Raw genomic sequence first — 144,179 nt, 5'->3', positions numbered from 1 at the left:
CCATAACCGTGTCCAGATATTATTATAGCACACTTTTAGTGGCTGATCCCAATCAAAATCATAACTTGCGAGTGAACTGGAAGGACTGACTTTTCTTCCCTGTTGTGAGGTATATCTGAGTGAAGCTGCTTCTCGATTGGTTCGTTTTAATTGTTTGGTTTGCTGTCATTTGTTGGAGTCATAATCTTCAGTAATCAAAAACAATGAAGTGCACAGACACGTCATGTTTAAATACCGCAATATTCCATTCAAAAATAAGTACTGTCCATTTTTATGACATGGTGACTAAGAGTTGCCTGGGAAAGCAAAGATTAACTCCAGATGCATAAAGTCAGCTATATATTTCCTTCAGTTGATGGTAGATGTGTTGTGGAGTATTTTTTATAATTTCTTTTACAGGCATTTTCCTAGCAGTAGCTTGATGTAATGACATTTTACTGTGAGTTTTATTGGTGTTGAGTGTGTGTGTGTGTGTGTGTCTGCTTTGCTACACTGCAAATTCTTCTCATGCATCCTTTGCCGTGAGCAGTGAACTGAGCGATTATTACTGTTGTTCCAAAACCCCAGACAGTCAGTCAGGTGGTGACCATATGGAGATGAAATCAAACAGAGCCTTTCCACTCAGTCCTTCTGGGATTGAGCTATGCACAAGCTGATGGAAGAGCCAGCAGATCTTCCCCTCTGCTCCATAAAAGTATTTGGGCACACTTAAAAATGCCTGACTTAGGGCTGTAACGATTTGACCAAAAATAAAAACCTCGATTAATTGAACATTTGACCTCGATTACATTTAATTTCTTTTTTTCTTTTTTTTTTTGCCCTCATAAAGTTTTTGAGTAAGTTCACTGATAAAGTTTGTACTGTAAATATTTTCTTCTATTAAAGGTTGAATTTTTTTTTCTAATGAAAAAGTGCATTGTGATTTTAAAATACTTGAAGGAAACGCTTCACTTTCAGCAGTTATTGTCTATGGAGAAGATTTCTGTTTGTGATACAGATAAATGAACACTGTAGGCCTACATTACATTTATTTGAATGCATTAATGAGAGCGTGATTGCGTGTGTGAATTACTCTTACTGTCTCTGTTCATTATGAAGCTGTGGTTTGTACTTACTTCAAAGGTATTAAAGTGTATGCCTATAACGGTTGAGTTTCTGAGCTACTTTAGTGACTTTACTTTAGTCACAGCTTCTGTCGGAGTGTTCGTTTGTCAAAATATATCAGGCATTAGTTCAACATAATACACATCTGATGGTCGAAACTCGCTTTAATGTTCAAACTGGCAGGGCTTAAACCACATAAAAATGATAAGCTTTGTGAGGACGGAGGTGATAGAGATCTGCCTTCAGGGCGCGCACTGTCAGAGACGCGACACGGCTCTGTGTCACAGAAAAAAGCTGAGCCCTGAACGGAGAAGTTTTCTGTATTGTTGTTGTTGAATAGTTCACAATCTCTTTAAATGTTGAAACTGGCAAGCCTTTAAACGCATTTACTTGACAAACTTTATGAGCACGAAAGTGAAAGCGGCTTCGGGGCTTGCGCGCGCCGTCTGTGTGTGTGTGTGTATCAGTGCGTAGGTTATAAGAACAGCAATTAACTGACCTGTATAAACTGTGTAAAACATGCAGCTACTATAGTGATTCTGGGCATCTATAAACACAGATAACTGCTCCTGCATCTCTGTGTGCCTGCAAACTGCACTTGATGTGACTGACGGGGCGGAGTCACGTGAAAACCGAAATAACCGGCATGGGAAAAATTCGTCGGTTAGAGGTTCTGAATGTCGGTTTCGGTTATTTTTCGATTAATCGTACAGCCCTAGCCTGACTATAAGTATAGTACTTTTCAAGCAAAACGTTTCACAAAAATATGTTTGTTAGGTTTGAAATAACAAAACAATAGATGGTTAATCAGAGAGTAGTTGTATTATTCACTTAACCAGTTCCTTTAAAAATGCTAATTCATTTCAAACTGTGTGTTCTTCTGAGATGTGGAATGGTTAATTCTGCTGTAGTCTCAGACGGCACACACACACACACACACACACACAGATCGTTGGCTGATGCCTATCGAACACAAAATTGGAAACACTTCAGGAGTTTCAAAGTCATTGTATGATTGGTTGAATTTCTACTTGATTTCCTGAAGACGTGTGTCGCATTCTTTAAAGGTCCACCTGGAAACAAAGCCGTTGTGATGCCAAACCCCCTCATGGAAAAAGAAAGCCGTCGTGTTTACAAATTTGACAATGAGCGCTTATCAGGATCAACTAAACGCTGGATTTTCAAAAGTATGTGAAGTTCACGACGCCACTGTTGCAGTACACTTGCACAACTTTCTTGAATGAACAGTTTATTAGATGCACGCCATGACATGGAAGAAAAACGACCTGTCATTGGTTGCTTTACATGTCAGCCATACGGTCTCTTGCGCGGTCCTTGGCCAATGAAAACTGCCGTCAGTCTGGCAACGCGAGACTCGTTCAGCTGTGACTTTATTTGGAACTATTTTAGACTAAAATAAAGTTACTCAGTATTTAATTTCTTGTTTATTGAACTCTTGTACACTAAAATTCATCTTCCAAAATCTGGCTGATACGTTTTGGGAGTTAATTTTTAAGTCCATCTCTGCAAAACGGACTAGGATGGACTAAAAATGAACTCCCAAAATGTACTGCCAGATTCTGGAAGATGAATTCTTCAAACAGTGGTGCTGGTCCTTCAAGAGTCACTCTCAACCTATCTGTCCATAAAGCCTATAAAAAACAGTCTTCATGTATTTTACAACACTTTAGCTTGTGATTCTTATTTAGTGGGGGTCATTTTTTTGGATTCTTTACCTAATTTAAGTCTCTGAGATCCTGACACCTTGCACTTCTGGAGACTCCAGGTTAAGGTTCCAGCTCTGGGCATTTAAAAAATGTTGACTTTTCAGTCTGAGTTAAATCTCTTTTTTGGCTCAATTTATCTGTAAAAGAAAACATGCCTAATAATTCTGGACACCTGAATATAAGGTGTTTTTCATTTCCAGCCTTCATGAACAATTATATATCACTTATACATTATTAAATACTAAATTAATAGTAGTTATTAGGATTACTGTGGTTTGGAATTGGTCAAATGTGCCTGGAAAAGAAATATGATCAGAAAATCAACGTGCCTAATAATTCTGCACACAATGTATAAACCTGTTTATACCATGGTCATTTGCGAGCATTGACAACTTAAAGGAACACGCCACTATTTTTGAAAAAGGCTCATTTTCCAACTTCCCTAGAGTTAAACAGTTCCCTAGACTAGAGTCAGCTGATCTCCGGGTCTGGCGGTAGCACTTTTATCCTGGCTTAGCATAGATCATTGAATCTGATTAGACCGTTAGCAACAAAAATGACCAAAGCGTTTCAATATTTTTCCTATTTAAAACTCGACTCTTTTGTAGTTACATCGTGTACTAAGACTGACGGAAAATGAAAAGTTGTGATTTTCTAGGCTGATATGGCAAGGAACTGTACTCTCATTCCTGCGTAATAATCAAGGAACTTTGTGATATTATCGCGCCGCTGCACCCAGGGTACATTGCAAAAATGGTTAGTTAGATCTGAGAACAGCTCTAGCATCATTTGTTTGCAGAAGCAAATCTTTACACAGCAAATGCGGCACAGAAACCAAATCTGAAGCGGCATAAAATCACAAAAATGACCATTTAATGCTTCTCTGAAACGGCATAAATGCATTTACACAGGAATTAAAATCACGGGAAACAATGCTTTGAACATTACTATTTTAAAACTACAATTTTAACAAAGTATTATAAATTAATTAAAAAAATAGTGAAATAATAAACAATGAAATAAAATACAAATACGTTATTTATATATATTTATATATAGGCGCTTTGATGTTTGTCATAATTCTGTACTTATAGGCTATTGTAGGCTACGGTATTTATTTTATTTATAAAACTGTGCCCGCTGGAACAAATGCTTTATTATGAATTATTACACCGGGTAGATCACCGCAGGATTAAGAGTGGTCAAAAGTTTTTCACAGAGCCAGAAAGTCACTTTGGAGCAGTCACAACAACTGAACAATAATAGCGTTTCTGGGAGGACAGCAGATATATCAGCCAATATTATTTTTGGAATATAATATAACAATGCACTTAAGTGTTTACCGTATCTGAGGGAAATGTAGCAGTGCGTTGATCTGCCTATCTCTTCAAAGGAAGATTACAAACGGCGAACGCCAATTGATTACAAGTCAAGTCAGCTTTATTTCTCTAGCTCTCTTCACAACACTGATGCTTCAAAGCAGCTTCACACTGATGATAGGAAATACATTTTTTATTGATTCATTTCTGTCGTAAAAACTGATTTCAAAATGTAGAAACGCATGTAAAAAAATATATTGCATAAAATGAAAGCAATAATGTAAATAATATTATAAGTGTGAATCAAAAAACTAAAAGCGCATTTAAAAGAAAAATAACAAGCATGATTTCATCTCTTAAATGTCTTAGTGTGTGTTTTGGTCATAATTTAGACTTTTTAAAATCTAGTTTCAGCTTTTTATCTCATAAGTAGGACTTTTAATCATAATTTAGATTTTTAAGTCATAATTTTGACTTTAAAAATTCTGAGATAAAAATAAAATGTTTTGATTTAAAGTCCCGATTTCAACTGTTCATCTCACAATGACTTAACATGTCATATTGTTGACTTTTTATCTCACTATTTTGACTTTTAAAATCATATTTTTGACTTTTTATCTAATAATGAGGACCTCAGATAGGGGATCCCCGAATTTAGAGAATCAGGCAGTTAGGGATTACATTATATACCGTATATATATTTTTATTTTCTATTTTATTCTCTTATGGATATTTTAATTCCATTTCTCTGTAAAGCACTTTGAATTGCTACTGTGTATGAAATGTGCTATATAAATAAACTTGCCTTGCCATTTAAAATCATATTTTCAACATTTTATCTCTTAATTATGACTTTATGATAATTGAAATGAGCTCATCAGTAATATAGTTGAGTTGCACACAACGACTGTTATTTTGGTGGTTTGTTTGACGATGTGAGTACAGGACTCTTATACTTTAATGATAGACATTTCTTTAATTTGCCTTAAACATATGGAGCTATTCCTATATGTCTCCCGCTTATTGATTTTCACACCGCCTGAGCTGACATTGACAGGCGGTTGTCATGGCAATGACATAGTTTGGGGCGGCACAAGTTCACGTTTATTTACACTGAATCAAAACCGTTTTAGCGTGGCCTTTGGGGCTGAGGTGGGTCAAATATGGCGTATTTTAAGTCTGTTTTTATGTGGCATTGCATCTTTACACAGAATTTTGAGCAGACACAGATCCAGGCTGAAGAACCCAAATACTACTTGAGGGCCACTAAATATGTTATTGTACTATATATTGTATATGTTATGCGGATACCTTTTCTTCCATGGAAGACGTTCAATCAGAAGCCGTTTAATGTATGATCTGTCTGATTTAGTTTTCTCTTTTTTTGTTTGCAGAGTTCTAGCACCTAAATGTGCAGCATGCAATCAGCCGATCCTGCCCTCTGAGGTAAGACACGTAAATCTCATTTTTCTGAAATCACCATTTAGATGAGCCATCAGATATAGAATCATCTTTCCCTGTATTAGAGCCATATGTTAAAGACTTATGATGCATCTTTGCTTGTTATGGGACAATTAACCAAACAGCTCTTTGCAACTACAGTTACTTACACTATCCTGGACATCTAGGTCATTGCAGAACATTTTGGCCTGTTACTGAAGCTAATTCTGCTAGCATTGATGAAGGAGTGATTACTGCTAAGTTAGGGCATGTGTCATTTGTTAAACCCCGCTGTCTATAATTAGAGATGACCCCCGAGGCATGCTGCACTCCAACACCAACAAGAGAGGCTTCACTTCAGAGCAAGAGCTCAGTTTATCTTACACCTGCATGGTCCTTATGAGAAACTCAGGAATTCCTTCTCTCTGATCACAGCCGAGGGTAACATTAACACTTAGCAGCTGCAATGATTGCTTTAACCTCCTTAGCTCTGGACCATTTACGGGGATTTCCAGCTGGATTTGGCCTACCCAAAATGAAAAGCTTCCCATACCCACATACAGTGGTCTCTAAATACACAATGGTGTCATTTTACAGGAAACCCTTTGAAGTAGGGCTGCACGATTAATCGAAATCGAACCGCAATCGCGATTTGGCTTGTGTGCGATTTATGAAAGCGCAAAGGCTGCGATTTTAATTAAATGAATAAATGCCCAGCGAGCGGCTCTGTGATCAGGAGGAAACGCTGCTCCGTCTGAAAGCACTGCGAGTTTGAGTCGCTTATTATAACGTGCGCTTGAAAAAGCAACATGTGTCAAACATCTTCACAAACTAGTAATGAGAAGCGTTCATAAACATGTTGTCCAACGAAATACAACGTTTAATAACATGTTTTAACTCACTTCATATAGTCAGTCGAGCTTCTTATCACAGAATGTCAATTAGCACTGCTTTATTATTATGACCAGTGTTGGGGGTAACACATTACAAGTAACTTGAGTTACGGAATAATATTACTTTTTCCAAGTAACTAGTAAAGTAACGCATTACTTTTCAAATTTACAACAAAATATCTGAGTTACTTTTTCACATTAATTTGACTGACAGCTCTCCTGCCCCCATGTTGAGAAAAATAAGTGCAGAGGCGTGTGTGTGTGAACACGAGGGTTATTGTAGTTCCAGACTAAATGTGAGCATTTATTTATCTCACTTGCACAATAAAGATTCTGTACTCCTCAAAATTAATAAAATCAGTCAAATGCAAAATCAGAGTACTATGCAAACCTCCAATAATTAAATGTTAAATAAAACAACTATTTTTATGCATAATCTACCTTTATATTTAACTTACCAATGTCTTACTGCTGACCTTTGATGATGAAAATTACTAGATTTTTTGTTTTTATTGGTAAAACTTTTCTTCTGCATCCTATTCCTCTATTATCCAGAGCTGCGCCCTCGACTGTTCATGTGTGAATTTACATTTTTACCTCAGCCTGGGACTTATTATTTAAATTTTGGTATGAAGAGGTCTTTACAAAAATATAACTTTTTTGTTATAAAAACAAAACAAAAACAAGCCCAGCCCAGGTGAGAAAACATAACGCAAAAGTAACGTAACACATTACTTTTCTTAAAAAGTAACTAAGTAACTCAATTAGTTACTTTTTAAGGGAGTAACGCAATATTGTAATGCATTACTTTATGAAAATACCTGAGAGGACATGAAGAACTCAAATACAGCATATCTTGCTGCAGTGGTGTTTATTGTCGGCATGTTTAATCAAAGTGTTTCTATCTTCGTTTTATTCAGCTCATAGCGCTAGCTTCGCTTCACATTAGGGATTTCCTGAACACGATTACTTCTCTGGCAAATGTGGAGTTTCTGCCCGAGGGCGCCCTCTGACTTCCAGTATGAATGAAACTTTTGGGTAGAAAATAAGAAAAATAATACTTCTAAATAAATTTATATGACAATCCATATGTTTTTCTTCAATGTACAGGAGTTTTGATCCCCACAGTGGATGCATAAGAGGGCGAGGCTCATATTTTATATTAAAGACATAGACTTTAAGAAATTGATATCACAGATAAAAAGCACAGATTTGTATAATATTTTTTTTTACAATAAATCCTTCAGCCTTTCTAATGATTTTTAGTCATTGGCTGTCTGCATATTAACAGGTAACCCATAATGTTTTAGTTTTCTGTAAAATATAAATATTATTATTATACTGTTATATTTATTATTAAATGCTCTATTTGAATTTTTGAATGTTATTGTAATAGTAATAATAATTATAATCAATAATAATAATCATAATTATTATTAGTAATATTAATATATAAAAACAAAATGTTATATACACACTTTTCATTTGTAAAATAAATAAATAATAATCGCATTTTAAATCGCAATCGCAATTTTAACCAGAATAATCGCGATTAGATATTTCCCCCAAATCGTGCAGCTCTACTTTGAAGTTAAAACACTGGTAAAAGATCTTTTTTTTTTTTTTTTTTTTGTTCGAAAATCATTTTTGAAAGTGTGTAACTCAGGCCCTGTGTGCTCTAGCACCCTGCAGACAGTTTTGGGTGTTTCCACTAGATGGCAGCAAATACTGAAAATGTTGTTTTGTCTGTATCATGTTGTGTGCAAGATTTAATCAAATGGATCTGAAGGGAGGAATATTACCTTTTTAATGTCATTTCTGCCTACCCAAATCTCTCCAATATACAAGTCTCCCCATATACAGTGGTATAAATGCAATATCCCAGTGTCACAAAATATTTTTTTCCAGTGTTTGCTGACATATGCTGACATTATCAGGGTCCTTGGAGTTTAAGAGTGAACATTGAAAATACTTTTTTTTTTTCTCCGTTTATTCATTTTGTTTCAAAACCTTATGTTATCTTTTTCCATGGGACACTAAATAACGACAGGATATTCATTTTTGGAAATCTATTCCTTTAATAGCAACAAGCATTAACCAACCCAGGCTCATTGGAAATACGTGTCTCTGCCTACATCTCTGCATAAACATAGGCCTACCTTATACATGCATTTCACTGTTTCCAGCTGAAATGAACCCTGTTCACATGCATCCGAATACTCAAAAAAAATCAGAGGCTAATCAGCACTAAAAGTGATAGGCATCAAAGCCCTGATGAGCTCAGTTGGCACTGAACTAATTGAGTCCTCATATTAACCAGGCGATTCCATCAGCGTGATTGGCCCAAACAAGCTCATGGAAAAGTGTTTTTCAGATGTGTCATAATCTCACTAGTCGTTTACTCCCATAGGGATCTGATGAAACTATTCGAGTGGTCTCAATGGACAAGGACTATCACGTGGAGTGCTATCACTGTGAGGTGAGTTGAGCTCGTGAGACGACGACGACAATACGGACAGAAACCTACGCAAGTCTCACCTGTGCTCTGATTCAGTGTCATTCTCAATGGTTAAAGAGGTCATATGATGCTATTTTAAAAGTTCATTATTTTGTTTATTGGGTGTAATAGAATAGGTTAACATGCTTTAATGTTCAAAAAACACATTCTTTTTCACATACTGTATATTATTATTGCGCAAGACCCCATTTTGCGTGGCGGTGTGCTGCATTTGTTGTAACTTAAAGCATGGCTCCACTTCTGAAGATTCACAACTTCAAGGCGATTCTGGATTCAAGAAGGTACCATCTTAGTTTGTGCTTGTCCAAATTAATTGCTTACATTTAACAAAATGAGCCTTCAATAGCAGAAATAAGCCTTTTTAATGAAAATAAAGCACCATGTTAAATAAAAATGTTCATGAAATTTAAATAAAAATGTTTAATGAAATTAGAAAATATTTGGTGAAATGTAATAAACAAACATCGTCACCTTACTTCTCATCACTGCTTCCTGGTGGTTCACAGGACAGTTACTCAGAGTCGCCCCCCTATTGTTTCAAAGAATAGTACAAGTATAGAGTCAAGTATAAACGCCTAGTCTGTTTGGGGAGGAGCATTCACGTTGCGGAGCGAGGCAAATGTATAAACAAGGCTTAAAGCCTGACGATTTTTACAAAGCCCCTCCTTCCGAAAAGCCCAGTGTGCTCTGATTGGCCAGCTGACCCTGTGCGTTGTGATTGTCCAACAACCTCAAGCGTGTCTTGGAAATGTAACGTCCCTTACCATAATCAAAAGCTTCAGCTTCTAAATCAACTTTAAACACTCAGTAGGGCCCGATCATACACCCGGCACAATGCGATGCCAGTGTTTTTTTGCTAGTTTCAGCCCAATGGAGTTATCATTTTCAAGTCCATCTCCACGTTGTTTAAATATCAAAGGCATCTGTTGGCCCATGGGCGTCTGGTCTGAACACCAGGTGTGTTCAGGAGCATTGTTGGCGTGTTGTTATTTTGAGGAACTGAAAAAGACTGCGCCATTGACCAACACAAACCTGCTCTAAAGTCAACAGCGCAGTATTATTTGTGTTATTTAAAGGGTGTGTTAGTAATATGAGCCTATAGGCGGTGCACAACACACGTACACACTGATTATTACACACACAGGGACTTTCAGCAGCAGGCATCATTGGTCGAGCAGATTAGTTTCTGAGGAGCGTTCAGTCTTTCCGCTCGCAAGTTCCGCCATGTATGGGAGATGAGACTCTGATTGGATTATTGCACGTACGCCCAAAACACACCCATGACTCATTAAGAGACTAGGCAAAACCCTTTTGGACCATGAGCCTGGCGTGCTGACCGTTTTTCCCGTCATTAAACTAGCAAAAGTGGATTCGGACACGCCCTAAGTGCACTTGCACCATGCCCTTCAGACCATGAGCTCAGATCGTTAAAGGGTTAGTTCACCCAAAAATGAAAATTCTGTCATTAATTCCTCACCCTCATGTCGTTGGACACCCGTCAGACCTCCGTTCATCTTCAGAACACAAATGAAGATATTTTAGTTGAAATCTGATGGCTCTGAAAGGCCTCCATTGGCTCAATGCACTTTACACTCTCAAGACCCTTAAAAGGTACTAAAGACGTCGTTACAAAGTCCATCTCACTACAGTGGTTCTACAATAACTTTATGAATCGGCGAGAATAGTTTTTGTGCGCAAAAAAACCCTAAATAACGACTTATATAGTGATGACGATTTCAAAACACGGCATCATGAAGCTTCGAAGCGTTATGAATCAGTGAGTCGATTCAGCAGTTTGGATCGCCAAATTTCAGCAGTTTGACACGCGATCCGAATCATGATTCAACTCACTGATTCATAACGCTTCGAAGCTTCATGATGCCGTGTTTTGAAATCGTCATCACGAAGTCGTTATTTAGGGGTTTTTTGCGCACAAAAACTATTGTCGTCGCTTCATAAAGTTATTGTAGAACCACTGTAGTGAGATGGACTTTGTAACGACATCTTTAGTGCCTTTTAAGGGTCTTGAGAGTGTAAAGTGCCATTGAGCCAATGGAGGCCTTTCAGAGCCATCAGATTTCAACTAAAATATCTTTATTTGTGTTCTGAAGATGAACGGAGGTCTTACGGGTGTCCAACGACATGAGGGTGAGTAATTAATGACAGAATTTTCATTTTTGGGTGAACTAACCCTTTAATAAAGGGCCTTTAATGTTGTCGGTTTTACCACAAAAAAAAGTAGTCTGAGTAAGATTCTGAAAATGTGGTTGATCAAGTCGATAGAATGAAACCAACTTAGCAAGAAGTTCAGCAGAACGTTTTCACTTTTTTTTTTTTTTACCTCTCTTACCTTTCTTATACAGTGTTATAACTAGGGATGTGCCTGAAGCTTAAATCCAAATTCGGAAAGGCACAGAAAACGAATAACGCGTTCTACGGAGCCTCTAAAGGGACATGGTTAGGCTTGCTGCGGTAGTCGGTTACATTACAGTACATCACTTATCATGTGAAGATAGTAAGAGGATTTTGTGCACAACAGATCCTGAGTGTCACTGACAAATAACTTCTCTTGTAAAATGTGTACAACAGACACACAGAGTAGGCGTGAACCCGAATTGAAAAGCAAAAGTAAAAATCAAGCCTGCATTCAGAAGCGATTTCAATACCCCACATATTGATCGCGGTTCCCTGATGCCCACAAATTATTTACAATATAATTGCGAGAGAACGCAAAAGCATTTAAGTATATCTTTCCCATCACCATGTCTCTTTAGAGGCTCCTCAGAATGCGTCATTTCCTTTCTGAACATAGTATTTGGCTTCAGGCACGTCCCCAGTTATATAAAATATGTCTTCTTCACTGTAATAACTTTATGTATAGCCGGCGTTGTACTCTCCCAGATTCAGGAGGCTGTCCTCTATCAAATGTGCTATACACAAGCTAACCTTTGGGTTGTACTGCTCAGGAATAGCGTTATACATACATCTTAACCACTGATTACTAGTTTCATCCATTTTCTGAAACACACAGCATCTTCACAACATTAAATTTCACTGAAACCTCACCTTCTCTCTTTGCACACGTCTTTGGGCACGCATTATGCTAATATATCACACTGTGACTTCAGTCGAGGCGTTTTAGTCATGTCTGGATCAGTGTTCTCTGTTAGATAATCTATATCTTTGTGTGAGAACTTTGTAGATTGCACAAATAGACACATTACACACTAAAGGAACACATTAGAAAGCATCACATGACCCCTTTAGTAAAGAAGCCTTTATTGTTGGAAATAAATCACCACTTCCTCTAAACTAAAGCCTGCATGTCTTAATATGTGATATTAACAGAGATCTGCTAACATTTGACTGAGACTGTGTACATTTTGAGTATGAGGAACAGGTTCTGAAACTAGAAAAATGGTGTGAAGAAAGTTCATTATTGATAAATGTACGTAAAACAAAAGAGTTGATTTTAAATCATTCAGAGCCTTTAACAGAAATAATGCTATGTGATCAAACTGTTGAAATTGTGAAGACTTTTAAGTATTTAGGAATCATGATTGACTGTAAATTGAACTTCTCTGATAATGTGGCTCTTATTTGTAAGAAAGCAAATCAAAGGCTATTCTTGCTAAGGAAATGAAAATAATTTTGTGTGAGCAAAGCTGTGTTGCAAAGAGTTTATACAGGTCTAATTGAGAGTGCTTTAGGGTATAATATTACAGTGTGGTTCGGACGAGTTACTTCGGCAAATAAAGTTAAATTAGACAGAATTGCAAGTGTAGCAGGAAAAATTACAGGATTAAAGCAAAAATCAGTCGCTCAGTTATACCAAATTTCTGTTCAGAGAAAAGCTTTGATTATAACAAGAGACATAACACACCCCTTGAATCATGTTTTTGAATTATTACCATCACGTCGTCGTTATAGAATGCCAAAAGCAATATACAAGCAAACTTTCGTACCAAATGCAATAATTCTTTTGAATAAGAGGGAGGAAATGTGACTATTTTAATTTTGTCATTGTGGATGTAGTGTACTGTTAGATGTATTTATTGGATGTTGTGTACTGTTAAAGCAGCACTAGGTAACTTTTCAACCTTTATAATATATTTTCAAGACTCTTGTGATGATACATCAACTTACAATAGGTTGAATGACACGTCTGCCATAGCCTGACGGGGTCTGTATCGTTTTTAATCGTACTTTTAAACTTTGGGTTTCGGGTAGTAACCCGAGAAAAAAAAGAACTACAAAATTCGACTGCTTTACGGCATATACGTCACTTCCACCACCACCCCCCCCCCTTCCTTAAATTCGGACGTGCGAGAAAAACTATCATTTGTTTGCCGGATGTTATAGTCATGGCCTAAGCAGCACAGAAAAATAAGAAAGCAAAGGTTTTGTCGGAGGAAAGCAAAAAGAGGAAACGAGAAAGTGAGATTAAAGGCAGGACGAGGATCAACATTGGCCAGCGTTTGCTTGCGGGCGTGAGCTGAAGGAGGAGGGGCTACATTCCTGCAAGTAAATACATAAGACGTACAAAATCATATTTTAAGATACCTAACATGTCTGTGATATTTGTTTATTTGTCTTGCCTCAAGCTATAATGCAAATCGATTTTTCAAATTTGCAGATTCATCTAGGGTAGCTTGATATTATAATATTGATGATATATGGTCATTTCCTACCACTCAAACACTGAACTGAAGTATCATAGATTCTGTAATAGGGAACCAATAGACTAGGCTACTATAATGACGCTGGCTTGTAAACGTGAGCATCGCGATCATTTGGCGTTAGAAAAAAAATAAAACCCATGAAATGATATTCATATGACATGCTGAAATATATGCCACTGTACCTGGGATGAAGACATTTCACACGCGACGCAAGCAGAACTCCTGCATGTGAACTCCTGCAGTGTTCAGGGCTATCATGGTTGTCTTGTCAATAAATGCACGTGCGATGCATCCACTGATGTAGAATTACAGTTTACGAGTAGTAGAGGACAATACTGTTTCCCAACTGTAGGGGGAGCCCGAGAGCAAAACCTACCTAGTGCTGCTTTAACTGTTCTGTGATTGTGTGGCGTGACCAAAGATCAATTTTCAGCTTAGGCTGAACAATAAAGTACCACTAACTAACTAATGCATTGAACGGAGGAGCATGAGTTTGAGCTGTCCAACTCTTTTCCCCAGGACTGTCACATGGAGTTGAATGATGAGGAGGGTCACCGCTGCTATCCTCTGGACGGACGCCTGCTCTGTCACGCATGCCACCTCAAACACATCGACCCCTCCGCCCCTCTGCCTACAGCTAACAACTACCACAGTCAGTTTTAAAGATCTGACACCCCCTTGTGGGCGTTCAGAGACATCACCGTTTGCCAAAGATTACCAAAAATCACAAATCAAAGCCTTGCTTGTATGAGACAAATGCTGTAAACAAAGAGCCATTGGCTTATGCAAAATGCTACAGATTTTTGTAAATAGGGCAACCATTACATATGTTATTACAAAACTTTTTCTGAGTTTCTTGAATGCCACCTAATAGTATATAAACATTTATTTAAGTCTTTTTTATATAGGAGTGCTCAGTTAGTGTGTTTATTCTCTTGTGCTGGTCGATATGGCCGGAGGCTTGACGCTACACCGATACCAAGCAAAGTAGATCATAAAAAAAAGCTTTGCATCAAGCATAAACCAACCAATGCAGCTTATCGGAGCGATCACATCAGTTGAATCTTTATTTATTAAAAAATCACGCTTTCATGTTTCATGAGTACCTCTGAAATTACAGCACAACTATTAAACTTGGCAGGTCAAACCCACATCTTAACTGATCTGAGCACTTGACACCAATCGCTCTCAATTGTTTCTAGAAAACATTGTTTTGATTGTTTGTACATTTTGTTCAATGAAGATTTGACAGAATATAATGTTGGGTCATTGGCCAAGTTTGGTGGATCAGATCACATTCAGATCATTTAAACGGGTTCCCAAACTTGTAGATTAAGATGATCTTAGGCTAAAAGTACCTGCAGCGTGGCTCACCTGCATACGGTTTATAAGTTACCTGGGGAAAGACTTAGTAAATCATTTATATGCCTTCTATCGTTTTCACGAGTTAAGCGGTTGATTGTGTTTCTCCGATCTCTCTCTGTGTTACTTATTTATCCATCTGCTCCTATTCAAAAGTAGGATGTGATGTTATGCTGATGATTTCGAAAAATAAAAGATTTTATGATTTATCAAGATTTATTTTCAGCACTTCTATGCTAAAAGTTTGATGGGACTTGGAATATGGAATAATGTTATTATTTACACACCATGTCATTCCTAAACTGACTGTCTGTCTTCTGTGGAGCATAAAAGAAATGTTTCAGTGTTGGTCCTTAACATTATTCAAAAAATAATCAGGTCACACTTTAGGGTCGAATTCTCACTATTAACTACAACTTTTGCCTCAATAAACTCCTAATGACTGCTTATTAATAGTTAGTACGGTAGTTGTTAAGTTTAGATTAATGGATGAATATTGAATATGATCATGCAGAATAAGGCATTAATATGTGCTTTATAAGTGCTAATAAACAGCCAATATCATAGTAATATACATGATAATAAGCAACTAGTTAATAGTGAGAATTGGACCCTAAAGTGTTACCAGAATTTTGGGGTGAACTATCCGTTTAACAAATTTTCCTAAATAACCATAACACTTTTTTTAGACCAGTATAAACGCAGCACTGCTGTCAGATAAACACCGGGATACCTTAAGGATCAGTGCTTGGCCCAATCTTCTTTTATAAACGTATTTTTAAATAAATGTTGCTTTTTATTGACGTTTTCACTGTCTAGGTTTGTTCTTTCTAAAAACCGACTGCTACTACTAGAACCACAAGTGTTAGTTCTGGCAGTTCTCAACTGATCGAAGTCTTCCTCTAGGAATTCAGTGTCTATCACAGCATCCCTATATAAGGTCCATTCAGTATGATCAGCAGCTTTATCACATTGCTCAGGAGATAATTACCCTCCTCCATCCCCAGCTCCACCTGTCATCCATAGTCAGGACCAGTGTTGGGGGGAACGCATTACAAGTAACTTGAGTTACGTAATAATATTACTTTTTCCAAGTAACTAGTAAAGTAACGCATTACTTTTCAAATTTACAACCAAATATCCTAGTTACTTTTTCAAAAAAGTAACGCAAGTTACTTTTTCACATTAATTTGACTGACAGCTCTCCTGCCCCCATGTTGAGGAAAATAAGTGCAGAGGCGTGTGTGTGTGTGTGTGTGTGTGTGTGTGTGTGTGTGTGTGTGTGTGTGTGTGTGTGTGTGTGTGTGTGTGTGTGTGTGTGTGTGTGTGTGTGTGTGTGTGTGTGTGTGTGTGTGTGTGTGTGTGTGTGTGTGTGTGTGTGTGTGTGTGTGTGTGTGTGTGTGTGTGTGTGTGTGTGTGTGTGTGTGTGTGTGTGTGTGTGTGTGTGTGTGTGTGTGTGTGTGTGTGAACATGAGGGTTATTGTAGTTCCAGACTAAATGTGAGCATTTATTTATCTCACTTGCACAATAAAGATTCTGTACTCCTCAAAATGAATAAAATCAGTCAAATGAAAAATCAGAATACTATGCAAACCTCCAATAATTAAATGTTAAATAAAACAACTATTTTTATGCATAATCTACCTTTATATTTAATATACCAGTGTCTTGCTGCTGACCTTTGATGATGAAAATTACTAGATTTTTTGTTGTTATTGGTAACTTTTTCTCCTGCATCCTATTCTACCATTATCCAGAGCTGCGCCCTCGACTGTTCATGCGGGAATCTGCATTTTAACCTCAGCCTGGGGCTTATTATTTCAATTTTGGTATGAAGAGGTCTTTACCGTTGCAGAAAAATATAACTTTTTTGTTATTAACAAAAACAAGCCCAGCCCAGGTGAGAAAAAGTAACGCAAAAGTAACGTAATGCATTACTTTTCTTAAAAAGTAACTAAGTAACTCAATTAGTTACTTTTTAAGGGAGTAACGCAATATTGTAATGCATTACTTTTCAAAGTAACTTTCCCCAACACTGGTCAGGACTTTGAAATAGTGTTTTATAGTTTCCAAGGTTACATTTTAGGGTTCCTAACAATAGTTATTGATGCATTGCATGGCTGTAACTACACATTTACAATTGGGGGAACACTCACCATTCAACGTTTACAAACTCGCCATTGAAAATAACCTTATGACCACTAATCAGTTGTTCAGTTGTAACCTTTTCAAATTAAAAATAACAAAAATAGTGCAGTTTTTTTAGAAGGATGCACATTTATTCCATGTCTAATCGCCCTCTCGCCACATAAAATATTGCAAATAATGCTAATGTTTACCTTAAGTAGACTAACCAATAGGTCTGCAGTGCCCCATGCAGGTGTTACAAATGAACTGAATTGCTGATTATTTCTAGTAATTTACTACATGCTTAAAAGAATTACAAATGAACACCTGCTTGTCCAAATGATGATGCAGAGACCGAAAACACACACACACACACACACAAACAAACAATGACTGAAGTAAAACCTGCACCAGAAAGAACGCTAATAGTAAGAAGATTTACATACAACCTACTCCTAATATGGGGATTAAGATGAAGTGTTTAACCCTCTGGTGCTCTTCGTTTGGGGGTTCCTTTGGTTGTCTTCCCGGTCACCTAAAAATGTAACTTCCTCCCCCCCAGTAAAACCAATGAAAGTTATTTTTCTTCAATAATATTTTTTCTATTTTCTTTTGTATTTTGAGATGATTTGATGGTACTTATTAATAGTAATGCAATAATTATGGTCTATTTTTGCCATTGAAAATAATACTGTGAAAAAAAGAAAAGAAAAAAAAAGTGTATTTCAGGTTAAAATAGGGTCTATGCCTTCAAAATAATTTTTTTGAAGGCAGATTAGCGCCCTCTGTTGGAATTGTTTATGGTAACATGCAACCATGGGTGTAACCACTAGAGGGGTCTATGGAGAGGCTTGTGAATTCCATATTCTCTTTTGAACACATTTAGTGATTTTTTAAATATATTTAAACAATCTCAAAGACTATTTATTATAAAGTTTTAGATATTTTTTTTTGTTAGAAATAGTGATTTAAAGTGTTAGTTTTTGTCAAACTTAATCATTGTGTTAGGAAGAGAAAGCAAGGAAGCATTTTACTACCCATTTTTTAATTCAGAATTTGTATATATATATTAAAAAAAAACATTCATTCAATTATTACACTTTATGTGAATTATGTATTTTGTTTAAAAAAATAATAATTTAGAGTGTCACCCCTTCACTTTTGTGAGCTTTTTCTGCATTATGACTGAATTACTGAGTGGATTTCACATTCTATAAACTTTGCTCTGTATTACAGACACAGTGGTGTGTGTGTGTGTGTGTGTGTGTGTGTGTGTGTGTGTGTGTGTGTGTGTGTGTGTGTGTGTGTGTGTGTGTGTGTGTGTGTGTGTGTGTGTGTGTGTGTGTGTGTGTGTGTGTGTGTGTGTGTGTGTGTGTGTGTGTGTGTGTGTGTGTGTGTGTGTATGTGTCAATATCACAAACTTTTGATGTTTTCGAGTGTCACCCCTTTACTGCTGTGTACTTTTATTTCAGCATTGTGGCCGATTTGTAGATTGTACACACAAATATTTGGTGAATTTGTGTTTTTGCCGATTTCCCATTCATTTCCTATGGTTGGTCATTTGTGACTGAAGACAATGAAAGGTAAACTTTTTTTTACGACCAATTAGCATGTTCGAATCCTGCCCTCAATTTTTACAAATGAACTGAATTGCTGATTATTTCTAGTAATTTACTACATGTTTAAAAGAATTACAAATGAACACCTGTACGTCCAAATGGTGATGCAGAGACAGAAAACACACACACACATAAAAACAAATAATGACTGAAGTAAAACCTGCACCAGAAAGAACGCTATTAGTAAGAAGATTTACATACAACCTACTCCTAATATGGGGATTAAATTAAAGGGTTAGTTCACCCAAAAATGAAAATTCTGTCATTAATTACTCACCCTCATGTCGTTGGACACCCGTCAGACCTCCGTTCATCTTCAGACACAAATGAAGATATTTTAGTGTAAATCTGATGGCTCTGAAAGTCCTCCATTGGCTCAATGCACTTTTCACTCTCAAGACCCTTAAAAGGCACTAAAGACGTCGTTACAAAGTCCATCTCACTACAGTGGTTCTACAATAACTTTATGAATCGGCGAGAATAGTTTTTGTGCGCAAAAAAAACCTAAATAACGACTTGTATAGTGATGACGATTTCAAAACACGGCATTATGAAGCTTCGAAGCGTTATGAATCAGTGAGTCGATTCAGCAGTTTGACGGTTTGACACGCGATCCGAAGCATGATTCGACTCACTGATTCATAACGCTTCGAAGCTTCATGATGCCGTGTTTTGAAATCGTCATCACTATATAAGTCGTTATTTAGGGTTTTTTTGCCCACAAAAACTATTCTCGCCGATTCATAAAGTTATTGTAGAACCACTGTAGTGAGATGGACTTTGTAACGACGTCTTTAGTGTCTTTTAAGGGTCTTGAGAGTGTAAAGTGCATTGAGCCAATGGAGGCCTTTCAGAGCCATCAGATTTCAACTAAAATATCTTCATTTGTGTTCTGAAGATGGTCTGACGGGTGTCGAACGACATGAGGGTAAGTCATTAATGACAGAATTCTCATTTTTGGGTGAACTAACCCTTTAAGTGATTTACTAAACAGGCCAAATTAGCATGAGAGCAATCCCATAAAAGCGCCAATGAGAGTGGATGCTTCTGCGTGTGATCTACTGATGACACAAATTAAAGAACTCGGACGCAGGGCCAAGGCCAACATAACAAACTAAATAGACTTATAAGTAAAACATGTATAAATTCCCTACTATTGAACAAAAGAAACTTCCCTATCTCCCTCACCCCTACGCTCCTAAAACATAAAAATTAACCCAATTACATCACCATAATCAAACGAACATGGTCAACTGAAGGTTTTGGGATCTGTCGACGGGAAGAGGCATCCAGAGCTCTTCACATCACAAGGCCAACATCTTCGATAGGGCGGCGATTGGCTGTCCTCCAACGACAGCCAATCCCTGCACACATATACAAAGAAAAAACAACCCACACAAAACGGAAACTGAGGATCGTGACACTTCACACTCGGTGGCCCAGCTCTGACTAAACATGGTCTTCCACTTCCTGACAGACTTGCTGCTGTTCCTAAATGCACAATATATCCAAATTATCGAAATATCGCACATGTACATATCGCAAGGGTACGCAATATCTGAATGATTTTAATAAGCTACTTAAACATTGTGAAAAGTCTACGTTTGAGGTTGATGCATATATCAGAGAATAGACTGAGCACACGACTGTTACTTATGTGACTGACTTGAGGATAAAACGAGTTATTAAACACAATAACTTGCGAAAAACAACTCTTTGCAGTCTCGCGCTGTCTGACACACACACACCGAAACGTGCGCACAAGCCGCTCCTTTTTCCGTGTCGTGTTACACACTTGTTAATACTCAAATACACACAGTTATTTCAAAATGGCTGTCTTGATGAGTATTCATGCAAACACAGTCGGTTATGCTTTAAGTGAAAGATATCAGTTGGGGAGAGAAATAGATTTTACACACTTAAAGCAATATCGTATCGCTTATCGAATATCGCATTATTTAACAAGGATATCGCATTTTTCTTCAATATCACACAGCCCTACTAAATGTTTAATCTTTTCATTAAAGAGTTAGTTCACCCAAAAATGAAAATTCTGTCATTAATTCCTCACCCTCATGTCGTTCGACACCCGTAAGACCTCCATTCATCTTCAGACACAAATGAACAGTGTTGGGCACGTTACTTTAAAAAAGTAATTAGTTATAGTTACTAGTTACTTCTTACAAATAGTAACTGAGTTAGTAACTGAGTTACATCATTATAAAAGTAACTAATTACCAGGGAAAGTAACTAATGTGTTACTTTTTTTTTTCTTCAAATGTTCAAATATGTCAAATAACTTGGATGCCCCCAATATTAAATATGTTAAATTAATGAATTGGACACTAAATAGAATAAATTATTATTATAAAACATTGTACATTAATGTACACTATTGTAATGTTGCTGTGTTGCTTTCTTCCTGGGCATAAGATGCACGTTACATAAACATTCTGACCTTTCACCTCAACGAGGGAAAAGTAGCGTTTATACTTTCAGTTTGCGAAAGCCTTTGAAGTCGTTGGACTGCCATCGCTGACTGTGCATATGCGTGTGCGTCATAGGTGTGTGTGTGTGAACTCAACCTATCAACCTCAACCTTGTGTCCCACCCACCAATCATCATCAGTTATGTGTACCACCCCATCCACCCCCAACACGCATGGCTGGCGCGCGCGCGTTGCAAGTCCGATAGAGAGCCTGTTCGGATGAAAACCGCTTCAATGAGCTCAATTATAGTAACGCCGCATTTTTTTTCGGCGTTGTAACGGAAGAAACAGTAATTCGTTTGATTACTCGTTACTGAAAAAAGTAATTCCGTTAGTAACGCCGTTTATCTATAACGCCGTTATTCCCAACACTGCAAATGAAGATATTTTCATTGAAATCTGATGGCTCTGAAAGGCCTCCATTGGCTCAATGCACTTTACACTCTCAAGACCCTTAAAAGGCACTAAAGACGTCGTTACAAAGTCCATCTCACAACAGACCAGCACGTGTTGTTTTCCACCTCCCCGTCCCAGCAGTGCTTTCCAGAGTTAAAGCCCTCAGAGCCCAGCACACACTGATAATAGTCAAATCTCTCTGGATGTCCTGGATACTGTTGACCATCAGCGCTGGGTTTTACACGGGTCAGATCATCAGACAGGAGGATATGCAGTGTTGGGGTCAGTGTGACAGGAGCTGATGAGAGAATACAATAAACACATGATGTTTCTGGTGAGTGTAAATCCATTGTGTAATTATGGCCTGTGACACTCTCATTCAAACCCACTGGTTGTAACTATCTCCTGCATCTTCTCCCAGACTTTGAACCTCAGGTCCCCCAGGTGTTCTGGCACATTCATCAACGCTCCAGTAGGAAACTCTGGATCCTGCAGTGCGATCTGGGCTCTGCAATTACATCCAGGAGTTAAAGGGGTGGTAAAACACATTCTTTTGAAGGCTTGATTGTGTTTGTGGGGTGCACTGTAACATGTGTTCATGCTTCGTTTTTAAAAAAAAAATCCTTATTTTTCATATATTTGACCTTTATTCTACACTGCTCTGTCCCTCCTTGTAAAACGGTCTGATGCTTTCCGGGTTGTATGAAGCCAGTCCCTCAAAAATACGCAATGGGCTCTGATTGGTCAGCTGGCCCAGTGTGTTGTGATTCGCTAACCGCCTAGTGCACGTTTGTCGGAAATGCCACGCCCCTTACCGGAGGCTGTGCTTTGGTCAGTATTAGAAACAACGGCGTCAATAAAACCATATGAGCCCGAATCAGACCCAGAACATTTGAGTGAAGATGATCGAGCAGAACCTGTTCAGTCCTCAAGAGTAAAGACTGCGGATCTATAATGATCGCTACTGAATGGCACTTTTGTATTTTTAGAACGATTATAGCCAAATATCTGTGGCAATAACTATTAACCCAAAACGAACACTAAACACTGGCTTTACCAGTAGCCAAATCACACACAGAACCATGTTTAGCATGCCTGTAGATAAACAATACATAAAAGCTCTAATCAAAGAATCATTTACACTAATGCCAGGTTCGCTGTTGAGATTTTAACGTTAGTGTTTGTAACGTTAGGTGTTCGTCGGATAACGTTAAGTATGAATGAGCATTTAACAGACTGGTTTGCAGAACAGCGCGGTCATCTGTTTACTTCCTTGCTACAACGTACAATTAACCTATTACAGAAAACACATCGATGAAAAATAAATCAGACTTACAGGTTGTGGCCCGTAAACAGTTTCTGTTTGTAAATCCAGCTTTCAGGACAAGCCGAGGCGCAAATCCGGCATTGAACTCGCGAAGATTGTGGAAGTTTTCCTCCGTGAAATGTGCAGCGGGAGGCGCGCCCATCGCGCATGATTCACACTGAACCGCTCATGAATTGCAACGGACGAATATTGTCCATTATGTCACATTTTCCAGTCTTCTCCTCCGACCCTGTCTGTCTCGTGCTTTATGATGGGCAGCATATATCTGAGACCTGTTCCCCTCTGTCTCAAACACATGCATATAACATGCTGTGTGTTAAACGCCCATCCCCAGACCTGCAATCCGGATGAAAATAACAGTGTTTCGTCGGCATTGCAGCAACACCACTCCTGCCTGTAGCCTACCACTATACCACAACAACAGCGATACAAAATGGCCTCAACACCCTATTTACTATTCTCGGAGGAGGGGTTTATGTAAATATTGAGCCTGGTGATGTCACCAACCCTGGAGGAATGTGTGTAGTCCCTACTGGCCGTTTGCTGTAGTTCTTAGAAACTGATTTCTTTAAAAGCAAATATCTCCCTTTGCTTTAAACTTTGAACGTTGTAACTTTGCAGATGTTGTTTATGCTCAAGCAGCAACATTACACGCTAGCTAAAGTTAGAATAGTGAAATCGTGGTTTACCACCCCTTTAAAAAGAAAGAAAGAAGGACTTCACTGCAGAGAAAGGAGTAAGAGAGCGGCTCACTTAGTTCTGCAAAACACAAAAGGGAGAAATAAGTTACATGTGTACATGATCGAATGTCTTATTTAACCCTCAACTAGTGGTCAACCAATATAGATGTTTTTGATGCCAATGCCGATATCTTAGAGCAGGATGGCTGATGGCCAATATAAAGCAGATGGCTGATATATATATATATATATATATCACACTATTTAAAGGGGTGCTTGATAATGATTTGACTTTTTTAACTTTAGTGAGTGTGTAGTGTCGCTGTTTGAGCATAAACAACATCTGCAACGTTACAACGCTCAAAGTTCAAAGCCAAGGGAGATATTTTTGCTTTTTAAGCAATGGCTGGTAGGGACTACAACAGGATTTTTCACGACATCACAAACCCTAAAATGTACATAACCCCAATGCTTCACATTGGACACAACGGCCAAAGAGAAGAACGTACGGCCAAACTTCGGTCAACCCTCATGACAGTCACTTTAGGCTCTGCAGCATATTTTGAGTTTTTTAGAGCAGTGGTTCTCAACCTTTTTTCAGTGATGTACCCCCGTGAAATATTTTTTCAGCCAAGGACCCCTAACCAGCGCAAAGCATTTTTGGTTGAAAAAAAACAACAACTTAAAACAGAGCACTGTGCCATCAGTGTCTGATTTATTAAACTTTGGAACAGATAAACGCTTACAAAATTCAACATTTGAAAAAAAGAAACTATTTCGATAATAATCCATGACTAAATGTATTGCAAATATTTCTCATCACTAAAATGTAGTGATTCAAACTAATGTAGTAAAAACAGTGACCAGATGTCTGAAATGGAAACCGGGGACATTTCCTGTTTGAGTGGTCAAAAATATCACTCAAATCTCATTTGTTATTATATTTTAATTGAAAAACAGGGACAATACATTTTTTTATGTTGTTGTTGTGGAGTCCTTATATTATTATTAACATTAATAATTATTATGATTTACTTTGATTATTAGGATTTTTGGTCTGGATTTAATACAATAAAAAACAAACAAACAATGAAAACAGTTAACCATTGTAAATAAGCTGTTCAAAACAATATTGTAACATGACTTAACAAAAACGCATTACAAAAATAAAACATAAATATGACAAATAAAACTATTCAACAAATATTGTAACATTTAGAGAATAGAGATGTATTTAGGCCCCGCCCACAGTTGGGGGGGGGGGGGGCTTATCCAACGCTCTCCATTGACTTTGCATTGTGTGAAGCGCCTCCTTCTCATCTCGGACTTATAACAAAACACAGAACAATGTCTAAAAGCGGATATGTGACAAAGTGTACAGCAAACAAGCTAAACAAAACACATAAATACGTTTTTTTATAAGCCGTCAACCCTAAAAAACGAGCATTTAAGCAGACAAAAGTGGAGACAGGCAATAAGACGTGGAGCATCAGCAGAAGAATGGGTCAATTTTGGGATCCTGACACTCAGTATGTCTATGTGTGCAGTAAACATTTAGTCACTGTTAAGTCAAATATCCAAATGTCAGTTTTATATATTATATTTCCTGTCTCTGATGACGTTCCTCTCCAGTGGGTGTAGTTGCACTCTGTCTCAATTTCCTGTATCCACTTTTGTGTCCTTAAACGCTGTTTTTTTGGGTCAAAAGCTTATAAAAACTTCTGGGTTTTTGGTTCTGTGTTGCTTAGCTTGTTTGCTGTACACTTTGTCACATATCCGCTTTTAGACATTGTTCTGTTTTTTGTTATAAGTCCGAAATGACCAAGAGGCAGCCTCACACAATGCAAAGTCAATGGAGAGCGTTGGATTGTTTTCCCCCCCGGTGGGCGTGGCCTTCAGATTATGACGCGTGTCGCTCTGTCAGTATTAGGCATATCTGAATTTAAGAGCGCCCTACCCACATGCATTGGAGTAAATTGATAAAAAGTCTAATTTTACAGAAAACACTGTAAATTTGAACACAGTGGTGGAATATTGCATATATTCTATTGTATGTATTCACAACTTTATGATAAACACAAATAAAAAGTCATATTTTTTAATTATTTTTGTTATCATTTCATTTTGAACCTGTTTGGTCTGTGTCCCTTCAGAAAGTTTCTGTTTCAGAAAGATTCCACTAGGTGGCAGTAAACAGGGGAAAACAAAGAATCTTCTTGATATCTCCTTCTAAAAAAATGCGATTGAGATGAATCTGTCTCCTCCTCATTTGCAGTGATTTTCCATAGCCGCTGGGAAATTGAAAAGAAGGCTCCGCCTCCTCAACTTTGTAAAGGGAGATCTCGAGCTCTGGTTGGTCTAGAAACGTGATCGACATGTCTATAGAGAGCTGAGATTAGGCTTGTTTGAGATGAGCAAAATCTGCGCAGAACCGATCACCGCGAGATGCATGCCGGTTAGAAATGTGTCCGAACGTGGTCCGACTTGGTTTAAACAACCGTGATGTATGGTTCTTTTTTAAAATGTTTGATTTTAAAACTCTGATATCATGTTTTTAAGTGTGAATATGCCTCAGACTGAGCTTGACGATGTAGATGTGACGTGAGCAGCCTGTCTGACAGTCGTATGTCTTCTAGTAGTTGTGCAAAGTGAAATCTGTATCACGTTGTTGAAATATTTTGTCCCGTTGCTTTTGGCTCTTGCTTCTGAACTGTTATAGGACAACTTAGTTTGAATAAACTTAGTTTGAATAAACGAGCAGACACTGATTAGCTACTTGCTATAAGTTTATTTATATACACACAGTAAACAAATCCTTAACAAACAAAAAAAACCTTTGCAATGAACATGCTTTTAAATAAATCACACACAGTAAACTAATCCTTTAAAACAAGTAGGCTACTTAAATTCTATAAGAGCTGCATAAAAATGAATGAGTAGCCTAGGTCTAAATTACAAATGATAAAATCTACATACCTTTATCAAAGAAAAGTCGAACAACGACTGTTGTGATAATACCTTAGTTAAACTAACTAAATACAGGAAACAAAAAAAGTGCAATGACATTTTAAATTCCTAATCTTTTTCGACTTCCAAGTTCTGTGACAGGAACACCAACATGTTCACTTTACTCGGTTTTAGTGACGATCTGACAGGGAAAGCTATGTTACCCGCAGTGCTAAAAATTCGGTCTGATGCTGTGCTTGTAGCACAAATACACATGTATTTAACGTGCCAATTTTGCTAAGAGCGGATAGCGTGTTTTTCATGGTCTCTCCACCATGCTAGTGGATTAGCGGTTGTTCTTGGAGACAGCGGGTTAACTCCGTCACGTGTCAGCGCGCGCTCTGATCGGTAAAGGGGCAGAGATTTCAGACCTCCGTTTATTAAAGGGTTAGTTCACCCAAAAATGAAAATTCTGTCATTAATGACTTACCCTCATGTCCTTGGACACCCGTCAGACCTCCGTTCATCTTCAGACACAAATGAAGATATTTTAGTGTAAATCTGATGGTTCTGAAAGGCCTCCATTGGCTCAATGCACTTTACACTCTCAAGACCCTTAAAAGGCACTAAAGACGTCGTTACAAAGTCCATCTCACTACAGTGGCTCTACAATAACTTTATGAATCAGCGACAGTAGTTTTTGTGAGCAAAAAAACCCTAAATGACGACTTATATAGTGATGACGATTTCAAAACAAAGCATCATGAAGCTTTGAAGAGTTATGAATCAGCGGTTTGAATCGCCAAATTTCAGCAGTTTGGCAGTTTGACATACGATCCGAATCATCATTCGACTCACTGATTCATAACGCTTCGAAGCTTCATGATGCTTTGTTTTGAAATCGTCATCACTATATAAGTCATTATTTAGGGTTTTTTTGCGCACAAAAACTACTGTCGCCGATTCATAAAGTTATTGTAGAGCCACTGTAGTGAGATGGACTTTGTAATGACGTCTTTAGTGCCTTTTAAGGGTCTTGAGAGTGTAAAGTGCATTGAGCCAATGGAGGCCTTTCAGAGCCATCAGATTTCAACTAAAATATCTTCATTTGTGTTCTGAAGATGAACGGAGGTCTGACGGGTGTCCAACGACATGAGGGTGAGTCATTAATGACAAAATTGTCATTTTTGGGTGAACTAACCCTTTAAGGAGATCTCCAAGATTTCTCTTCTTGGTAGGGGGTGGTGCACAGACCTCTCCCGAATCATCTCCAGCAGTAGCAGCCTCCGAAGCACCACTAACTCCGCCTCCGTTTCCCTCGCCAGCTGAGGGAACCTATCTAAAAAATTTTTTTTTTTTTTTTTTATGTTTGTAAAAAATATTTTAATAACACTGTTTTGGCGGTTATAGAGTTCTAATGACGGTGTTTAACTATAACCGTCGGTCTCACGGTTATATACTAACGTCACACCCCTACTATTCGTTAGCCTATTCGTTAGCCTATTTTTACAAAAACAGCTTATACGGGGCGATAGTGTAATACAAGGTAATGGAGCCTTTTATACATTGTTGTGTTTGTTTAGAAATAAACAATGGACAAATGGAGTCTTTAAACGCCTCAGATGTAAAGTTATTCGCTGTCAAAGTGACGCCAAAATGAATGAGAGTCAATGGGATGCTAACAGCAGGTGATGGCTTGGTTAGCAATGGCTGCCTCTATGGAAGGTACGCTTTCCGGCTGCTGGATTACCCCCTTGATGTGAACAAGTGTTATAGCAGCCGCTGAGAGAACAGTAACGTCATCACATCATAAACACACTCAGATGTGTCTAATATGATCAACAGAGCTGCGTTACCTCACACTCATGACCGGAAAAGCGGAAATGGAGACCGTGGCATAATAAAGGTCCCGCCGGCGACTATGCCATAATAAAGGTCCCGCCGGCGACTATGCCATAATAAAGGTCCCGCCGGCGACTATGCCATAATAAAGGTCCCGCCGGCGACTATGCCATCCATCCATCCAGATGTTTATCCGTCCATCCATCCATCCATCCATCCATCCATCCAGATGTTTATCCGTCCATCCATCCATCCATCCATCCATCCATCCATCTATCCATCCATCCATCTATCCGTCCGTCCATCCATCCATCTGTCTATCTATCATTTATCCATGTATCCGTCCATCCATCCATATATGGCTTTCTTCCAATGTGTTGAAGAGATATCCAGGCTTTCTCTAAGCAAAACTTAATTGACTGTGAGGCTTCTTCATTGCTCTCTTCTCAATTATTTTCCTCGCATGAAGAATTCACTGAAAGAATTGAGAATTTCATTCTCACACAAGTAAAAATGATTTGATTTAGCAAAGTGAAATGATTTAGCAGCCCAATACAATACAATACAATGTGCAGTATAAAGTCCATGTCTCTTCTGCTCTCCAAGGCTGCATTAAATAAAATACAGTAAAAACAGTAATATTGCATATTATTACAATTTTGTTTTCTATGTGAATGTTAAAATGTAATTTATTCCTGTAATCAAAGCTGATTTTCAGCATCATTACTATTTGTAGAGTAGAAAGTTCAAAAGAACAGCATTATTTTGAAATAGAATCATAACATTATAAAGGTCTTTACTGTCACTTTTGATCAATTTTGTCACATGGTGTTTTGGTGATGGTTCATGTTCATTGTTCCTTGTTCATGTTTTAGTTTATCATGTTCTTGCTTTGTTTTAGTGTCATGCACTTCCTGGTTTTGTCATGTTTCAGTGTCATGTGAATCCCATGCCCTCATGTGATCTTGTGTCTTGTCCTGTCATTGGTTCATTGTCTCATCACTGTTCACAGGTGTCACTTGTCTTGTCATTAGTCTGTGTGTGTATTTAAGCCCTCATGTTTGCCATGTGTCTTTGTCAAGTATTGAATGTTGTAACCCGCTGTCGGTGAGTTTCGTTATTGTCAAGTCAAGTCAAGTCAAGTCAAGTCTTTGTTTTATGTTTGGATCTAGTCAAGTCTTTGTTTTATGTTGAGATTTATGTTTTATTGTAAATAAACTGCACTTGGGTCCTTCAACTTGCCTCCAGTGGATCTTTGTGACAGAATACTTGACCAAAATTATGAACCCAGCAGTTGCCATCCTTCACCTACGCCAAGGCCATCGATCCATTGAGGACTATGTTGAGGAGTTTTGTGGACTCTCCAGCCAGGTGGAATTTAATGATGTTGCCCACGTCCATGCTCCAGTCCACGTCCATGCTCCAGCCCAAGTCCATGCTCCAGCCCAAGTCCAGGCTCCAGCCCAAGTCCATGCTCCGGCCCAAGTCCATGCTCCGGCCCAAGTCCAGGCTCCGGCCCAAGTCCAGGCTCCGGCCCAAGTCCAGGCTCCGGCCCAAGTCCAGGCTCCGGCCCAAGTCCAGGCTCCGGCCCAAGTCCAGGCTCCGGCCCAAGTCCAGGCTCCGGCCCAAGTCCAGGCTCCTGCCCAAGTCCAGGCTCCGGCCCAAGTCCAGGCTCCTGCCCAAGTCCAGGCTCCGGCCCAAGTCCAGGCTCCTGCCCAAGTCCAGGCTCCGGCCCAAGTCCAGGCTCCGGCCCACGGCCCCGTCCAGGCTCCGGCCCACGGCCCCGTCCAGGCTCCGGCCCACGGCCCCGTCCAGGCTCCGGCCCACGGCCCCGTCCAGGCTCCGGCCCACGGCCCCGTCCAGGCTCCGGCCCACGGCCCCGCTGTCCCGCCCAAGAAAATTTTGGGGGGGGGCAAGGGGTACATGGAGGCCATGAAGGCCACGCCTCTGTGGCCCCCTGAACCGCCATTACTGCCATGGCCTGATGAACTGCCATTGCCGCCATGGCCATCCACGCCTGAGGGTCCAGGTCCTCCCACGCCACAGGGTCCAGGTCCGCCCACGCCACAGGGTCCAGGTCCGCCCACGCCACAGGGTCCAGGTCCGCCCACGCCACAGGGTCCAGGTCCGCCCACGCCACAGGGTCCAGGTCCGCCCACGCCACAGGGTCCAGGTCCGCCACAGGGTCCAGGTCCGCCCACGCCACAGGGTCCAGGTCCGCCCACGCCACAGGGTCCAGGTCCGCCCACGCCACAGGGTCCAGGTCCGCCCACGCCTCAGGGTCCAGGTCCGCCCACGCCTCAGGGTCCAGGTCCGCACACGCCTCAGGGTCCAGGTCCGCCCACGCCACAGGGTCCAGGTCCGCCCACGCCTCAGGGTCCAGGTCCGCCCACGCCTCAGGGTCCAGGTCCGCCCACGCCACAGGGTCCAGGTCCGCCCACGCCTCAGGGTCCAGGTCCGCCCACGCCTCAGGGTCCAGGTCCGCCCACGCCTCAGGGTCCAGGTCCGCCCACGCCACAGGGTCCAGGTCCGCCCACGCCTCAGGGTCCAGGTCCGCCCACGCCTCAGGGTCCAGGTCCGCCCACGCCTCAGGGTCCAGGTCCGCCCACGCCACAGGGTCCAGGTCCGCCCACGCCACAGGGTCCAGGTCCGCCCACGCCACAGGGTCCAGGTCCGCCCACGCCTCAGGGTCCAGGTCCGCCCACGCCTCAGGGTCCAGGTCCGCCCACGCCACAGGGTCCAGGTCCGCCCACGCCACAGGGTCCAGGTCCGCCCACGCCTCAGGGTCCAGGTCCGCCCACGCCTCAGGGTCCAGGTCCGCCCACGCCTCAGGGTCCAGGTCCGCCCACGCCTCAGGGTCCAGGTCCGCCCACGCCTCAGGGTCCAGGTCCGCCCACGCCTCAGGGTCCAGGTCCGCCCACGCCTCAGGGTCCAGGTCCGCCCACGCCTCAGGGTCCAGGTCCGCCCACGCCTCAGGGTCCAGGTCCGCCCACGCCTCAGGGTCCAGGTCCGCCCACGCCTCAGGGTCCAGGTCCGCCCACGCCACAGGGTCCAGGTCCGCCCACGCCACAGGGTCCAGGTCCGCCCACGCCACAGGGTCCAGGTCCGCCCACGCCTCAGGGTCCAGGTCCGCCCACGCCACAGGTCCAGGTCCGCCCACGCCACAGGGTCCAGGTCCGCCCACGCCTCAGGGTCCAGGTCCGCCCACGCCTCAGGGTCCAGGTCCGCCCACGCCTCAGGGTCCAGGTCCGCCCACGCCTCAGGGTCCAGGTCCGCCCACGCCTCAGGGTCCAGGTCCGCCCACGCCTCAGGGTCCAGGTCCGCCCACGCCTCAGGGTCCAGGTCCGCCCACGCTCCGGTGTCCCTGCACGGGCCTGGCCCACCATCCCTCCCCCAAGACCGCCCCCCAAGACTTTTTGTTAGGACTCTTTATTATTAGGCCATTGAAGTGTTGGTGTTGTTTGGGCGTCAGGGGCCGCCCATAGAGGGGGGGATCTGTCACATGGTGTTTTGGTGATGGTTCATGTTCATTGTTCCTTGTTCATGTTTTAGTTTATCATGTTCTTGCTTTGTTTTAGTGTCATGCACTTCCTGGTTTTGTCATGTTTCAGTGTCATGTGAATCCCATGCCCTCATGTGATCTTGTGTCTTGTCCTGTCATTGGTTCATTGTCTCATCACTGTTCACAGGTGTCACTTGTCTTGTCATTAGTCTGTGTGTGTGTATTTAAGCCCTCATGTTTGCCATGTGTCTTTGTCAAGTATTGAATGTTGTAACCCGCTGTCGGTGAGTTTCGTTATTCTTTGTTTTATGTTTGGATCTAGTCAAGTCTTTGTTTTATGTTGAGATTTATGTTTTATTGTAAATAAACTGCACTTGGGTCCTTCAACTTGCCTCCAGTGGATCTTTGTGACAAATTTAATGCATCCTTGCTGAATAAAACGACTTTTACATTGTAGTATATGGAGAATGAAAATACCAAATATGAATGTTATACAATCTGTAAAAACTACACAGGGAGTATTTAAGTTGAACTGTACTATTTAGCCAAATCATACTTGAGTGAGCAAAAAAGGTGGCACAAATAATTGTAATTTCTTAGGTTTGTAATGCAAGTTGTAGTTTGCACTTGTAAAAATGCCTTGGAAATCTGAGTACAATACAATTATTCAGTACTAAAATGCAAAGTATGAAAGGTTATCGTTACAAAGAGTGGTTTATAAATCTATTGTTCAGTATGGAAACGTTCATACATGAAGCTACAGATTTCATTTCAATGTTGAGCCACTACTATATGAACAGCGAGGAGTAGCTTCTAGTCAAACCCTCAGAATAGCAGCACTAAAATAGAAAGTTGACTAAACGGCTGGCAAATGTGTCACATTAAATGTTCTCTAACAGCTGGAGGACGCTGAGAAGACCGTCGGTTATCAGCCTTCATGTGTGTGTGTTCCTGCAGCTGACTTATCTTATCTGTCAGTTTATAGACGGCCGTGGACTGACTGTCTCAGGATAGCAGCTGATCAGAGTCCTGGATCTTCGCTCCAGCTCACAATGGCATGTGTTTGGAAAATTATTCTTCTCAACGTTTTTATTGTCTCTGGCAGAAGTAAAACGTTGACAGGTATGTCTTCTAATGCTTTGAGGAGCTTAGATTTAACTTAAAAACAACTGCACATATTAATAGCATGGTGTTTATTGAAGAGCAAGACGGTGTTTTACCATTGTGAGTGTATTCAAGCATGAGAGAGTGTTGTTTTTAACGTGGAAGAAATGTGAAGGCAAAAGTGCAATGAATCGTAAAATTTGTTATGCAAGAACTGCAATACAGTTCAGTGGGAGGAAATTATATTAAAACTGGATTAAAAAATCTATAAAAAACGGCAGACAGAGCATGCTATGTGGACATTAGCCTATATGGTCAGCATTGTTTTAAACTATTTTTTATTAAATAGTTGTATTATTATTATTAAAAATTGTTGCAAAAATATTTATTTATTTATTGTACCTACAGTAGTGGCCAAAAGTGATGTCCAGCCTAGGGACATTAATTGGTTAAAGATTTTGTAATCATATTGTGCATAGTTAATAATGTATAGATGGATGTTTCTGCAACTACGGGCACTTTTGACAATCCCAATTTTTAAAAAAAAAATCAACCTCTATGAATTTAAATTTTAACCATCGCAGTCTGTAATACACATAAAAATGTACACAAAATCGAAGGGTCATCTTCTTAAAAAGTGTCCTTAATATAATTTTTTCTTTATTAATTTCTATAAAAATTTCATATATTTAAATGGCTTTTTCAAATTTGATGCGGTTTTGTAAATACAAAAAAAATATACAAAATAGGGAATTTCATCTTTTTTTCTATGACATGTAAAAATGTTTCAGTAACCTTAGATGCCAATTGTTTCCATATTCACAAAATATAACATATTTAACTTTTTTATGACAGATGTTGCAATTTCAAAGTGTAAATCATCTCATCTTAAGTGTTAAACTATTTTTTTTGCAAATTAAAATGTGAAAAAAAATAGAAATAGAGCAGTGCTGCGGTAATGACATCTTGTGTCGGGAAGGACACAATGTTAAAGCCACAAAATCAAAAACAGGCTACTGTAGAGAACAACAGTAAAAGTAAACAAAAAATACTTCAGTACTAATAATATACTGAATATTTGTCATTTAATATACAGTAAACCTTGAATTTGTCTTTACCGCGACACCTACATTTGTTGCGGTAAAGACATATTCCGGTAATGACATTTTTGCTAATATTTTAGCTAATTGGCAGCTAGCAATGCCTACTATATTAGTTTTGACTCTTAGCATCCTAATATACATTAATTCAACAGTGATAAACATTTATTTTTAAAATGTAGTTCAAAATACACAATTATTAAGCTGAATGGTAAGGACGTACAATAAATACTAGAGCAGAAAAGGTGACGTTTACCTTATTTTTTTGGTATCTTGTTTGTGAGGTATTAGGTCTGTCAGCAATGTGCTCAAGTGATCATTTCTGTTTCCATAGAAACTAGACTTGTTTGTGTTTGATACAATTTCATAAGAAAAGCTTTTTTTCATTGTTGCGGTAAGGACTCAAAAGTCTGGGACTGGCACATTTAGTTTAAAAAAATCATAAAAATTATGAGTAAATAATACAAAGAATTTTAAGATGCTGTAAATGAATCTGTATATTAAACAATTCCATTTGAAATAATGTCAAATTGTAATTAAATTAGCTTATTTTATGTATCTCAACATTGAGACCACAGGTGTGGGACATTAACAAAAATAGTGTTTTGGGCTATAAATGCTTCATAATATTATATGAAATCTAGGGCTGTCAAAAGATTAATCGCGATTAATCGCATCCAAAAAAAAAGTTTGTGTTTACATAATATATGTGTGTGTACTCTGTTAATTATTATTTATATATAAATACACACACAAGCATGTATATATTTAAGAAAAAAATATTATTTTTTATATAAAAAACATTTATATTTATATATATTATAGATTATAAAAATGTATATACAGTATACACATGCAAATATTTCTTAAATATATACATGCTTGTGTGTGTATTTATATATAAATAATAATTAACAGAGTACACACACATATATTATGTAAACACAAACTTTTATTTTGGATGCGATTAATCGCGATTAATCTTTTGACAGCCCTAATTTTTATATATAAAACATTTATATTTATATATATTATAGATTATATAAATGTATATACAGTATATACATGCAAATATTTCTTAAATATATACATGAATGTGTGTGTATTTATATATACATAATAATTAACAGAGTACACACACATATATTATGTTAACACAAACTTTTATTTTGGATGCGATTAATCGCGATTAATCTTTTGACAGCCCTAATTAAATCACATTAATCAGTAATTATATTTTTTGTCAAGGTGTGCAATTGCACTGTGAATATATTTACAACAAATTTTAACATAAATCTAAAATTTCACTGCTGGGACTTAAACGTGCCCTTAGTTGCAGAAACACCCAGATATAGATAATAATGCAAGGAAAATGTGCCGACATAATATTTGGTCCAGCTGTCATACAAAGAAATGATCAACATGCAAAAACGAGAGCGAACCAACCAAATATCAATAACTGATTATGTTTTAGTCATAGTTATGTTTTTTCCAGATCATTAAGTTTTCCCCCACATAGAGACGTAGTCATCCCAACAAACAGACTATATGAGATCTGTAGTAGCTCAGTAGGCTTGAGATGCCCAATATATCACCAGACTGATTATTATATCTATGATAATTAATGCTTGTGTTTGCCACAGGTTATTTCTGGCACATCTCAGACCTCCACTGGGATCCTTCTTATGATGAAGGGAGTAACTCGGCATCGAAATGTGCTTCTAGTGGAGGCCGTCCGACCCCAAATGCAGGCAAATTTGGAGACTATTCTTGTGACTCCCCATTGGCTCTGATCAACTCATCAGTGAACGCCATGAGAGAGATCCTGCCCGACCCGGACTTCATCATTTGGACAGGGTTTGTGCCAAAACCCTCTGAACTCACACAAATGTTAATGTAGAGGGGTTTAAAGTGTTATCAGTGTGTGTTCGCATCACCCTGATTCCCTTGAAAATAAGCCTGTAGCGTTTTTCCATTGGCTTTTGGATTATTGCAGAAACCACCGAAAGTTTATGATTCTTACAGCTTTTGTTCATCATGATAATCACAAATAAACACCACTTTCATGAATTTTGAAGTCTAAATACAATCGGTAGAAGTTGAAAGCTAAACGTAGGCCTTAAGCGAAAGCGTCAACTCTTTCAGTCTTTATTTAAAAAGGTTTTCCCTGAAAGTTTGAGTTGGAATAGTTTGCAAGAGCGCAAGTTTATAAACTGTAAATCTCCAGAGGGTATTACTGATGGATTTGATTTCATAGACAAAAACATGAGAATATCTTGAGCTTGTGTTGACCACAGACCTTATTTCAGGCATTTAACCAAAAAACCCCATTGACTTCAGGACGACGTGCTAAAATTCAACTCATTTCAGGCCTACAAAAACACGGCGGGTCTGGGAAGGCTTTTAAATTCTTGAAAGGAATTTTGTTAGAGCAGTTTTGTGTGATTATATTGAGAAAATCAGCCAACAAGTATCCAGCACACACAAAGTATAGTATAGGATATAATCCCCATTCTTCCATAATATTATTATGGGGGAAATAATAAAGAAGTCGCAAATATTTGACTTGTACTGTCTGACTTAATTGATATATTTGTTCTCTTTTTTCCACAGAGATGATACGCCTCATGTGCCCAATGAGCAGCTGGGAGAAGAACCCGTCCTGAGAATAATCGGCAACCTCACACACATCATAAAAGCTGCCTTTCCTCGTACGTGTTTCGTTAGGCCTGCTAACGGCTTGTTTTTGTTTTCGTTTGTTTGTGAAATTCATTGTACATCTGTATTTCTTCAGACACCAAGGTGTATTCTGCGATGGGAAATCATGACTACCATCCAAAGAGCCAAATGCCTCCAGAAAAGAACAACATTTATGTGCAAACAGCAAACCTGTGGCATGACTGGCTGCACACTGCCTCCAAAGAGACCTTTAAAACAGGTATAAACTACAGCAGCTCGGGATTAACAATACACTGACACTAACAGACTATAGGGACGAGTTTGGTGGAAGAAGGGTGTTTATTATATTTGATGACATGAAATGATTGATTTGATATATGATATGAATTCAATTCCTGATATCAATATAATTTCAGATATCTAAAATGGCTTTCTTACTAGAAATAATCATATTCAAGATATCAGAAATTAACATTGTCACTAGTGGCATTTGAATTGTTGATATCAAGAATTCATATCCTGTGAATTAATAAAAATCAAAACGGCTTGCCTTATGGCATGACATGATTGATATGATGTGATATATGATATGATATGATTGATATGATGTGATATATGATATGATTGATATGATATATGACATGATTGATATGATGATATATCATGTCATGCCATATCAAATCATATCAATCATGTCATATATCACATCATATCAATCATGTCATGTCATATATCATCAATCATGTCATATATCACATCAATCATGTCATATATCATATCAATCATGTCATTTATCATATCAATCATGTCATGTCATATATCATAAATCAAGCATATCATGTCACATATCAAATCAGTCATGTCATATATCATATGTCATATCTGTCATGTCATATATGATATATGACATGCTTGATATTATATATGACATGATTGATATGATATATGACATGACATGATTGATGATATGATATATGACATGATATGATTGATATGATATATGACATGATTGATATGATATATAACATGACATGATTGATGATATGACATATGATATGATATATGACATGATTGATGATATGATATATGATATGATATATGACATGATTGATGATATGATATATGATATGATATATGACATGATTGATGATATGATATATTATATGATATATGACATGATTTATATGATATATGGCATGACATGATTGATGATATTATATATGATATATGACATGATTCATGATATGATATATATGATATATGACATGACTGATATGATATATGACATGACATGATTGATGATATGATATATGACATGATTGATGATATGATATATGACATGATTGATGATATGATATATTATATGATATATGACATATGATATATGACATGATTGATGATATTATATATGACATGATTGATATATGATATGATATATGACATGATTGATATATGATATGATATATGACATGATTGATATGATATGATTTGATATATGACATGACATGCTTGATATGAAATTATATATTATATGACATGTTATATGATATTATTGATATGATATATGTGATATTACACTATAAATGTTAACACTTCACAATAAGGTCACATTAATGCATTAACTAACATTAACATTGAGCAATTAATTTGCATTTATTAATCTTTGTTAACATTATATATAATACAAAAACAACTGTTCATTGATAGTTCATTTTAGCCCAGGTCCATTAAACAATATTATGTATTAGTAAATGCTGAAATTTACATTAACTTTATTAAGAAACTTACAATTAATACACGTATTTGTTCATTATTAATGTAATTAATAAGCTTTAAAGAATGTCATATATCTGTGCTTGTCTTTCACAGGTGGTTATTACACAGAACAGTTGCTGAATCAAACTGGCTTCAGAGTCATCGTGCTCAATACCAACCTCTATTACGACCAGAACAAACTGACAGAAAACATCGCAGACCCCGCAGAGCAGTTCAGCTGGGCTGAGAAAGTGCTGAAGGACGCTGCCAAAAATAACGAGAAGGTCACTTATACTATACATATGCAGCGAGTTTTGCCATTTCTCCATGTATTGTGTCATAAAGTTTCTTTGTTCTGTTTTACCCAGGTTTACATTATCGGCCACGTCCCTCCAGGGGTTTTTGAGAAGAAGCGAGACAAGGGCTGGTTCAGGAAAGAGTTTAATAAGCTCTACATCGATCTCATACAGAAGCACAGCGATGTTATCCTGGGCCAGTTCTTCGGTCATCACCACACCGACAGCTTCCGCATGTTCTACAGTTCAAAGGGTACCGCACATTATGCTACATCTTCTGCATCTCTTTGGACTACCGGCCATGCATTTCTCAAAGCATTTCCCCTCCTTTATTATCCATGCATCATTTTCAACCTTTGCTACAGTTGCCTTTGGCTTGCACACTAGAGACTAAAGTTATTATGTGTTATCGACAATGCCATCAAATAACTATTTTTGGTTCCCCAAAGAATCTTTCCGTCCGATCTCTTCTTAAAACAACATTTATTTTCTTATGCTGCCTTCACACCAAACGTGAATACAGCGTCAAAATCGCGTCTAGTTGGACGCTTGAACATTTTGAATCCATTCGCGCGTCCACAGCGAATTGGACACGCAAATAAATCGAGCGTTTGAAGCGAAATAGACGCGTGTTTAAGACAGTCCAGGAGAAATATGTCATAAAACACCACTCTGCCTCTTTTAATTTTCATTACAAATATATATTAATCATTAACAGCCACACAAATGTGGTCCAGGCAACTCCTACATTATCTTCACTGCATGTATATTTAAATACCCTAATAAAATAAAGTTATGAAACTTCTTTGCCCTCAGTCAAAACGATTTGACAGACGACAAATGATAGATTCATGAGAGCAAAGACGAATTATATCTCATGTTTAACCATTACAGAGACATCAGAGCCAGCGGCAGACGTCAGAAGGACTGGCCGAAGAAAGGCTGCTCTCGCCGGGTTAATGAGCCCCCGGTGATCGACTGGATCTCTTTATAAATAAACCACAGATTTGCGCTTTAAACAACGACATTCTCACCTGAAAAAGTCTTAAAACTACATTTTGTGGCACAATAACAGTATTTTAAAATTATGCAGGATTTCTCATTACGTCACTTTACCATGTGACAGCAGCAAGCAGGCTCCTGATTGGTTGACGCCAAAGTTCAAATTTTCGCGTCATTCGCAATCACGTCCATCGCGCCGCAGGACCTCCAGACGCGCGTCAACGTGCCTTTCCATTGACTTAACATTGAAATCACTCGCTCCAGACGCTCTATTCGCGTTTGGTGTGAACGCAGCATTAGAGTAAATAACCTTTTTCTACTATCAAGAACTTTTGTGGAATGGAAAGTTTCCATGAATGTTCAAGGTTCTTCTTGGCGATGTCGATAATGAACCTTTTTAAGAGTGTATAAAAGTATTATTCCATGGCTACTTTCAATGAGCTCCTGAGATAAACTGCTCATGGGTGGGCGATATGATCAAAATGTTTAACCCTGACATTTATACGCATCACTAACCATCACTAACCATACATATCTCCAAAAAGTAAAGAGATCATTTCACCCAATTTTTCAAAACTGAACAAAACTCTCATAGTTCTCAATAATATCACACAACAATATCACGTTGAATCCACATGAACTGACTGTTTTTGAAAAAAATGCTAGTCAGCAGTAGCATTTTTGATAATTTTCAAAAAAATGTCATGGCCCCTAGCATATTTTGTAGCTGACGGTACTTGCCTGACTGCATTTTGCCAAGTGTACAGTTTGGTGGAGGGGGGATTATGGTGTGGGGTTGTTTTTCAGGGGTTGGGTTTGGCCCCTTAGTTCCAGTGAAAGGAACTCTTTATGCTTCACCAAGACATTTTGGACAATTTCATGCTCCCAACTTTGTGGGAACAGTTTAGGGACGGCCCCTTCCTGTCCCAACATGACTGACCAGTGCACAAAGCACCGGCCCATAAAGACATGGATGAGCGAGTTTGGTGTGGAGGAACTGGACTGGCCTGACCTCAACCCGATTGAACACCTTTGGGATGAATTAGAGCGGAGACTGAGAGCCAGGCCTTCTCGTCCAACATCAGTGCCTGACCTCACAAATGAGCTTCTAGAAGAATCCCCATAAACACACTCCTAAACCTTGAGGAAAGCCTTCCTAGAAGAGTTGAAGCTGTCAGAGTTGCAAAGGGTGGGCCAACTCATATTAAACCCTACGGATTAAGAATGAGATGGCATTAAAGTTGATGTGCATGTAAAGGCAGGCGTCCCAAAACTTTTGGCAATATAGTGTAGATGTGAAACCTCCAACAGTATAATGGCCAGTTTCATTGTTTAATGATGAAGATGTCTAACTTGTTCATATCTCTTTACACAGGATCTCCAATCAGTGCGATGTTCCTGACACCAGGAGTTACGCCCTGGATAACAACATTACCTGGTGTGAAAGATGGCGGAAATAACCCTGGAATCCGCATCTTTGAGTATGACACCAAAACACTTTTGATCAAGGTAAGATTCACAACATAGTATCAGATCTGGTACAAGTGCGTTCAATGCGTACCACATGTGGGCCGGATCTGGATCACCCAACACTATTACCCCTTTTCCACCAAAGCAGAGCTAGAGCTAGAGCTAGATCGGAGCCAGAGCCTAGTTTCAAATCAGTTCTTTGTGTTTCCACACCCAAAGCCCCAGCTCCGAGCCAGGAAAAGTGGTTCTTAAGTAGCACCAAAACATTGCTGGGCTAGAACAGGGCTAGAAGTAAGAACCGATTACGTCAGGCACTGGGGGCGGAGTCAACAAGACAAAGAATACACCGCCATTGTTGAAATAGCAGCTAATGGAGCCAACAGCTAGCCTGACGTCGTCATACTCAATTCTAGTCCGAATATGAGCCTGATCTGCTCCGTTGGGCTGTGATTATGGGGTGTGTTTCAACCCAACCAGGAAAGACCTCAATTGGATAGCCCTACAACCAAACAGAGCAACGGAGCGACGCATAACGCTAGTGTCAAATGTCAACAGAACTCAACTGCACTGTGTTGCCAAGTCCACGGGTTGAAGCGACCCAATTATGTGATATACAGACCCAGGAATGCGAATTTTAGCAGCAGTCCTTCCAAAATAACACATATTTTACCCCCCAAATGCCTTTTTTTCCCGGAGAACTCCCCTGGAAAGCTTTTGGGCTTGTTTTTGGCTAGTTTTGAGGAACGTTAGCAATTGGGCGGGTTTTGTTGTAAAAACTTGGCAACCCTGTCTGCACGCACGCTGGAATAAGTAGCCTAGCGTTAGAAGAAAAAGATGAGTGTAAACGAACTTTGCCGGTGTTGTAAAAAAAGAATTTAAGGAGACATAGAGTACTTACAAACACGATCATCATTTCTGATAGAAATAATAAAGGTGAATGGATATATGAACAAGTTCTCCGTTTAGGATTTGAACAAATTCAACCCAAGCGCTCTTTGATGACGTGGATGATTACGTTACTGTTTATCATCTGTCCATCATCGTCTAAAGCCCACCCTGACAATTTCATTGGTCCGAACAGATTCTGTTCGGCCATAATTACTCCTCTACGGATCAAGTCCAGACCGAACTGCCCGAGTAAAAATGTTATGGGCGGGGCTAAGTTCGGCTGGCATCCAGGCTAGCTAACAGCTGCTGCTCGTTTGTAATCTCCGTCTATACAAATTAAGGCGAACTGCATGAATGCGTTGGATTCGCTGTGTTTTTGTTGTGTTTTGATGCCGATGTAGGATCGTAAAGCCATGTGAATCAATAGTAACGCAACGTTTGCATTGTTGATGGAAGGCTTGTTCGCAGCGGTGCTGTGCAGAGACTGATCGCCGTATGACAACGAGTCCAGCGAGAGCATATGACTCCTTATGCTTTTGATTCACTCATGCGTTTTTATATATATATATATTAGGGATGCCACAATTCTCAATATAATATTGAACCGTTCGGTACGGCCTTCACGGTTCAATACGCGCTTGTGAATTGCGGTTTTTTCGGTTTCGCATTTAATTCATTATTTTTCTACAAATTCTATAATTTGCCTCCATCCCAATACTGAACAACGCGACATACATTCACATCACATGTTAGTGTTAGAGTTATACTCACAGAACACTATAGTTATTCACAATCACCAAAGTTCATTATTTGCATGCATTTTAAAGCCTTGCCGGTTTCATTCGCGGTTATGCGAATCGGTTATGTCTAAAGTGAAAGTAAAATCGCAATCGTGTCTGTATATTAGATGTGTAGAGGTCTTAAACTGACAGCAGCGCAGACAGTGAACACGCGGTCCTTAAAGGGACAGTTCACCTATAAAATGATGTCATTATTTACTCACTCTAATATTGTTTCAAACCTGTATTCATTTCTCGATGACAGAATTTTCAGTTTTGAGTGAACTATCCCTTTAATGTTAATACAACAACAAAAGACAGAGAAAATCACTCACTCTTGACTGAAAAACTAATACAGTAGCTAAGAATCAATGTATATTTTATAGTGAAGTCTATGTAGTGTTTTATTTTTACATTTATTCATTCAATTTCATACTTAAATGCTGCTGTACAGCTCTGAGCTGCCAGTGTAAATCTTTATATATATTTATTTTATATTATACAATACACTAGGAATGTGTACAAGGGTTTTTTTAAGTTTAGTTTTAAGTTTAAGTAAGGTTTTTCAATTCTTTTAAGTAAAATAAAGAAAGAGTATTGCAATAAAAAAATAGTCTTTTTTCTCTTTAACCTCTTGCTGTTCCTGTCGCCTAAGAATAGAATAGCAATAAATGTTCATGACAAGCCATCAGAACCGAACCGAACCGAAAACCGTGGGTAAAAACCGAGGTATGTATTGAACCGTGGACTAACTGTATTGTTGCATCCCTAATATATATATATATATATCATACGTGGATTGGTCTGCGCAGTGCAGATGCATCTCGAACAAGCCTGGTGTGTGTGTGTTTCCCGCTGCCCAGGGTTGCCAGGTTTTCCCAACAAAACCCACCCAATTGCTACTCAAAACAAGCCCAATCGCGTATCAGGGGGGCTTCCCCGGTAAAAATCACATTTTGGGGGTAAAATATGTGTGTTTTGGCATGGTTGCCTACTAAAATTCGCATTCCCGGGGCTAAATATCACATAATTGGGGTCGCTTTATCCCGCGGACATGAAAAAACAGCCCGCGGCAAAACCGTGGACTTGGCAACACTGCCGCTGCCTCGCTAGCGTTGCTGAGAAAAGATGAGACGTAAACAGTGACGTAAGACATGGCTCTGTTGTGGCTCTCAGCCTGTGGAAAAGCAAACGGTTCTTAGAAAGCTCCTCGGTCGAACCAACTATGAACTGGGACTAGCTCTGGCTCTGAATTAGCTCTAGCACTGCCTTGGTGAAAAAGGGGTATATGTTGTCACATATCTGGGATGCACCTTACAAACTTTAAGCATATGTACACTTGTTGGTCCTAAAGGATATAGTGACCTACTATCTGAACCTGACATACGCAAACATGGCCCGGGCGCGCTGGGAGAAGGAGTACCGCCTGACGGAGGCCTTCCATGTGCCGGACGCCTCTCCTGCCTCCATGCACCGCGTGATGGAGCGCATCGCCAGCGACCGGTGTTATCTGCAGAAGTACTTCGAGTTCAACTCGGTGGGTTATGACCTGACGGAGTGCCAGGCCGGCTGCCGCGTGGATCATGTGTGTGCGGTGAGGGAGGTGGACTTCGAGGCCTATGAGCGCTGTGTGCTGAAGGAGGGCGGAGCCTCTGCTGGACCAGCGCTGATTACTCTGCTTCTGTCTCTGACGCTGAGCCTGCTGTGCTTGAACTGACCACAGCATTATTCCTCTAATATTGTCAGCTGACCGGTGTGTGAGTGACATGTTCACACCAGTATTTAAAGTAGCTGAACAACTTTTCTTACTATTTATATAATTGGGGCCAGATTTACTAAACAAGGCAATTTCATAAAAGCGCAAAGTTAAAGGGTTAGTTCACCCAAAAATGAAAATTCTGTCATTAATTCCTCACCCTCATGTCGTTCGACACCCGTAAGACCTCCGTTCATCTTCAGAACACAAATGAAGATATTTTAGTGTAAAGCTGATGCTGAGAAAGGCTTCAGATAGGCCTCCATTGGCATTCAGTACATTCACACTCCCAAGACCCATAAAAGGCACTTAAAACGTCGTTACAAAGTCCATCTCACCACAGTGACTCTACAATAATTTTACGAAGCGACGACAATAGTTTTTGTGCGCAAAAAAAAATCAAAATAACACCTTTATCCAACTTGTTCTTGTCTTCCGTGTGTGCCTCCACGACGCATGCGTGAGAATATGACGTAGCGCCAGCGTTCGGGAATCCATGAAATGCCACTTTAGCCCCATTTGAGAACTACGCCGAGACCTACAGCACGATCAATGTAGAATCCAACAGCTTAGACACGCGCGTCTTCCTCTGCTTGTAAACAAATCGCTTCTGGGTCATGTGTCCGAACGCCGGATCTGCGTCATATTCTCGCGCATGCGTCGTGGAGGCACACACGGAAGTCGAGAACAAGTTGGATAAAGGTGTTATTTTGATTTTTTTTTGCGCACAAAAACTATTGTCGTCGCTGGTTTAAGACGTGCTTCTTTTAGGTGGTAAATAATGGCACAAACACCAGTAAATTGAAGAGCGCAAACCTTAGTAAATCACTTGCTTGATTCATTTAAATACTCTCCTCCTATAAATGTTGCGTCCTAAAGGGAAACTCCTACAAATGCATATTCAATAAGATCAGCCACAAAAATAACCCTGTCCACGCCTTTTCAGCGTTAATTTATCACTGCGCGTCTTTAGTAAATCCTGACAGTAGTTTTTAAAGCCAAAAGAGGGTTTGCGCTGGAGCAAGCTGTTAGTAAATCTGACCCTATATTATGATTTGTTTATATTTATGGATCTGTCTAACCCCAAAAATAAAAAAAGGCTGTCATCAAAGAAGATATTTTTTTGGACCCCAACAGAAATTTGGAGTGACATGATAGTTAATAAAAGACTTTTTATTTTTGGGTGAACTATCCCGTTGAAGTCGCCATGAAACGGAAGGTTTTTCACCATACAGTGCTGCAGGAATGATGTATTTTGTAGGCCAAAACCTAGAAACAAGCTTCCATCGTCCTGAAATCAATGGGTCTTTGGTTAAATGCCTGAAATAGAGTCTGTGGTGAACACAAGCTCAGGATATTTTCACACTTTATTCTGTGACATGAAGTACATCAGGAACACCCTTTTGTGATTCTTTTAAAGCTTTTACTTGTCTTGAAAAAGGCGGTTGCTATCAAGTGTCTATAAAGGCTGAGTTATACTCAGGGTTCCCACTCTTTCATGAACACCAGATTCAAGGACTTTTTAAAGCATCTTTTATTTTAAATCAAGCACAATAAATACAATAAAGGTGGGTGTGTTACTGCCAATCTGGACAGTATATCAAATACCTACTGTATCTGTGTCTATCATTAACGCAGTAACGCTAAGGCATAAACTGACAACTAAAATAAAATTTTAGGGGCATTTGAATTTTTAAAAATCCAATGAATAAAGAGGCTGGTGTACAAGAGCGAGTGAGTTTTAACGAGAGATGCCGTTTGCGTTGCTCTTATTCCTGCTTGTAACATTTATTTCACACTAGTTTTAGTTTACTTTTTTATAAATCATTACTTAATTAAAACATCAAAATATAGAGATAATATTGTATACATGAATTTTCCAATTAAATGAAAAGATAGTTAATTGTGAGGCATTAAAAATATGCAAAATTATTTATTAAATCACCTGTACATGTAACTTTTTAAAAATCAATTTGAAGGCTTTTAAGACCTCCACATATATTATATTTAACAAATATATATTTGCTGCCATAATATCGGCCCATTTCAAATGTTTACGTGCATTTCTTGTTTTTATTTTTTGAGCGTGATGAAATATATTGTAAATACTTGCCGGCATTTAAGCAATAAAAGGCTAGATCTTTAAAATGCATCCAAATGACAGTGAAGCGCAACCGTACGGTGCCCTGCAGGGGTCAGAAAGGATATAAACAGTGAATTCTGAAGTGATATATTCTTGAAAGCTCAGAGTTGTGGATTCGGACGGCAATTAAATGACCACACGTCTTTGGTGTTTGTCTAAAAACAGTAGGTCATTCGGCCGGGGATTTTTACGTGGTGGGAGAAAAACACTTACATTCTGCATTCAGATGAAAATAAAAATCACAGACTAGCCCCTGTCAATGATGAAAATACCAGTTATCACCCCACGAGAAACAATTACCGTCCAAATAGGGCTTTTGACAGTAGATGGCGCTTATGGAACAGCAGAACAGCAGGACCGCTGCACTGATAAACACTACTTTATTAAGCGTTATTCGCTGGAACTTTGATAAATACATTTTTCTTTAGCTTAACACTGAGCCAAGCATCACTGAATTTGCACATCCCTGGCACTAAGCTCATTAAAAAGCTCCACGTTATGTGCTCATTATGCAGAGCTGTCTGCACATGGTCATGATCCATCCACTCACGCAGCTTTTTTTCAGGTTTTCCCCGTTTCCTCCCGTATCGCTCTTTTGTTCTGGCGGCTTTGGCAGCGCATGAAGGCCAATTTTTGTAATAGCACCATGCTACTCCAACAAAATGCAGTTCATACTTAATTCAAGCACTTTCAAGGACCTATGTTTGTTTTTAAGTACTTCCCAGGCCTTGAATCCATGTGTCTGAAATTCAAGTACTTTCAAGAAGCGTGGGAACCCTGTATACTTCTGCGTCAGACCTGCGCTGTAGCCTCTACGCCGTGGGCTACGCGCCGATTTTCATTTATACTTGCAGTTACCATAGACTTTAAAAAAATATGGACGTAGTGTCCATGACGTCACCCATAGGATTCTGAAAAGCAGTTTTCAAGCGCAAAGTAGGGTCGAGCTGGCCGTTGCCATCTTGTCAGCGCGTCAAAAAAAGGGCAAAGAGGCGGGACGTGGGCGGAGCTGAGGTGACGAGACGTCTAACAGACAGCAGACAAACGACAATCCACCTGTCACTCAAAGTGGCCACGCCCTTAATTATGCAGAACTTTAAGGCTTTATATAATGTAAACGAATGAGTTATAAAATAATTCACCCCCCTCACAGTCGTCATGAAGGGCAAAATTAGCCGTATAGACCAAAAGCACAATTTGCCCCAGACTGTAAACATGTGTTCTTCTGCTGTAAAGTTGGGCATTTTAAAGGGTTAGTTTACCCAAAAATGAAAATTCTGTCATTAATTCCTCACCCTCATGTGGTTGGACACCCGTCAGACCTCCGTTCATCTTCAGAACACAAATGAAGATATTTTAGTGTAAATCTGATGGTTCTGAAAGGCCTCCATTGGCTCAATGCACTTTACACTCTCAAGACCCTTAAAAGGCACTAAAGACGTCGTTACAAAGTCCATCTCGCTACAGTGGTTCTACAATAACTTTATGAAGTGACGAGAATAGTTTTTGTGCGCAAAAAACCCCTAAATAACGACTTATATAGTGATGACGATTTCAAAACACAGCCTCATGAAGCTTCGAAGCGTTATGAATCAGTGAGTTGAATCATGATTCGGATTGCGTGTCAAACCGCCAAACTGCTGAAATTTGGCGATTCAAACTGCTGAATCGACTCACTGATTCATAACGCTTCGAAGCTTCATGAGGCTGTGTTTTGAAATCGTCATCACTATATAAGTCGTTATTTAGGGGTTTTTTGCGCACAAAAACTATTCTCGTCACTTCATAAAGTTATTGTAGAACCACTGTAGTGAGATGGACTTTGTAACGACGTCTTTAATGCCTTTTGAGGGTCTTGAGAGTGTAAAGTTCTCTACCCGTTCTCTAACAGGTTAAGTAGAATATTATTAATATAACGGCTAATATAGTCCATATATTTAGTGAAAGAGTTGATTTCTAGTTAATAAAAAGCCCTGTAGGCTACCGAAACGGTTCGGTACGAATACGTGTACCGTTACCAACTAATCCCAGAGGCTGTCTGACATTAAACATCATCAGTAAATCAGGTAAACTCATCTACTCACTCATTTGTTTATAATCATGTTCCCGCAAACTATTCTAACTCACAATTTTAGGGACAAAATCTTTAAATAAACACTGAAAGAGTTGTTGAAGACTTAATGGTGGTGACGTGAAGTCATGGTGTAGTTCGTTTAGGCCAGCTTTTTATTTCTGCCATCTGTATTTAGGCTTCAAAATTCACGAAAGTGCTGTTCAGTTTTGAAAATGATCTTGATGGATAAGACGTGTAAGTATCATTAACTGTTGTTGCTCACAGAGTTTATTTTTTGTGATAGTAGAATATTGGGTTTTTGTAAAGAGAGCCAGTGGGATGCTAACCTTCACAGCGCATATATCAGTGAAACGGCTTCGCAAACAAGAACAAATGTAGGGCGGATGGTGGATCTCATGTGAGTGAGAAAAGTCAAAATAAGAAAAGTCCATTTTGATTGATGATGACTAAGATCAGTAACTTACTGCAACACATTTTCTTTCACTGTTCTGTATGATTTGCCCACATACAAGACTTTTTTTTTTAATTATGCATGGAAGACTGTCAAAAATGTTAAGTGCTTTGATTCATCATCTTCATAAAACAAATGCTTTCCAAAACATAATGTTAACTTATTTGCATAAAAATGCATTCAATGTGAACCGGGCACTGGTGTTAAAAACATAAACTGCTTCTGTTTAATGTCAATAAAAGCCAAAGAGAACCATCAGTTTCAGCAAACACTTTATATTCATTAACAGTCACAATCTGATGAATATTTTACTGTCATGATGTATCATTATTCAGTGGTTTTATTAATGGCATGAGTGTGTGTTTTTAACATACGAGCATTTACACGTTTGAGTCCATGTGTCAAAGCAGCAATAACCTGACAACATGCTCCAGATTAAATAAATGGAAATAAACTACAGTTCATGTCTGGTTATATGTGTGTGTGTGTGTGTGTGTGTGACGTCTGACATGCTGATAACACGCATATGATGCTCATAAATGCCTCTTATTTTCTGGTAAATGTCGATGGCCAAACCTGCTGTGAAGCTGATAACGCTCACTGGACTTTGAAGTGTGTTTGGGGTTGAATGAATGCAATGAATTGTCAAATGGGATCACATGACAAAAACTTGTTTGGTGGACACGTACGGCCTCATGGCATCCTCAAGGGCTTTTCTGAAGTCCTGAAGCCTCACTTCAGCACAGGCCGGAGCGGCCAGCTTCCCCGCGCGGATCAGGATGCAGAGCTCATCCAGCATGTTTCTCAGAGCGTCTTCATCTGTCACAGGACGGTGTGTGTGAGATCAGTGTATGAAACTCTGGAGAAAGACTTCATCTGGGGAAACTTACCGTGTTTGTTGTCTCTCTTCCATTGGGTCACCCAGAAACCTCTTATCTTCACATCTTTAAAGATCAGTGCACTCTAAAGAACCAATAATACTTATATAAGTGCAATGTACACCATAAAGCCAGAGGTCAAGGTTCATATCCAGTGTAGAGCTGCAACTAACGATTATTTTTTCTGTCGACTAATCTAACGATTATTTTTTTGATTAGTCGACTAATCTAACGATTATTTTTCCAGCTTAATCTTATTATTCTTTTTTACTGATTATTGTATTTCAAAGAGGGTAGTGAATTTGTATATTATTTTAACATGAAATCAATGAATGATGACAATATTAATTGTATTTCAGGAAGGGTAGTGTACATAGTATGCCATTTTATAATGAAATATATGAACAAAAGAAGCTTTTTAAACATAATATATAATGATACTATTCATCATAAAATGTATACAGAGTAGGCCTAATTAGGAAAAGTTGTTTATTGAGTATGATTTACTTATTGATTTGTGTCAATAGTAAACGAAAATGCACTTGTATTTATCTGCAAAAGGTTCACATACAGGAGCTTTCAGCATAGTGTTAATGTAGAACTAGTCGTCTATTTTGAAGATACATGTGCATAAACAACGACTTAAGCTGCCAGAAGTTTTTGCCCAAACTTCAAAGACACATTTAAATTATTAAAGCTAGAGGCATATCTTAACTTTAATGTTACTTTAATCATGTAAACTACCTATATACAACAAGTTATTATGCATATGTGTTTGGGACAGAGGGGAACCAGGTCGCATTAACAGCAGATATATGCAGCCCATAATAAATAAAAGCACGAGACGTACTGGGGTCGGAGAAGAACCCAGGAAAATGTGACCGTCTGTTGCAATACACGCGCCACGGTTCAGCTGCGCGAGAGAACACTAGCAGCAGGGTTGCCAGGTTTACACAACAAAACCCACCCATTCGTTACTCAAAACTAGCCCAAAACAAGCCCAATCGCGTTTCGGGGAGGTTCTCTGGTAAACATCGCGTTCGGGGGGTTAAATATGTGTGTTTTTTGCTTCAACCCGCGGACATGAGACACAGCCCGCGGCAACAGTGTAGAAGTAGCCCAATTCCGCAGAAAAAAGCGGACTTGGCAACACTGACTGCAGTGTGAAAGCTCCCGCTCTCCACGCGCACAGCTTCTGCTCTGCCACCGCGCGCAGTGATAAACCGGCGTTACAGAGCGAGCAAAGCACAGTTTAATTCGGCTTCTGTTTAAAGTACTCCCACACTTTTGAATGTCGCGGTCTGGCTTTATATGATAAATGATCATTTTCACTATGCCCGGGAGCAGAAGCTGCCATTATTCTAGATCTTCTGTTCCATTCTAGAACGTAAATAATGCGCCGCCGACGCGTCGACGCATTTCACGCACGTCGACGTATTTTCGTAGTCGACGTCATCGACGACGTCGACGCGTCGTTGCAGCCCTAATCCAGTGGCAAACTCACCACTGGAACAGTGACCGGTTGTTTGGCCATCCCGCCGTACGTCACCATACTCCCTCCACTTCTGAGGAACAGACACAATCCATGCATTTATAGACTGAATACATTATCACATTTGATCTGTTATGTAGTAAAATGTTTATGTCCTATTATTCAACTCTCTTTAAAGGATTAGTTCACTTTTAAATAAACTTTTGCTGATAATTTACTCACCCATATGTCATCCAAGATGTCCATGTCTTTCTTTCTGCAGTCGAAAAGAAATTAAGGTTTTGAATGAAAACAGTCCAGGGTTTTTCTCCATATAATGGACTTCAATGGGCTCCAAACGGTTCAAGGTCTACATGACAGTTTCAGTGCAGCTTCAAAGGGCTTTAAACGACACCAGACGATGAATAAGGGTCTTATCTAGACAAACCATCAGTTTCTGTGAGAAACCCAGCAGTATTTATGCTATTATTTTACCTCTTTGCAGACGAACGTGATCATCTCTGAGCTCCGCCATAACTTCCGTTAAGTAAGGTCAAATACGAGCGTGGTCATAGATATATCGATAGTAGATGCCTCATTCTACTGATCCGTGCATGCGCTAATGAGGCATCTACTATCGATATTTCTATGACCACGGTCTTTTTGACCTCACTTAGCGGAAGTTTTGGCGGAGCTCAGAGATGATCACACTCGTCTGATAAGAGGTAAAATAATAGCATAAATACTGCTGGGTTTCTCGCAGAAACTGATGGTTTGGCTAGATAAGACCCTTATTCATCATCTGGTGTCGTTTAAAGCCCTTTGAAGCTGCACTGAAACTGTCATGTAGACCTTGAGCCGTTTGGAGCCCATTGAAGTCCATTATATGGAGAAAAATCCTGGAATGTTTTCATCAAAAACCTTAATTTCTTTTTGACTGCAGAAAGAAAGACATGGACATCTTGGATGACATATGGGTGAGTAAATTATCAGCAAAAGTTTATTTAAAAGTGAACTAATCCTTTAAGCATGAAAGCACAAATTCTCTATATCAGTGTTTTTGAACTCCTGAAACGCCTCCATTGTAGAACACCACAATATTCCTCATTTACATAATTAATATGCAGAATAAAGGGGCGGGGCCTGGGTAGGTTTAGGGGTTGTGTGTGTATGTGTGTGTGTGAGATTTAGGGGTAGGGGTAGTGTAGGGGGACAGAATGTACAGTTTGTACTGAATAAAAATCATTACGTCTATGGAAAGTCCCCATAAAACATGAAAACCCAACAAAATATATTAAATATGAATTAACTATAAACTAATAGTTTGTTAATGATTTGTCAGTACTTTATTACTGTATACTTATTATAAAGTTTTATTGTCCCTGAAGTTTTTGCTTCACATAAAAGTTCGTAATGAAATGCTTCAGATCAGTAACGCTCAACCTTTCTGACTTTACAACCTTTGCTCAACTTTTCTTCATTTTCACATTTTTTTAATTATTATAATATCATTAATATAATTTAATATAATGTATATAATAAAATAATATAATAAAATATATATAATATAATTAATGTAATGTTATTCATATAATTAATATATGATATAATTAATGTAATATAATGTAATGAATGTATAATATAATTAATGTAATTTAATTAATATAATATAATTAATGTAATGTAATTAATATAATATATTTCATATAATATAATACAATATAAATTATATAATATAAATAATATAATTCATATAATATAATGTAATAAATATAATATAAATAATATATAATATAATGAATATAATGTAATGTAATAATATAATATAATGAATATAATATAATACAATATAAATGATATAATATAATATAAATAGTATAATATAATGAATATAATATAATGTAATAAATATAATATAATGAATATAATATAAATGATATAATATAATATAAATGATATAATATAATATAAATAATATAATATCATTAGTATAATATAATGTAATAAATATCATATAATTAATATAATATAAATAATATAATGTAATAAATATAATATAATATAATGAATATTATATAATACAATATAAAGGATATAATATAATATAAATAATATAATATAATTTATATAATATAATATAATTCATATAATAATATAATTAATATAATATAATATAATATAATATAATATAATATAATTAATATAATATAATATAATATAATATAATATAATATAATATAATATAATATAATATAATATAATATAATATAATTAATATAATATAATATAATGTAATCCTGTGGCCTCTTCAGAAGTTTGCTGAGGCCCTCTAGTGGACTTTAGAAAATAATTCTAGTGCTTTAGAGTTATTTTTAATCTGTGAAGAAAATGAATGAGAAAATCTCTTCTGCATGAAGGCTGCAGACGCTGTATGTGGACACTGTTATAGATGTAGATGTCTGTGTTTAGATAACTTACTGTAAATGACGTAACAGCTCTGTGGCGCTCTTTCCTCCGACTCCATTCAGGGCCAGTTTAGGTGGAGGACACGCCTGTTAAAGCAGACACACACACACACACACACACACATCATGATGCAGATGCAGATACACACACACACACATCATGATGCAGATGCAGATACACACACATCATGATGCAGATGCAGATACACACACATCATGATGCAGATGCAGATACACATACATCATGATGCAGATGCAGATACACACACATCATGATGCAGATGCAGATACACACACATCATGATGCAGATGCAGATACACACACATCATGATGCAGATGCAGATACACACACATCATGATGCAGATGCAGATACACACACATCATGATGCAGATGCAGATACACACACATCATGATGCAGATGCAGATACACACACATCATGATGCAGATGCAGATACACACACATCATGATGCAGATGCAGATACACACACATCATGATGCAGATGCAGATACACACACATCATGATGCAGATGCAGATACAGACACATCATGATGCAGATGCAGATACACACACATCATGATGCAGATGCAGATACACACACATCATGATGCAGATGCAGATACACACACATCATGATGCAGATGCAGATACACACACATCATGATGCAGATGCAGATACACACACATCATGATGCAGATGCAGATACACACACATCATGATGCAGATGCAGATACACACACATCATGATGCAGATGCAGATACACACACATCATGATGCAGATGCAGATACACACACATCATGATGCAGATGCAGATACACACACATCATGATGCAGATGCAGATACACACACATCATGATGCAGATGCAGATACACACACATCATGATGCAGATGCAGATACACACACATCATGATGCAGATGCAGATACACACACATCATGATGCAGATGCAGATACACACACATCATGATGCAGATGCAGATACAGAATGTTTCTATAGCACATGTTTGAGACTGACCCTGAAGATCTCCTTCATCTCTGGCCGTCTCAGCGTCTGCTCTGTGATGACGTGTGTGGCTCCCAGTGCCATCAGTCTGTCACACACACACTGCAGATCCGGCCTACACCATTAACATCACACGGAGACAAATCATCATCCCAGCAGCTTTTGTTTTAAGGACCTGTTAAAGCACACTCAAACAAGCAGACATAAAAACAACCTATTGACAGCCTGTTGATAAAACATTATTTAAAGTTTTTGAACTTAAAGGGTTAGTTCACCCAAAAATGAAAATTCTGTCATTAATTCCTCACCCTCATGTCGTTCGACACCCGTCAGACCTCCGTTCATCTTCAGACACAAATGAAGATATTTTAGTGTAAATCTGATGGCTGTGAAAGGCCTCCATTGGCTCAATGCACTTTACACTCTCAAGACCCTTAAAAGGCACTAAAGACGTCGTTACAAAGTCCATCTCACTACAGTGGCTCTACAATAACTTTATGGATCGGCGAGAATAGTTTTTGTGCGCAAAAAAAACCTAAATAAAGACTTATATAGTGATGACGATTTCAAAACACGGCATCATGAAGCTTCGAAGCGTTATGAATCAGTGAGTCGAATCATGATTCGGATCGCGTGTCAAACCGCCAAACCGCTGATTCGACTCACTGATTCATAACGCTTCGAAGCTTCATGAGGCCGTGTTTTGAAATCGTCATCACTATATAAGTCGTTATTTAGGGGTTTTTTGCGCACAAAAAGAGTGTAAGTGAGAGTGTAAAGTGCATTGAGCCAATGGAGGCCTTTCAGAGCCATCAGATTTCAACTAAAATATCTTCATTTGTGTCTGAAGATGAACGGAGGTCTGACGGGTGTCGAACGACATGAGGGTAAGTCATTAATGACAGAATTTTCATTTTTGTGTGAACTAACCCTTTAAGTCATTTCAGACTCCAATCACGTCTGTTGATAACGTGCAGAACTAGCTCTTCTACTGGCTGTAGTCTCTAGCCTCTGGCCATAAAAGCAAATGATGACACTAATGCTGCCTTCACGTGCTATCGGAAATTTTCCAATTCCCACTTTAGAAGTCGATCATTGAATCTGATTAGACCGTTAGCATCTCGCTCAAAAAAATGACCAAAGAGTTCGATATTTTTCCTACTTAAAACTCGACTCTTCTGTACATCGTGTACTAAGACCGACGGAAAATGAAACGTTTTCAATGAGCCTATTTTCAAAAAAAGTGGAGTGTTCCTTTAAAGCTACACTGTGATATTTTCCCCCATCTAGTGGTGAAAATGTATATGACCATCCAGTGAATATTAGTTTCTCTTCCTCTCAATACCGATTTAGTTTTAACTCCTACGGTGGCCGATTTAGTCCAAGATTAACATGGCTTCCAGTTCGACCTCGTCCACATTGGACACGGTGCCATCGAGTGTTAAAACGCCAAAGGCGAAGCTTGAATTTACGGGTATGTCCCTCTTTGGCTAATGTACTTTCAAGATGGAGGGGCAACATGGCGACCCGCATTCGAACCCTCACCCGTATGTATTTTCAATGGCATATTATAAACTTACGAGAATACTTTATTACTTGAAAGAAGTAAATATACATTAATGAGCACATATATTTTTGAAAGAACTAAGTGTTTTTAGCTAAGAATAAACTAAAAAAGTTACACAGTGTAGCTTTAAGTAAAGGCATCATTGATGAGTTGAAGGTCTCTGTTACCTGTCTCTGATGACATTGATGGTTTGAAAGCCCTTAGCAGCAGCGATCTGAATAACGGCCTGTCCCACGCCACTGTTAGCTGCGTTCTGGATGACTGTATCTCCTAAAACATCCAGTTAGACTTTAGTGCACGATCAACAGTTTCAGGGTTCCTACACAATTTTCATTTCAAAATTCCATACTTTTCCAGACTCGAATTTCCAGACTTCCTACAGATTTTTCCGACCATATTTAACTTGTTCTGATAAAATGTTTTCAAATTCAACTGCTAACAAGTGTTACATTCGAAAGATTTAGTATTGGCGTTTTTGCCTTTTATTAGGATAGGAAAGTAGCTAGACAGGAAGTAAGGTGGGAGAGAGAGGGGGGCGGGATTGGGAAAAGTCCATGAGGCAGGACTCGAACTCGGGTCTCCAGAAGCACAACAGCACTACATGGCGAAGCACTTACCCACAATGCCATCGGCACCGACAAGTATGTTACACTCTGAGTCAAAACCTCTATGTAGGCTATCTAATATTTAGAAATCCTATATTAAAATATTGCCTTTTGTGACCTTAACGATCAAAATGCTAAATCAGTCACAATTTTTTTAAAGGGTTATTAATTTACCCAAAAATGTAATTTCTATCATAATTTACTTACCCTCATGTCATTCTAAACTAATAAGACTTTTGTTAATCTTGGAAATCTTGGACACATGAAGATATTTAAAGGATTAGTTCACCTTAAAATGAAAATTTCCTAATCATTTACTCACCCCAATGCCATCCAAAATGGCCACCAACTCAGTTGGTTGCTCAAAAACTTAATTTATCTTTCACTGAAGAAAGTAAGGCATGGATATCTTGGATGGCATTGAGGTGAGTAAATGATTTTCATTTTGGGGTGAACAAGTCCTTTAATAAAGGGACTGAAATCTCTCAGATTTAAAATATTAAAAATGTTAATATAATAAACTTATGGTTTTGAAAGACATGGGGGTGAATAAATGACAAATTTTCATTTTGGGTGTACTATTCCTTTAAGAACTCCACCATCGACTCTGTTTTATCCTCAAACCCAACTTGCTTTCTCAAACTACAAAGTGCAGTGTTAACCACTGTTGAACTGAGAAGAGGAAGGAACACACAGGTCTGACCTTTACTGCCATAGCTACGCTACAAGCTTTTCATTCATTGAAAAAAACGATTGTGTATATATTTATTATATACATTTTGAAATTCTTAATTTTATATTTAGAAAATGAAATAGGGACAATAGTCTGGAAACATAAATATTTTTTCATACTCTGATTTATTTTTTCCATACTTTTCCAGACCTGGAAATTACTTGGAAATTCCATACTTTTCCAAACCCCGTAGGAACCCTGCAGTTTGAATACTCAATGAAGAATGAAAGAACCTGGTTTGAGCTCCTCGAAGTCTGTGAGCATCCTGAAAGCTGTGCAGGGGTTGACTCCTAAAGTGGCAGCAGACAGCACAGGAATGTCTTTAGGTAAAGTCACCAGATCTCCAGCCTTCAGGACCGCTGCTGTCCTCCATGTGCCTGTGTGGATCAATGCAGGGCCGTTACATCCTCACACCTGCTGAGCAGAACATGAACACACATCAAATCTTCACCTATGCCGGCATCTCTTGGAATCACCCAGTCGCCGACCTTGAGTGTTTTGACCCGCTCACCGACCTCCATCACCTGACCCACGCCCTCATTGCCCCCCACCGCTGGAAGCTCAGGCAGGACGGCGTATGTTCCTGTTCAGAGACACTGGGTGAGTATGCAAAATCATCAGGCAAATCAGTCCCTGGTTTAAAGGAAATCTCACTCAAAAGAAAGAAATATGCCCTTTTACAATCAACTTTCACTATGCAATGCAAAAACGCATTCCATTTTCTAAATTGATTTAACCCTCTGGGGTCCTTCGGGTCAGCAATGATCCGAAGCGGTTTCTAAGAAAATCGTAGCTTCATCGGAATGGTCCGAAGCTTGGTGACTTTATTGGTACTTGGTATATGAACACCCCAAAAAAATTGGGACAGGATTTATAAAGGCTAAGTGGTCGTAAAAAAAATAGTCACACTCAGGACCTTCGGGTCAAAAATGACCCCCATAGGAAATGAATGGGAAATTGGCAAAAATATGAAAATACAGAGTTTTTTTGTGCATACAATCTACAAATAAGCCAGAATGCAGAAAAAAGGACTCAACAGTGAAGGGGTGAATCTCTAAAACATCAAGAGTGCAAAACAGACACACAAAAAAACACACACACACAAAAACACAATTAGCTTTTGGAATGGCACATGTTCATTTGTGTGTGCGTGTGTTTTTGTGTGTATAAGTGTGTGTGTGTGTGTGTGTGTGAGTTTTTTTGTCTGTTTTGCACTCTTGATGTTTTAGAGATTCAAATCCTGTCCCCAATTTTTTTGTCTGTTCATATACCAAGTACCAATTAAGTCACCAAATTTCGGACCATTCCGATGAAGCTACGTTTTTTTATTTTTTTTTATTATCAAACGCAAGATCCACTATAGTGGTAAAAATGTGCTATTGCGGGATAAAAATGCTCAATGTGTCCACCGGATGGCACCGATCTCATTTAAAAAATTGCTTTCATGAGGCTTAGGCTTGACTCTAAAATGAAATACAGCTTTAATAAAAAAAAAAAATAAAAAAAAAAAATATATATACACTTTTTTTATTATATTCAATGGGAAAAAATGGGTCATAATTATTGCATAAATATTCATTATAAATCATAAATTTATCTCAAAACAAAATATTATTGAACAAAAATATATTTAATTGATTTTACTCAAATCTTTTTTATCTTAATCCCGAAGACCCTGAGTGTGACCCATAAATGAAGAACCCCAGAGGGTTAATTGTATACATAATGCTAGTGTTTGTTGCTTAACCCTTGTGCGACCTTATGGACATTTTTGTCTTTTTCAGTTTTGTTTTGTTGATAATTTTGCCAGTGTTTATGCCAACTGCATACATTTTGGCACAGGTGTGTATTTTTATTGGAATTTTACTATTTCACCCCCATTTCCTTTTAAAAAAAAATCAATTTTGCACTAGGCACACAAAATAGTTCCTCTCAGGATGTTTTGGACAAACATGTCCCTATTGAAACCCATTAAAACTGCAATAATGAATTAATTAATTTAACTATAAAATTATGCAATCTTTGTCAATAGGCTTTCAATCTGTTGGCAAGGCTTCAAAATGGTTTTCTCTGGTTTGGTCTATACAGCAAATACTCACTTTCTGATTATTATAGAGCCAATTGGATACATTATGCAGCTGTAACTGTGTGGATGTGTTGGTATGGATGTCAGAGTGTGGTTTGTATGTGTAATAAAAAGTTGTGTGTGTGATTGTAATATTTGAGAGAGGAAAACTACTGTAAAACACCAACTGGTGTGTGCACCAGAGGAGCTTTGCTGGCATCTAACGGGAAAATATGGCACTGCGCCCAAACTAAATCTTAATCTTGAAAACTCATTTTTTGAGATAACAACCTCAAATTTGGAGCACAACTTGTTTAGATTTATGGCTTTGATTTTCTAGTAGTTTAGATTAGTCGAGTAGAGTTCAACATGTTTCATACAATGTATATTTTATATAAAATAATGTTCATAAGCTTAAACCTCTATAAACTTCAGTCTGTGCTCCCAAGGTTCAAAAGTTTTTTTAAATGGACATTTTTATCCTCTATGTGTAGCTTTTGTTCATTGACGCACAAGGGTTGAATGAACTAAACCCACCAAACCCATTAAATTAAGTTTTTTTCCTCCAGAATAAAACAATAATAGTAATCATCATCATAATAATAAATAATGTAAATACATTTTTGAGAACAAAAGGAATAAAAAAACAAAAAGCAATAATGGACCCTTTTCACAGATGTGTTTTAACGGTCATCATCATTGTAAATCCTGTAAAGTGTTTTATATTTTCATTTATGTATTTATTTTTTTACAAATGTATACAGTTATAACACTATACATTGCATTATATTACCTTTGCATCAAATGACAAGAAACTAGTTAACGCTGCTGTGTTTCTGTGGAAGTGGCTTAAAATTGACATATTTCTCTCACTTTTTTTCCTCTTTTGTAAGTCATGAAAACACTATTGTGGAATTTTTCTTTTGCTCATTGAGCACATCATGGGAACACGACAACTATATTTAATGAATTAATAAGTTACTGCTTATTAATAGTTACTAAGGTAGTTAAGTTTTGGTATTGGTTATGATTAAAGCTGCACTAAGTAACGTTTCCCCTCACACATCCCGGTTCCTCAGGTAAAATAGCAATTTCTCACGATTTACAAATAGTTGGAAACATTTGGGATATTGTAAGTACTCAACTGAACAAAATATATAACACTGGCCTAGTGGCTTTGTAAAATAGATTTATTTTCTTATTTTTTTCTTTGATTTTGATTTACCCAAATATCCTGTCAATGTATTTGTCCACAGTAGCCAATGCATAGGTAATTAAACTCAATAAAAAATGCTTTGCTCTTGCCTTGAATCATATTTAAATCAGAGGGGTTGATGGGAGCTGCCAGCATTTTCACCAGGACGCATTCAGGTCCCATATGGGGCAGGTCCAGTGACTCCAGCCTGTCAATCATGCAGGAAACGCGGTTAACTTCATACAACTGTCCACCTGTTATTATCTATGGGTGTGGCACGCTTACTGGACAGCTTGTGAGGGCTCCCCGTGTTTTCTGTACAGAAGTGCAGTGTTGTCTTTGACTGCAGACACAGAGAAGTTGCTTTTAGTGAGGACAGCTCCATATCTGATCGGTTCAGGACCTGGGGACCGGTAAACGCGAGGTCCCCGTGTTAAAAAAGATGCGACTCGCGATAGTTTCATTCTAACGTTGTGATATGTCCAAAATCAAGATCTTGAGGCGTTTAAAGAAGCACAAGAGGGCATAAGTCCGTGTTTACTGTCATGGAAGTGGCCATTTTGTTACCGTAAAGCCTGTAGTAGAAGCGCCGTCTCCGGGGTCGCTTACGAATCCTACTATTCCGAGGCACTATTAATGAATATTAATTAGCAATGGTCACGAGATGGGTTTGGACTGTTCAATCATAACCCAAGCCTGTTTTTTTTAGTATCATAAACTTCGTTCATTGGCCATCCTGGCCAGCGCCCATTTTCCAAACTCATATGGCAAGCCATGTTAGCATTTAATGCCCCTGGCTCTACTAGCCGTAATTTAGTTTTGACTAAAATGATCTGTTCTGCAATTTTGAATTGTCGTAATAGGGTGTGTCAGGGATGACGCAGTTTTGTTGGCTAAAACTCGGAAATAAGTTAGCCTTTTAGCACTTCCGGTTACATCCTACTGAAGGTTTTTTGAATGTTTTTGTTGTTGTTAAATGCCTGAAATAAGGTCTGTGATTAACACAAGCTCAAGACACTCAAAACACACCTTGTTTTATTCTACGATGTAAAATACATCAGTATTGCCCCACTTGGAATTTTTTAAGCTTTTTCGTAGCTAGACACCGGCGGTTGCTAACAAGTGGCTAAATAAGACGCTGTCGGGGATATTAAACGTCATCATGCCGAACAGGTAAGCGCAGTCTGCTTTTACAACCTCATTGTGTTTATAATCGCACTAGGCTTGCTACGATAGTCGGTGTTGCCTGTGTTACCGGTGTCCAGACTCAACACCGGTTACATCACTTGCCCACCGTGGCACCGCCCACCGTCTTTTTGATTTTTTTATAGTAATAAAATAATTTAGTTCAGTTAGAGAACAGACAATACAAATAAAAACTGAACGTCTCTGCTTAATAAAGCAGGATCCAAACGTGAGTCTCGGCAGCGGCAGGAGTCATTCATCAGATTTCATTCATCAGATTTAAGAGTGAGGAGCTGACTGACATGATCGCGGAAGATTTGGTTTCAAAGCGAAACGTAAAAGCGCCTATTTAAGGGAGTTTGTCATTTGTTTTGTTGTTGTGTTTTTCATTAAAAATAATAGGCTAAAGAACCCACAATTCAAGCAACCCGCAGCCGAATTGGCGCTAATTCAAAACCGAAAGTAAAATGTGCACGGCCGCACAGAGCGCGCATTGTTTACTTTCGCCTGGCTCCGCAGTGCGAGCCTCCGCGCTACGCTGACTGCGCGCATTTATTTTTGCTGCGCGCACCGAGTATAAACAAGGCTTTACGGACAAACTGTTATTCATTCATGGCGTGCATCTCAATCATAGACTGATCAATGCTTGATCAGTGCCCCGACTACTGAACTAGGGAACTGATTGAGACGCGCCCATGGCCTCACAGAGCGCGCATTTACAGACGAGCTGTCATTCACGGTGTGTGTGCGCACTGGCGCGTTTTCAGTTCAGAGCGGTCGTGTGCATGTTACTTTCAGTTAGATAGAATTAGTGATTTAAAAGCCTCCGCCGGTGATACCGGTATTACCGGTGTTGTCACGCATCAATTAACCGGTGGGAAAATTTCCTCACCGTCACATCCCTAAATAGCACTCTTACAAACTATTCTAACTAAAACTTTCAGAGAAAATGTCTATTAGATAAAAACTGAAGGAGTTGTCGGGGGCTTAGTGGTGGTGATCTGAAAATATAAATTTGACTATAGTAGAAATTGAACTAGAGATATATCTAATTACCTTTGCGTATGTGTGACACGTCAATTGAATATATCTATTATGTCATTACAGATATCTTAAATAGTATTTAGACTAGTCAAACTGTATTTAGAGATCTGTATCTCAATCTTCATTTCTCACTAGTATAATAGCTGATATCTCTAATTTTCATTCTGACTAGCTAAATTATAATTATGACTCGTTGAAATACAATTGTATCTATCTAAACTATATTTATGGATAGTTAGTCAAACCATGGTTTTATATGCCAATTCCGCCTGCCATAAATGCCTGTCTTTTGATCAAACAGGTTAATATTCATGAGTGGAATTGAAATTTTACCACAATGTCAGTAATATATGTGCATAATGTTTTTCTAGTTCAAAACTGCTTTCAAAGGTTTCTCAAGACACTTGAAGGCTGATGCAATTGAGGAAAATCAGAATAAATGTGGCCTATAATATAAAATTAAATACATTTTAAATTACATTATTAAACTCTGTGTTTTGAATCTTGATGGAGCTATAGATACGTTTAAAACAGTAAACATAACAAGATGTAATGTAAGTCGTCAGCCTAGCTAAAAATAGTAAATAAAATGTTGAGAGAAGAGATCACAGCCAGTCTTTTTCTCACATTCCACTAAATTTATTGGATGACAAAAACCATTGAAAACTTCACATTACATTCAAATGTTCAAGAAGTGATTCCCAAGTTCAACAGGATAGTCAAAAACAGCATGAGCACATCTAAATGGTGCAAAACTTTGTATGATACCTTCATTCATTAAATACGATAAAAACAAGAACTCAAATATAATTGCATAAAGGAATGGATTAGATAACGGCAGTTCATGTAGGAGGCAACCATAGGATATACATTCCTGTTTGATCCACAAAACTCAGAAAGTTAACACTTACAATAATGTTCATGATGTTTTGGAACTGTAATAAAATAATATAATTCTTATCACTTCATGTGAAATCATGCTTGATACACTCCCTGAGTTCAGAGTCATGATTCAACACTGCTAAAGCAAAAGGCATTTATAGCGACTGAGGAATTAAACATAAATCTCGTCTTCAGCACAGAGAAATCACAACGCTCCACACAATAAGCTGCACAGAGCAAGACATCAGTGCCATAAAAACAACAATACACAAATAAAGCTCATCATTGTCAGCCGATTCGTGGCACGTGAGACGATGGTCGAGGTATTTTGGAAATAACACAGAGAAGCCTGAGGTAGGAGCCGGAGTCTCTTTTACATCATGGAGAACAAGTTGCTATAAATAAATACTATGAGTAAAGGCTAATAACAGGTTTACATAAACAGTATGCATATATCTATTTATATATATTAAATATGCTTTAAAGTCTTTCAGCTCCTCCTGTAAAATGGGAGTAAAAGGCTGTTAAATACATTCCAAAACAATACAGGCAGATTGAGAACGGAGCCAATGTCTTCACCATCAACGTATATGGGCAACATTTGTTCTGAAGAATAACTTATTTCTCTCCAAGAAAACCCCTGAGGCCAATTGTCAAAGACAAATAACAAAATATATCGCTAGCAAACATACAGATCAGCAGCATTTAAGACAAGATAGCAAATATCAAGCCGAGATTCGACTGTAGTCTGAAGTTTAGAGATAAAAGCGTGATTGATTATTTACTTTCATGTCTAATAGAGCGTGTTATTGTTTGAAGATAACCACAGATTTGGACACATGTAAAACGGGCCGCCGAGTCAGCGGTTTTAACATTCATTTGGTCCCTGGTGATCAGGACGGTCTATTGCAAAATTGGCAATCGCCAAATCCCCAGTTCAAACCCCCCACCAAAACATTTTCACAAAAGCATCAAGAAATACCAGAAACATTCAAATGTATCAATCGGTCAATCATCTGTAAGAATAAGACGTTTGGGTTTTGAGTTTATACTCTAGACGAGGAAGCTCAGTAGAGAAAAAAAACACAGAATGAGATATACGAGTGTCGGCCCAGATCCGGGCCACATCTGGATTCAGCGCAAATGACGCAAGTATCGTAGGGCCCACCGGGGGCTTATCACTATATGAAATAAACATGACGTAATGTGAATATTTCTTCATAATCTGTCTACTAAGCAGTCCTGTGGAAATATTTGTAATAATGATTTATGCTTATTCAAAAACGGGTTTCAGACATCTTGTAGTTTGGCAGATAATGACTCTTTCCTGTAGCTCAAACAGTAGAGCGTGGTGCTAACAACGCCAAGGTCATGGGTTCGATTCCCAGGGAAAGCAAGAACTGACAAAATGTAAAAAACTTGTACCTTGAATGCAATGTAAGTCGCTTTGGATAAAAGCATCTGCCAAATGCGTAAATGTAAATGTAACCGAGTCTTGCCATGGCTATGGCTGCAAAATAAAACTATTCTTATGAAATTTCTGCCACTTAAGTGGCAAGAGCGAAAAAAGTATGTATTTTTGTAACATTTAATTTCTTATTTTTTCTTGACAAAGCAGTACATTCATAAGCAAATCGTAAACCAATAACTAGTCCAGGTCTCCACCGTGTTTTGTTAGAAATGCCTCATAATGAAATAACTTAGCTTGTGTTGGGACACATCAATAATCAAAAAGTTCTTATGCGGTTTAATAAGAAATAAACATTCCTGTTCAGAATTACGAGCTGTCGTGTGACTCAGGTACTTTAAAAACAATAACGTACATGTCTAAAATTAGCTAATTTAGAGAATTATTGATGTATTTTCGTATGTTTACAAAAATGGTGCAATATGGCACTAAAAGTGGTTCGTAATCATAGGGAAACTATATAGCACCATATCTTAACAGGTTCTGTATATGGTAGCGGTGCTATAGCACCTCAGTCATCCCAAAGAACTGATGAAGAACCACTGAAGCACCAAGATTTGGGAATCCTATATAGAGAACCACTTTTAGTGCTATATAGCACAATTTTTTTAAGAGTGTACCTGAGACTTCTTCACTCAAAAAAATGATGGGTTGTATCAACCCAGATTTGGGTCGAAATAGACAAACCCAACCGTTGTGTTAAAAAAATAATAAAAAAATGTAACCCATTGGTTGGGATTGTCCATATTTGACCCACATTTGGGTTGAAACAACCATGACTTTGTAATTTCGTTAGTAAATCACGCATTTAGAAAGCCAGTCGTTTTTCTGACAATGAAAATTTGGTTTTAATTTTGCTTAATTGTTCTTACTGCCAATTTATCGTGTTTAAACAGGTTTCCCTTTACATATTTATCCACGTTTTTCATAACTTTCCTTGATGTTTTAATTCCATTAGCCTATAGAAAACTGACAGTGCACCTTGCATACTGAAAACCATTGTAATTATTACTTAAGTTTATAGACATTTTGTGGTTTTTAAGAAAAGGGCCCTTCACAAAGTTTTGCTTAGGGCCCCCAGAAGTGTAGGATCTGCACTGATTCAACGCGTACCAGATGTGGGCCGGATCTGGGCCGACACTGTTGCTATCTGGGGTATCTACTCCAGTAATACACCAAACACTGAAATTCCTGAGAACAGCTCTATTCCTGAGTGTTAGAGTTACATTCTTCTTTGCTTTTATAGACCTGAGGAAGTTCCAACAGCAGCATTATGCATTTGTTTTTCCAGTATAGTGTGATATGATTGGTTTTCTCAGTCGGTGGGTGGTGGGGAATGACTGTGCTCCGCTTTCTCCCCCCTGAGACCCGCAGACGTTCCCTGAGAGCCCTGTGGCGACTGCTGGGCTTTGGCGGGGCAGTTGGCAACCATGTGCGCCACACTTTGGCAGAAATGGCATCTTTTGGGTTGGGGAGGCAACTTGCACTCTTTGGCATGATGGTCCAGACCGCCACAATTGTAACACCTGTGGAAAAATTACGATGACAAATGTACTTAAATGATTAAAACAATCACCATAATATTCAACAATATTATTGATCTGACTGTACTGACGATGCTGCATGAGAACTGAACTGAGCTGGACAATGACATCATTTTTCTGCAGAACTGCTTTATAGACAAAATGAACGAATTGAATAACTGATGATCTTTACAATGGAACTGAATCAACACTGAACTGACTTCAGCTGAACAACAGCTGAATTCCAGAGGTCATAGATCCTTGTCTTAAAATTATTCATTCATCTTTGCCATTAGGATATGTACCGAAAACATTTAAGCTGGCAGTTCTCTTATTTAAAAAAAAAAAAAACGCAACTTGATCCTAGAGAATTAGTCAATTGCAGGCCGATCTCAAATCTACCCTTTCTGTCAAAGATACTAGAAAAGGCAGTGTCCTCACAACTATGTTCCTTTTAGAATTTTTTTTTTATCTTTGAGGATTTAGACCGTATCATAGTACTGAGACTGCTCTCCGCACTTATCATCCGATCATGGTTGTATCTCTCTATTAGTGTTACTCGATCTTAGTGCTGCATTTGATACTGTCAACCACAACATTCTTTTGAATAAACCCGGAAATTTGGCATTAGTGGAACTGCATTGGCGTGGTTTAAATCATACTTATCTGACCATTATCAGTTTGTAGCAGTAAATTAAGAGATATCATATTGATCAGAATGTGTCGTTCTGGATGGAGTACCTCAAGGCTCAGTGCTAGGACCGTTGCTTTTCACCCTGTACATGCTACCACTGGGAGATATCATTCAGAAGCATGATATTAGTTTTCACTGTTATGCTGACAATACCCAGCTCTATATTTCTTCACACCCTGACGAAACTTACCAATTCACAAAATCAATGGAATGCATAGCTGATATAAAAAATTGGATGACCAGTAATTTCCTACCACTTAATAAAAAAACAGAGTTTCTAATTATTGGACAAAAAAACAGGTCATAACCTATAAGACTGTCTAATACTTGATGGCTGCTCTGTCAAGTCCTCGTCATCAGTGAGGAACCTGGGTGTGCTCTTTGATACCAATCCTTCATTTGAAAGACACGTTTCTAGCATCTGTAAAACCACATTATTCCATATTAAATATATATCTAAATTACGACATATGCATCCAATATCAAATGCAGAAAAGCTAGTTCATGCGCTCATGACCTCAAGGCTAGATTATTGTAATGCTCTACTGGGTGGTTGCCCTGCTCGCTTAATAAATAAACTCCAGCTGGTCTTACTAGAACCAGGAAGTATGACCATATTAGCCCGGTTGCTGATTACTTACAAATCACTTAATGGTTTAGCTCCCCAGTACTTGAGCGAGCTCTTAACACATTATAGTCCTTCACGTCTATTGCGATCTCAAAACTCTGGCCAGTTGATAATACCTAGAATATCAAAATCAACTGGAGGCGGTCGATCCTTTTCCTATTTAGCACCTAAACTCTGGAACAGTCCTCCTAGCATTGTTCGGGCAGACTCTGTCAGTTTAAATCTAGAATAAAAACACATTACTCTTTAACCTGACATTCACATAACACATTATCAATTTCTATAATTCAATCAGTTTGTTAGGCTGCATTAACTAGGTCAGCCGGAACTGGGAACACTTCCCATAACACCTGATGTACTCGTCACATCATCAGAAGAATGGCATCTACGCTAATGTTAAGCCGCGGTTCCACCGCAGGAACTTTCCCCAGGAACTTTGGGCTGGTACTCGGTGTGTTTCGACCGCAGGAACCAGGGTCTAAATGAAGTTCCGGGTAAATATTTCCCCCTCCAAATGGCCCTGTTCTCGAGGTAGTACTTTTTCAAAGTTCAGGAACTTTCGGGCGCAGAACATGCTGATTGGTTGAGCTCACACAGCATTTTATTGCAACCGGCATTTTTAAAAGTCTTGCAAGGTTCGTTCTGCGTTCAGTAAATATCAGTCTTGCTCGTTCTGTCCAATGGCACGTGCTGTCTCAGCAATCGCACGCTCAATGTCCGTAATAGCTGATAATAACATACGTTGTCTTATTTTAAATCTAGCTTTACGAGCTTTCAGAATACGCTTTAGTATCAGTGCTCGTCTCTTTTCCACAGTTTTGTTAATTACATCTTTAGTAAACCAATACATAACTAGCAAAAGCAGCACTGCTTGAATCTCCTCCATACTTGTTATTGTTGCAGACAATATCGCACAAAAAATTATTATTGTCCGTCACTGACTGGGAGGAGCAGACGCACGCAGTCCCACGTCTCCGGACTAATTTGCCTAATCTTCACAGTACTTTAGACCGCAGTGGAAACACAGACAGTAGCAGGTCTGGGGGAAAAAGTTCCTGTAAAAAAAGTTCCTGGTACAAATTGTTCCGGGTAATTTCGGTGGAAACGGGGCTTTAGTCTCTCTGTTTATTCTGAGGTTTACTGTAGTCATCTGGGCCGTATCCAGATCAGATGGTGGAGCTGCACCTGGACATGACCAACGCATCCATGAAGGGTCAGCAGAAATTGTGTCAACTAGACTCTCTCCCTGTGAAGGCCTCATCGACACGACATCCAGTGGCACTGATCCTCAACAAACCCGTCTCCGGCGGGATGACTCCGATCTTCAACCAGATAGAACTGGTAAATATTCTGAATTTTCCGATCTAATCTGATTCATGACCTGTAATGCTGCCTGAATCAAAATCAAACACTGTTCGTTCATTGGCCAGAGGAGAACTGGCACCCCATGATCCTGGTTTCTCCCAAGGCTTTTTTTCTCCATTCTGTCACCTGATGGTGTTTGGGTTCCTTGCCACCGTCGCCTCTGTCTTTGGCTTGCTTGGGGACACTTAAAGAGTTAGTTCACCCAAAAATGAAAATTCTGTCATTAATTACTCACCCTCATGTCGTTCGACACCCGTAAGACCTCCGTTCATCTTCAGAACACAAATGAAGATATTTTAGTGTAAAGCTGATGGCTGAGAAAGGCTTCAGAAAGGCCTCCATTGGCATTCAGTACATTCACACTCTCAAGACCCATAAAAGGCACTTAAAACGTCGTTACAAAGTCCATCTCACCACAGTGACTCTACAATAATTTTACGATGCGACGACAATAGTTTTTGTGCGCAAAAAAAAATCAAAATAACACCTTTATCCAACTTGTTCTTGTCTTCCGTGTGTGCCTCCACGACGCATGCGCGAGAATATGACGCAGATCCGGCCTTCGGGAATCCATGAAATGCACACTTTAGCCCCATTTTGAGAACTACGCCGAGACCTAAAGCACGATCAATGTAGAATTCAACAGCTTAGATACGCGCGTAACGACGATTTAAGTGCCTTTTATGGGTCTTGTGAGTGTGAATGTACTGAATGCCAATGGAGGCCTATCTGAAGCCTTTCTCAGCCATCAGCTTTCAACTAAAATATCTTCATTTGTGTCTGAAGATGAACGGAGGTCTTACGGGTGTCGAACGACATGAGGGTGAGTAATTAATGACAGAATTTAAATTTTTGGGTGAACTAACCCTTTAATATTCAACTAAATCACTGATCGGCCTCCATCACTGAATTTACTTAAGCTGGACTATCACACTGTTTTCTTCTAGATCTGCTGTACAGCCAAAACAAACTTTGTTACATTATTTTCCTGTTATCACTGTGAAGCTGCTTTGAAACATCTGTATTGTAAAAAGCGCTATATAAATAAAGGTGACTTGACATAAGAATAATACTACTTAAGCAACTTATTACGGAGCCCCTAAGGGGACATGGTGGCGGAAAAAGTATATTTCAATGCTTTTTGTTCTCTCGCAAAAGTTTTGCGTTCCTCAGAAAACTTTTGAATTCCTTTGCAAGTGAATCCAAAGTATTTGGAGGGAATGATAAATGACTGTACGAGAATGTAAAAGCACTGATGTAATTTTTCCACCCATCTAATTTTTTTTCCCATCACCATGTCCCTTTAGGGGCTCTGTAACTTCTAGACCAGTTTTGGGAGTATAAATAGTTAGTGAGTGTGTATACATGTATGACAAAACACTGATCACCATCAAAAATCAGGTCATTCTAAAATTTGTATGAAATTTTGAGGGGGGTTTTTATGGCTTATTTTCATATAGTATGATATAGTGAGCATATGGAGATCATAACAAAAAGCACCTCCGTTTTATTAAGAGGCTCAAACTGGGAAAAAAAATGCAATTTGGTGCAGATGCTGACATTTATTTGACCAAAAAGTAAGATTGTAATGTAAATAAATATGATATTTATTACAGTACAGCAAACTACTGACATAAAATCATATAAATCATATCAGTTGTCACTTTATATATGACAATAATGTCTAAGTAAGATGACATTTAAATGCTTAGCTCTGTTTTAAAGCATATAAATCAATGCAATACAATGATGATTGAGAGATAAACTAATAAACTTTCCTCACAAGCTTGATGGATCATATTTAATGCATTTTAATATGATTTTCTAAAGATTAGCAAGTAAACCTAAGGTTCTTCAGTCCAGTAAGTGTTCATCTTGAAATATTCCCAGCATGAACCACCAGCTGAAGGTGGACGTTTTTACAAAAATACTGTCTATAAAAGTATCAGTCAGATGACAGAAGTCATGAAGTAGACTGTGTGCAACAGATTTTGATCATGTTGATCATTTATAGGCCTTCGTGTATCAAATATGATACAGTCGGCATTAGAGGGATGAAGTTCGCCAATATTCCCAAGTTCCAATGAAAATAAAACGTTGCTTTTTTACTCTAACAAAGTGCATTGTGAAATGCGTTTCCCCAAGTGTTCAATTGACGGCCAGGCTGTCAGAGTTGACACAAGGCCATGTGCGGAGATCCCAGTGGCATATGGGGCAGGCGCTGATGCATTGATGTCCACTCAGCTGAGGTCATGTGGGCGACTGACTGCAGGGCACTGGGGACTTTAGGGTGACACTATTGCAGCGTGTGGTGGTTTATAGGCACTGACCCGAGGCCTTCATCAGCACAGTGTGCGGCACGGGCGGACAGGCGGAGCGTGCAGAAGGCAATGACGGCCTTTGTTTGAAAAAAGCTGCAGCAGCAACCTATGAACTATGACCTATTGCGGCCCTAACCCCCAAACACCCCACCCAGTCCCTAAACACATGCAGTTTCCATGGCAATCCTGACCCCTGACCCCTCTCGGGCACCTTCATCTGTTATCAATTAAATAAACCGCGGTGTCTTCTCTACATCCTGAGGTCGAAGCAGGACCCGAATGCGCACAACATTCACACTTTATTCAGGCTTGATTTGGTTCTCCCTTGTGAAAAAGAAGAAGTGTGAATAATTGTAATGAAAACACTTTTAATCTTCTTCAAATATATATGCATACTATATATCAGATATATACATGCATGTGTGTAAATTTATATATAGTAATTATACACAGTACACACACATATGTTATATAAACACAAACTTTTATTTTGGATGTGATTAATCACGATTCATTTTTCATTTATATATATATATATATATATATATATATATATATATATATATATATATTAATCGCATCTAACAAATGTTTGTTTATATAATATATGTGTGTTTATATATATATGTGTGTGTGTGTGTGTGTGTGTGTGTGTGTGTGTATACACAAACACACGTACACACACATATAATAAATATATATATATATATATATAAACAAACATATATTATATAAACAAACATTTGTTAGATGCGATTTTAATATATATATATATATATATCATGCATTTAAAAAACTACTTCTTGCAGATAATATAATATAATATAATAATAAAATATAATATTAATGAAATAAAAGGCCACATAAGCATATTTAAAGAGAGTACATATTCATGCTTACGTATTTTAAACCGACTTAAGTACATTTCGATAAAAACTTTACATTAATGTCAAATTAAAAGTTGTACTTTGAAGTTGTCAATCTTTTGTCATGCTTTTAAAAAATAGAGTTGTGTTGACTAAAGCATATGCGTTAAATGTATTGAACTGCCACTTCCTGATTACAAATATACATGACATACAAGTTTCAATAGAAATTAATTTAAAGTATATTTTAGTTTAGCATAAATGCTTGCCAGTACATTCACTTTAACCATATTTCAAAGACAATAGAAATAATTATGAAATTACATATAATGTTCTACTTAAGAGGGTCAAAAAGCACTTATTTGCTTTACATATAACTTTAAACTACAATATATTTTCATTTAAGTGCAATTAAGTGTCTAAAATCATTCCATTCAGTTCACACTTAAGTATATTCTTTTTAAGGATATTGTAAAGTGTGCTTCTTTTCCAGAAGGGCTGCTTCGGTGAAACAATGAGGCTAGTGCACCGAGCTGATGAATAACCATGATGGACAGATGTGGCTCTTCTTAAAGGGGCAACGCGCTCCAGGGACGTATCGAACGCAGGCCTCGCAAGACCCTTTGAGGGTACAAAGATCTGCACGCAGATACTGTCAACACACAACAATCAGAAAGGACTGACTGACGGGCCAAATCATACCACATCCATCTGTATTGAGAGCCGAGAAGGGAATCATTTGGGTCGAGGGTGCAAAAATGGCATGGTATAAATTCCTCGCTCTATATATGCTAATTGAATCACGAGGCATCACTTTAAGCTAGGCATATTTAAAGTTGCTTTAAACATCTCAGGATTGGGGGATATCCATCAGGTATAAATGCATCAGTGACCAGGCGTTTTAACCAGTTATTGATCCGGGTCGCATCGACAGCCTGTCCATGCAGCCCTAACCGAGGGCAGAGGAGGGGGACGGGGAGGAACTGGGGAAAGGGGTGAGATGACCAAACCACATTTTTGGAGAGATCAAAGAGAGGGGCTTCAGGCTCTCCCTACGGGCTACTAAAACACACACACACACACACACACCATAGCACTGATACTGGAGAACGAGCCACGCGCTGGGAAAAGTGATAACTGGCAAACATTGCCTAAAGGATGAGCTATTTCTACCTGTAATATAAAATAGTGATGTGACATGTGCAACAAATCCTGATAAATATCAGGAAACTGTAAAATTTCGTAATTGGCATGTGCTGGCAATGAAAGGATTCAACGTCAAAGCGAAATTATTTACCGTCCCAAAATACCATTGCAATGTCTTTCAAAAAGAAGCAGGGTTGACAGATAATTGGACACTGCAAGCCTAAAAGGGTTAGTTCACCCAAAAAGAAAAATTCTGTCATTAATGACTTACCCTAATGTCGTTGGACACCCGTCAGACCGGAACAGAAATGAAGATATTTTAGTGTAAATCTGATGGCTCTGAAAGGCCTCCATTGGCACAATGCACTTTACACTCTCAAGACCCTTAAAAGGCACTAAAGACGTCGTTACAAAGTCCATCTCACTACAGTGGTTCTACAATAACTTTATGAATCGGCGAGAATAGTTTTTGTGCGCAAAAAAACCCTAAATAACGACTTATATAGTGATGACGATTTCAAAACAAGGCATCATGAAGCTTCGAAGCGTTATGAATCAGCGAGTCGATTCAGCAGTTTGGATCGCCAAATTTCAGCAGTTTGACACGCGATCCGAATCATGATTCGACTCAGTGATTCATAACGCTTCGAAGCTTCATGATGCCTTGTTTTGAAATCGTCATCACTATGTAAGTCGTTATTTAGGGTTTTTTTGCGCACAAAAACTATTCTCGTCACTTAATAAAGTTATTGTAGAACCACTGTAGTGAGATGGACTTTGTAACGACGTCTTTAGTGCCTTTTAAGGGTCTTGAGAGTGAACCGTGCCATTGTGCCAATGGAGGCCTTTCAGAGCCATCAGATTTACACTAAAATATCTTAATTTGTGTTCCGAAGATGAATGAAGGTCTTACGGGTGTCGAACGACATGAGGGTAAGTCATTAATGACAGAATTTTCATTTTTGGGTGAACTAACCCTTTAACGTGTGGTCACATATCTGCATTTCAGTGATATTTTGTAGGGCTGAGTAAAAAATATCGATTTCTCGATTTTAATCGATTCTCACTTTTACAAAACAATATCGATTCTTAAATCCCAAGAATCGATTAGTCATCCTGTTTTCAGTTAGTGAATGAAATAAACATTGTAGTTCACCTCCCATCCAATAAATCACTATAATCTTTGTGCTTTATTACTATTGATATGAAACAAAGTCTCAGATTTCAGATTACGTCTATTTTTTACGAAATTCAATAACATAAATACCGCTTTGGCGCTGTGGCGTCTTCTCTTCCACCTTAATACCAGTTACAGCGCGAAATAAACATGAATGAGCTTCTGAAAGTGTGTTAAAAGATACAAGACAACTTATTGAAATCCATATCATGTCACATAGAATCGCTCAATCAGTGTTTCAACCGCAGAAAGATGTAAGTAAAACGGCTTACAAGTAAACAATGTTATGTAACGTCACATATAGCTCAGAAAAACCATATCCAGTGTCCATAAACTCGTTAGTCAGCTAGAAAAATTTACTCTAGAGAGGAGAATTTTGCTAATTATATGCACCACATTACATAGGATATTCATTGTCATTTTTAATGTTCTTCAATATTTAATGCATGTTTGTAGCCTATGAATAAATCTGGCAAGTTTTTATGACAGCCAAATGTTTATATTTAAAAAAAAAAAAACGAATTGGAGTAGAAATATGATTATATAATTGTAAAGTTAATATTATAACTTTATTATTATAAAAAACTAAAATCATTTAGTGTAATTTAAGTGTTTGTATACAAATCAGTTCATTTTTACCTTCACTATTAGTAGGCTAATGTAGTACCAAATGACTCCCATAGTTTACAACATTAGTTCAGAGATTTGTTTTCCTTCAGAAAATTGGCCATGTATTGTACCTGATATATATCTAAAATAATCGATATTGAATTGAATCGAAAATCAAATCGAATCGAAAGCTTGTGAATCGAAATCGAATCGAATTGTGAAATTTGTGTCAATACCCAGCCCTAATATTTTGCAGGCAAAACGATCCACTGTCTGTTGTCAATAGTGTATAGATGTATGAAGCACAGCTCGCACAAAAGTCACTGCCAAACCAAGCAGATTTTGTTGGTCAATGCAGCCAAACTTGAACCCACTGTGACACTTTCATTCATAAGGCCCGATATACTTCAAGCGGAATCGAAGAACGAAAACTTCGAACAATATCCGGCCAAAACAAAGTTCATTTCAGGAGTTCAGTAGCAAACTTTCTGGAACAGTTCATTCTGGCTGGTAAGCACCATCGAACTACCATTGGTCCGTGGTGATGATGTAATAGGTGGGTGTGGCTCTGAGGCTCCGCCTTTTTTGATGTGAAAATCTCTGGTTCTACATAAGCTATCACTGGGGTGGTACCCTTTAAAAATATGTACCATTTTGTTTTTAAAGGCCCACTGAAGTGCCTTGAAACACACAGCATTATTCAATGTGTCCTAACCCTTTTTTAAAACAGCCAATGGGGTTTAGTTTCATCACAGCTCGTCCAGAGCCGTTGAGCTCGGTAAAGCCTCAGTTTCCTCCTAATCTCTAGCCGTTTCTCCTCCTAATCTCCTCCATATCACTTTAAAATATCATTCTGTGCAGAATTCAAACGGGTCCGATACGTTTTCTGGTCTGGGCCGACTCGGTCACACGATCTGTTCTGCGCTATCGTGTCTCTGGACCGGAGCTGAGGCGGTTCGCGTGACACTGACGTGAAACCAGACTTAATCCGCCCCAATAGAAAACATATTTACACTGTCTGAATCATTCCCTATCCCTTATATAGTATGGGTGTAACGGTAAAGTATTCGTACCAAACCGCCTTCGGTTCGGTGCACTTCTGTACCGAACGGTTTCTGAATGCAATCTTTAACAGTTCACATTCGGCTTTTTTTAAGCATGGAACACACTTCAGTCCGAGTTCCCACACGAACATATTAAGTATTCAGTCCATTTTATCACGAAATTCAAACGATAAATGCCGTTTTGACGCTCTATGTGGCGTGACTGAACACTGAACACAGTTCAAGCGGCCGATTATCTGTGAACGCGATCGATCATCTCTTCCTAAAGAATAAACATGAATGAACATCTGAAGGTATGTTGAGGATACATTACAACTTACTGTCACGTATATATGTGGTGTAATCGCTAAATTAGTGTTTCAACAGCGGAAAGACGTCAATATAACTGCTTGTAAACTAAACAATGTCATGTAGCATCACATTTACCTCAGGCAGTCATTCAGTGTCCACAGAAATTAATTCACTAGAGAAATCAACTCTTTCACTAAATATATGCTCTATATTAGCCTATATATTCATTATATTCTACTTAACCTGTTAGAGATGTCTTGATTATTTCATGCATGTTAAATAAACCTGTCATGAAAATGACACACACTGTGTATAAATGATTATATTTCAACAACGAATTGGAGAAAAAACTATAATAATTAGATTTAGAAGTTAATGCAAAAACTGCCTTATGTGAAGTTTACATGTTTGCATACAATGTGTTATTTGAGTGTTGATTATTATACCTAAAAATAAATAGCCACTGAATTTAGGCTAATAGTTTGGGCTCTGTTGTTAACCTTTAATATTAATGTGCAAGTAAGGGCTCCCTATATAATTTACAGAAATGTCTTCAATTAACTTTTAGTTATAATTTAATTCATTCAAGGACAGACACTTTTTTTCTTCTTCAGTAAACCACTGTTTAATAAAAATAAATAAAAAGCAATTTTGTAAAACCGCTGTACTGAACCCGTACCGAACCGTCAGTTTTGTGTACCGTTACACCCCTACTATATAGTGCACTATGTGTGCCAATTTCAGCCCTTCAGTGTCTATTTATAATGTAGGGGGCGGGGCTTCATATTCTAGAGAGCATTTGATTGGACAGTAAATGCACAGAAAAGTATGCATATTGGCGGAAGTGAGCGACTGTAAGTTTTGAATGCTTATATCTTATTTTGGAGCACACTAGCTTATAGATAACAGTAATGTTGACATATTCATACTTAAATCCAAAAAAACTTCAATCATGGGGACTTAATATGCACCATTTATGGGTAAACAAAGTACAAAAGTACCTTTTAAAAGAGTACCGCCCCAGTCACAGCGTTGGTTTCACTTTCTTCTGAGAGTGTTTGACCAGCTAAACAAGGCATCCTAATGGCACAAGACTTCAAATAAAGCTACTGGATTTTTGTTGATAAGAAAGACCCATCTTGAGGAAACCGCCCTTTTGCTCACCGCCCCAGTACAAAGGCAGTGTAAAGTGAAATATTACGCAATCGCTCTGAGACGACTCACCTGTCTCCTTTGGCCCGGCGTTTCTGGACGCTCTTGCCTTTGGGTCTCCTCTCACTGCCCACACAGTGAACGCCTCCAGGACCCGACACCCGCAGAGACTCAAGACCCTTGGAGGACTTCTTGAACGTGAACTCAACAGCCTCGCCCTCCTTCAGACTGCGGAAACCCTCCATGTGCAGTTTACTCTGAGAAAAGACACAAAAACACTCTCAGTAATGCCAACTCCACGTTCATTTAGAAACTCAATGACATGCAGAGGGAAAGAAAGTTGCTGTTGGGTTGTAAATGCAAAGCGTCTTGTATCATCACAGTGTTTGTGTTATTTTAGGAGATTATATTTAAGCACAAAAGCCCTAGAGGACTGCATCTGCATCTGTATGAGCGCTCTTATGGGATATGAAAGAGAAAGCGACTGATTTATGTGTGAAAAACCCATGCTTTACCATCCCCCGACCCAGGTTACAGCATTCCTGATTCACACACACACACACACACACACACATCCCCCACAGCACACACACGTCTCTTAATCCCACTCACTGACCACTGGGGAAGGATGTTGTGGCAGGGTCCACAAAAATTCTTCAAATGGTTGCTTGGCTTTGGTGTATCCTGAGGGCGAATAAATTCCCTGTTAAGAATGTGAAAGGCTCTGTTTACACCTGGTATTAAGATGCATTTTTGGTCGATTGGATCACAAGTGGACGACGCTAAATACAGGTGTAAACACGGTCTAAAATGTTTTGAGTTTGTCCACTTTTGACAACACATTTGATTGCATTCATAGCGCTCATGTGGTCAAATGTGTTCGGACAGCCACAAAAGACCATCTACTCTCCGCCTACTGACCTAACATGTAAACATTATGGCTGAAGGTCCAAGTTTGGGTTGAAGATGAAAAACGTAAATGTTCTCCGGCCATTCCTGATTTCTAACACACACTCGAGCGTTCGGCTGGTCTTGTGTCTGTCAGAGCAGAAACTAAAGCGTGTGTTTTTCCGTCATCTCTGGGCTCGTTCATATATAAATTGTGGAGGCTAATTCCGTCCATTAGATCGAAAGATCTGAAAAACCCATACATTTACCTGCCCATTGACCCTCCCCTAGAATAAATCAGGACAGAAAGTGGTTGAAAGTGGACAAAAGAGACGGATTAAAACACCAGGTGTAAACGGGAATGTATCTCCCTCGTCTACTCGTGATCCGATCCACCAAAACGCATCTTAATACCAGGTGTAAACAGGGCCAAAGTGTAAATGTAGCACCTGAGCTAAGGAATATAGTGCTGCAGGAATGAAGTATTTTTGTAGGCCTCATTTTAATTCCTCTTCCATCGTCCTGAAGTCAGTGGGTTTTTTGAATGGGTTTTTGGTGAAATGCCTGAAATAATGTCAGTGGTGAACATAAGCTCAAGATATTTTCACACTTTATTCTACAGCATGAAATACATCAGTAATACCATCTCGTGTCTTGAAAAAGGCGTTTGCTATCATGTCTAAATGGACTACAGAGATTAAACGTCATCATCATAGACTGTAAAAAAATATCACTCCCGGATAACAGAAAATGGGCAAAGAGGCGGGACGTGGGCGGAGCTGAGGTGACGGGACGCACACACACACACACACACACACACACAGTCGTCATGAAGGGCAAAATTAGCCGTATAGACCATAAACACAATTTGTCCCAGACTGTAAACGTGTTCTTCTGCTGTAAAGTTGGGCATTTTAACATGAGCTCAATGAGATTCTGCTCCTTCTGGAGTCTGTCTCTAGTGGCCAGTCCATGAACTGCAGTTTAAGTCACTTCTGTATTGGCTTCAAGAGAAACTGAGGGAGGTTGCCACTTGGTCATCATGAGTTTATAGCCGTTATGTTTAGCTTTTTAGTTCTGTATTCAGGCTTCAAAATCTATAAAAGTTGTGTTCATTTGTAAAGATTAGGCATGCACCGATGTGAACATTTTGGCGATACGCTAACCGATAATTCTTTATATTTGAAAGCCGATAATATTGGCAGATAAATCTAAATTCATACTCAAATAACTTACTCACCCATATGTCATCCAAGATGTCCATGTCTTTCTTTCTGCAGTCAAAAAGAAATTAAGGTTTTTGATGAAAACATTCCAGGATCTTCTCCATATAATGGACTTCAATGGGCTCCAAACGGCTCAAGGTCTAAATGACAGTTTCAGTGCAGCTTCAAAGGGCTTTAAACAATACCAAACGATACCAGACGATGAATAAGGGTCTGATCTAGCCAAACAATACGTTTCTGTGAGAAACCGAGCAGTATTTATGCTATTATTTTACCTCTTATCAGACGAATGTGATCATCTCTGAGGTGATCATAACTTCCGCTATGTGCGGTCAAAATACGACCGTGGTCATAGATATATACGTAGATGCCTCATTAGCGCCTGCACAGATCAGTAGAATGAGGCATCTACGATCGATATATCTATGACCACGTTCGTATTTTGACTTCACTTAGCGGAAATTATGCTGGAGCTCAGAGATGATCACACTCGTCTGTTAAGAGGTAAAATAATAGCATAAATACTGCTGGGTTTCTCGCAGAAACTGATGGTTTGGCTAGATAAGACCCTTATTCATCATCTGGTGTCGTTTAAAGCCCTTTGAAGCTGCACTGAAACTGTCATTTAGACCTTGAACCGTTTGGAGCCCATTGAAGTCCATTATATGGAGAAAAATCCTGGAATGTTTTCATCAAAAACCTTAATTTCTTTTCGACTGCAGAAAGAAAGACATATACGTCTTGGATGACATATGGGTGAGTCAATTATCAGCAAACGTTTATTTAAAGGTGTACTAATCCTTTAATATCAATGTCCCAAACACACAGTTATGATGTTCTCATTATAATTATATCTAGCCGATATGACATACTTGTGCTGCACATGTTGAACTGAACCGTATTTACCTTTTTAAAGTGATTTCAATCATATTTCAAGCAATTCAAAACCGTCATGGTGAACAGAGTGCATCTGAAGTGTCTCAGCTGAAGGAAATAATCCACAATCGACTTTAATATATCGGACACATTTTCTTATCGGGCAGATAACGATAACATAAAAAATGAACCTATATCGGCCGATGCTGATATGGTGACCGATATATCGTGCTTCCCTAGTAAAGATTATCATGATGAACAAAACATTTAAGAATCATAAACTTTTGTTGGTCACAATAGCTTCGTTTCTGCAATAAACCAAAAGCAAATGGAAAAATCATATCGTTTTTTTTATTGAAGGAAGCAGTGTGATGCAAACTCATGAGTTGGTCTATAAAAATACGTCATTGTTACTCTCTTACTCTCTTCCATGGTCAATAAAAAAAGGAATTCTTAAAATTGATGTGAAATGGAAATTAACCATTTTACAAATGCATGTTCTTGTTCTTATTGTGAAAGATTCATCCATTTTTAATCAAAAAGTCACAGCTCGCTTGTATCTGGCTTGAGAAGACTTAGAATATAGCACAAGAGTAGTATGGAGCACTTTTACGTTCTTTGAAGCTTGAAAGCCTCAGTCCCTATTACTGTCATCACATTCAACAGAGCGACCAGCACAGTCCTCAAACAATTCACCTTTTGTGTTCAATGAAATAAAGAAAATCATACATCCGGAACAACATGAAGGGGGTGAATGATGACTCAAATTTGAAGCCTTTTACAAGCCATATTCATACACTCTCAGAAAAACGGTACAGTCGAGGTACAATTCTGTTCCTTGGGGAACAAAAGGTACCTTTAAAGGTACTCATTTGGTCCTTAGAGTACAATTATACCATTGTTTTCCTATACTTAGAGTTAAGGGTAGGCAAGTTCGGTCCAAGAGAGCCGCTGTCCTGCACAGTTTGGCTCCAACCCTGAAAGACGTCTAGAGAAGCTCTTATTGAGAATTAACAGAGTTTTAGATGTTGATGTTTTATTGAAAATATGTGGATCTCCATTATGGAGATCAGTGTTTCGTTGAGTTGGGCAGTTTGACTCTTGGCTTTTTATGTGAGTTTGTGGTTTTTCTTAAAGTGTTAACAAACCCCATAATCTGTTCAAATCAAGAGAAGCCATAAACAAAAATTGTCATGAACTAAAATGTTTGACTAAACTCATCACTGACTAAAAATATTAATAAATAATATTCACCAGCAATACTTTCTTGCCACAGATCAGAAATTCTGTATTTTGATTTTTAAATACATTCTAAGGAGAAAAAAGTTTAAACGCACACAGATATCAAGATTCAGCATATGAATCTCTACAATGCTGGCATACTTAATGCTGCAATGCATGCTGGGAGCCATGAGTTTTATACTGTGGTGGCTTAGTAGGGTTGGAGCTAAACTCAGGACATCAGATCTCTAGGACCGAACTTGCCTACCCCTGACTTAGAGGTACAGAAATGTACCCTTAAGGGTCCCACCCTAGTGCCAGACAGTTTTGTACTCTTTTTTTGAGAGTGTAGACAGCTAATGCTACCTTGTACTATGCAGTATCCTGAATATTAGATATCTACAGTCTGCACAGAATGGCATTCTATTCATGCATTAAAATCCTTATGGTGTTGATATACACAATGAGTAGAAGTAGAAGAACAGCTTCTACATGATAGATTATGGGAGTATCTCATGAAACATGCCAGGGTCATATTTTCCCTCAACATCAAAAGAAAGAAATGATATATTGCATATGATCAGTAAGGTTTTTAGCATTATTTTGATGACTGTGAAATGCATCAAATCACCCTCTTCCAACTGTCAGTAGCTCACAGTTATGAAAAAAAAGAAACAAACACGCACACTCATTACTGTAATGAAGAAATTATGACGTACATTTGTAAAGTAATATTAGGTGCCCTGAAATTAATTGATGCTAATTTTAATTCAATAATATTGAAAGTCTTTGTGACAGGACAGGATGATTTTTATTATTGTATTACAGTAATGAGAATGAGCCTTTTATATCAGATGTATATCTAATATATAATATATATCTAATATATACATATGGCCATCGAGCACAAGCATAAGTGTATCAGTTTGAATTTATGTATCACAGTTTATTGTCAACAAACAAAACGTCTTTTAAAACTCAAACTATTCTAGTTCTCCTGGATATTTAATATTCGATTTGAAGAAATAAAGCAGATAATTCAGCACATTAAATGTCTCAAACACCGTCAGTGGATCATCAGGGTTGTCCTTAGATGACTAGTATTACAGATCTTCTTATTGACGTGATGTAAAAGGCCCCACGAGGATCTGTGGCAGTGTTTGTTTTGTGGAAACATTGTTGGTTACAACTATGTTGTGGCAGATGCAGTGTTCCCTTTCAAGTACTTCCATTGTGTGTCAGTCAAAGTGACCGTTAACGTATTTCCCTAGACACGTGTGACCCCCAACCCCCAATTTCCCTTCCTCCCACTGACATCTCACTGACATGCTTTAAGGCATCTTTTAGAGCCGTTCCCGGAGTTAAAACCCTAAGAAGAGAGCATGTTGACTGGACATGTACTGTATGGTCATGGATGATCCATTAGTAACACAGGTGATGGAGAAATCACAAGCAAGCAGGTTTTGACATATTAGGAAGGGAAACGGCACAGATAAAGAAAGGATCTGTCACGCTCTCTTTCTTTTGTTTGCTCTCACAAAGACCAGCAGCGGAGTTAATGTTGTGTATCTGAGGCCAAACGTGTGTGCAGCGCGTGGATCGTGAATCGCCTTTGGCTTGCTTAGTTGGGCTTTAAAAGACACTTAACATTCAGTAATATTATCGATTTGACTGCACTGACGCTATTGGATGAGAACAAAACTAGAACTGAATAACGACACTATTGTCTTCTGTAGAGCTGCTTATTACTCGATTGAACTTGTTTCATAATTGGTAACCTTTTCTTACTGAACTGAACTGAATCAACACTGAACTGACTTGAGCTAAATAATGAAACTAATGTCTTTTTAGAGCTGCTTTACAGCAGAATTTGATTTAGTCTCAAGTTTGCGTTTCCTGTTTCCTGCTTAGAAACAATCTGTATTGTATAAAGCGCCATAGGGTCCTATTCCATGTCAACTCAAACAGAGGTTGACTTGTGGTGAAAGCAATCCATGAATGAAGAAGAAATCCAAAATATCAAATGTAATGGATGTATATTGACTGAGTAATTCACTGTTTTGTGGAGGGGGGTCAAAATTACAATTTTCACATGAGATTTGGAGCCAAATTACAGGGGTGTAAAAATGATTTAGAAAGACGGCAACCTCCTTAATTTATTTTAACACAAAGATTGATAGGTCTATTAGTTAAGTCTGTTGACTTTATCAATCTTTGTTGCACTATAAGCCAACAATGGCCGTTCAAAAATGGCAAAAAAGCACATCTTGTGTTTTTTGCCCCAAGTTTGCAAGCCTGTAACTCAAAAAGTATTAAAGATATCTTAATATCCTTTTAGATTCTGATTCTTAACAAACTTTTCTTTTGGTATCTTCGTTTTAAAGGTTCTCGATGGTTCAATCCCAGAGATATGGAGATCTTAATGCGGCTCCATGAGTAAAATTCCTCAATTTTACACATTTTCAGTGGTCGAAAACCAAATGTGGGTCACTTTGCATACAGTTGATATTGTTTTCTTTAAAAGAGGAATATCTGAACAACAAATAATGATGAGAATAGAAATGCATCTAATTTTTTTCTATCAAGACAATTGCATAGGACAGACCTCTCTGAGTGCCATAAAGGTTATTTTTCCAAAGTTTGCATGTATGTAACTCTAAAAGTATTAAAGATATCTCAATATCCTTCTAGATCCAAATTTTTTAATAAACTTTTCTTTTGGAATCTTTATTTGTAAGGTTATATATGGTTCAATCGCATAGATATGAGGATTCAAATGCGACTCTGTGTGCAAATTGTTGAATTGTACCCATTTTCAATGGTCAAAAATCAAATGTGAGTAACTTTTCAAACAGCTAAAATCTCTGGGATTGAACCATATAGGTCCTTTAAAATGAAGATACCAAAAGAAATTGTTAAAAATCAAAATCTAAAAGTATATTAAGATATGTTTAATACTTATTGAGTTACAGGCATGGAGACTTGTGAAAAAAGTGCTTTTTTGCCATTTTTGAACGGTCATTGTCGGCATATAATGCAACAAAGATTGCTAAAGTCAACAGATTTAACTAATAGACCTACCAATCTCTGTGTGAAAATAAATTAATGAAGTTTCCATCTTTCAAATGTCATTTTTACACCCCTGTAATTTGGCTCCAAATCTCATGTGAAAATAGTCATTTTGACCCCCCCCCTCTACAAAACAGTCAATATACATCCATTACATTTAATATTTTGGCTTTTATCACTATTTATGTATTTCTTTCTCCAGAAAAAATATGAACAAAATCTAAAATGTGTTATATTTCTAATAAGTTAATATTGTGTGAAACAAATGCCCATTTAACCTCAATTTTGCACATGTATAATATTATTAATTTCTGTAAATAATGGTATTATACCAAACATCTGGCTCTTGCTTCAGTTTTGGCCGTTGAAAAGCCAAGTCAAGTCAACCACTTGGCAAATCTTCAGTTTGCTCACTGAAAGACATGCACAACATATCCAATATTCTTAATCTGCTGTTTAAGAGCACATGGGGGTTGTGACGTGCTAAATGTGCCAAATAATACTAAATGAAGTTGCATATTCCTGGTCTGTATAAAGTCACAGCAGCTCTCCGGGACACAAATGGCCACCCAGTTGGTCACTCATACAAAAGGGCCCCTAAATATTTCTACTTCAATAGCATACACATATCTGTGGCTAATGACTTTATGACAGGAAACAAGATTAAAGGGGTCATCCTTGAAGGTGCTCTTGCTGACAGGCCAGACTATTGTTTTAAGAAATGACACTTACATGGGAAATGAGGGGTGAGAGACAAATACCAACCACACCAGGGTGGAGCAATGCAATTACTGCAGAAGTTCAAATACTTTGGGCAGCGATGCTGTTTGTTTAGTGTTTGGGACAAGTGATTGGTTTAGCCATTTAAGAGCAGATTAAGCCATTTTAGATTTCAGATGTTGACTTTAGGGGTCAATGCAACACCCCTTGAAATAGAGTGATGCAGGGATGACATTTCTATAGGCCAAACGAAATGCATTTTAGCACTTCTGCTTCCATCGTCATAAAGTCAATGGGGTTTTTTTGGGTTAAAAGCCTGAAATAAGGTCAAGATACACTGCCCCGCAAAACAAAAGGCAAATGCTTAAGAGCCTGTGATTGGATCATTTTCACACATGAATTGGCATTACTGAGTCCAGACCTTAAATTCATTGAATGTCTTAGGGTTGTGCTGGAGGAGACTTTACACAGTGCAATTGACAATACAAGATCTTGACCAAACATTGGTGCACCTCTTGATGGAAATAACATCACAACAATTATTTCCATCAAGAGATGCATGCATTTTTGGTCAAGATCTTTATATAATGCAATTGCTGAGGGAACCAGGGTGATACTAAATAGGTTACAAAAATACATAATCACGCCATCGCTCTATTCAACAGCCAATCAAATAGTGCTGTCCAGGGATATAGATATTATCATCTATTTGATCTAGCTGCTATTCATATATTTCTCAGCACTTACCTGATGGACGAACACGTCGACTGGAGTTTCTAAAGGCACACCATCTCGTGTGGTCATGGACAGAAATCCAAAACCCATCCGAACATTGAACCACTTGCACACACCCTCGCCGTGGTAGGACTGAAGGTCTTCCTCGGTGGCCTGCCCCTCCTCCTCCTCTGTTTTCGTACACCCTCCTGCAAAAGAGGTTTTTATGAGGGGAAATATATGCATGCAGACATGCATTGAAGTGTGAAATTTTAAAATTATAATGTAACAGAAAGAGTATAAAACAATTGCCAAAATGACCACCAACAGTGGTTGTATAAAAAAACCCCAGCTTATTATTTAACGCCCGGTTTCACGACAGGGGTTTAGATTAAGCCAGGATTAGGCCTTAGCTCAATTAGGGCATTTAAGTAGCTTTTATAAACGTGCCTCAGAAAAATCATTACTGGTGTGCATCTTGAGACAAAACAATGACATGTTAAGATCTCTCAGTGCCAGTTGCTTTGAGTTAAAACAGCTCAAACATGCATTAATCTGAGACTGGCTTAAGCTTTATCTGTGAAACCAGGGGACAGTGTTTTGAAAAGAATTAATATCTGGTTAGTTTTTAGAATAATTACTCTGTGTATTTATATGTGACCCTGGACCACAAAACCAGTCATAAGTAACACAGGGGTATATTTGTGGCAATAGCCAACAATACATTGTATGGATCAAAATTATCAATTTTTCTTTTATGCCAAAATCCATTAGGATATTAAGTAAAGATCATGTCCCCCCCCCCCCCCCAAAAAAAAATGTATTATTAGTAATATGCATTGCTAAGGACTTCATTTGGACAACTTTAAAAAAGATTTTCTCAATATTTAGACTTTTCTTTTGCACCCTCAGATTCCAGATTTTCAAAAAATTGTATCTCAACCAAATATTGTCATATCCTAATCTCCTTATGACTTGTGCAGGGTCACATATTTGCACGTTTACAATTAAAGCACCATAAATTGTAGCATGAAACAGCAGAATTAGCATTACTATAACGATGTGTAGATATTGTTGTAGTGTGCCTATTATTTGAATTATAATTTTGTGTTATAAGAAAACAAATCGAAAAAATGAGACAAAGAATAAAAAGATATGAACTACTGTGTATGATCTATAATCTAGGCCTATATTCTCATATACTTTACCAAATAATTTACATCAGAAAAAATTATTAAGAGTATGGCAAGTCATTTTGACTTTTATTCATTCCCAGGATATGAATTCCTGAATATCAACAATTCAATTTTCACTACTAAAATGCTAATTCTTGATATTCTGAAATTATATTTCTACTTGTAACAACGGCAATGTTTGATATCCGGAATTACATTTCTACAAGTAAAAATGTTAAACTCCTGTTATCAACAATGACATCACTCACAAAAATATGAATTCTTGATATCAATAATTGAATTTCAACTGGTAAAAACTATCATTCTTGATATCTGTAATTGTATTTTCTCTAGTGAAATCTCGGCTGCCATTCAAATTCAAATTGTTGATATAAAGAATTGATTTCTTACTAGTTGAAATTACAATTTCGCATATCAGAAATACAATTCTTAGTAGTAAAAATCATCATTTCTTGATATCAACAATTGAAATGTTAATTTCTGATATCATGTGATTGTTATAGTAATAAAGCCATTTTAGATATCTGAAATCTAATTATTGATATCAGAAATACATTTTCAGATATCAGAAATAACAAATGTAACATGTTAAAATACATTTACAGATACCAAGAATTTAACTAGTGACAACTGAGTTCTTGATATATAGTTCTGAGTTCTTGATATATAGTTCTGAGTTCTTGATTTATAACTGAGTTCTTGATTTATATGTTTTTTACTAGTAAGCATGTTGGTCTATATGAGTTTAAAAAATCTATTAATTTAGGAAATAGGCTACTGTCCTCTGCATGGTCTCACTTTAGGCGCTTCTCTCCAAAGTGATGGAGACTTTCCAAATGTGCGCCAACATGGTCAACCCCGACGGAAAACCCTCTCGCGCCGTTTGCTCCTTCACCTTGATACTCCTGGTGTAAATCTGAACCCATGGTGAGCGGAATTACATCCACGCGCGCGGTTTCCTTCACTTCAGCGACCAGCGCGGGCCTAAAATCTCCCTCAGGTCTCACTCTCACAACTCAAGAAACAACGGGAGCAAAACAAAGCGGAGCTCCACGGTAAACTCCCTTACACGAGTGCACGAGGGAGTGGGGGGTCCAACCACACGGAAACATGAAAGACAATGCAGGGACCCCCAGCCCCCCGTGCCCGTGTCTCCTAAACATTCAACACCTTGATGAAGAGGGCCAGAACCTCCAAAAACAAATGACATACCCTCTGCCATGGGCTCCACTCTGCGCGGGTTGAGTTCGGGATGCGTGCGGTAAATCTCGCGTCTCCAGGTGATCTCTGGCGGATCGGTCACTGCTCTGCACTGATGCTTCTCATGCTCGACCCCCTCTCTCTCCCAGTTTCGGTCAAGTCCACGTGATTCCCAATCACTCTCCCCTCCAGGATGACCAACACATTCCTCAATGGATGCCCCCCCTTGTCCAAAACAGACCAATCACACTTGGAGACCGGCCACCGCGCAAGAGTCCGGCCCACAACTCTTCCACGCATAGGTGACCACAACAACCCTAACATTAGACACGTTGGAAAAGGTGAACATTAATGAGCGCGTTTAAATGCGCGCTCTAACCCGATTATGTTCAATAATCCGCCAATGCGTGAACCCGCTTTCCTTTAATCGGGTTATAAGCAACAGCGAGATTTCTTTACCCCGATTTCGCCATGTAAACACTATTTCTTGACCCAAGAAATTATAAAAACGAGTTCTCATCAAAATAATATAGCTAACCTCCTTTAATGCTTTAACAAACGGAATATACTCAAACTTGAAGTCAGATAGGCTACATGAATTATTGCGTTTTGACGTCACTGCCGGGAAATATCTTAAAAATAAACTCTTCATTGTTTTGCATGTAAGGGTCCTTTCCATAAACTGATTTTTGGGACTGTGCATGTAAACGTGAACAATGTTTTCGCACAATTTTGCATTGATATATCGGCTAATTTGTCATAACGAGATATTTTGAATAGGCCTAATCCTTAACACTGTATTTCTTTCGTAATTTTTTTTAATTAATTTTTTTAGATGTTTCAAAAAGAGAGTAGCCTATAAACACGCCAAGCTGCAGATTCCTGATCATTAGACTTAAAAATATGTTTGACAAAGCAGAAACCAAAACTGTAGCTTAATTTAAATAATTTTTCGTAAGTAGAATGAAAAATTACAACTCATTTCTAATGTCCAAACATTCTAAAGATATGCTATGAAAACGCTTTGGAGTTGAGGATTCATGCTTTATACTTTCCACAATCATTACTAAATACACCTTTAACATGTTTTGGCTATTCCTAAATATTCCCATTTTCTTTTAATCCAAGAGCATTATGGAATACATTCTGGCCAAATCGATTATTATTATGATGATAAACAAGCATTGCGTAAATGTAATTTAATTAATGCAACACTTGTATTGTTTGTTGTTGTTTGTGCACGCGCAGAACAAACACAAAACATAGTTTACTGCATTTACCGACCTCATATTCAATAGTATGATTCATTTCACACAGTAGCATAATTATTGATTAGAATCAAAGTATAAAACATGCATTTTTTGTGATCCGGATAAATGTGTATGGGTCATATTTCGTTCATATGTCGGGTTTTAATGAAGTTTTTTTTGAAGATGATTAAGATTGTACTTAAAAACGTGATAATGGTAACATAAAAGAATAATGCTTTAACATCATTGAACCAACTAGGTTTTTTTTTTTTTTTTTTTTAAATCAGACATAAATCGCTGTTTAATGTAACGATTTCAGGTTATCATTTTTACAGTGTGATTATGATTACAATACTAATCAAATAAATGAGTGTAATTTGTGCTGACATTGACATTCAAAACCTCCAAAGGTTCGCGTGTTAAATAATTGCGCGCATGTAGGATATCCAAAATATGTCAGTCGTTCTCTCACCAGTCATATCCGTTATTAAATATCGTTTGTATATTGCTTTTTGCAAATGAAATAACTATCAGATTTGTCATTTAAGCGTGTGTAGATCAAGCTCCAGCAGCCCAAATTTCACCCGGCAAATGATTGCCTGTGATCAGAGATGCAGAAGCTGCCCTCCCCCATCCAAACAATCAATAATCAAACAACAACGCCAAGTGATCAATGCACGGTTGCTATGGTGATGCAACAGGTCACCTGCCTATCAATAACCCCCAATTCCAATTACATTTGTGCACGAGGAGCATGCCATACTGCGCACGCGTCACATCTAACATGACATTTCTGCTTTGTTTTTGATAAAACATTTTTGTTTTATTTGAAAGAAAACCATATATTTTCATTCACATTTGTTCTTATACACTGTAAAAAGGTAAACTGCTATTATTACCTTAAAGATATATTTCTGCCTGATTTAATCCATAAAAGCAGTTTTGTTGGTATAAATTGATTTAGGTTGGTTTAATGATATTCATCAAATATTAAATAATATTTTTGACTTGAATAAAACCATTTTTTGTGCATGTTGCATTTTTATCTTAAAGAAAGCTTTTACTATAGTCACAGCGTGGCTGTAATGTTGTTGAATGCACATTTTTTACTAAATTAATTTGTCATAAATAGGCTTATGGATACAGGTTTCTGTATTTGTCTGCAATTGCCTTAAGCAAAAATGAACACTTCATATAACTTTGTTCCCCCTTTAAATAAGCATCAGCTCTTCTCATTTAACAGAAATCTGAATAATGACTTACTTAAGTCATAATTCAGATTTCTGTAAAGCTTTAGACATCTGAATAACCCTTAAAGGGATAGTTCACCCAAAAATGAAAATTAGTGCATCATTTATTCACCCTCAAGTTGTTCCAAAGCTGTGAGTTTCTTTCTTCTGTAAAAAAAAAATCTAAATTTTACGGAAAATAACGCTACATTTTTTCCAGTATTTTCTTGTAATTTTGAATTATGTTTAAAACCATGTAAAATTACAAACAATATCTGTAAATAAACAACTTGACTGTTATTTTAAGAATTATATAATTAATGACAAATTACAGTAATTTTCATTGTCTGAAAGCCTATTTGTTCAGCGCTGAGGTTTTCTAAGTGCGTTTGAACGCTCCATCACGTGAACTGCGCCTGGACAGGAAATACAGCGCGCTGCTCAGACGGTTTGTGTTCAGGGATGATGAGAGAAGATTCAGAGACCCTTTTCTTTAATTAATGTGCGTTCTATGAAAAGCAAGTAAGTTCCTACTACTATTGCATGTTTGTACTGCGTTGTGATGAATATTGTGAAATGTATGTATGTTCACGCGAACTAGTTTTATTTGTTGAACTGCGTGACTAATTAGTGTATTCATGATGTCAGATCGTGTTGTTGATCGCGCAACATGTTTGCTGTATGCAATAATTAGCCCTCTATATGTCGATTTAGACCTTATTCATGTTAGTTATTTAGAAATATGCTTCTGTGTTCGAGTACAGTGCATTTACTGTTTATTTTGTGCTACCTGCATCGAGTGTTATAGAGATACAGTGTCAGTCTGCATAGCCACTTAAAGGTGCAGCAGTACAGATATTAAAGGGCATATAGTGACATATTTTGTTGCACTGTATTAACGTAAATTATTAGTTTATGTACTGTACTGTTGTGAGTGATGACAATGAGCATAGTATAGTTTCCTTTATTTGTTTATTAATCAGTTATTATTACCATTGCATTATTTCTTTTTCTTTCTCCCTGTTTAGACCACATACACTTGACCTTGTATATTGGCATCCTGATCTTGAAATAAAGCTGATAAAGGATTCTCTGGCCGGAATCTTTCTGTAGTGCTCCCATCCTAAAACGAACCCCTATTCCATACTTTACATTGGTCCTTCGAGCCGGAGTAGGGATCACCCGACACTATGGAGTCAGCAACTGATGGTCAGCAGCAGGAGTCATTGGCCCGACCCAAGAGAGACCCTCGTCCACCTGCACATTTAGCCCAGTACGAAGTCACTCTTCTGCCCTCTCAACAGCCTGTGGCCCAAGCCTCCTCTATTCCTGTAGGACAACCAGACCAGGCTCAGTTAACCAGAGCTCGGAGTTTGACAAGTTACCGGTCAGCTGCATATTCACAGCGGTCTTCTCAGTCATCTTACGGACTCCATCTGTTCCGAAGTACGTCTGATATGCAAGCAGCTGCATTAGAGGAGGAGATCAAAGGATTGGAGCTAGCTGACCTACAGCAGGAAATAGAAGAGGAAAGGAAAGCTGACTTAGAAGCTGCAGTATTAGATGCACAAGCCAGAGAAGGACAGCGGCTACAAGAGGAAGCACATCTGGCTAAAGAGAGAATGGCTAGAGAGATGGGAAGACGTAGGCGCTTGAAGAAGCTCGAGAAGGAGGTACAAATTGCCAGTCTTGTAAAGACCTACCTGACAGGGACGAACGACGATTCCTTGTCTACGTCGTCAGCTCCCGCTACGTTTTCCAAGCTACCTCTGATGTCACAATTGGCTCAACAGCCACCTCTGGTGCCATCGGTTCCTGTGCAGCATCCACTTGTGCAACAGCCAAATCCAGCGCCAGTTCAGGCAGCACCTTTCTCCACTGTTTCTACTCAGATATTAGCACCACCTGCTAATCCCGTCACGAGTGCCCAGATCAGTGTTCCTGTCAGCGCTGCATCGATTGCAGTACCAGTCTCTGTACTTCCATCTGTACCTGTCTCATTCGTTCCCGTCCTGTCCACGGTACAGGCAGGTGGAGCGTCACCAATGGCAAGGTCTTCTGTCACAACAAGTCTACCATCTCAGTACCTAGGGGCTCCAGCTACCAGTACAAGCTTCACAATGCCACCACGAGCAGTTACAGTGGCACCGACACCTCCCGCAGTGCAGTATGCTCACTGCAGTATACCAGCTGCAACATCAGTTCAGGCGGCACCACCCTGGAACTACCCGGGTATGGAGACCCTGATTGCTACGTCTTATGGTATTCCTAAACCGAAACTTCCCTTCTTCGAGAGTGGCAAAGAAAGTGATTTCGCACTTTTGAAGATGGCGCTCGACAACTTGATGAATAGTCACCCTCATCTCAGCGAGCATTATACATATCAAGTGCTCCTGAGTCAGCTTAAGCTTCGGAGTGCTCTGCAGTTGGCCAAATCATATATGTATGACACCGCTCCGTATACAGCTGCATTGGGAGCTCTGCAAGACAAATATGGCCAGCCAAGGCAACTGGTTCAAAGTGAACTAGCGGCAATACTCAACTCCCCAGCCATTAAGTCAGGAGACGCAGAGGCATTCGACTCCTTCGCTCTCTCAGTCCAGTCGCTGGTCGGTATGCTACGCACTTTAGAGGGACCTGTTGGGTACGAGCTCAGATGTGGTTCCCATGTTGATCGTCTCTTAAGCAAAATGTCTCCTTCCCACAGAGATGGATTTGTGGAATATTGTCTCGTTCGCGGCATCCTGCAGCCAGGTTCAGAGCTCACCTACTCCTTGCCCGACCTCGCTGCGTGGCTCCAGATGAAGGCTCAAGCCAAGCGTCTCGCCAGTCAAGCTACTCTTCTCTACAACTCTACAGGGCCTACCCTTCCAAAGAGAGATCTACGTAGTTCAAAGCCCAAAGATAAGACAGCATCAGTCTTCCTCTGCTCTGGGGAGACAGCCGACAAGGAGACCTTTCAGTCGAAGTTCCAAGCTTTTAAACTCAGTCCTTATTGCCCATTCTGCAACAATAAGGAGCACTACCTGAACTCTTGCCATGACTTCAAGACACTGTCTACTGCTGAGATTAAGAAGTGGATCCAGGAAGGCGACAGATGTTGGAAATGCGGCCGCGGCCACAAAGCTACAGCCTGCACGCTTAAGCGCCCATGTAAGATTTGCAAAGAGAAACACCTTACAGTCCTGCATGACGCCATCCAAGAGTCATCCCAGCGAGTGCTGATGGTCACTAATCCGAAGCCCATTGTCTACATTGAGCAGCCCAGAAGCCCTCAGAGAGTGTTGCTGAAGGTTGTCAAAGTGCTTCTGCATCATGGAGATCGCATTCTTGAGACATTTGCAGTGCTTGATGATGGTTCGGAGAGAACGATTATCCTCCCACAAGCTGTAGAGCAACTACAACTCTCTCAGCATCCAGAGACACTTCATCTGAGGACAGTCCAGCAAGAGGTGAAGGAACTGAGAGGTTCCTCAGTTAGTTTTCATGTATCCCCCATCTTCAAGCCAAACAAGAAGTTTTGGATTCAACATGCGTTCACTGCAAGTAGTCTGAGTTTATCTGAGCACACGTGCCCAGTAGCAGCTCTCCAGAAGCGCTATGAGCATCTCAAAGGACTTCCTTTAATGCCTATCCACAGAGCCCAACCTCTGCTCCTCATCGGCTCTGATATGCCTCAGCTTCTCACTCCTACACAGCCAGTCAGAGCCGGTCCATCTGGCGGTCCTATAGCCATCTGCACAAGGCTAGGCTGGTCTTTGCAAGGTCCTTCTGACATTATGCCAGTTTCATTGCACCAGTCTTCTTGTCTGCACATCGCCACTGAGTCTTCATATACTGAACTCCTCAGGAATGTGGAACGCCTTTGGCACATTGACACAGTCCCCTATGTCAGTGAGAAGACTGCAACACGTTCCAAGCAAGACCAGCAGGCACTCATCCTCTTACAGACAGCCTCCGAACGTGTATCTGTCGACGGTACCCAGCGTTACGCTACTCCACTGTTGCGTCGTCAGCCAGTCATCCAACTCTGTGCTCAGCAAGATGCCGCGATGCCTAACCTACGCAGCACTGAGCGCCGGTTGGCCAAGGACACCGTTCGAGCAGCCTCATATTGCAAGGAGATGGATAAACTTGTTCAGTCTGGTTATGTCGCGGAAATCTCTACAGAAGAGGCAGCAAAGTCCACAGAGTCATGGTATGTACCTCATCATATGGTGCACCACAATGGAAAGGATAGAGTAGTATTTAACTGTTCCTTCTCTTTTAACGGCCTGTCCCTGAATGACCAACTCCTGCCGGGACCAACGCTCGGTCCGACCATGATTGGAGTCCTGATGCGGTTTCGATGTCATGCTGTGGCCATCAGCGGAGATATTAAATCAATGTTCCACCAGATCCGCTTGTTGCCCAGTGATAAACCACTTCTACGATTCCTGTGGCGTGACATGCAGAGGACATCTGAACCACGCATATTCCAATGGGAGGTGTTACCATTCGGAACAACGTGCAGCCCCTGTTGTGCGGTCTTTGCCCTGCAACAGCATGTCAGAGACCACGAACCACCAGACTCTCCTCTCATGCATGTGATCGAGCACTCATTCTATGTCGACAATTGCCTCCACAGTGTGAGTAAAGCTGAGTATGCCAAGGTTCTAGTCGATGATCTGCGAGCACTTCTGAATAAGGGAGGTTTCGAGATCCGGCAATGGGCTAGTAACATGCCTGAAGTTGTAGCACATCTACCTCCTGAAGCTCAGTCGGCTAGCAGTGAGCTATGGCTATCCAAGGCCAGTGACAACCTTCAAGAGCCCACGCTTGGACTCTGCTGGGATTGTTTGAACGACACCCTGAATTACAAACGTCGCCATACTGAATCTTCAGATGCTACTCTTCGTAACGTCTACAGTGTCCTTGCCAAGCTTTATGACCCATTGGGCTACATTGTGCCATTCACGACAAGATGTAAAGTGCTGGTTCAGGACATGTGGAAGGCCAACATTGGCTGGGACGACAAGATTCAACCCGCTGAACTTCTGGAGAAATGGTCGAGTTGGGTGCAAGAAATTCCCACTTTGCAACATCTCAAGCTGCCTCGTCCCTATGCACCAGCCACTGCCGATACTGCCAACGCAACCCGTCACATCCACATTTTCTGTGATGCATCGGAGCGCGCCTATGGAGCAGTAGCCTACATGCAGACGACAGATGACAGTCAACAAGTCTACGTCTCCTTTGTGTTTGCCAGATCGAGAGTCGCGCCCCGTAAGCAGCTGTCTATTCCGCGTCTCGAGCTTAGTGCCGCGCTTACAGGCGCACAGCTGGCTAGAGTGATCGAGACAGAGCTTGTAGTACCACCTGAGCACATCACTCTTTGGTCTGACTCCACAACTGTGCTGCACTGGATCAAATCAGAATCATGCCGTTATAAAGTGTTCGTGGGAACACGCGTTGCAGAAATCCAGAACCTGACTAACCCTGTTCAATGGCGGTATGTTGACACTCTAAGCAATCCGGCTGATGATATAACCCGCGGACTCACTCTGCAAGAGATAGTACAGGATCATCGCTGGAACAAAGGTCCACCTTTCCTTTATTTATCTGAGAGGGAGTGGCCCAACATGCCCTCATCTGAGGCAGAACCAGACACCATAGAGTTAAGGAAGTCTGCCTTCGTGGGAACTGTGTCCAGCAGCTTGCCCACACAACTTCCGAACCCCAATAAGTTCTCCAACTGGAAAGAGCTTCTTAAGGAAACTGCTAGCTCCTTTCACGGGGCGGCTGATGCTAATACTACAGTGCACTTTCCCGCTGCCGATTTTCTGCACGCAGAGAAGCTGATGTTACAAAAGGCTCAAGAGGACGGCTTTGCTGAAGAATTGAGAGCTCTCAAAGCTGGACGTACTCTTCCTTCAGACAGTCGTCTCGCATCTCTGTCACCAGAATATGAAAGATCCACAGAGCTACTCAAAGTCGGTGGCAGGTTAAGGCATGCTGAAGGACTAGACCTGGATACTATCCACCCAGTTATCCTGGATCCAAGCCATCCCGTGACGAAGCTTATCATCAAGGATTTCGATGAGTCACTACTGCACCCTGGGCCAGAACGAGTTCTTGCCGAGATCAGACGTAGGTTCTGGATTATCCGTGGTAGAGAGGCCATTCGAAAGCATCAGCATTCATGTCTGGAGTGCCGACGATGGAGAGCAAAACCCGACGTACCGAAGATGGCAGATTACCCACCAGCTCGGCTACGACTCCATAAGCCACCGTTCTATTCAACCGGAGTTGATTGCTTCGGACCTTTCCAAGTGAGGATCGGTCGCCGCACCGAAAAAAGGTGGGGCATTGTCTACAAATGCATGACAACTCGCTCGGTGCATCTGGATCTATTAGAAAGCCTCGATACAGATGCTTTCCTGCTGTCACTGAGAAGATTCATCTCTCGACGTGGTAGACCGTTCGAACTCCTCATGGACAATGGTACCAACTTTGTCGGTGGAGAGAGAGAGTTGCGTGAAGCCGTTGCTGCCATGGCACCTCAGTGGAGAGAGCAACTTGCTGAACAGCAGATATCCTTCCGATTCAATCCTCCAAGTGCGCCGCACTTTGGTGGCACATGGGAGAGGGAAGTGAAGTCTATCAAGACTGCACTTCGCGTTGTCCTTAAAGACCAGACTGTTCCTGAACCTGTCCTGATGACAATCTTAGTGGAGGTCGAGGGCATAATGAATGCGAAACCTTTAGGCTACTTGTCATCAGATGCCTCTGATCCAGATCCGGTCACGCCTAACCTCCTCCTCATGGGCCGTCACGACTCGTCGCTTCCTCAAGCAGTTTACGACCCCAGTGACCTCGGGAGAAGACGTTGGAGGTATAGCCAAGCCATCGCCGATCGTTTCTGGTCATCCTTCATCAGTCACTACCTACCAGGGTTGCAAGAGCGCAGTAAGTGGAGGAAAGACGGTAAGGCACTCTCCATAGGCGACGTTGTTTTAATCGTGGATCCCCAACTTCCCCGAGCGTCATGGCCCGTAGGACGGATTACCCAGACTCATCCAGGAGCAGATGGACGCGTACGGACTATCAGTGTTCAAGTGAAGGACCGCACCTACATTCGTCCAGTAGCCCGACTCATTCTGCTCCCAGCTCTTGAGGACAAAGAAGAAGAAGAGACCACCAAATAGACTTTCTCCTACTCTTTCAACTGCCATTCGGACAGTTGGGGGCGGCCTTGTCTGAAAGCCTATTTGTTCAGCGCTGAGGTTTTCTAAGTGCGTTTGAACGCTCCATCACGTGAACTGCGCCTGGACAGGAAATACAGCGCGCTGCTCAGACGGTTTGTGTTCAGGGATGATGAGAGAAGATTCAGAGACCCTTTTCTTTAATTAATGTGCGTTCTATGAAAAGCAAGTAAGTTCCTACTACTATTGCATGTTTGTACTGCGTTGTGATGAATATTGTGAAATGTATGTATGTTCACGCGAACTAGTTTTATTTGTTGAACTGCGTGACTAATTAGTGTATTCATGATGTCAGATCGTGTTGTTGATCGCGCAACATGTTTGCTGTATGCAATAATTAGCCCTCTATATGTCGATTTAGACCTTATTCATGTTAGTTATTTAGAAATATGCTTCTGTGTTCGAGTACAGTGCATTTACTGTTTATTTTGTGCTACCTGCATCGAGTGTTATAGAGATACAGTGTCAGTCTGCATAGCCACTTAAAGGTGCAGCAGTACAGATATTAAAGGGCATATAGTGACATATTTTGTTGCACTGTATTAACGTAAATTATTAGTTTATGTACTGTACTGTTGTGAGTGATGACAATGAGCATAGTATAGTATCCTTTATTTGTTTATTAATCAGTTATTATTACCATTGCATTATTTCTTTTTCTTTCTCCCTGTTTAGACCACATACACTTGACCTTGTATATTGGCATCCTGATCTTGAAATAAAGCTGATAAAGGATTCTCTGGCCGGAATCTTTCTGTAGTGCTCCCATCCTAAAACGAACCCCTATTCCATACTTTACATTCATTTTTTTTACACAGAGAAATTACTGTATTATTATTTATATAGAATTTTTTCTGTTTTCTCAAATTACATATAAATTCATGTAAAATTACAAACTATCTGTAAATGAACAACTTGACCATTATTTTAAGGATTATATCATTAATGACAAATTACAGTAATTCTCGTTTTTTTTTTATACAGGAAAATTACTGTATTATTATTTATATAGTATTTTTTCTGTTTTCTTAAATTACATATAAATGTATGGAAAATTTCAGAAATAATCTGTGATAAAATATTTAGCTCATTATATTAAAGGTTTATGTCCATACTAACATTTTAACATTATTCTTTGTCATTTTAAAGCAAATCTTATTAGTTTTGTATTTACACTGTAAAAATAAAATCGTAAACAATTCGGTCCAATGACTGGCAGCTATGGCTGCCAAACAAAAACCGTAAAATTAAAGTAAAATATCTTAATTTAAATAAAGTGCAAACATTTTACAGAAATTTACATTAAAAGTTTTAGTGAACTGTTATTTGACAGATTTTTCCTTATTTAAATTAAGATATTTTACTTTAATTTGACGGTTTTTGTTTGGCAGCCGTAGCTGCCAGACATTTACCATTTTTTTAATGAATTTTTATTTATTTATTTTTTTTACAGTGCACAAAAGGTGACATTTTGAAGAAAATGGGAAACCAAACAGCTAATTGGCCCCAATAACTTTTCCCTCATACTTTTCCATGGAATTTTAATTTTTTTTAACTATCCTATCGAAACTGAAGGTAGTGATCAGTTTTCAACATAAATGTAAAATAGCAGCAGTTATTGTTAAGATGTTTACTGCTTATTGGTGCTAATCTTTTAATAATGTAATCCAAACTAAACTAAAATTTAGAGAAGCATTTGTGATAAATATTTTTAAGATGTATAATGCATAATGGTATTCATAATGTACATTATAATGCATTGTCATGTCATAAATAATTGTAACCAAAGTTAAAATGCATTGCAATATTTGCAGATCCCTTGTAACATCTGACATTGGCTGTTTGTCGTGTGTTTTAATGCATTATACTTTCTAAAGGTGCAAATATATATATATAACATTCTGTATCATAACTGTGGTTAATATTGTTCATTTGTAGATTTCACAGCAAACAATGCATTCCCCTCAGGACTGACTCAGTAGTGGAGGACATTGTTGATGCAACTGGACATGATTAGAACATAATCCACTGTTTCTGCTGGTTTTATGAAGATTCATTTAAGATTTTGTAAAGTGAAGATCACAATATGTCTCTAAATGTCTAGGGAGAGACACAGTGAGTTGTAGTAGCAACACTTCAGAGTTTGAAATAGATATCCATTACCTTTTATTTCATTTTACAAAAGATGGCTCTGCTCACAACCATGGAAATAACTTTTACCTCAGCTAAAGATCACACTGCACTAAAGGGATCCGTATGTCTCGTTTTCCAGTGCTTTTACTGGAGATATCCATAATGACATCAAATATGAAGTCTGTGAGTTTATCATTATAGAAGAAATATCTGCCAATGGGCTCCGAAAAATCACCTTAATTCAACGGGAACTTTTCATAACTCATTGACAGATTGTTTAAATTTGGTTACATTTGTCATAATTTTAGATTTAAGTAAATGAGATATTGACATTGGCCATGACTTTGAGTTTAAGACTTTCTGCTCTGATTTAATACCTTTAACCCTAAATGGTGCTTGGGGACAAATGTGGGAAAAATCATTTATAATCCACAGATGCAAACGTGCTATTGAACTAACTCTGGCACAACATTTGGTCTCTGTTAATTCAATTCAATTCAATTCAATTCTTATTTTTTAAGAAAATAAGTTTCCTAATCTGAGCGGTTCAGTTTCCAAGACTTGGCTACTTGTCCTAAGTTTGCTACCTGAACACACACAAAAGAAGTTGGACTTGATTCAACAATGTTAAGGGGTTAAAAAAAATCCTTAATTAGTCCTTTGTGGACAAAAGTGTGCACCCATAATTCATACATACACATAAATGAAGGGGTGAGCCTACAACCTTCTCAATCTGGCAAACACACACACACACACACACACACACACACACACACACACACACACACACACACACACACACACACACACACACACACACACACACACACACACACACACACACACACACACACACACACACACACACACACACACACACACACACACACACACACACTTCAAAGTCCTACTGCAGGATGTGTTGATGCACTCTAAAAAATGCTGGGTTAAAAATAACCCAAGTTGGGTTGAAAATGGACTAACCCTGCATTTGTTTTTTTTTAACCCAGTGGTTGGGTTTAATGTTTGCTTAAAACAACCCAACCGCTGGGTTAAAACAACCCAATCGCTGGCTTAGTCCATTTTCAACCCAACTTGGGTTATTTTTAACCCAGCATTTTTTAGAGTGTGCTTCCAAACAAAACATATTGTACATTGTTATTTCATATGCAGACAGTGAGGACTACAGCCCTCCAGTGGCCATTGATATTTCATGTAATTGCTATTTTTATACCAACATATGTCCCCAGACCTCAACATTTGGCATATTTCAACTTACTAGAATGAATATTTTTCCTAAAGTAAAATAAACTAAATTAATTAATTAATTTTGTAATTTTAGAGGTAAATAAATAAAAAGAAATACCCAAAAAATCACAAAAGAAATGCATAAATTAAGTGTTTTATTCTATTGAAGATAGTGTTATGACACTCATAGTTCACCTAAAAATGTATATTCTGTCATTAATTCCTCACCCTCATGTCGTTCCAAAGCCATAAGACCTTCGTTCATCTTCAGAACACAAGTGAAGATCTTTCTGATGAAATCTGAGAGCTCTCTGACCCTCCATATTTAATGCACACTTTCAAGGCCCAGACACTTTCATGTGACTCCAGTGGTTCAACCTTAATGTTATGAAGCGACGAGAATACTTTTTGTGGGCAAAAAACAAACAAAAATAACACGCATAAAAATACACACATTTACATTGTGAAAACTGATTGTCCATAATGCTTTATATTCTATCTATTACATTTTAATGTTATACGCCTATTGTATTCTTTCTCCTATACAAACTCAACCCTTAATAATCTTGTCTAATGATTAATTATAGCTCTTGTTTTCCCTTTGGTTCTAGCTGACACCATATGAACCTAAAGCTTATCAAGGGATGATTATTAGCAGTCTCAGAACTGGTTTAGTCATTGTCACCTGAGATATTATCCACATCCATTACCATTAGTTTTCATGAATAATCGTATGAGGCATAACAATCTGAGATGTTCTGCTCAGTACATGTAAAGGCTCCTATAGCGCCAAACCTTATTCTAATAAAACAGAAGAAGACTAGTTATCACTACCATGCAGCACTACGGACAGGTTTGTGCCATGTTCTGGAAATGTAATGTGTAAACATATGTGTTAGCCAGTGAGTTCATTATAGTGATGGGGGAAACAAAGCTTTGGAAACTGAATCAGATGAAGTGAAAAATGATTGAGCGTTTTGACAACAGCCTTCTGGAGACATCTGCTGGCAAATGTGTGTAAAAGACTTCAAATTCAGCCACAAAACACTACAGACATTACTAGCAAATATTTAATGAATGAACTAATCAACAATATAATAAACGGATGTAAAACCTTGCAGAATATGTAGATGTGTTACGTTACTTTTGCGTTACTTTTTCTTACCTGGGCTGGGCTTGTTTTTGTTTTTGGGTTTTTTTATAACAAAAAAGTTATAATTTTGTGCAATGGTAAAGTATTACCAAATACCAAATTTGAAATAATAAGCCCCAGGCGGAGGTATAAATGCAAATTCACGCATGAACAGTCGAGGGCGCAGCTCTGGATAATGGAGGAATAGGATGCAGGAGAAAAAAGTTTTACCAATAAAAACAAAAAAAATCTAGTAATTTTCATCATCAAAGGTCAGCAGCAAGACATTGGTCAATTAAATATAAAGGTAGATTATGCATAAAAATAGTTGTTTTATTTAATATTTAATTATTGGAGGTTTGCATAGTTTTCTGATTTTTCATTTGACTGATTTTATTAATTTTTAGGAGTACTGAATCTTTATTGTGCAAGTGAGATAAATAAATGCTCACATTTAGTCTGGAACTACAATAACCATCATGTTCACACACACACACCTCTGCACTTATTTTTCTCAACATGGGGGCAGGAGAGCTGTCAGTCAAATTAATGTGAAAAAGTAACTCAGATATTTTGTTGTAAATTTGAAAAATAATGCGTTACTTTACTAGTTACTTGGAAAAAGTAATATTATTACGTAACTCAAGTTACTTGTAATGCATTCCCCCAACACTGGTAGTGCACAGTGAGAAATTTAAATGTATCTACCACAGTATTTCTGTGTTGATCTTTTCCACCATGATATGTTTCTGGCCTGTTTTGTTTCTTATATTGGACTGTTTTTCTGCTCGAGGCTTTACCTCTGTTCACAACCACATTCATTCTGATTCAAGACGTTGATTCAGATCCATGTTTGATGGCCAGGATTTATGCCACACATGATTCTTATACATTCATCTTTGCATTGATCAATAAAAAGTCATTCTATATTGGATTGTTTTAATATCTTTATTAGTCAGTGCACAGGCTTAGTTATTTGGCTTAAGGTTAAAACATTAAAACCAGTTAAAAATCCTCTTTGGCTAAATTGTCATTTTAAAAACATAGTTAAAATTGTTAACTTAATTGTTAAATTAAGATGATTTGAAATGTTTGGTAGCTGGTGTGTTGTGGGAATGTACCAACTTTGATGTATTATAGAGGACATAGAAAAATGTGATGTCCTGATCAATGTGACTTTTGTGAATTATCCCCTGACTGTTGGAGAGTTTCATGTTTCTTGTTCATGCTAAGCCAAGCCAAGCCAAGCCAAGCCAAGTCAAGTCTATGTTTATTGTATTACTGTTCACATTTTGGATTTAATAAACTGCGCTTTGGTTCATCTACGCTTGCCTTCAGTGGACTTACGTTACAAGGGGACATAGGAAAATGTGATGTCCTGATATTACGCCCCACGTCTAGGAATAGAGAAAACTCTAAAAAAGGTGTAATAAAACTGGGTTGTGGTAATGAAATCCCAGTAAAGAACCACTTCGGTCCATAATCAAACAGAAAAAAGGTGTTACATTTCTTAAGGAATAACAAGAGAAATAAAGAGCGTCTCTTCAGGGTGTCCCAAGGCCAAAAACACAAACAAAACTATATAAAAAGAAAAGGGGAAGAAATTAAATAACCTGAACAAATAGCAAAAAAAATACATTTAGCTTACCTAACTCCCTAACAAAAAAACTGAGCCAAAATAATTGGCAGGGAACCCTTTCACTCCACGATCTTAGAACATATTGTTGGACTTTAAGGGAACATGATCAGATCTTACACTACGACCAACTTTCATGTGATCTTCAAAAGTTTGATCATCAGCCGGAGGAGGAATCCAGGAACTCTCAACCCGATCGAGACCGAACCAACAATGAGCTCCCAGTCGAGTGCCGGCACTCCTTATATCCATAGATATCCATAATAAAGGCTAGATGTCTTACGGCGGAGTCTCTAACGTCATCACCGGCGGCCATCTTGTCACAGGCAGGGCTCTATGGCTCCTGATGTAAGGCGAGTGATCTGCACGAACACAAATACTCTTACATCGCTGAAATCTTGATGGATTTACAATCGGTTTGCTTTCTTACAAACGTTATTAACGTGGCTATAATTCTGGATGCTTGAACAAATTATGAATAATTATTCATAAGTACGCAGTATCATAACTACATCTCTGACGTTTATAACAAACCAAACAGTTTGAAAATTGGTAGAAAATTGAGCAAGTTATGGTTATTTAAAAAGTACATACACGATGTTACGAGTGAGCGAGCTGACTGTGACAAGATGGCCGCCAGGTGGCCAGCAGCACGGACGAGACATCTAGCCTTTATTATGTATATCTATGCTTATATCATCCACACCTCGACTGGACAACCAATGGTGATCGTACACACCATCACTGGACAACCTATCAGAAGTCAGAAGGAACAGGGAGAGAAAGAGAACACAGAGACATAGAACAAATACAAGAAACGCAGGTCGTAACACCTGATCAATGTGACTTTATGTCAAAGACATTCTGTTATTTTTGTATTATATTTATTTTCATTAAGTTTCCTGTTTTCCCCTGTCTAAGTTCCCACCACCTTTTAGTTGTCATTGTTGTTCATTAATTGTCACAGGTGTTTATCATTTGTCCTTCATCTACCTTTTTAGTTTGGTTCTGGCCACTCCTCAGTGTGTTGACTGTGTCTGAACTGTTACGCTATTCTGGACTACCTTTGAGTTATATCAATAAACCTTGTTTTACTTTTATTTCATCATCGTCTTCCTCCTCTTTCCATCCATGACAACGGTCATGTCTCACTCGCATGTGGAACGTCTTTTCTTTATTTACGTCGCTGTAATGAAGTCCCTATCATTACACAAACCACAAGACTTCTGGAACAATGTCCTTTGGACAGACGAGACCAAAGTGGAGATGTTTGGCTATAATGCACAGCGCCACTTTTGACCGAAAACCAAACACAGCATATCAGCACAAACACCTCATGCCAACTGTCCATCAGCTGATGGAGGGGTGATGATTTGGGCTTGTTTTGCAGTCGTCCATGAACTCCTCTGTATACCAAAGTCTTCTAGAGTCAAGTGTGAGGCCATCTGTCCGACAGCTAAAATTGGGTCATGCAACAGGACAATGATCTAAATTGTATATTATGTTCTGATACGTAAAACCATAGAATTCAAAGGGTGTCCTTTCTTTTTCACGTGACTGTATATTGCTGGATTCACCTACTTGCCAGTCTTCACACAAAGTCAGTTCACAGAGGCTTAGTAAGTAACTTAATCATTAAAGTGAAAACATTTGAACACACTTTCTATTTAATCATCAATACAAGGCCTATTACAACTGAATGGCACCAACAGAAACAGGACATTTCTGCTCGATTCTCAGTCCAAGCTGAACTCAAAAGTTGTTAGCTCTGGAAGTATACTATACTCAGGCTACATTTATCTTTCCATGGCAGAGATAGTAAGAGGAGTAGAGTAGAGTAGACATACATTATATATTATACTCATACTACATGTACTGTATCTTTCTATGGCAGAGATAGTAAGAGGAGTAGAGTAGAGTAGACATACATTATATACTATACTCATACTACATGTACTGTATCTTTCCATGGCAGAGATAGTAAGAGGAGTAGAGTAGAGTAGACATACATTATATACTATACTCATACTACATGTACTGTATCTTTCTATGGCAGAGATAGTAAGAGGAGTAGAGTAGAGTAGACATACATTATATACTATACTCATACTACATGTACTGTATCTTTCTAAGGCAGAAATAGTAAGAGTATGCTGTTCTGAACTCAACTGATACCATCTGTGACCCACTCCCTCCAAACACTGACAGTCTCACTCTTAAAAAGGCCAGTATATATTTTATTCAACTTATTTTGTTTTATAGTATGAAAATCCTTATAATATGGTCCACTAGCAGTTTAGGGACAATCCGTCTTACTTTTTTGCATCAAATTAGTTCAATGTATATTTTTATGTAAAACGTTATTAACAGCCATAAAAATAAATAAATCAAAATATTAGTTTTAGTGGTTTATGCAACTGGAAGTTCGTCAGAAACTCCACCCTCTTACAAAACCAGGAAGTCATTATTTCTTACTTTCATTTTTACTGAAAACGAAATCGAGTCAGTGTTGTGAAGAACAGAGGACACATATATTAGGATATTTGTGTATGTCTGAATTAACCCAGATTTAGATTGTAATGGTTATTTGCTTTTCAAACCAAAGATCAGAAAGTGAAAGTTAATTTTAGATCATTGGATCTTTTACAAGACGAGGACATGGATTCAAAATCCGCGGAAGAGCTTTCGTGTCCTGTTTGCTGTGACATCTTCAAGTTTCCTGTTTTATTGTCCTGTAGTCACAGTTTTTGTAAAGAGTGTGTCTCCAACAGTTCTGGAAAACGAAGGGAACTCAGGAGTGTCCCGTCTGCAGGAGAAGATCCTCAAAAGATGATCCTCCAGTTATTCTGGCATTAAAAAACTTGTGTGATTCATTCCTGAAGGAGGGAAATGAGAGTCGTTCATCAGAGTCTGAGGAGATGTGCAGTTTACACAGTGAGAAACTCAAACTCTTCTGTCTGGAGGACAAACAGCCTGTGTGTTTAGTGTGCAGAGACTCAGAGAAACACACCAAACACACATTCAGACCCTTCAGCGAAGTGCTTCCAGCCTACAAGGTAATGTCTCTCATTTCATGAGTTAAATACAGTGATAAACATACCCACATGAAAAAATACTATACTATAGTAAAATTACTCTAGTAAATACTATAGTGTTTTTGAACCGTACTATAGTAAATATTATACTACAGCAAATTAAAAAAGTGTAGTAAATACTATAATATACTACAATTTACGGTAGTATCTTTACTATAGTATGGTTCAAAAACACTATAGTATTTACTAGAGTAATTTTACTGTAATTTCACTATAATATACTATAGTATTTTTTCATGTGGGACAGTAATAAATCAGTATTTATTTTTGCTCAGACTAAATCTCAAGCATATATTTTATCAGTGTTTTTCTTTGGAAAATGTTTAATTCATTACATTCCAAAGCATAATTTATAATGTCATAATTTTTACTGCACTACATTTCATAAATAAAAGTAGTTGTTGTTTTTTTACCTGGAATACTAATTACATTAAAAATATAGTACTTTCTTACTTGTACTCAAGTAAAATTTTAATTACTTTTACTTGAGTAAAAGTATACAATACTACATTTTTAATGTAATTAAGTATTAAATGATATTCAATATGAAACATAGTGCAGTAAAAAGTACAATATTATGTTTTGGAAGGTTGCGAAGCCACCATAAAATAATCCCCAAACAGCTGTAATTATCAAACACACATATTATATTAAATTTAAAGTGTTTTTTATCACTTATAAGACTTTTTACATATTATCAATTACAAGAGATGCGAACGAACGCAAGGTTTCTCGTGTGAACGCTACGCAAAACTTTCCTGAGAGAACGCAAAAGCATTTTAATTTTTTTTTTGCCAACTCCATCACCATGTCCCTTAAGGGGCTCCGTAGAGCACTGGTAATCCAGATTTGGTCATCTTAAAAGGTGTGATCCAGTCCAATTTTGCTTTGAAAAACCGGCACAAAAGTACGATGGATTACCTGATCCTGGATAGCAAAACATGGGATTTCCAAATCCAGATCATTTTGAACAACTGGCCCTTGATGTTTGACCTTTCCAAATGAAATCAAAAATTGTCCTGCAATTTTGCTTCATGAATGACCCATTTAACATATAAATATTATAACATTGAAAACATCCAGACACACAATGTTTAAACCTCTTATAGCTTCGAACATTTCACAGATTTTCATCTTAACCTGTAGGAGGAATTTAATACAGCGCTGGCGTCCTTACAAAACAAGTTCGAAGATGGAGAAGAAATGAAAAAAGAGTGTGATAAAACAATCCAACACATCGAGGTGAGGATGCGTAAAGAGTTAAACTCTCAACATTCACACACACAGTTTATTATTGACATTAGTGGAGTGTGTGTTCACACAGAGCTGACTGAAGTGAATGTGATTTCAGTCTCAAGCTCAGCACACAGAGCGTCAGATTAAAGAAGAGTTTGAGAAGCTTCATCAGTTTCTCAGAGATGAAGAAGAAGCTACAATCACTGCACTGAGGGAGGAAGAGGAGCAGAAGAAGCAGATGATGAAGGAGAAGCTGGAGGAGATGAACACACACATCTCAGCTCTTTCACACACAATCAGAGACATGGAGGAGGTGATGAAAGCCAATGACGTCTCGTTTCTAAAGGTGACCAATCAATCTGACTTGAGCATAAAACAGCTTTGAGACTCAGGGTTTGATAAGATATTAACATGTTTTCAAACTCTATATTTTCCAGAACTTCAGCGTCTCAATGGAAAGGTGAGTGAGCTGCTCGTATCTCTTCTCTCAGTGGATCTGAACTCAAATTCACTGCAGTTCTGACTCCTGAATGTTCCTCCAGAGTCCAGATCTCACAGCCGGATCCACGGATGAGTTCTGGAGCTTTGATTGATGTGTCCCGTTACCTGGGTAACCTGCCGTTCAGAGTCTGGAAGAAGATGCTGGAAACTGTCCAACACAGTGAGTCTCAGATCTGACACCAGCGCAAAACATCCTTCAGATAGAAACACACACAACATTAACATCTCACGCGTCAGAAGGAGCGAAAATTTACGTCTGTTATGGGATTCAGAATTAGACGTGGCAAAATGGCTCGATAGCGCCACCTACAAAATTTCAACAAAGTGCCCCTCCGCTACGTTTCACGTACAGCTATGAAACAGGAGAGACAGATGTAACAGCCCAATACCTACAAAAAAGTGTCCTGGTAAGAAATCTGAAAACCAACAGGAAGTGAGATATTTAGAATTTTCTTTTCAAAATTGTCGCACATTTTGCCATTTCCAGACGTTGTACTTTAATTTGTTATTTTTCTTCTTCCCTTTCTCTTCAATATTCAATATCTTTGATATGAATGTTATCCTTAAAGTTCTTACGATATCTGATGTTAAACATTTTATTAATATTTCATGATGTTATGGAATTTTTCAAAGAATTATATGTGAAACTTTTGTATCATCTTAAATGTTACATTTATATTTTTGGAAACTAAAATAAATAAATAAAAAGTTTTCAATTGCGTTTCGCAACTAAATTAAATACAAAAATATACATATATAGAAAAATGTATTTTACATGCCTGAACTTGCAATGCATTAAGGAATGAAACAAAAAAAAAATTACATATATGAATGCGAATAAAGAAATAATTATTCTCAAGTATTATTAACAGAAATATTCAGCTCGATTATTTGAGTGGGTAACAATAGCATTATTTATGATCTCATTCAACGAAGTCTTTATATGTGCTTTATATTTCTAATGCTATCATATTTCATCCTGTAATCTGATGTTCTTCTCTTTGCAGCTCCTTTGACTCTGGATCCAAACACAGCAAATCCTCGTCTCACACTCTCGTCTGATCTGACCAGTGTGTCGGACGGGGATGCAGATGAAACACTTCCTGATAATCCAGAGAGGTTTGACTGGTATCCATGTGTCCTGGGATCTGAGGGCTTTAACTCAGGAACACACTGCTGGGATGTGGAGGTTGGTGACAATACAGAATGGATTCTTGGAATAACCAAACCATCAAACCAAAGGAAGGGAGTGGGTTTCTTTAAGCCTAATGTCTGGTGTGTGGCGTACATGGACAGTGAATACAGCTCACAATCCCCAGAGCGACCCTACACTGTCTTTCCTGTTAAAGAGAAGCTTCAGCGTGTGAGAGTTCAGCTGGACTATGACAGAGGAAAAGTGTCATTCTCTGATCCTGTAACTCAAATCTGTCTGCGCACATTCAGGACGTCCTTCACAGAGACTGTCTTTCCATTCTTACATAATCAGTGCACAACTCCTCTGAGGATCTTACCAGTTAAACTGATCATTACAGCAGAAAATCACAGTTAATCTGATTCTGCTTCTAGATTAATTCAGTTTTGTAATTATGGTTCAATAATAACACTGCAATCAAAGGCTCTCATTCGTCAACCACACTTAAGTTTTAAAATTATTCTATAAATCAATAGTTGGAAACATATGAATGCACTGATTAAAGGTTTAAGGTTTGGTTAAAGATTTTCCTCATTCAAATAAACCGGATGCACAAAACTACCACATGTAACACCACAAAATCACCACAGCAGATGCAAAATGATGCACTTCAGTCAGGGCCGACCCAAGCCCTTATGGGGCCCTAAGCAGAATTTGATTTGGGGGCCCCTCTGTGCCACCAATACGACTGACTATTGTCAGTTCTTGATAATTCGCTCACCCATTATCAATGTTAGATGTAGCTGTGTTGCTTACATCATGTCTGCCTGTCATGTTTTTACCCTTAAACGGTTTTTAATTGTAACAGTAGCAAACCCACAAGAGTGCTCAGATGTTAACTTGCACTTTAATATTCAAAGTCTCTTTTAAAAGAAGCCTCTTATGCTGAATATGCTCACAATTTTTGCCCCAGAACTGTTTTCAACTGTTGTTGGAGTGCTGTTTTCCTGAATACCATCACGATTGAAAATGTGACACTGATTTCATATGACAGTTCCATAAACAATGAATTAACATTAAGTCACTTACATTTCAAACACAATATTGACTGTTTTTGTTCTATTTCAGCAGCGAAATAGTTCCAAACAAAGATCACAGCAGAACCACAACGCCTCTCACAGCAACAGAGCGTTACTGAATGATTCAGCTTTGAATGAATCGGTTGAATCAAAGATTCAATGACCTATTCATAAACGACTGCCTCATTCTTAAATGAATCAGCCGTTTCACTAAATCGACTCAATGACTCACTCATTAAGACGGTCTTGAATGAATCAGCCGTTTCACTGAATCGACTCAATGACTCAATCATTAAGATGGTCTTGAATGAATCAGCCGTTTCACTGAATCGACTCAATGACTCACTCCTTAAGACGGTCTTGAATGAATCAGCCGTTTCACTGAATCGACTCAATGACTCACTCATTAAGACGGTCTTGAATGAATCAGCCGTTTCATTGAATCGGCTCAATGAATCACTCATTAAGACAGTCTTAAATGAATCAGCCGTTTCACTAAATCGACTCAATGACTCACTCATTAAGACGGTCTTGAATGAATCAGCCGTTTCACTGAATCGACTCAATAACTCAATCATTAAGATGGTCTTGAATGAATCAGCCGTTTCACTGAATCGACTCAATGACTCACTCCTTAAGACGGTCTTGAATGAATCAGCTGTTTCACTGAATCGACTCAATTAATCACTCATTAAGACAGTCTGTAATGAATCAGCCGTTTCACTGAATCGACTCAATGACTCACTCATTAAGGCGGTCTTGAATGAATCAGCTGTTTCACTGAATCGCCTCAATGACTCACTCATTAAGACGGTCTTGAATGAATCAGCCGTTTCACTGAATCGACTCAATGACTCACTCATTCAGACGGTCTTGAATGAATCAGCCGTTTCACTGAATCGACTCAATGACTCACTCATTAAGACGGTCTTGAATGAATCAGCCGTTTCACTGAATCAACAGAACGTTCCCACATGGTCCTCTGTTGGTCATATAATAACGTTCCCGATATGACTTTAGGGGGACGTTCCATTTAGATAATTCTATGGTCACATGGCTTGGGACGCTAACAGTAAAGAGCAGATCGGCTAAGCCACGGCTCCACATTAGTAGTGCACAGTGAGAAATTTAAATTTATCTACCACAGTATTTCTGTGTTGATCTTTTCCACCATGATATGTTTCTGGCCTGTTTTGTTTCTTATATTGGACTGTTTTTCTGCTCGAGGCTTTACCTCTGTTCACAACCACATTCAAACTGATTCAAGACGTTGATTCTGATCCATGTTTGATGGCCAGGATTTATGCCACACATGATTCTTATACATTCATCTTTGCATTGATCAATAAAAAGTCATTCTATATTGGATTGTTTTAATATCTTTATTAGTCAGTGCACAGGCTTAGTTATTTGGCTTAAGGTTAAAACATTAAAACCAGTTAAAAATCCTCTTTGGCTAAATTGTCATTTTAAAAACATAGTTAAAATTGTTAACTTAATTGTTAAATTAAGATGATTTGAAATGTTTGGTAGCTGGTGTGTTGTGGGAATGTACCAACTTTGATGTATTATAGAGGACATAGAAAAATGTGATGTCCTGATCAATGTGACTTTTGTGAATTATCCCCTGACTGTTGGAGAGTTTCATGTTTCTTGTTCATGCTAAGCCAAGCCAAGCCAAGCCAAGTCTATGTTTATTGTATTACTGTTCACATTTTGGATTTAATAAACTGCGCTTTGGTTCATCTACGCTTGCCTTCAGTGGACTTACGTTACAAGGGGACATAGGAAAATGTGATGTCCTGATATTACGCCCCACGTCTAGGAATAGAGAAAACTCTAAAAAAGGTGTAATAAAACTGGGTTGTGGTAATGAAATCCCAGTAAAGAACCACTCCGGTCCATAATCAAACAGAAAAAAGGTGTTACATTTCTTAAGGAATAACAAGAGAAATAAAGAGCGTCTCTTCAGGGTGTCCCAAGGCCAAAAACACAAACAAAACTATATAAAAAGAAAAGGGGAAGAAATTAAATAACCTGAACAAATAGCAAAAAAAATACATTTAGCTTACCTAACTCCCTAACAAAAAAACTGAGCCAAAATAATTGGCATGGAACCCTTTCACTCCACGATCTTAGAACATATTGTTGGACTTTAAGGGAACATGATCAGATCTTACACTTAATGCAACTTTCACGTGATCTTCAAAAGTTTGATCATCAGCCGGAGGAGGAATCCAGGAACTCTCAACCCGATCGAGACCGAACCAACAATGAGCTCCCAGTCGAGTGCCGGCACTCCTTATATCCATAGATATACATAATAAAGGCTAGATGTCTTACGGCGGAGTCTCTAACGTCATCACCGGCGGCCATCTTGTCACAGGCAGGGCTCTATGGCTCCTGATGTAAGGCGAGTGATCTGCACGAACACAAATACTCTTACATCGCTGAAATCTTGATGGATTTACAATCGGTTTGCTTTCTTACAAACGTTATTAATGTGGCTATAATTCTGGATGCTTGAACAAATTATGAATAATTATTCATAAGTACGCAGTATCATAACTACATCTCTGACGTTTATAACAAACCAAACAGTTTGAAAATTGGTAGAAAATTGAGCAAGTTATGGTTATTTAAAAAGTACATACACGATGTTACGAGTGAGCGAGCTGACTGTGACAAGATGGCCGCCAGGTGGCCAGCAGCACGGACGAGACATCTAGCCTTTATTATGTATATCTATGCTTATATCATCCACACCTCGACTGGACAACCAATGGTGATCGTACACACCATCACTGGACAACCTATCAGAAGTCAGAAGGAACAGGGAGAGAAAGAGAACACAGAGACATAGAACAAATACAAGAAACGCAGGTCGTAACACCTGATCAATGTGACTTTATGTCACGGACATTCTGTTATTTTTGTATTATATTCATTTTCATGAAGTTTCCTGTTTTCCCCTGTCTAAGTTCCCACCACCTTTTAGTTGTCATTGTTGTTCATTAATTGTCACAGGTGTTTATCATTTGTCCTTCATCTACCTTTTTAGTTTGGTTCTGGCCACTCCTCAGTGTGTTGACTGTGTCTGAACTGTTACGCTATTCTGGACTACCTTTGAGTTATATCAATAAACCTTGTTTTACTTTTATTTCATCATCGTCTTCCTCCTCTTTCCATCCATGACAACGGTCATGTCTCACTCGCATGTGGAACGTCTTTTCTTTATTTACGTCGCTGTAATGAAGTCCCTATCATTACACAAACCACAAGACTTCTGGAACAATGTCCTTTGGACAGACGAGACCAAAGTGGAGATGTTTGGCTATAATGCACAGCGCCACTTTTGACCGAAAACCAAACACAGCATATCAGCACAAACACCTCATGCCAACTGTCCATCAGCTGATGGAGGGGTGATGATTTGGGCTTGTTTTGCAGTCGTTGAGTCGACCATGAACTCCTCTGTATACCCAAGTCTTCTAGAGTCAAGTGTGAGGCCATCTGTCCTAGTCAAGTCAAGTCAACTTTATTTATATACCGCTTTTAACAATGCAGATTGTTTCAAAGCAGCTTCACAGTGTTAAACAGGAAAAAAATGCAATAGAATTTTATTCAGCCGTATAGCCGTTCTGGAGAAAACGGTGATGTCATTAATAATTAGATTTATATGGATATTTAGTTGAAAAATGCAGTGTCCCCAACTGAGCAAGCCAAGCCAGAGGCGACAGTGGCAAGGAAACCAAAACCCCATCAGGTGACCTAATGGAGAAAAATAAACCTTGGGAGAAACCAGTCGGGGTGCCAGTTCTCCTCTGGCCACAGCTAAAGCTTGGCCGAAATTGGGTCATGCAACAGGACAATGATCTAAATTGTATATTATGTTCTGATAAGTAAAACCATAGAATTCAAAGGGTGTCCTTTCTTTTTCACGTGACTGTATATTGCTGGACTCACCTACCTGCCAGTCTTCACACAAAGTCAGTTCACAGAGGCTTAGTAAGTAACTTAATCATTAAAGTGAAAACATTTGAACACACTTTCTTTTTAATCATCAATACAAGGCCTATTACAACTGAATGGCACCAACAGAAACAGGACATTTCTGCTCGATTCTCAGTCCAAGCTGAACTCAAAAGTTGTTAGCTCTGGAAGTATACTCAGGCTACATTTATCTTTCCATGGCAGAGATAGTAAGAGGAGTAGAGTAGAGTAGACATACATTATATACTATACTCATACTACATGTACTGTAACTTTCCATGGCAGAGATAGTAAGAGGAGTAGAGTAGAGTAGACATACATTATATACTATACTCATACTACATGTACTGTAACTTTCCATGGCAGAGATAGTAAGAGGAGTAGAGTAGAGTAGACATACATTATATACTATACTCATACTACATGTACTGTATCTTTCCATGGCAGAGATAGTAAGAGGAGTAGAGTAGAGTAGACATACATTATATACTATACTCATACTACATGTACTGTAACTTTCTATGGCAGAAATAGTAAGAGGAGTAGAGTAGAGTAGACATACATTATATACTATACTCATACTACATGTACTGTATCTTTCTAAGGCAGAAATAGTAAGAGTATGCTGTTCTGAACTCAACTGATACCATCTGTGACCCACTCCCTCCACACACTGACAGTCTCACTCTAAAAAAAGGCCAGTATATATTTTATTCAACTTATTTTGTTTTATAATATGAAAATCCTTATAATATGGTCCACTAGCAGTTTAGGGACAATCAGTCCTACTTTTTTGTATCAAATTAGTTCAATGTATATTTTTATGTAACTGATTTAAGTTATTAACACCCACATGAAAAAATACTATAGTATATTATAGTAAAATTACAGTAAAATTACTCTAGTAAATACTATAGTGTTTTTGAACCATACTATAGTAAAGATACTACAGTAAATTGTAGTATATTGTAGTATATTATAGTATTTACTACACTTTAATTTACTGTAGCATATTTACTATAGTACGGTTCAAAAAAACTATAGTGAGTAATTTTACTATAATATACTATATTATTTTTTCATGTGGGTGCAGCCATAAAAATAATAATAAAACAAGATTAGTTTTAGTGGTTTATGCAACTGGAAGTTCGTCAGAAACTCCACCCTCTTACAAAACCAGGAAGTCATTATTTCTAACTTTCATTTTTACTGAAAACGAAATCCAGTCAGAACAGAGGAAACATTACATTAGGATATTTGTGTATGTCTGAATTAACCCAGATTTAGATTGTAATGGTTATTTGCTTTTCAAACCAAAGATCAGAAAGTGAAAGTTAATTTTAGATCATTGGATCTTTTACAAGACGAGGACATGGATTCAAAATCCGCGGAAGAGCTTTCTTGTCCTGTTTGCTGTGACATCTTCAAGGTTCCCGTTTTATTGTCCTGTAGTCACAGTTTTTGTAAAGAGTGTGTCTCCAACAGTTCTGGAAAACGAAGGGAACTCAGGAGTGTCCCGTCTGCAGGAGAAGATCCTCAAAAGATGATCCTCCAGTTATTCTGGCATTAAAAAACTTGTGTGATTCATTCCTGAAGGAGGGAAATGAGAGTCGTTCATCCGAGTCTGAGGAGATGTGCAGTTTACACAGTGAGAAACTCAAACTCTTCTGTCTGGAGGACAAACAGCCTGTGTGTTTAGTGTGCAGAGACTCAGAGAAACACACCAAACACACATTCAGACCCTTCAGCGAAGTGCTTTCAGCCTACAAGGTAATGTCTCTCATTTCATGAGTTAAATACAGTGATAAACATACCCACATGAAAAAATACTATACTATATTATAGTAAAATTACTCTAGTAAATACTATAGTGTTTTTGAACCGTACTATAGTAAATATTATACTACAGCAAATAAAAAAAGTGTAGTAAATACTATAATATACTACAATTTACTGTAGTATCTTTACTATAGTATGGTTCAAAAACACTATAGTATTTACTAGAGTAATTTTACTGTAATTTCACTATAATATACTATAGTATTTTTTCATGTGGGAAGAAACAGTAATAAATCATTATTTGTTTTTGCTCAGACTAAATCTCCATGATTTACTGCCAGAGGCGGACAGTACTTAAGTATTTTTACTTTCTACTCCAGTACATTTTTCAAGTATATATTTTATCAGTGTTTTTCTTTGGAAATTGTTTTAATTCATTACATTCCCACATGAAAAAATACTATAGTATATTATAGTAAAATTACTCTAGTAAATACTATAGTGTTTTTGAACCATACCATAGTAAACATACTACAGTAAATTAACAAAGTGTAGTAAATACTATAATATACTACAATATACTAAAATGTACTGTAGTATCTTTACTATGGTTAAAAAACACTATAGTATTTACTAGAGTAATTTTACTATAATATACTATAGTATTTTTCATGTGGGACAGAATACAAGTTTTTGGAGGCACCACTGGGACCCCATCTGTAGATCTGGGCTCCTTGGCACCCTATATTAAACCTAGTATCACAAATTTAGGAGTAAAAGTGGATCCTGAGCTTAAATTTGACAGTCAGATCAAAGCTGTTGTCAAATCAAGCTTCTTTCATTTGAGGCAACTGGCCAAAATAAAGCCAATTCTGTCAAGACAACATTTTGAAACTGTAATCCACGCCTTTGTAACTACACGGCTGGACTACTGTAATTCGTTATATGTGGGGGTTAGTGGGTCCTCCATCACCCGTCTCCAGATGATACAAAATGCAGCAGCACGTCTTTTAACGGGCACACGTAAACATGAGCACATTTCCCCTATTTTAGCTTCTTTACACTGGCTGCCTATTCAATTTAGGATCCGTTTTAAAATTCTGTTATTTGCTTTTAAATCACTAAATGGTCTTGCCCCGCCATACCTCTCTGAGCTTCTACACTCTTATAAACCCGGCCGCTCTCTCAGATCAGATGAACAGCTGCTCTTGACTGTGCCTAAAACTAAGCGTAAGCTCAGAGGGGACCGTGCCTTTGCTGTGTCGGCCCCAAAACTATGGAATGATCTCCCTTTGCATGTTAAGCAGGCCTCTTCTCTATCTGTTTTTAAAACCCTTCTTAAAACCCATCTTTTCTCTTTGGCTTTTGACACTTAGTAAGAGGTTGACTTTATTTTATTTAAATGATATAATTTGTTATTTTGATTGCTTTTATTCTGTGGTTATTAATTGTACAAATGTGTTTTCTGTACAGCACTTTGGTCAACTGTGGTTGTTATAAAGTGCTTAACAAATAAAGTTGGTATGGTATGGTATGGTAACTGGCCCTTGATGTTTGACCTTTCCAAATGAAATCAAAAATTGTCCTGCAATTTTGCTTCATGAATGACCCATTTAACATATAAATATTATAACATTGAAAACATCCAGACACACAATGTTTAAACCTCTTATAGCTTCGAACATTTCACAGATTTTCATCTTAACCTGTAGGAGGAATTTAATACAGCGCTGGCGTCCTTACAAAACAAGTTCGAAGATGGAGAAGAAATGAAAAAAGAGTGTGATAAAACAATCCAACACATCGAGGTGAGGATGCGTAAAGAGTTAAACTCTCAACATTCACACACACAGTTTATTATTGACATTAGTGGAGTGTGTGTTCACACAGAGCTGACTGAAGTGAATGTGATTTCAGTCTCAAGCTCAGCGAACAGAGCGTCAGATTAAAGAAGAGTTTGAGAAGCTTCATCAGTTTCTCAGAGATGAAGAAGAAGCTACAATCACTGCACTGAGGGAGGAAGAGGAGCAGAAGAAGCAGATGATGAAGGAGAAGCTGGAGGAGATGAACACACACATCTCAGCTCTTTCACACACAATCAGAGACATGGAGGAGGTGATGAAAGCCAATGACGTCTCGTTTCTAAAGGTGACCAATCAATCTGACTTGAGCATAAAACAGCTTTGAGACTCAGGGTTTGATAAGATATTAACATGTTTTCAAACTCTATATTTTCCAGAACTTCAGCGTCTCAATGGAAAGGTGAGTGAGCTGCTCGTATCTCTTCTCTCAGTGGATCTGAACTCAAATTCACTGCAGTTCTGACTCCTGAATGTTCCTCCAGAGTCCAGATCTCACAGCCGGATCCACGGATGAGTTCTGGAGCTTTGATTGATGTGTCCCGTTACCTGGGTAACCTGCCGTTCAGAGTCTGGAAGAAGATGCTGGAAACTGTCCAACACAGTGAGTCTCAGATTTGACACCAGCGCAAAACATCCTTCAGATAGAAACACACACAACATTAACATCTCACGCGTCAGAAGGAGCGAAAATTTACGTCTGTTATGGGATTCAGAATTAGACGTGGCAAAATGGCTCGATAGCGCCACCTACAAAATTTCAACAAAGTGCCCCTCCGCTACGTTTCACGTACAGCTATGAAACAGGAGAGACAGATGTAACAGCCCAATACCTACAAAAAAGTGTCCTGGTAAGAAATCTGAAAACCAACAGGAAGTGAGATATTTAGAATTTTCTTTTCAAAATTGTCGCACAGTTTGCCATTTCCAGACGTTGTACTTTAATTTGTTATTTTTCTTCTTCCCTTTCTCTTCAATATTCAATATCTTTGATATGAATGTTATCCTTAAAGTTCTTACGATATCTGATGTTAAACATTTTATTAATATTTCATGATGTTATGGAATTTTTCAAAGAATTAAATGTGAAACTTTTGTATCATCTTAAATGTTACATTTATATTTTTGGAAACAAAAATAAATAAATAAAAAGTATTCAATTGCGTTTCGCAACTAAATTAAATACAAAAATATACATATATAGAAAAATGTATTTTACATGCCTGAACTTGCTATGCATTAAGGAATGAAACAAAAAAAAAAATACATATATGAATGTGAATAAAGAAATAATTATTCTCAAGTATTATTAACAGAAATATTCAGCTCGATTATTTGAGTGGGTAACAATAGCATGATTTATGATCTCATTCAACGAAGTCTTTATATGTGCTTTATATTTCTAATGCTATCATATTTCATCCTGTAATCTGATGTTCTTCTCTTTGCAGCTCCGTTGACTCTGGATCCAAACACAGCAAATCCTCATCTCACACTCTCGTCTGATCTGACCAGTGTGTCGGACGGGGATGAAGATGAAACACTTCCTGATAATCCAGAGAGGTTTGATGAGTATGCATCTGTCCTGGGATCTGAGGGCTTTAACTCAGGAACACACTGCTGGGATGTGGAGGTTGGTGACAATACAGAATGGTGTCTTGGAATAACCACAGCATCAAACCAAAGGAAGGGAGTGGGTTTCTTTGAGTCTAATGTCTGGTATGTGGAGTACATGGACAGTGAATACAGCTCACAATCCCCAGATCAACCCCTCACTGTCTTTCCTGTTAAAGAGAAGCTTCAGCGTGTGAGAGTTCAGCTGGACTATGACAGAGGAAAAGTGTCATTCTCTGATCCTGTAATCAAAATCTGTCTGCGCACATTCAGGACGTCCTTCACAGAGACTGTCTTTCCATTCTTACATAATCAGTGCACAACTCCTCTGAGGATCTTACCAGTTAAACTGATCATTACAGCAAAAAATCACAGTTAATCTGATTCTGCTTCTAGATTAATTCAGTTTTGTAATTATGGTTCAATAATAACACTGCAATCAAAGGCTCTCATTCGTCAACCACACTTAAGTTTTAAAATTATTCTATAAATCAAGCGTTGGAAACATATGAATGCACTGATTAAAGGTTTAAGGTTTGGTTAAAGACAAATTTTCCTCATTCAAATAAACCGGATGCACAAAACTACCACATGTAACACCACAAAATCACCACACCAGATGCAAAATGATGCACTTCAGTGTATAACTGAAATACAACTGCAGTGACAAATATAAGTCATGATACCATAAGACAAAATGACCATTGACCATTGACACAGGACTATTACAATTTTCAGAAAACCTTACTACAGCAAAATATTTTGCTTATTTTCTTCATTTTGTTGCCTTTTGTTTTATATATATATTCACTTTCTTGATTATTTTGTTCTTTATTGTTCATTTATTTTGTTTATATTCATTTTGTTGCTTATTAGGACCCGAGCACTGATGGTGTTATTGAAATTGCTCCGTTTATTTTTTATTTATATTCACTTGCTTTCTTGTTTTGTTATTTTGTGTTCATTTTGTTGCTTGTTCATTGTTTATATGATATTGCAGAGGTTTATTATTCATGTTATATCAACAGTTTCATTTTTTGCATCTTGAAATAAATATCTCCAAGTTGTGTTTGTTTCCTTTTTCTGTTTAGAAGAAAACTGAGCCTTTAAATCTTCTTTGTAAAAGCTTTACAAGCCATAAATAGTCCTCACTTTAGATGAGCTCACAAAAATAGTTGAAGGTGCAGTGTGTAAATTTAGCGGCATCTAGTGGTGAGGTTGTGAACTGCAATCGCCCACCGCTCACCCTGAATTTACGAAGCACTGAGAGAAGCTACGGTGGCCAACACAGGACAAAGATGTCGTCATCTGAGACAGCAGAGAGTGACTAGCGCTCTGTAGAGAAGTTTGTCCCTTTAGGGCTACCGTAGAAACATGGCGGCTCAAAATGGCTGCTTCACTGTAAGTGGACCCGCGGTGTATGTAGATAGAAATGGCTCATTCTAAGGTAATAAATACATAGCGGCTCATTATGTAATGTCTTTATACTCCACTGACAACACAGTTATGCAGGGCTCGACACTAACACTCGTCTGATTGCCCAGGACAAGTGGATTCTTTGAAGGGGCAAGTGAGAGAGAATTTTACTTGCCCGACCGGACAAGTATCCTGATACTCGATACCTGAAAACGTCAATAAAAAAAACTAGGGAATCAGCAAAATGCAAGAATGATTGAGCATTAATTTAGTGTAAGTGCCGATCGATGGTGGATAATAATATATAATGTAAAGTGAACTGACGGTTTGCGCTGTTGAGGCTCGCACTGCCTCTCGAGGAGAAATCGAAACACATGAGCACAGCTCACACAGAGAAACTCAGTTAACATACTGCGGTAAACATTCAAAATGTGCAGTTTTTATTTTTATAACATATGATACAGTTCGAGCAGGAGTGCTGTTTTCCTGAATACCATCACGATTGGAAATGTGACACTGATTTCATGACAGTTCCATAAACAATGAATTAACATTAAGTCACTTACATTTCAGACGCAATATTGACTGTTTTTGTTCTATTTCAGCAGCGAAATAGTTCCAAACAAAGATCACAGCAGAACCACAACGCCTCTCACAGCAACAGAGCGTTACTGAATGATTCAGCTTTGAATGAATCGGTTGAATCAAAGATTCAATGACCTATTCATAAACGACTGCCTCATTCTTGAATGAATCAGCCATTTCACTGAATCGACTCAATGACTCACTCATTAAGACGGTCTTGAATGAATCAGCCGTTTCACTGAATCGACTCAATGACTCACTCATTAAGACGGTCTTGAATGAATCAGCCGTTTCATTGAATCGACTCAATGACTCACTCATTAAGATGGTCTTGAATGAATCAGCCGTTTCACTGAATCGACTCAATGACTCACTCATTAAGACGGTCTTGAATGAATCAGCCGTTTCATTGATTTAACTCAATGAATCACTCATTAAGACGGTCTTGAATGAATCAGCCATTTCACTGAATCGACTCAATGACTCACTCATTAAGACGGTCTGTAATGAATCAGCCGTTTCACTGAATCGACTCAATGACTCACTCATTAAGACGGTCTGTAATGAATCAGCCGTTTCACTGAATCGACTCAATGACTCACTCATTAAGGCGGTCTTGAATGAATCAGCCATTTCACTGAATCGACTCAATGACTCACTCATTAAGACGGTCTGTAATGAATTAGCCGTTTCACTGAATCGATTTAATGACTCACTCATTAAGACGGTCTTGAATGAATCAGCCGTTTCCCTGAATCAACTCAATGACTCACTCATTAAGGCGGTCTTGAATGAATCAGCCGTTTCACTGAATCGATTTAATGACTCACTCATTAAGACGGTCTTGAATGAATCAGCCGTTTCACTAAATCGACTCAATGACTCACTCATTAAGACGGTCTTGAATGAATCATCCGTTTCACTAAATCGACTCAATGACTCACTCATTAAGACGGTCTTGAATGAATCATCCGTTTCACTAAATCGACTCAATGACTCACTCATTAAGACGGTCTTGAATGAATCATCCGTTTCATTGAATCGACTCAATGAATCACTCATTAAGACGGTCTTGAATGAATCAGCCGTTTCACTAAATCGACTCAATGACTCACTCATTAAGACGGTCTTGAATGAATCATCCGTTTCACTAAATCGACTCAATGACTCACTCATTAAGACGGTCTTGAATGAATCAGCCGTTTCACTAAATCGACTCAATGACTCACTCATTAAGACGGTCTTGAATGAATCATCCGTTTCATTGAATTGACTCAATGACTCACTCATTAAGACGGTCTTGAATGAATCAGCTGTTTCACTAAATCAACTCAATGACTCACTCATTAAAGGATTAGTTCACTTTCAAATAATCTTTTGCTTATAATTTACTCACCCCCTTGTCATCCAAGATATCCATGTCTTTCTTGAATGGCGGCAGTGGCTCAGTGGTTCATGTAGGTTGTCTACAAACCGGAAGGTTGGTGGTTTGATCCCCGGTTCCACCTGACCAAGTGTCGAGGTGTCCATGAGCAAGACACCTAACCCCAGCTGCTCCCGACGAGCTGGATGGCGCCTTGCATGGCTGACACCGCCGTCGGTGTATGAATGGGTGAATGTGAGGCAAAATGTAAAGCGCTTTGGATGGCCGTAGGTCTGTTAAAAGCGCTATATAAATGCAGTCCATTTACCATTTCTTTCTGCAGTCGAAAAGAAATTAAGATTTTTGATGAAAACATTTCAGGATCTTTGTCCATATAATGGAAGTCAATAGACCCCAAACGGTTCAAGGTCCAAATGAGAGGTTCAGTACAGCTTCAAAAGGGCTTTAAACCACATCAAACGGTACCAGACGATCAATAAGGGTCTTATCTAGCGAAACGATCTGTCATTTTTTAAAAAATAAATAAAGTTTAAGTTTTATAAGCACAAATGCTTGCCTTGCTCTGTTCAGTGATGCGCGCTCGTGACGTCACGTAAAACGCAATAAAAATAAAATAGACTTGACAGCCCTTACTGGAGTTCCACAACTACTGAACTTTGAACTCTCTCCCAGCCGGTGAGGTGCGCGGTGGACCAATCCACGGCAAGAGAGGGGCGGACTCAAAATGTTTCTAAACTTAAAAGCATTTTTTGCCCGTTTGCGTTTTTATAGTTTTTCTACTTACACAATTATTTTAATTAAGTATATGTATGTAATCATATTATTGATATATAGAGTGTAGAGTAAAAAAATGCTGACCACAGTTAAGATTTTTCTTTTCTTTATTTATTTCATTTATATTGTCAATGTCATTTATTTATAAGGTTTGGCATGCTGACCAGAAAGATTTTTTTTAAAGTCTATTTTTGTTTATTGAAAAACATTATCTTTAAAGTACTTTAACTTTGCATTTGCAGTCAGCAGAGCCAAATGTTATATCATTACAGTTCTAAATTTTACTATAGATATTTATTTTATATAATCTTTTTATATTCTAATATTCTACTCTATTGATATTGATTTGATTAGTAATAAATAAATCTTCCTCAGTTTTGATCAATTGTTCGCCTGTTTGGGAAGTGTTTGTCATGTTTTGACAATAAAGAGTAGTTTAAAACCACAGTTAACTGTCTGTTTTCTACATCTTTCACCCAGGAGCAAAAATGTGCCTTTAAACTTTAAACAAATAAAGATTTGACATTTATCGTGATAATTATCGATATCGACTGATATGGAAAATTATATCGTGATAATTTTTTTGGGCCGTATCGCCCAGCCCTACTCTGGCCATAGCATTGGGTTGTTTTTCCAGTCACAGATACTGTGCGGACAATCCAAGCCAATACGGCTCAGCTTTTCTATATATCTTGCTTTGTCAAGCGGCAGAAGTTATTCTATATAGGCTATACTGGGTTAACACCATGCATTTTCCAATGTGGCGTAATGGATTGTTTTCCCTCACGCCGACTCCGCCTCCACGCCACGCCCCCAGCTATGACACGACACCGACCACGTCTATAATATCTCCCATTGGGTGTCTCTGACGACCTCTTGTGGAAAAATACTAAAATACTTGTATACTTGTTCACACTTGACCAGCGTCTGTTTTACATTATAATCCTATGGAGTAAACCGTGTTTTCAAAAAAGTCTTGAGCGCTTTTTTAAAAGCCTTTTTCTGTATCTCAGAGCGTATTTTCAAGTTGAAAAAAGTCAAACTTTTCTGATAAAAACGCCCAACGTTACATGCCTAACATGATATTTCATGACTCTTGATGGCCTTACACTAAAAAAAAAAAAGATTATATATGGCACCAAAAATGGTTCTTGGCTCATAATCATAGGGGAACCTTTTCTAGTGCTATATAGCACCAGTTTTGGTGCTTCAGTGGTTCTTCAGCAGTTCTTCAGAGGTGCTATATAGCACCTTAGTCAAAGAACCGCTGAAGAACCTCTGAAGAACCACTGAAGCACCAAAATTGGTGCTATATAGCACTAAAAAAGGTTACCCTATGATTACGAGCCAAGAACCATTTTTGGTGCCATATAGAACCTATTTTTTTTTATAGTGTATAGCTCTATATGGAGCTGTTCTGCTGGGTCCTAAAGTCAATTTCTCTTCAGTATGCGTTCAGATTTTGGTAAAGTTTTAGCATTTTAAGTTTTTTTCTATGTGGACTGAATGAGTTTCGGGGAAGGATGAGGGTTAAACGACTGAATTAAATGTGTCTGTAACTTCAGTAACTATTTTCAGTATTTCAATTACAAGACATAATTCTGTTGTAGTCCTAAACCACGTCCCCTAATGATCTCACTTTCATATGACTGTCATCTCTCCTGTAGGGTCTGTTCGGCAAATCCGTACCAAAGGAGGTTGCCATGATGGCTCTTTTGAGCAAAGGCCCTACCGTTCCTCAACTCGTCAAGCTGCTCGACTGGTACGAGACGCCCGAAGAGTACATCCTGGTCCTAGAGCGGCCCACGGCGTGCCAGGATATGCGGCAGTTCTTACTCAAGCACGGCGGAAGGATCGGGGAATCGTCAGCACGAGCTGTAATGCGGCAGGTGGTCACGGCGGCAAAGATATGCTGTGAGCGGGGAATCTTCCATGGCGATATCAAGTCGGAGAACCTCCTCATCAATGAGAACACCCTGCAGGTCAAGCTCATAGACTTCGGCACTAGTAAGCACTTGAAGAAGTCTGCCTACTCCACATTCAGAGGTATGTATCAGTAGGGCTGGGCACCGAACGGCGATATTTTTATGGTATCGAACGAAAAACTCCGATACTATGAGTATCGAAAAATTATTTATCTTTTGGTGCCAAATTTCGGTTCCAAAAGCCAAGCGGCTTTTATACGCTTATAAAAGTGGATGCCGAGTCAGCAAAGTGCAACATATGCGATAGGTATTGCAACCAAAGGCGCAAAAGGAAAACTTTCTGTGAGACGTACGTTAAAGGGATAGTTCACCCAAAAACGAAAATGTGATGTTTTTCTGCTTACCCCTAAGGCATCCAAGATGTAGGTGTCTTCGTTTCTTCAGTAGAACACAAATGAAGATTTTTAACTCTAACCGTTGCTGTGTGTCATATAATGCTTGTCAATGGAGTCTAATTCAATTAGAGTAAAAAAAACATGGACAGACAACTTAAAATTAAACCCTGCGGCTCGTGACGACACATTGATGTCTTAAGACACAAAACGATCGGTTTCTGAGAGAAACCCAACGGTATTTATGCAATATATCACCTCATATCAGATGAACGCTTCAGCTCTCCAGACTGCCATCACTTCCTGTGAGTGAGGTCAAAATTCCGGCCGGGTCATAGATGTGTATACGTAGATCGAGCTCCTCATTCGATCCTCATTCGAGCGATCCACGCCATGATCCACGCAGGCACTAATGAGGTATCTATGTATATTTCTATGACCCGGACGGAATTTTGACCTGACACACGGGAAGTGAAGGCAGTCTGCAGAGCTGAAGCGTTCGTCTGATATGAGGTGAAATTAATTGACACACAGCAACGGTTGGAGTTAAAAATCTTCATTTGTGTTCTACTGAAGAAATGAAGACACCTACATCTTGGATGCCTTAGGGGTAAGCAGAAAAACATCAAATTTTCGTTTTTGGGTGAACTATCTCTTTAAGTTCACAAACGAGTGAATCACCTCGTGCGCGCTCTCTCTCTCCCTTAAAAAATGCTCAAATGGCTTCACATCAGCGCATCGCATCTGCACTAAAATCGAGCTGCACAGTTGACACAGGATTTGCCACTTGCACAATCGAGGCAGTGTCGCATCGTCACTAAAGTTTATCATTTGCATTTATTTTTAAGTCTTGCCAGTGTTCAAACCGCTCAGCACACACACACACACACACACAGGCCATCTCACAAAAAGCTTGCGAGTACAAATTGGGCTGAAATGGTCAAATACACACAAATGTATGAACTAAATTACCGTCTTGATGAGTAAACCCCGTCGTGACTCGCGAGTGAACGTTTGTGCAACTGCATGTAACCGTATCCATGTTCGCTCTTAAAGTGACAGCTGTCGAATAAACTGCTGCTGTCTCTTTTTTTTAGTTTCTCTTTGTCTTGTGTTGTTTGATTAACCTTTATGACACTCACTGCTCTTGAATGACTATCTTTTGCAACCTTAAGTGTAAGGATTAATCTAATTTCATTTATTCAGGGAAGGCCAATGTTAATTTACATTTGATTCCTTATCAAATGTCTTTAGTATTTCTTACCTCAATACTAATGTTAGACCTACCTGAACATTTGTCTTTAAAAACAAAAATACACTGCATGATCAAATATTTAGGTGAGATAATTATATACATTTATATGACAAGAGTCACCTAAGGGAGGGGGGGGGGGGGGTTCCCCCATTGTCAGAAATAAAATTCAGGCCCTGAATGAATGTCTGTAAAATTCCCTATAAATCATTCTACATGATAAAAAGAAGGCTTCAAATAGATCGTATCGGCAGATACTGCTTCCTGTGATCGGCTCCAAAAATCCTGATCGGAGCACCCTTACAAAAAGCACAACCAGTTTTATTAATAATGTTACCCTGAGTTAGAAGTGTTACTAGAATTAGTTTTAATTAAGGTGAAATATAAAAGTTTTGTGTTTAATGTATTTTTGTTGATTTTGAAATGGATTTTAAAACATATTGTATCGAAAAAAGTATCGCAGTTGGCACCGGATCGAAAGATTTTGAACAATACCCAGCCCTATGTATTAGTATTAGTTGCATTTGAATGAAAAAATGCATTGCCATGCACTAAATCTGCTTCTTTCTTCCAGGCACAAAGGTGTATGCTCCTCCTGAGAGTGTCAATAAAGGGAAGTTCCATGGCAAGCCGAAGCAGCTCGCTGAGATCCTAACAGAGCCCTGGTATACGGAAGAGATCTCCAAAGGTGAGAGCGGGTCCTACAGGAACTTTGATTACTGCTTCAAATAATGTGATCAGTTGCACAAAGTATAAAACGTACAACACTAACCAGACACATCTCTCCCCTCTTCACAGAGTGCCAAGATCTGATCTCCGCATGCATGGAGTGCAATCCCGCCAAGCGGATCGATCTGGAGAAAGTCCTGCTCCACGACTGGTTCCAAGAACTGATCCTGAACTAAAAGTGTTTCCAAGTAAGACACCGCCATGAGGCAGAGCGAGAGACGGAAGAAACCCAGAGAGTAGATACACAAAACACCTTTTGTGCCTGAAAGAAAAAAGCAGAAACAGATGATTCAGAAGAATGAGAAGAAGAAGAAAAGATGCATAGATGCAATTACAGATCCAAGCACAGCGCCTATGCACAAGAAGAAGAAACATTTAAATATTTGTGTGAGTGAGTGTGAGTGTGTGTGAGTGTGAGTGAGTGAGCGTGTGAGTGTATGTGTGTGCGCTTGTGCTTTATAATTTATTTAAAAATATATTTTAAAAAAATTATTATAAAATCAAATGTGTCTTTTATTTTATTTTAATTTTAATTAACATTGTATTCTAATTCCCCTCAGGAATGTTTATTATGCGGCTGCACGTGGGATGGAAAGAGACCACTACAATTATTAAGAGCATTGAAGAAGAACACATTTATACATAGTTAACCAAATCAAAATTTACACACAATGACAAAAAATCTTTTTATTCAGGTGGCATATTGTGCCAATTTACTGACACAGTAACATTTAGCAGACAAGCTTTAGAGTTCTGACGTTCCAGCAAACAGTGACAATTGACCTTCCAGTTTAGAGAATGTTAAGACTGTCCATCCATCCATCCATAGATCCATCCATCCATCCATCCATAGATCCATCCATCCATCCATCCATCCATAGATCCATCCATCCATCCATCCATCCATAGATCCATCCATCCATCCATCCATCCATAGATCCATAGATCCATCCATCCATCCATCCATCCATAGATCCATAGATCCATCCATCCATCCATCCATCCATCCATAGATCCATAGATCCATCCATAGATCCATAGATCCATCCATCCATCCATCCATCCATAGATCCATAGATCCATCCATCCATCCATCCATCCATAGATCCATAGATCCATCCATCCATAGATCCATCCATCCATCCATCCATAGATCCATCCATCCATCCATAGATCCATCCATCCATAGATCCATCCATCCATCCATCCATAGATCCATCCATCCATCCATAGATCCATCCATCCATCCATCCATAGATCCATCCATAGATCCATAGATCCATCCATCCATAGATCCATCCATCCATCCATCCATCCATAGATCCATCCATCCATCCATAGATCCATAGATCCATCCATCCATAGATCCATCCATCCATCCATCCATCCATAGATCCATCCATCCATCCATAGATCCATAGATCCATCCATCCATAGATCCATCCATCCATCCATCCATAGATCCATCCATCCATCCATAGATCCATCCATCCATCCATCCATAGATCCTTCCATCCATCCATCCATCCATAGATCCATCCATCCATCCATAGATCCATCCATCCATCCATCCATAGATCCATCCATCCATCCATCCATAGATCCATCCATCCATCCATAGATCCATCCATAGATCCATCCATCCATCCATAGATCCATCCATAGATCCATCCATCCATCCATCCATCCATCCATCCATCCATAGATCCATCCATCCATCCATAGATCCATCCATCCATCCATCCATAGATCCATCCATCCATCCATCCATAGATCCATCCATCCATAGATCCATCCATCCATCCATAGATCCATCCATCCATAGATCCATCCATCCATCCATAGATCCATCCCTCCATCCATCCATCCATCCATAGATCCATCCATCCATCCATCCATAGATCCATCCCTCCATCCATCCATCCATCCATCCATAGATCCATCCATCCATCCATCCATAGATCCATCCATCCATCCATCCATCCATCCATATATCCATCCATAGATCCATCCATCCATCCATCCATACATACATACATACATACATACATCCATAGATCCATCCATCCATCCATAGATCCATCCATCCATCCATCCATAGATCCATCCATCCATCCGTCCATAGATCCATCCATCCATCCATAGATCCATCCATCCATCCATAGATCCATCCATCCATCCATCCATAGATCCATCCATCCATCCGTCCATAGATCCATCCATCCATCCATAGATCCATCCATCCATCCATAGATCCATCCATCCATCCATAGATCCATCCATCCATCCATCCATAGATCCATCCATCCATCCAGTAGTAACCTAGAATACTGTCTAACACTTGATGGCTGCTCTGTCAAGTCCTCGTCATCAGTGAGGAACCTGGGTGTGCTCTTTGATACCAATCTTCCATTTGAAAGCCACGTTTCCAGCAGCTTGAGTTCTTACTAGAAACAGGAAGTGTGACCATATTAGCCCGGTTCTGTCAACACTGCACTGGCTCCCTATTAAACATCAGATATATTTTAAAATCTTGCTTATTACTTACAAAGCACTAAATGGTTTATCTCCCCAGTACTTGAGCGAGCTCTTAACGCATTATAGTCCTTCACGTCTATTGCGATCTCACTCTGGCCTAGAATATCAAAAACAACTGCTGGCGGTCAATCCTTCTCCTATTTAGCACCTAAACTTCTTCCTAGCATTGTTCGCGAAGCAGACACACTCTATCAGTTCAAATCTAGACTAAAAATGACAGTTAAATGATTGTTAGGCTGCATTAACTAGGTCAGCCGGAACGGGAACACTTCCCATAACACCTGATGTACTCGTCACATCATAAGGAGAATGGCATCTACGCTAATATTAGTCTCTGTGTTTATCTCGAGGTTTACTGTAGTCTGCCGGATCCGGGCCGTATCCAGATCAGATGGTGGACCTGCGCCTGGACACGACCACACCAAGAGATTGTGTCAACTAGACTCTCACTGATCCTCAACAAGCCCGTCTCAGGTGTGATGATTCTGAACAAATATTCTGAATGCAGCTTCAACTCGAGCTCTGATATACCCCCACAGTGACTAAATATAGGATATGATTGTAGGGCAAGGTACCTAAGATGAAGGTGGAGGTGATGGGATGCTGGAACAGCTGAGACTGAGGAGAGGTAAGCAGCTGCTTATATACTCTGGCTGCTGATTGACAGATTAGATGGGCTCGCTCTTCCCTAAATTACGTGTAGGAACTTCACTAATTCATCTTTGTCATCAGGATACGTACCGGAAACTTTTAAGCTGGCTATATTTAAACCGCATATAAAAAAACCCACAACTTGACCCTACATTAGCCAATTACAGGCCGATTTCAAATCTACTCTTTCGGTCAAAGATACTAGAAAAGGCAGTGTCCTCACAACTATGCTCCTTTTTAGAAAGAAATGGTATCTGTGAGGATTTCCAGTCTGTATCATAGTACTGAGACTGCTCTTATCAGAGTTACAAATGATTTACTCTTATCATCCGACCGTCATCTTATCATCAAAACTCTGGCCAGTTGATAATACCTAGAATATCAAAATCAACTGCAGGTGGTCGATCCTTCTACTATTTAGCACCTAAACTCTGGAACAGTCTTCCTAGCATTGTTCGGGAAGCAGACGCACTCTGTCAGTTTAAATCTAAACTAAAATTATATTCGATGATCGCTGGGAATTATTCGATTTTTATTAGAAAATCCTCCCCCGCATGCACGCATGTAAAGGCTACCAACATATAAACAGAGAGAGACAGGGAGAGAGACCATTCACGCCCTCAATCTGTATGATAACAAACTGTTTCATTCATTAGGGAATTGGCTATATCAATTAACCATATAATTATTGTAACATGCTGAAACATATGACCGTTATTTGACATCGCCCCAAGTTACCGTAACCGTTATATATGCTACAAGTCTATAGTGTGCACGTGAGACGGTGTGTTCTTCTGTTGTCTCAGGGTGTTTTTACACTGGCAGTTTAGTTCGAAATGGGGCACAGTTTGCATGAAAAATTGCTAATGTGAAAGCTTTCATACAGAGCTGAGGTACCGAACCCGAGAACACACAACCGGAGTTCGGTTGCTCTCTGAGCTGTGCCACGATTCACGTGAATGCGAAAACAACACTCGGCTGCGCACTTGTCCAGGAAGAAAAGTAACCAGCGCATGCGTTTTAGCCGATTACAATGACATTAGTTCAATAACATACATGTAAGTGATGATAGTGTTGATGATTCACCTTTAGAGACGATCGCGAGAGTGAGCCTGCAGTGTATTTGCACATAGTGCAATCAGGGCAGCAAATGAATGGCAATTCCCCGTCTCCTCAAAAGAGTCAGTTTGCATGCAGCAAAGCCGCCTTCAAGCGACACACATACACTCTAAAAAATGCTGTGTTAAAAATAACCCAGGTTGGGTTGAAAATGGACTAACCCAGCAATTGGGTTGTTTTAACCCAGCATTTGGGTTGGGTTAAATCTATGCTAATGTTAGTCTGTCTGTGTCATCCTTAAGGCTTGTACACACCGGGACGAATATCGCGCGCACTTATCGCCAGCATTTTTCGTGACGTTTCTCGGCACGTCTTGAGTGTTCACACCCAATCGATTTTCACTGGCGATGTGCCGAATGAACGTGCAAATTCAGTAGATGGCGCTCCCCAGAGATGTTCACAAGTCTTTCATCTAGAGTCCGAGTCAAGTCTCAAGTCATTTTATGTCTTACAAAAAAAATATATCATATTCAAAAATCCTTCTTTTTTTTATAGACAAAACATGACCTTTCTATCATCTGTTTTGTTTGTAATAAAAGTCCTAAGATGTCAGGGATACATCCAGCCTTACGTTATAAATTATAATCCATTACAATGTAAAATTCACGTTTGTTACACAGCGTTGTTACTGATTGACACGATAATAAATCCATATGTGAGAACAAATGGCACGATGGATCTTGTCATGTTTCATGGGACTCTTATGACGCACGCAATACACGGAAAGCCGTAATGAAATTCTACAACAAGGGTCCGATCTACCACATCACGTACATGTGAAGCAGATATTATAACATTCAAATAAAGATTTTTTACATTTTTTTCGATAGATAAGGATTAAAGACTTGAGTTGTTTTTTGAGTCTTTTTTGTCGAGTCGAGATAAAAGTCTGAAGTCATTTCAGGTCGAGTCCCGAGTCAAGTCTGAAGTCTCATAAAATGCGACTCGAGAGTCCGAGTCACTAACTCGAGTGCCCATCTCTGGCGCTCCTGGTACACAAGGTGGTGCTGCGCCACTTAACGCTTCTCACACTCGCTTGTCACACAGAAGAAGAAGAGAGACATTATTTACGTGCTTGCCAAAACTATAGACATATTATGTCTATGGCCAAAACCATTCACACACTTTTTGCTAACTGGCAAGTAGCATTAGCAGCTCATCTTCATCTTTGTCTACTAACTTCCTCTTCGTGGTATCAATGTGTGCTCGGCAAGACCGTTTTGTGCTTGAGCGTCACCAAGTGGTGTTTTAGTGTAACTTCAGCAGCTCCAGGCACGTGAACTATAGCGCCGATCTCATTGGTCGGACAGTTTTTAACGTGCTGCGTCAAAACAAAAGAACGAACCCGAAGCGTTTTTTTAAATGACGCTTTTACGCCTGCCGTTTTTCGCGTCGGTGTGCACACTCACATTTGTTTAGTCACGAGGCGTTAAACGTTGGCGATAAACGCGCGCGAAAATCGCCCCGGTGTGAACAGGCCTTTATCCCGAAGATAGCATAGTTAGATGGATCCGGGCCATATCCAGATCAGGTGGTGCACCTCTACCTAGACACGACCACAACGCATCCTTGAATGTCAGCAGAGACCATGTGAAGGCCTGCATTTTTACATTTTCAAAAAACGTCACTTAGTATGATTTATAAGCACACACACACACACACAGAGTTTGAGAGAGTCTGAAGATGGTCAGTTGGGCAGTAATGGAGAGGAACCTGTGCTGACGAGAGCAGCACCTGCTCACAGCAGGCGCTCAGGATACACAAGACACGGCAACTGAGCGAATAACCACTCTAACACTGGCTCTGAAGCAGAGCAAGAGCAGATAGTCCACGTCAGCAACACACAGCAAGAGAGAGAGTGGGATTTATCAACAGAAAAAGATAGAATCCTGTTTTTATAATAATGCTTTTATGGAGATATGATACTGATTTAGCTGTTTGTCCCAGAATTGTGCATTATTTTGAATTTCGATAACACTTTATTTGGACCCACTTTATATTAGGTGGCCTTAACTACTATGTACTAACATTTTAATAAATAATTTGATACAACGCACTTATTGTGTACATACATGTTTTTACATTGTACTTACATTTTAAAAAATACGTGCATGTAATTACATCTGTAATTAACTTCTGTAGTTACATTTGTAATTACACAGTTGACACTTCCCTTACACCTAACCCTACCCTTAAACTTACCCATACCACCACACCTGTCCCTAACCCTACTCTTAAACTTACCCATACCACCACACCTGTCCCTAACTTTACCCTTAAACTTACCCATACCACCACACCTGTCTCTAACTTTACCCTTAAACTTACCCATACCACCACACATGTCCCTAACTTTACCCTTAAACTTACCCATGCCACCACACCTGTGCCTAACTTTACCCTTAAACTTACCCATACCACCACACCTGCCCCTAACCCTACTCTTAAACTTACCCATACCACCACACCTGTCCCTAACTTTACCCTTAAACTTACCCATACCACCACACCTGCCCATAACCCTACTCTTAAACTTACCCATACCACCACACCTGCCCCTAACCCTACTCTTAAACCTACCCATACCACCAAGCCTGTCCCTAACTTTACCCTTAAACTTACCCATACCACCACACTTGCCCCTAACCCTACTCTTAACCTTACCCATACCACCACACCTGTCCCTAACCCTACTCTTGAACTTACCCATATCACCACACCTGTCCCTAACTTTACCCTTAAACTTACCCATACCACCACACCTGTCCCTAACCCTACTCTTGAACTTACCCATATCACCACACCTGTCCCTAACTTTACCCTTAAACTTACCCATACCACCACACCTGTGCCTAACTTTACCCTTAAACTTACCCATACCACCACACCTGCCCCTAACCCTACTCTTAAACTTACCCATACCACCACACCTGTCCCTAACTTTACCCTTAAACTTACCCATACCACCACACCTGCCCCTAACCCTACTCTTAAACTTACCCATACCACCACACCTGTCCCTAACTTTACCCTTAAACTTACCCATACCACCACACCTGCCCCTAACCCTACTCTTAAACTTACCCATACCACCACACCTGTCCCTAACTTTACCCTTAAACTCACCCATACCACCACACCTGCCCCTAACCCTACTCTTAAACTTACCCATACCACCACACCTGCCCCTAACCCTACCCTTAAACTTACCCATACCACCACACCTGTGCCTAACTTTACCCTTAAACTTACCCATACCACCACACCTGCCCCTAACCCTACTCTTAAACTTACCCATACCACCACACCTGTCCCTAACTTTACTCTTAAACTTACCCATACCACCACACCTGCCCCTAACCCTACTCTTAAACTTACCCATACCACCACACCTGTCCCTAACTTTACCCTTAAATTTACCCATACCACCACACTTGCCCCTAACCCTACTCTTAAACTTACCCATACCACCACACCTGTCCCTAACCCTACTCTTAAACTTACCCATATCACCACACATGTCCCTAACTTTACCCTTAAACTTACCCATACCACCACACCTGTCCCTAACTTTACCCTTAAACTTACCCATACCACCACACCTGCCCCTAACCCTACTCTTAAACTTACCCATACCACCACACCTGTCCCTAACCCTACTCTTAAACTTACCCATACCACCACACCTGTCTCTAACTTTACCCTTAAACTTACCCATACCACCACTCCTGCCCCTAACCCTACTCTTAAACTTACCCATACCACCACTCCTGTCCCTAACCCTACTCTTAAACTTACCCATATCACCACACCTGTCCCTAACTTTACCCTTAAACTTAACCATATCACCACACATGTCCCTAACCCTACTCTTAAACTTACCCATACCACCACACCTGTCCCTAATCCTACTCTTAAACTTACCCATATCACCACACCTGTCCCTAACCCTACTCTTAAACTTACCCATATCACCACACCTGTCCCTAACTTTACCCTTAAACTTACCCATATCACCACACCTGTCCCTAACCCTACTCTTAAACTTACCCATACCACCACACCTGTACCTAACCCTACTCTTAAACTTACCCATACCACCACACCTGTCCCTAACCCTACTCTTAAACTTACCCATATCACCACACCTGTCCCTAACCCTACTCTTAAACTTACCCATACCACCACACCTGTCCCTAACTTTACTCTTAAACTTACCCATACCACCACACCTGTCCCTTACTTTACCCTTAAACTTACCCATACCACCACACCTGTCCCTAACCCTACTCTTAAACTTACCCATACCACCACACCTGTCCCTAACCCTACTCTTAAACTTACCCATACCACCACACCTGTCCCTGACTTTACCCTTAAACTTACCCATACCACCACACCTGTCCCTAACTTTACCCTTAAACTTACCCATACCACCACACCTGTCCCTAACCCTACCCTTAAACTTACCCATATCACCACACCTGTCCCTAACTTTACCCTTAAACTTAACCATACAACCACACCTCTCCCTAACCCTACTCTTAAACTTACCCATACCACCACACCAGCCCCTAACTTTACTCTTAAACTTACCCATACCACCACACCTGTCCCTGACTTTACCCTTAAACTTACCCATATCACCACACCTGTCCCTAACCCTACCCTTAAACTTACCCATATCACCACACCTGTCCCTAACTTTACCCTTAAACTTAACCATACCACCACACCTGTCCCTAACCCTACTCTTAAACTTACCCATACCACCACACCTGTCCCTAACCCTACTCTTAAACTTACCCATACCACCACACCTGTCCCTAACCCTACCCTTAAACTTACCCATATCACCACACCTGTCCCTAACCCTACTCTTAAACTTACCCATACCACCACACCTGTCCCTAACCCTACTCTTAAACTTACCCATACCACCACACCTGTCCCTAACCCTACTCTTAAACTTACCCATACCACCACACCTGTCCCTAACCCTACTCTTAAACTTACCCATACCACCACACCTGTCCCTAACCCTACCCTTAAACTTACCCATACCACCACACCTGTCCCTAACCCTACTCTTAAACTTACCCATACCACCACACCTGTCCCTAACCCTACTCTTAAACTTATCCACACCACCACACCTGTCCCTAACCCTACTCTTAAACTTACCCATACCACCACACCTGTCCCTAACTCTACCCGTATCCCACCTCAATATCAGCAAAGGTGCTTTGCAATACAATTTGAACAGAGTAAGTACATTGTACTTATTTTTTTATGTAAGTACATAGTACTTAAGGCCACCTAATATAAAGTGGGGCCCTTTATTTTAATGTGTCCTTGTTACACGTTGCATGTATTTACAATATTACACGCAACTAACCCTGAACCAAACCATAAACCCTAACTCTATAGTAAGCACATGTTGTTAATTAATATTACTCAGTACTTATAGTTACACTGTAACAGGGACACATTCAAATAAAGTGTAACCAGAATTTCTTTGAACGGACATGGTAACACTTTATAATAACTACACGCTATGACGCATTAGTAAAGCATTAGTAAATAGTTAATTCATCATTTATAAAGCATTAATAGACATTAATAGGCAGTTTATAAATACAGCTATACACACTTTATTCTGGATTTATAAGCATATCTATAATGTGTTTAATAATTGTATTTTCATACTTTATAAATGATCAATTTATCATTTCTAAATTAAGTATTACATTATTTACAAATCAGTTATTTAGGAGTTGTCAGTGGTTCATCAGATCATTTAGAAAGTGTAAGTAAAGGATTAACTAACTATTTAAATATACATTTGCACATCTTATTATTTAGACATATAGTAATAATTACCCAGTGTGTTAATAAATGTTTTATAAACATGTATTTCTACTGTAATTCATGATTAATTCAGGTAGTTATAAAACATTTAGTAGTCGTCAGTAACTATTTCTGTGAGCTCATCTAAAGTGAGGACGATTTATGCCTCGTAAAGCTTTTACAAAAGAGATTTAAAGACTCAGTTCTCTTCTGAACACAACACTGATGAATATAGCACATATAAATATTTATTTCAAAATGCAAAAATGAAGACAAGTGTACAACTAGTAACTTAATATAAAATTCAAATTAAACCTCTTCAATGTCATAGAAAATAATATTCCTGTAGACCGCCAGAAACCATAACTGCAGTCAAATGAGACTAAGCCTCTGCAATCTGATATAAAAATACATTTCTGTAAAGTGTGAACATTGCTGAATAAAAATGTACCAGTGGATTACACTTGATTACAGGAGTGCCAAAACACAACAAATACAATTTAGATAAAACAATAATAATATAATAAAATATTTTGCAGTGTCAAAACAGTACTAACTTTAAAACATTAGAGAACAGCAGAGCAGAAGAGAACTGAGAACAAAAGCTTTACGAGGCATAAATCGTCCTCACTTTAGATGAGCTGACAGAAATACTGACAACTGCTAAATGTTTTATAACTACCTGAATTAATCATGAATTACAGTAGGAATACATGTTTATAAAGCATTTATTAACACACTGAGTAGCTATTACTATATGTCTAAATAATAAGATGTTTAAATGTACATTTAAATAGTTTATTAATCCTTTTTCTTACACTTTCTAAATGATCTGATGAACCACTGACAACTCCTAAACCACTGGTTTGTAAATAATGTAATACTTAATTTAGAAATGATAAATTGATCATTTAAAAAATATGAAAATACAATTATTAAACACATTATAGATATGCTCATAAATCAAGAATAAAGTGTGTATAGCTGTATTTATAAACTGCCTATTAATGTCTATCAATGCTTTATAAATGATGAATGAACTATTTACTAATGCTTAACTAATACTTCATAGCGTGTAGTTATTAAAAAGTGTTAACGATAAATTATATATGCAGTATACACATGCAAGTATTTCTTATACATGCAGGTGTGTGTATTTATATATACATCATATTCAATACATACCATTTAACTACGGTTTTCGGTTCGGTTCGGTTCTGATGGCTTGTCACATCAGTTTTTTGCTATTCTATTCTTAGGCGACAGGAACAGCAAGAGGTTAAAGAGAAAAAAAGACTTTTTTAATTGCAATACTCTTTCTTTATTTTACCTAAAAGAATTGAAAAACCTTACTTAAACTTAAAACTTTACTTTAAAAAAACCCTTGTACACATTCCTAGTGATTTTATAATATATATATATATCAGATTTACACTGGCAGCTCAGAGCTGTACAGCAGCATTTAAGTATGAAATTGAATGAATAAATGTAAAAATAAAACACAACATAGACTTCACTATAAAATATACACTGATTCTTATTAAAGCTACTGTATTAAAGTTTTTCAGTCAAGAGCAGTGAGTGATTTTCTATTTGTCTTTTGTTGTTGTATTAACATTAAATGGATAGTTCACTCAAAAATGAGAAATGAATACAGGTTTGGAACAATATTAGAGTGAGTAAATAATGACATAATTTTAGAAGTGAACTGTCCCTTTAAGGACCGCGTGTTCACTATAGGCTGCGCCGCTGTCAATGTAAGACCTGCGTGCATCTAATACAGACACGCGCCCATTTTAATTTCACTTTAGACATAACAGACTGTGTTTATGTAAACCTTGTGTGTATTTGACAGTATTAGTGCAGTAAGACGAATATTTAGTCCAGTAATCGCGTGTTTGACAAGCGTTTAGTGCGCGCGCTCTGAAAAGCTCATGTTTAAACCGCGCACACGCCGGCAAGGCTTTAAAATGCATGCAAATAATGAACTTTGGTGATTGTGAATATAGTGTTCTGTGAGTATAACTCTACCACTAACATGTGATGTGAATGTATGTCGCGTTGTTCAGTATATTGGGTTGAAGGCAAAATATAGAATTTGTAGAAAAATACTTAATTAAATGCAAAACCGAAAAACCGCAATTCGCAGGCGCGTATTGAACCGTGAAGGCCGTACCGAACGGTTCAATATTATATTGAGAATTGTGGCATCCCTAATACATAATAATTATACACAGTACACACTCATATATTATGTAAACACAAACTTTTATTTTGGATGCGATTAATCATGATTCATTTTTCCCCAGTACTAATTTTTTAATTATTGGGTAACTTATTTATTAATTTTTTTGTCTTGACCATAGATGTCACAAAATCTCATCTCAACACATTTGATGTGCTCTTCTTAATTTTGTTATTTTGTGTATTTGTGAGATTTAGTGAAAACGATTTTGAGGTTAAGGTATCTTCAAAATGAGTTACAGGCGTGCAAACTGCAAACCCCCAAGAAGTGCTTTTTCCCATTTTTGAACTGTCACCACTGGCATATAATGCAACAAAGATTGCTAAAGTCAACAGATTTAACTAATAGACCTGCCAATCTCTGTGTGATGATAAAATAATGATGCAGCCATCTTTCTAAAGCCATTTCTACACCCCTGTGAAAATTGTCATTCTGACCCCACTACAAAATATTGAATTACTCAGAAAATATACATCCATCACATTTAATATTTTGTCTTTTTTCTTCATTTATGTTTGTCTTTCTTCAAACAAAATGAATAAAATCGAGCCGGAAAAGTTTCTGAAATTTGGTTGATTTTGACACGGAATGACCCAAATGTGTTTGTCTGAGAGCCTTTTATACACACACTTAACACATGACATACACTGTTTGGTACAGTAGAAATATTTTGAGTGTCCCTCATTCTGTCCCTTATTTTCCTATAAAGAACCACGATTGTCCCTTATTTTCTTTTCCAGAAGTTGGCAACCCTAGTTCCTAGCCATATCGACTCTTCACTTTCCGTCGGTCTTAGAACACGATGTAACTACAGAAGAGTCGAGTTTTAAATAAGAAAAGTATCGAAACTCTTTGGTCATTTTTGAGCGAGATGCTAACGGTCTAATCAGATTCAATGATCTATGCTAAGCTATGCTAAAAGTGCTACGGCCAGACCCGGAGATCGGCTGAATGGATTCAAAAACGGTAAAACTCAACGGTTTAACTCTAGGAAAGACGGAAAATGAGCCTATTTTCAAAAAAAGTGTCGTGTTCCTTTAAAATGGTAAGAATAACATGTTGAATGACAGTATATTGAAAAAATCTGTAAAATATGATTCCAAATTGTATGTAAAATTACACATTATTCTGTAAAAATACAGAACATCTCTTAAAAAACAGAAATTTGATGTAA

The 144,179-nt window shown here is 38.7% G+C and overlaps 5 protein-coding genes across 6 annotated transcripts in view; 3 read left to right on the top strand and 2 right to left on the bottom strand.

The window, feature by feature from the left end:
• The window catches only part of limd1a (LIM domains containing 1a), a 65,689-nt gene extending 50,429 nt beyond the window's left edge, over positions 1-15,260 (top strand). The window contains exons 6-8 of the mRNA XM_079836139.1: positions 5,545-5,596; positions 8,894-8,962; positions 14,203-15,260. Of these exons, the coding sequence (XP_079692265.1) occupies positions 5,545-5,596; positions 8,894-8,962; positions 14,203-14,346 (265 nt within the window). The 3' untranslated portion in view covers positions 14,347-15,260. The remainder of the gene's footprint in view (positions 1-5,544; positions 5,597-8,893; positions 8,963-14,202) is intronic.
• A 17,622-nt stretch (positions 15,261-32,882) lies between these two features.
• Positions 32,883-45,909, top strand: smpdl3b (sphingomyelin phosphodiesterase acid like 3B). Of its 2 annotated transcripts, XR_013817988.1 has the most exons (9): positions 32,883-33,094; positions 35,820-36,033; positions 36,790-36,887; positions 36,971-37,114; positions 38,725-38,894; positions 38,979-39,159; positions 41,284-41,417; positions 44,400-45,106; positions 45,470-45,909. XR_013817988.1 is itself a non-coding variant. In XM_079836137.1 (8 exons), the coding sequence occupies exons 1-8, from the start codon at positions 33,025-33,027 to the stop codon at positions 44,760-44,762; spliced, it is 1,374 nt and encodes a 457-aa protein (XP_079692263.1). In that variant the 5' UTR covers positions 32,960-33,024; the 3' UTR covers positions 44,763-45,154. The 2 variants fall into 2 exon arrangements, 1 of the variants encoding a protein (XP_079692263.1); XM_079836137.1 differs by lacking the exon at positions 45,470-45,909 and having other exon boundaries at positions 32,960-33,094; positions 44,400-45,154.
• A 3,543-nt stretch (positions 45,910-49,452) lies between these two features.
• mecr (mitochondrial trans-2-enoyl-CoA reductase) lies at positions 49,453-62,057 on the bottom strand. Its single transcript, XM_079836138.1, has 10 exons — positions 61,746-62,057; positions 61,571-61,668; positions 58,652-58,783; positions 58,434-58,577; positions 57,030-57,132; positions 55,308-55,410; positions 54,297-54,370; positions 51,852-51,912; positions 50,360-50,432; positions 49,453-50,288 (listed from the first exon to the last, which is right to left on the bottom strand). Exons 1-10 carry the CDS (start codon positions 61,922-61,924, stop codon positions 50,125-50,127), a joined length of 1,131 nt encoding a protein of 376 aa, XP_079692264.1. The 5' UTR covers positions 61,925-62,057; the 3' UTR covers positions 49,453-50,124.
• A 5,297-nt stretch (positions 62,058-67,354) lies between these two features.
• On the bottom strand, positions 67,355-91,714 carry lin28aa (lin-28 homolog Aa; the record flags this gene model as incomplete). The annotated part of the gene is made up of 5 exons (XM_079837031.1): positions 67,355-67,565; positions 78,948-79,132; positions 87,623-87,798; positions 89,998-90,210; positions 91,708-91,714. 5 exons carry the CDS (start codon positions 91,712-91,714, stop codon positions 67,355-67,357), a joined length of 792 nt encoding a protein of 263 aa, XP_079693157.1.
• A 16,672-nt stretch (positions 91,715-108,386) lies between these two features.
• LOC307138600 (uncharacterized protein) lies at positions 108,387-123,206 on the top strand. The gene is given in 13 exon segments (XM_079837030.1): positions 108,387-108,608; positions 108,611-108,913; positions 110,099-110,194; positions 110,304-110,534; positions 110,626-110,648; positions 110,731-110,849; positions 111,697-112,103; positions 118,379-118,663; positions 120,385-120,480; positions 120,590-120,820; positions 120,912-120,934; positions 121,017-121,135; positions 121,983-123,206. Coding segments are annotated over 13 exon segments (2,568 nt in total). The 5' UTR covers positions 108,387-108,515; the 3' UTR covers positions 122,525-123,206.
• Positions 123,207-144,179: the final 20,973 nt, after the last annotated feature.

Source organism: Gobio gobio (assembly GCF_949357685.1).
Source record: "Gobio gobio genome assembly, chromosome: 15".
Classification (NCBI taxonomy): domain Eukaryota; kingdom Metazoa; phylum Chordata; class Actinopteri; order Cypriniformes; family Gobionidae; genus Gobio; species Gobio gobio.
Note: the sequence above shows the minus strand (reverse complement) of the source record. Positions and strands in the feature narration are given on the sequence as shown.

What these genes read in the sequence shown, in the direction of transcription:
- mecr (XM_079836138.1), bottom strand. Translation starts at nt 61,924, where the DNA reads ATGAAACTATCGCGAGTCGCATCTTTTTTAACACGGGGACCTCGCGTT. An exon ending in AGATGAAGGAGATCTTCAGG is followed by an intron (nt 54,371 to 55,307) that starts GTCAGTCTCAAA and finishes CTGCTTTAACAG; the next exon opens with GCGTGTCCTCCACCTAAACT. An exon ending in GAGCTGTTACGTCATTTACA is followed by an intron (nt 51,913 to 54,296) that starts GTAAGTTATCTA and finishes TCTGTTCCTCAG; the next exon opens with AAGTGGAGGGAGTATGGTGA.
- smpdl3b (XM_079836137.1), top strand. Translation starts at nt 33,025, where the DNA reads ATGGCATGTGTTTGGAAAATTATTCTTCTCAACGTTTTTATTGTCTCT. An exon ending in CAGAAGTAAAACGTTGACAG is followed by an intron (nt 33,095 to 35,819) that starts GTATGTCTTCTA and finishes TGTTTGCCACAG; the next exon opens with GTTATTTCTGGCACATCTCA. An exon ending in GACTTCATCATTTGGACAGG is followed by an intron (nt 36,034 to 36,789) that starts GTTTGTGCCAAA and finishes TTTTTTCCACAG; the next exon opens with AGATGATACGCCTCATGTGC.